Genomic DNA, 136,578 nt, shown 5'->3' with positions numbered 1-136,578 from the left:
ATCTGCGTAATAAACACCCCACCTACTTATCCACACGGAAAATGACACTGAAAGTTATCAATTTCTGTTTTATTAGTAAGAACAATGCAGACTATCAGTCAAGTAAAGTTGAAAACAAAACGTTGCTAAACAAAAATACATAAAATATTAAGAATTGCTCACCTTGCATATTTGTGAATGGAGTACACTAAAAACATATAAAAACAGAAGAATAGTTTGTGTTATTAGATTGATTTGTTAAAAATTAATGTATAATCCATCATGTTAATGAATAGTATATTAGTTATTTCTTAATTTAAAGTATACTTTAATTAGGTGTTCAGAAAGTTGCTGCCCTTTTAGAAAATTGCAATCTCCTGCTTGACGAGGGGATGGGAGTTTCATCACAAGAAATGTTTTGTTTCGGACTTATGATAACATCCAGGTTAATGCTTCGTTTGCATTAACACTACAAGCATACAAACAAACAAAAATCTGGACCAAAATGGAAGAAAAATGAAGTCTTCAGTATGTCTTCAAAATCCAAGTGGTGAACAGCTTTAGGGAATAACAGCCATTTACGTACACTATATAGGAGACGTAGCCTACGACATGGGCAAAACATTATCTTTAGACACACTGGGCTTTAAACATTACCCACCCTAACTCTCGAATCATAATTGTACATAGATGTGAACAGTAATTAATAGGCGCTTGTTTATCTTGTCTCATTCTATTACTGAAAACAAAGGACATATATACAATAAGATGCTGCAGTCCAAATGAGAAGTTACTTCCATTTCACCCATGTCTCCACTGTTCTCACCCCATCTTTCGCATCATTTCCGATTTGTTACCACGGTAAAGCACCTTCTTAACTAGATCATAGACGCAACAGAACAAAGTCACGGAAAAAAATAATTTTGTTGTTGTGAGTTGGACAGCGAGACAGAAGAACATTTCTTCAAAGCAAAACTTGAAAATAAATTTTCATAAACCTAAAGGAACACTGAGAAAGTTTGCTCTCTCAATCCATTACAAACACTGGTATCGGAAGATATTTTACAAACTAAAATCAGTATAGGTTCAAGTCACATATGCTATTCGTTATTGCGTCTCCAAACAATGTCATCTGTCTGATGGGGTGTGACTTGTTGGAGTCATTTTAGAATGCATGTATATCACAAAATATAAAGATGTATGTATGGACCAATGGAACGTACTTAAAATAGGAAACATGAATAGTATATAGCCGGACAAAAGCGTACCATATCTAATTTTAGCAAACACAAACAATATAAATATGATTATTAAAAGATGTTGTTCTCTTATATATGAATCGATAAAGCAAGTAATACTATCTCATTCCAATATCAATCATAAGTTTGGATGGGAACTTACGTGAAATTATGCTTATGGGGAAGGGGTATTGAATAATTGTTGACATTTCTTCCATGTTCAAAATAAAGTTTGTGTTGTACTCAATACGGATGTAATGCTTAAAAGTTAATAAATAATCTGGATCTAGTATGAAAGTATGTGCATGAAATAAATTTGGTAATTTATGTATATTTTGAGATGTTCACGTGAAAATTCAGCTTTTTGTGTGTGTGTGTGTGTGTGTGTGTTTGTGTTGGATCTGAAGTTTTAACGTAGATGTAAAAAAAATTCAATCAGATCACTACAATGTCTGCAGCGTGGCAGTTTATAGTGATGTTTAGCACTGGGGCATCATGCCGCTGATATATAGCACGATGTTCCTACCAGTCACCTTATCCTGAGCAGCAGAGAGGGCGAACAGACCATTTTGTGGAAGCGTCCAAAAACCGAAATAAGCCTTCCTAAAAAAAAGGGATTAATAACCTTAAAAATCAAAATAACTAACTACAGAGGACTCTCAAAGATTTTTCCTCCAAGAGTCCCTCTTGGGGTTAGTTCACGTTATTTCTCCAACTGAAAACTCGTCGATGGCGATTACATTACAAAAAACGAACCAACTTGAGGTCCCGCCCCCTCTGCAGCTATAATTAAATCATTATGTTATAATAAAATGGTACATCCGGAATCTCATACTGCAAGGATAGCTCGAGAACGATTAGAAGCAATCAAAAAATTTCTTCCTGTTAGAGACTCATTTAGAGGAAACATACGAGCGCAGCAACAATCACAAGTTGAGTACGAAGAAGACACTAAAAAACTATTTAAACCCGTCACTGCAGCTACTGAGAAAGTTACAACTATCATCAAAGAAGATCTTCTTCTGGTATCAAAACAAACAGCAGAACAAACTGAAAAAATAGCAAGAAGAACTAAACAAAGAAGATTTTACGAGATCTTCCAACTGATATAGCTGCGGCTCAACTTCCACCCGTCGATGAAGAAATACTTGAAGGTACTGGAAAACTTCGTACTGAAGTCGCCGACGTGAAAAAAAACAACTTGCACCTAAACCCAAACCAGTAAAAGAAAACGTAGAATTGATTGCAAGATTTAAGGAAGGGTTTGTCGAAGATATTAAAAATGCTAAAAGTGAAGAACTACCTGAAAAAATATTAATTAGTATGTTTAATAAATCTAGTATTTTAAAACCCGGTTCTGAAAAAGTAAATGATGATAATCTTATTAAATGGATATATCGCGTATATAGAAACAAAAAACAAGCTAGAGATGATGATTTTGAATACAGAAATCTTAATGAAGAAATAAAAAGACTTTAAGAGAGAAAATAAAACAACTAGAACAACAGCAGCAACAGATAGAACAACAACAATGTTCTTCATCGAAGCGGGAGTCAATTGAAGAGTTTAAAAAAGAAAGGGAAAGGATGCTGGCAGAAATGAAACAAGAAAAAGAAAGAGCGAGACAAAAAAAGAAGAATTGAGTGAGAGAGAAACTGAGCGGAAAAAGAAATTGTCTCTTTTATCAAGTAAAAAAAGATTCTAAAACAGAAGATCCTGACGATGATGTACCAAGTGCTACTGGTAGTGGTTTGGGAAATAATCTTGTTTGTCCTGATAATATCCTCAATGACGTGTCACGGTTAGAAGTTCTCATAGGGGGAAAACGTACCGGAAATAACTCACCAGAAATAACCAGTGAAGCAGCTTATATTTGTCGGCGATTGGTGGTATCATGGATATCAGTGTTTACCGAGAACTTATCGATGAACTCGTTGATGATTACAGTGACTAGTTGTTAGATAAATGATAGATAAAATAAAAATGATTGTACACAATAATCATCGTAAATCTGTACCTGTCAGAGTAGTGAACTCACGATTACCAGTCAACGAGGTATTTTACGGAGATGGACTTGGTGATGTTGTACGGGGATTATTTACAAGGATAGCCCCAAAGCAGCGTCTATTGCAAAACAATTATGGATGAAGGCTATTGATATTGTTCGTGAAAAAACTCTTGGTGCAATTGTCAATGTTGCTGGTAAGGCGTTCTCGGCAATCAAGGATAGACTAGCACGATTAATGCGACGAAGATCCAACCAGTAAAATTACCAAGTACTGAAATTACAGATGTCAGTAAAATAATAAATCAAGCTGTAAATCAAAAACTGGCAGCACTAGCAGATCAAGGGCTTGGTGAACCAAGGAATAATATTTCAAGTTTAATATCAGGGAGTGGAGTTTCCCGAACACGATGATTCTCGTGTTAGACGGAAATAATTATAATAAATGTTCAAGCGCGTATCCGAAGAAGCATTTGATATGGAAGCACCTGTCCGTAAGGATGAATCGGTACGTGATTATCAGTTTTATTCTTATGACGCACGAATACCAGATCAACGTGGAAGAATTGAACTACAAGTTCATGACACAAGTAGATATTTTCTACCCGCTGAAGGTGAAATTATAAAAACGGATGATACTGCATACGCAGATGCAGTAAAAGTTGGTTTTGTCAACAATGGTATTATGGCATTATTTGATAGCGCCACATATATGATCGATGAAAAACTATCGAATCGATTGAGAAAGATGTCGACGTTGCTACAACAATAATAGGGTTGGCAAGATACTCTGATGATTATACAAGATCAGCAGGTCCCACGATGATATTTGTAAAAGATAATTCTGATCACCCCGATGATAGTCCGTATAATATAAGACGACCAAGAAACAATGCCGGAAACGCTTATACTGATGTGTGGCCAGTGGTTCATGGTGTTAACCAAATTTTCAACTTGGGATTTACAACACGCCGATCAATGTTAAATACACGGAGGAGAAATTTTTCGTGTGCTATTCCATTATCACACATCTTCGGATTTTGTAGAAATGTTAGAAAAGTTATCTTTGGAGCTAGACACACGGTTGCTCTCGTGAGAAAGGGTGATGATAACGATGCTCTGTGGAGACCCACTGGTGATGCTGGTAAAGTAATGCTAAAAAAAACTATCGTTGTGGATGCCGGTAATGACTCCAACGATCGCAGAAGAACAAAAATTGATTTCTTTCATGGATACAGGTGGTAAATCTCTGTTGTCGTTGTTAACAACAACTACAGATAGTATACAAAGTAATACTAACGGTCAGTTTGCATGGCATATAGCATCACAACAAGGTGTTTCTGCACCGCGACATATTTTTATTGCGCTGCAAACTTCTAATCGATTAAACTCACAAACTCAATCTCATATCATATTTGACCAACTAGATGTTAGAGAGGTTTCTTTACGGATAAACGGGCAACAAGAACCAACGGAAAATATACTACTAAATTATGAACAAAATCATATAGCACGTGTATATCATCGTTTGATGACATTCATGGGACATGATCAAAATGTGGGTACCGGTTTGCAAATATCACAACATGATTTTAAAAATCTCTATCCGATTTATTACTTTTCGCTGGAGCATCTTGATTTATCGAAGCAATCTGTTGTTGATATACACTTTAAAGCCAGCGTGAATGCAGTTGGTGTTAATTAAAGAGTAATCGCGGTCATACTCAGCGATAAAGAAATGTTACTTGAAGGTGGTAGTAGTCGAATGAGAGTCGTTGATGCACCAGTGGAAAATCTTTAATCATTATTTGGACCGTGGTAAGTATTTATCATAAAATGCCATATCATCACGTTAGTGTCAATTTGACTCCTGGTCAGATTAAAAACCTCCAATCAAATTCAGCAAAAAACTGCGGAATTAAAATATCACTAAAGCGAGATCAGATCACGGGTGGTCAAATATATTATCATTATCAGAACGTCAACTTAAACATTTCAACGGCGCTAAACAATCAAAAACAGGCGTCAAACAATCTCTATGCGGGTGCGATTAAGGACTCAATTAAAACAGGTGGTATTTTTCCACTTCTTGCAGCAATACCAGCGTTAATAGCTGCTGCCGCTCCAGCCGTAGCAAAAGCAGCCGCGTTAGGTGCTGTTGGAACAGCTGCTGGAATGGCTCTAAAGAAAGCAACCGGAAAAGGGTATAAAAAAGGGATCTGGTCTAAGATTGCCGAGATCTCGTTGGGGAAGAGGTCTAAGGCTTCCAGGATCAATTCTTTAGACGCTCCAGCATCAAATTTTGATTTACTCGATGCTGCTAAACGATTAAAAATAAAAAATTTCAGAGTTTTTTTATGCGAAATCAATTACCGAAACAACCGAACGAACTCGAAACAGGTATTGTAAATCTTGACTCGAATTCAGGATCCGGTACTCATTGGGTATCATACGCGGTTGATCCACGTGGAATCGTTTATTTTGATTCATACGGGTTAGCTCCACCGCGTGAGTTTATCAAGTGTGTTGCACCACTTCATGCGCAAGTTTGGTATTCAAAGCTACACACACAAACAATAACAGATCCGCCAATATGCGGCCGTGAAGTAATTAATGTACTTAACGCTATATCAAAATCATCCAAACCACCACATAAAGTCGTGCATGATTATACAAGCAACCAATTCGTTTTAAACAGATCTTAAATTATAATGGTTGATATTTACGGAAGAAGATCTTCTTCCGGTGTTAAGAAAAAGTCCGATGACATTGATCTATCGAAGTACGCGACTAAAGATGAACTCGCTGATATTATGAACCTGGCTGGAGTTGACCCAGATGAGGTTGTTATTTTTCAGGTTCGATATGATAAACTAAAAACCAGCAATATCAAATGGAATGATATAATTCGACGAGTACTCGGTGAGGTTTACTGACAGCGGAAAAATCAGGGATTCAAGTATATCGTTTACAACCATCAGATATCAAATTACAGTAAGTGTTGCTAATCGCGTGAAAAATACCGGTGACATAATGACGGAAGAACTCAGCATGAACGGGAATAAGATAGTGGTTTTAAGAGATCCAACATCCGACGAAGATGCCGCAAAAAAAAAATACGTTGACGCCAACTACAACACCGTAGATGGTAAACTATCCACGTATGACGTTCACGCAAACGCGTTCACAAATCTCCGTAGAAATTTTAGAAAACTTAACGAAACCGCAGATGAATTTTTTGGTAATCCGTTGACCGTGGACTCCAAACTATCTGATATAAAAAACATTAGGTACGATTAAAAAAAAAACAAGAAGACATCGTAGCAGAGATTCCTGAAATCGTTAATAAAACCAGTTTGATTAAAATTCCACCTGGAGTTACTCCCGGACATATTACCAACATCGTGTACACAGTATCATCGGGATTCGCAACATGGTCGCAGCAAAATAAAACTATCAAATATACCTCAACAGTCACTGGCGTGTACAGGTTGTCTATGTTCAGTGCTGCAAAATTTGAGATATTTACGAAGTATCTATGGCAACATTCAACTGATATGTTTTCCGGGGTTGTGTCTGTTGTATTAAATAAGGGAACCGAAGAAGAATTTATTCTGGAAGCAGCTGATAAGACATTAAACGCAGCATCTTACTGGTGGTGTTTGGAATTTGTAGCTGAAACACCTCAATTATTTACTGCATAAAATAATAATGAATCGACGTTCAAAATGATGTTGCATCGCAACATTACAGGTACGATCAAGCACGTGAATGGCAAGCAGCGTTGAAAAATATCGTCGAACAATATGCATTAAAAATAAAAAATATCGACGACGACTAGTTATCGTCGACGTGATCGTTTAATCAGTATCCGATATTATCAACAATGACAATGATGGCACCAGTAGCTGTAACTATTTGTATTTCAGCTACAACAACGATTGCAGGGGTGCTCAATATTATTGCAAAAACAAATATGTACCTGCACAAATGAAAAATTATCCGATTACATGATACAATTACATACAGCGACGGTCGCATACTCGAAGTTATCTTCGTTGTTATCAGCGAGTCTCAGTGATGGAATTATATCTCATTTCGAGTTTTCAGAGATGATTAAAATATACAACTGCGCTGTTATTAAAGGAACGAGTATTAATAATGACGGAATTACTCCAGCAGATCGTGACAAACACAACCCCGCAAAAGAAATTGCACTAGCGCAATTACGAGTATACCATAGTTGGCCAAATATCAGATCGAAATAATTTAATGGTACACCAGCAAATAATTCACTTGTATTTGCTAATAAGAATAAACCGGATGGAACACCTGACTGGGTTGTTGTTGGAATACCAACTAGTAGTTATGAGATCGAACAAATCAATGATGAATTTGCACGTAGAATAAAATCAATAACAGGAAAAGAGTCGAAAATATCAATTAACGTCCATGAACCAACACTGTCTTCTGCAATCGAAATAAACCCTCCTGATTATGCCGTAAATATTTATCAGTCCACGATAAGATCCGTACTAGGATGGCCGGATGTTTCCCCCGTGCATGAAGGACCACCAGAACCGAAGTTAATTTAATTTCTCACGGACGAAACAAAGTTTACAATAACTCCAAAATACCGAAATTTGTATCCATGGACTGGTAAGGATACTCATATTATTCATGATGGAAAAAGATATCCTATAACACCGTTTTCTATCATTGATTATGATCGTAAAACTTTAACTAATATTGTTTATGAAAGATATTTCAGAGAACAAGCTAGTGAAATTAAAACTGAATACACAACTACATTAACGACATTAGCACATTTATTTAAAAACTATATTCTGGAGTATCCCAATATGGATCTAAAACACCAGATCATTGCAACGATACAACATTTAAATCAAATTATATTAGACCTTAAATACGCTAATCAGACTATTATTGAGGTAATAAATGCTAATAATTACATAGATTCAGGAAGAAAAAGTATCAAACAAACATATATCGATCAATATAAAATAACTGAAGCAGATTTATTAAATTTTACACTACCAGGATTTGAAACCGGCGATTTGATAAAATCACTCAATGATCTTATCAATAAAAACTTTCCTAAAATTGTTGAGGCATGGAGAAAAATAGCCCCACCTCCGATTGTTCTTAGATACAGTAACGATCCATATGGAGGCGGTAGACATGTATCTTCGGGAATCGTTAATATAACATCGACAATCGCGGTTAATCTAGTTTGTGATGTGATCGATGGTAGCTATCAAATAGATCTTGGAAAAGCAAATCAGGCTCAGCAAGGATATATTTTATACACGTTCACACCACAGGTTCCCTCTGGGGATTTGATCGTGCAAGAACCAACTAATCCAGTTTATATGCGGTGTCATACTAATATCTTAACACGAATAAATTTAAAACTAACTGACCATCTTGGACACTCAATTGACCTTCGGGGAGAGTTATTAATTGTGAATCTGTACGTAAAGTCGTAAGACTTTTATCGTAAGACTTTTATCGTAGATTTTTCAGAAATATTTTATTTTATCAGAAATATTTTATTTATTCAGAAATATTTTATTTTATCAGAAATATTTTATCAGAAATATTTTATTTTATCAGAAATATTTTATTTATTCTGAAATATTTTATTATTATTCTGAAATATTTTATTTTTATCAGACATATTTTATTATTATTCTGAAATATTTTATTTATTCTGAAATATTTTATTTATTCTGAAATTGATGGGGTGGTTGATACTCAAAATCATGTAAATCGATCAGTTTGTTAATTCTGCTATGTAGTTAGTTAGTCAAAATCATGTAAATCGATCAGTTTGTTAAATCTGATATATAGTTAGGTAGTCAAAATCATGTAAATCTATCAGTTTTGCAAAAAATGCTACAAAAAGAATATCTTATTATTATTCTGAAATATTTTATTTATTCTGAAATTTTTTTTTAATTCTGAAATTGATGGGGTAAATGGTACTCAAAATTAACAAAATCAATCAGGTTGTTTGTTTTGATGGGGTAAATCATACTCAAAATTAACAAAATCGATCAGTTTTGCAACAAATGCTACAAAAAATATCTTATTATTCTGAAATATTTTTTATTTTATCAGAAATATTTTATTTTATCAGAAATATTGTAAATTGATGGGTAAATGGTACTCAAAATCGTGTAAATCAATCAGTTTGTTAATTTTGATGGGGTAAATAGTACTCAAAATCGTGTAAATCAATCAGTTTTGCAAATAGTCTGAAATAATTATTATAATCTGAAATGTTTTATTCTGAAATAATTTTTTATGATCTGAAATATTTTATTTATTCAGAAATTGACGGGGTAAATAATACTCAAAATCGTGTAAATCATTCAGATTATTTGTTTTGATGGGGTAAATAATACTCAAAATTAACAAAATCAATCAATTTTTTAATCCTCATATGTTGTTAGGTACTCAAAATTAACAAAATCGATCAGTTTTGCAAAAAATACTCCAAAAGAATATCTTATTATTATTCTGAAATATTTTTTTATTTTATCAGAAATATTTTAGAAATATTTTATTTTATCAGAAATATTTTATTTTGTCAGAAATATTTTATTTTATCAGAAATATCTTATTATTGTTCTGAAATTGATATGGTGGTTGGTACTCAAAATTATACAAATCGATCAGTTTGTTAATTCTGATGTGGTGGTTGGTACTCAAAATTATACAAATCGATCAGATTTTATGGAAAATAAAATATTTCAGAATAATAAAAATATAAAATATTTCAGAATAATATAAATATAAAATATTTCAGAATAAATAAAATACTTCAGAATAATATAAAATATTTCAGAATAATATAAAATATGACACGTGTTCGGTCGTTTCACCAGTAACAAAGTTACTCTGGATCGTTTCACCAGAGACGAAGTTACTCTGGATCGTTTCACCAGTAACGAAGTTACTCGCTGACATAATTTTTCTTAATTGTCTTATACAAGTACTAATCGTTTTCTTTGCCTCGTATTCGTGGGATAACTCCGATCTAATTTTTTTCTACTGCGGCAGAGAGAGAGGAACGAATTCCTTGACCTGATCATCCTTCACTGCAGCTAGTGACTGGAACATCGCCGCCTGAATTCGTTTTATGAACTTGTATTCAGATGGAAGCCCATAACCGTCATCATTTTTACGTTCTTCTAAAATTTCAAAATCAAAAACAATCTTTTCAGGATTCAGTTCATCAGATATATTAATACTGTCGTTTTCTAATTTTTTAATAGCAACAGTTACATCATTGAGATTTTCATGGTTCATTATTTAGCATATATATATATATATATATATATATATATATATATATATATATATATATATATATATATATATATATATATATATATATCCCCATGTGCAGGAGGATGTTTCAAGGTCAGCACAACATATAATCCCCATAAACTTCTAGCTTACCACCGTATTCTAGCAAGTTTAGAGGATACACGAAACACAACCCCCTATGAGAGCCCCTAACCCGTCAAACAACGGTCTAGAGGCTCAAGAGGGTGTTTCAAGAACAGCACAACATATAATCCCCATAAACTCCTAGCTTACCACCGTATTCTAGCAAGTTTAGAGGATACACGAAACACAACATATAATCCCTATAAACTCCTAGCTTATCACCGTATTCTAGCAAGTTTAGATGACACAGATAAGGACAAAACAACATATAAATCTTAATTAATGACAGCACAATCCCTATAAACTCCTAGCTTACCACAGTATTCTAGGAAGTTTAGAGGACACACATAAGGACAGCACAACATATAAATCTTAATTAAGGACAGCACAGTCCTCATATAAACTCTTTGCTTACCACGGTATTCTAGCAAGTTTAGAGGATACAAAGGACGGCACAACACGTAGTATTTATAATTTTACATATTTACAAGGACAGCACAACACGTAGTATTATTTACATATTTACAAGGACAGCACAACATGTACGGGGCCATTCTCTACGCTCAACAGAACACCCCCCAATAATCAGCCCGTGGGTGATAAAAACATATATCCACCACTGGTGACGTGGTGGGAGGGGGTTCTGTTGAGTTTCGAGGGCTGGCGGGGCCCCAATTAATTATAAAAATCGCAAATAAGCGTAACCACCGACAGTTGTCAGTCATGGGATTCGATCCTGGGACCTCAAGTATCATGGTCCGATACGTTATCAACTGAGCTATCGAATAATCTAACAATTATACGTTCCAAAAATTATTATATCTACAGATCGGTTTCTGAATAGATTGTAAATATTTCTGTATTAAAACAGAGGTTTCTGAATAAATTGTAAATATTTCTGTATTAAAACAGTGGTTTTTGCATAGATTGTAAATATATAAATGTAACAGCGTGTTCTGCCTCGACTTCTCGTAACAGATTGTAAATATCTGCACTCAAACAGCGTGTTCTGCCTTGATAAAATCGAGTCTGAAAAAATATATGTACATCTCCTACCACTGCACCATCAAACGTTTTATAGTTACCTACAGGTCGGTTTAAATATTTCTGCATTATAACAGCGGTTTTAAAATAGATTGTAAATATCTGCACTAACAGCGTGTTCTGCCTCGATTTCTCATAACAGATTTAAAAATAACTCGCTATATTGTACGATGTAAAATATGTTTATTCTTCTTATTTTGTAAGCTAAAAAACCATAAATATCTTTCTACGAGTATAATTATTGATATTAATTACGACGTAGATGGTTAATTACCTAATTACGACCGTAAAAATCAGAAATCTACGGAGAAATATATTTACAGAATTATCTCCATTTCGCTCAAGTCGAAAAAATAAGTAGTATGTGAGTACAATACAGACCAAAAAAATAAAATTAAATAAATAGTTAATAAATATAATTCGAGGTAATTACTTACTGGCTTGATAATTTATCTCTCTAATGATATTGGAAGATGATTTTTTGTTTAAATTTTTTTGGGAAGGCGGATTTGGTTATATTTTCTGCAACTCTTTGTACCGAAGACATACAAATATCAAAATACTTGCCAGCTGAATTCATTGATTGAAAAATTCTCTCTTCGCAAGTCTCTGTATTAAAAGATTTAATCACCCTCTTTCCGGTTGTTTTACATCTCCCTGTATTACCACGTGTATTATTCTCGCTCTGTGTAACAGCTTGAAGGTTGGATAAATTATTATTTTGAGGATTCCCGTCAATATGATCGATCACAAGACCGTCTTTGATCAACCCCTTGTGACATTCATACACGAATCGATGACAGAGATAATGTTTCTTCCCAACAGTAAACAATAGGTAACCAACATTACTAACAGAACCAACTGGTTTTTTCAATCGACAGTGTCTTATCATACCATCACGATTTGCTTCGTAGTTTATTATAGGATGCTTCAAGAATTCTTGGTTCATTTATATAATAATATCATTTGTTTAAATCATAATTTGTCTGAAAACTTAGATAATCCTACACGGATTTTATAGCATTGTTATTGATTCTGTCAGGGTCATTATTTTTTTAATCATAATATCTTTTAAGCTCGCGATATTTTTTCCACCACAACGCGCACACAACTGTGTTTTTCTCGTACTCCAACACCACATCGCAGACATGGTATTGGTCCTAAGCTTCCACGGTGAACGTTTTGCATGTGTTGTCCGCAGAATTCCTTTTTACAGGATTTATTACTAGGAATCAATGAACCCACCATGAGCCATTTGCATCGAGACATTGTATACATAAATTTTAAATTAAATATTTGTTTCAAATATAATATGAAAGAATTCGATAGATTATCCCGAGTCAAGCCTTGGAAAGCAGAAAAATTTAATCTCGACAGACTATCTCCTGACGTGCCGATACGAGATCTGGTTGATCCGAAAAACAAAAGTTTGATTAGTAAAATTCACGACGCCAAGAAAGAATTTCACGCAGATGGTGCATCTCATGTCTGGTCAACGTTCAAGATTATACGCAACAAAGATATCATCGACGCTACGATGAATGACAAACGAGCAGCAATTATCATTAACTATCTCTTTGAACATCAAAGCAATCGAAAATATCTTTTCAGAATAAAATTTGTCATACTTGCAGAAACAAATGATTGGATTATCTGTGACAGATATGATCATGTACGTCATGGTGAAAAAATTGCTATACTGAGTAAAAACTCCAAACCAGGTCTATTGACAGGTATTGACAAACCGTATTATGAACGAGCATATCCTGTAACAGCAGTTATTTATGGAATCTATGTGATAAATGAAAAACCCAGCGTTGATAAACTGGCGCCGATGAAATTTTCTAAAATGAACTGTGTGGCCGAACGAGTAACAGAACATTTTACCGTTTCGACTCGTGGAAACGGCTTAACGGATAAAAGACGTAAAATAATAAACAACGTAAAATAATAAACACATGGGGAGAAATGGTTAAAGATACCGGGGCGTCTATCAAAGATGTGGCTGAGTTAGGGAAAAAAAAATAAAGTTCCCAATAACCGTAGCGACGATAACTGGAGAAATGTTATATGAATCAAAATATAAATTAAAAGGCACTTCGATCGAAATTATTGATCATAACGCACACGCGTGGACCAGCGCATTAACAGTGTTTCCACGAGATCGAACTGTTAAATACTATCGCGGAGATATGTTTGATTTTATTAACGAAATAAGTAAAAACGATCCTGTGTCAGTATGGTTATTTCAGAGTTTTCACGACGAATCATATATGGAAGAAAAAAGTAAATTTGATCAATTTGTAAGACCTAATGGTGTTATTTATCGAACAGATCTTCTCCACGAGAAAATATCTCACAGTGGTATTACCTAATACTGGCTGTGCTGAAAGGTCACGTCGTTGTATTGGTATATGCGCGCTTGTAATTGCATTAATGGGTTTCATGTTGGTTGTTCGAGTGATCTCATTATTTAGCGCAGTTATCACACTTGGTAATCTTGCCGCCCATTCGTGAGATCTCGTATCCTGAATAAATTCCTTCGCGTATTGATATCCAAATAACCGCTCAGCGAATGTTCGATTAAATCGTTCAACAATTGCCTGATCACGATGAATTGCAGAATGTCCTCGTCGTATTTTGGCATTATGTTGTTTCATCAACAATGATACTGTACCATGAAATTCCTTGCCAGGATCAACCTGTAGCAGCTGTGGCCATCGCAGACCACCTGGCTGATAAATTCGTTCAAACGCATCGGCTACTTCAGATGCTGTCTTTGCTGATAATGGTTCTGCATCTTTATATCTACTTGCAACATCAACAACAGTTAGCGCGTATTTGTATGTTATCTGACGTCGACCAATTATAACGGTATCATGTTGTAGAAATAATATATCAGCCTGATGAACTTCATTAGGAACACTAACATCAAAATGTGCAAATCGAATTTGCTTAGGTGGCGGTAAATAAATTTGCCATATTGCTTGTTTGGATAACCACACTTTAGCAGTAGAATACTTGACTTTTGCTGCATCAGCAAGTTTATTAATTGCTGCTTTACCCCTCCAGTATCCTCTTGGAGAATATCAAATCGATTCCATTTTATATATCATCAGCACCTAGCGCTAATTTACCTTTCATCGCGGATCTTACTAACCAATTAGCTAATGATTCTCTTATATTTTTATTTGTTACGGAATTTAATGAATGAATCAATTTCACAACTGCAATATGTCTGTCTTGTAGGTTTTTGCTTGTATAAGCTACATCATGAACATGACACGCTTTATCAACAGCGTTTATTGGTTCCTCGCCTGGTTTTGGTAGATCCTGATTATCAAGCCTGATATCAAGTCGGGTTCTAGGACCGCAATAATTAGATGTTTTTCTCCAGAGTATTTAGCCCATGGAGTTCCTGGGAACTTTGACATTAATTTAGCAATATCACCACCATCTTTTTTAGGTTAAAAAGAAAATCTTTTTTTCTGTTGCATACTGCACATTTTCCACCATATGCTATTCTTGCATTTTTTGTCGTAACCGTGGATAGATCATTAGTTGGGGTTTTAGTTCTACAGCGTAAACAATGTAGATTCATATGTTTATATAATATAGATATAATTGATTTCTTAGCGACTCGAAAACGAGAACCTGTCAAACACCATCCTGCGTTACCGAACTCGATTAGGATTATAATAATAGGACCATCTGGAAGTGGAAAGACACAGTTGTTACTTAATCTTATAATGAGATGGTTAAAGTGGGATAAATTGTATTTGGTAGCCCGGTCAGTTGATGATCAACGATGTTATGATGTGCTTAAAGATTTTAATGAAATCGCGCGATTACTGGATAAAGATAACGATTTTATCAAGTTTATAACCAATATTGATGAAGCACCATCAGTAGATTCCATAGATGGATTTATTAATAATTTAGTTGTATATGATGATGTGATGCTGGACAAACAATCAAATCTAGCTAGGATTTTTTCTCGAAGTAGACATAAAAACACGGATGTCATTTATGTTACTCAACGATATACACAAATACGAAAAGTGATCAGAGACAACTGTAATATTTTAGTTTTGTTTAATGGAGTTGATACACACACGATGAGAAATATTCATCAAACTTGGTGTAGCGGTGACATGGAAGTAATTAAATTTAGAAATTTCTTTTCACGAGCGCAAGCTACTCCGCATGGATTTATAACAATAGCACTACATGATCCTAGAACAAGATATCGAATCGGACTTGATAAAATTTTTGGATAAATTAATAACGGCAGAGGGGGCGGGACCTCAAGTTGGTTCGTTTTTTTTAATGTACTCGCCATCGACGAGTTTTCAGTTGGAGAAATAACGTGAACTAACCCCAAGAGGGACTCTTGGAGGAAAACTCTTTGAGAGTCCTCTGTAGTTAGTTATTTTGATTTTTAAGGTTATTTTTTTAGGAAGGCTTATTTCGGTTTTTGGACGCTTCCACAAAATGGTCTGTTCGCCCTCTCTGCTGCTTCCTGACACCAGGCTGACCAGTCATAGCACTAACCTCTTAATGCTGAGTGCCATTTTTATAAGTCTTTGGTATGACTCGGCCCGGGGTTCGAACCTCACGCATCCGAGGCGGACGCTCTAAGCACTAGGCCACCGGAGCGGTCTGAAAATTAACTGAGCTACAGACGTGGACATCATTCATGATGCTGAGCTGATCGGACTATAGGTGTCGCTGAAATTATGTTAGCCAACAACAACTTTTATCGGAATTTATTTGTTTTCTTTATAAATGTAATGCTATCAATCTGTTTATGAATAAGTGAATAGCACAATACACAAGGAATTTTATTTAATTGTAAATTAATGGTTGTCAAATAATTATGACCGTTCCAATTTTTATACAATGAGACGATCGGGATGATTGGTGTAATGCCAGTAAATCATGGATGGCAAACAATATGGGACGTATGAAGTGGGAAACACATTATATTAATTCCAAAACATTGTGAAGTTTCACATATTTGTCATCAAAATATCCAATTTAAAAGTTTAAGCATCATTACTATCTAACAGAAAACTTATAATAAACTTGAATGGTTTAAAAAAAAACAACAAGAAAATACAAAAACAAATATTTTCTTGTTTAACACTAAGTCTATGTTATTCTGCCATTGCATAGTGCGTAAAATGATGAAGCTGGTAATGCAAACGAAGCAAAGATAGCTGTAATGCATCAGAGAAGTGGGTAAATGCACTGGAAACGGTTTTGTTTAATTTGATGTTTTACTGCACATCAACACAAGTAGGTCAGTAAGTACCAAATTAATTGAAGTGTCTTGCCTTAGGGTACACCACTGTAGTTGATCCAAGCTCAGTCGATGGTAGGATTTTAACCCTCATCCTTTTGGTCACGAGTCTGGCATTCTAACTGATGAACCACTGTGACTCCTCCATCGAAAATGGAAGAGGAAAATAAATGTTATTTAGCATCCGGTTGAAAAATGCACAATAACTTTGAGAACGACAAATAATACCGTAGTGTAAAGTGTCGTTTTTTGATTAAGTATTGAACCTTAAAGTTGGATGCATTGAGCATTACAATTTTATCACATTTAAGCCCGAAAAGTCTTTATGAAGAGTCACTTCGACCTTTTTTCTCTTTCCTCCCCATATCAGTGGTAAACTTGAAAGACCAGCATCTACGACTCATTGAGATTTGACCGGGTCATATCAACGCTGTTCTGAGAAAGTAAACATTTGAGCTACCGACCATAACCGCTTGATAAGAACTCATGTCAAATAGTCATTTTCAAAGGGAAGTTGATATGCAACGTAGTCCAGAGATTCTAGTCTGCCCAAAATCTGACAAAAGAAATGATTATCTTGGGAAACTGTAGGAACCACTGCGTACGATTGGTCAGAGTAAATTAAGGCGTACACTTTGGAGTAATATAAATTTAAAGTGACGACCTTGGTCGAAATTCTTTAGTCCGAAAATTCCTGAGAGAAGATAAGTTTGGATGCGAGGAAGCCTAAAAAGAATAGTGCTTTCCTCGTTTAGCAAGAAAGGGGACCAGGTGGCTGTCTTGTAAGAAAAGGCAGGTTTTAGTGCTAGGACGCACAATTTCTGAAAGAGAACAGCATGAAGGAAACAACTTTCTGGGAGAGACGGGACAGTCCGAAGATGGAAGTCCAGAAAGAGATGACGTCTTCAGAATAAAAGATTAGGAAGTCCAGAAAGAGATGAAGGTTCAGAATAGGAACACTAGATAAAATAGGAAGACGTGTGATACACGGCCAAGAGAGGAAGGTGATGCAATCAGTCGTGGACATTGCGCTTATTTCACCGATCGTTATTATGATGAAATAAATCCAGATCAGACACTGCTATTAAATTCGCTTGACATAACTTAGATTGAATTGGAGTTGCCGCTTTTAATTGTTATTGATTAAATTTTGTTATTTTTCTTCTCTAAGGGGGCTCGTATTGCATTATTTCTTCCCAATAGTCTTGCTCAGTTCTCTGTTGACGTTCTATCCATCCACTCACACTGGACCATACAATCGAGGGAGGTCATCCTCTAGATAACATCAGCGAAGTCCAATTAACCACCCCTCTTACTAAGAAGGCGACGTTGCATATAGTTTAGCTCAGATAGAAAGCACTTATTTCCCCCACCCACCCACGAATACACGTTTTACCACATTTGTTGTATAAACCTACATGGTTTCCTCAAAACATCCGAGAACAGTTCACGTGGTCAGTTGAAACAATACCCGTGTTTGCAGACAGTAGTTTGACATTTTGCGTAAAGAAAAAATATTTTCATGTTGATTGCATAACAAAACAGTGAAACATGAAGTTCAACATTAGTTTATTAAAACTCTGTCATCTGACAAGGAAAAAAAATATTTCATAAAATAAATACAGTTGGAGACAAAATGTGCGTAAAGGAATGGAGAGGATTGGTCAAGTTCGTCATTTGTTTTCAAAAGGGAAGATCGCAGCATGCTTTTTTATGGGCAGAGTCATTTTTTTGTAAGGGATAAAAGTTTAAAAGGTACATCATAGTGTCTCTGAGTCTGGTATATTTGCATCATATGAGTTTTCAATAAAGATAACTAAAATGGACAGGAAAGTTATTATAGTTCTTTTGCCCCAACAAATATTATGTCATCTACATGAATTTTAAAAATAAGCGAAAAGTTGAGATTTGTTGCTATTTTTACATCAACTAAAAGATTTTAAAAATATATGTGATAAAAGATTACATGAAGAAAAAAATAATACACTATCGAACATAAAATTGAACACGAAATTACTTTTTTGTATGAATAGTTTATGCAGTGATTAAGCTCTGATTTTATCATATCATAACTATGGCTTTATGTGGAGTAACTGCGTTTTAATTTCTAAATGACGTGTTTCATAAATTTGGAAATCCTGATATGCAGCTAAATCAATATTACCAACATGGTATTAAAATTTTTAAAAATATTTCAGGTGCCTTTCGAAATTATGTAGCACCATGCTAAGTTACAATCTAAGTAATAAGAAATGCAATAACACCAATAGATGTTTAGGTAAAAATGAAGGCAACATTTTTAAATTTGGTTTAAACTGTAAGAGAGTAATCCATGTTCCTTTGTGTTTGGTGCATGCTTTATTTTTCTTTCTATGTTCTATTTTCTCCTTTGACATTGATGGTAGTTACGATGACAAAAACCTGAAATATTTTCAGCGAATATATATTATCGCATTGCGCGCAAGACAAAATGACGGACGGTCGTAAAGAAGGAACAATTTGATAAGATATGACATGCAAGACGCCTTTAAAAATGGAAATTGCAACTAAACATCTAGGTATGGCATGACAAACATCGGTCTTTAGTTCTTAATATTGCTAAACAGGTTCTTAAACTGATGGAGACTGAAAGAGTTTGGTTCGAGAACTAAAGCTATACTATATTTTGTACAACTTCTTAACCCCTGAAATGTCCAAGCAAATTTCAATAAACAGTATTCTAAAGTTATGACGTCCACGCAAGTTTCGACAAAGAATATTCGAATGTTCCACCATACATGCAAGAACTATGAAGATTTATTTATGACTGATCTTTTCTACTCATCTGAATATGCCAAAAATGTTAAATATTTTGTGCCATTCGGAAATTTCAAGAAGAACCCTAAAAACCCCAAAGAATTCCAACATCAAGCCCCAAGAAGTTTCATTTCGCATTAGTTCGTTTTTAAAGATCCCGCTTGATAACAATTCAGCAAGTATGCCGGACAAAAGGTTGCTGTAATTTGAAACAGATTAATGTAACCATAGGGGATCAATACGTGAACAGAAAGCTAATGTTGTCTGTCAATTTCATCTCTTTGGATATATTAAAGACTTATTGGGAGAAAATGATGGAATCTCAAAAGTTAACAGCATCTGTAACACAACATTTGACTGAAATGTAATACGAAGCATCCTAGTCAGAGTGAAATACATTCTGGGTATACAAGCCAGGCTGAAATGTGATACGAAGCATCCTAGTCAAACTGAAATACATTCTGGGTATACAAGCCAGGCCGAAACGCATTTTCAGTCTGTTTGAATGTGTGATTGAATAAGTGAAGATTGGAAAAGCCAGAAAAGGTAAGTATCTACAATAAAGGTTTTTATGCTCACTTTAAAAAAAAATTGACTTGTTCCCATTTAAGAGGCTGAAATACAAAGTGAAAACTACAAAGAAGCCCCAAATTCATTTAGAGGGCAGTGACCCTAACGTAAGTCCACCCCTACCCCGACTGAAGTTGGTACTACATTTATCCTTATTTAATATGTTCTATATCAGGTAGTCTTATTTTTTAATCAGTCAAGTTGGTTATACTTTTAATGTTTGCTCATTTTTCAACATGGAATTTTAGCATTTCCACCTAATCATTCTATCTTGATTTAGATAATCATAGAGTATTTCAGATTCACCAAACCAAATGCAAATATACCTCAAACTAAACTGATAAAATACTAACCAAAGTACTGGAAGGTTCTCGATAAAGACTGAAAAAAGAAGCACACATAACGTTAAAAAAAAGTGTAGGTTAAAAACTGTGCGTTTACTTTGTCTTTTCCGAGTATTCTGGTGGCTAGTTATACAATGATTTTGTCCTTTGCGCTTCCTGTGTGCTGCTTTTGCCTTTGTTCCATTTAATCTCATATGACTGATCTTACGTGCGATACGATGTTAAAATCCGTGATTCCGTATCGCTCGCCTAAAATTTCCATATAGGATTTTCATATATATATAATCTGGATCGACTTCTCCAGATACGTCGGGGCGAGTTGTTCATGGGGCGATTTCTCCATGTACCCTCAGCCAGACGCCGTGAAATTCCTAAGCCATATCAAACTCGTTCTTTCTGCCCACTCAGAGTAAAATACATATGAAGTTTTGTCTATTTACTGAAAAACTATTGTGTATTACACTATGATTGACTCCTACTTATACATGTTTGATGTTCAGGGAAGTAGCCCTCAGATACAGGGACCCATGGTACACTGTTAAGGACCGACACTCCACTGTCAAGAATCCCTAAGAATGTACAAACATATAGTCACATCACATAACCCCTGTCGTGAATTTCGTTTCTGCTCAATATTTTCGACGAAATGACATTCTACTATGAAGAATCTGTAAGAATGTTTGAAAAGCCCATGTTTATTGTCCCTCAAAACCGCACACTATACACGAAGGTTACATATGGTGTTATCAATAAACTCAAACAATCCAGTCACATCTTGTCCATTGCAATTATCATTTCCACTAAATAAATTTTGAAGGACTAACCAACCAAAATTTGGTTGGAAGTTTTACATCGAAAATAACAAGGTCAAGTTCGATTTTCACCATTTTGCAACAAACCTTAATGGAGTCGTGCCCCCTGTTTAACCTATAACTTCAGCTGCATGGATGCACTTTCATTATTTTTTTAACATTCAACATGCTTAATTTAATAAATTCCGATGCCCTGTCCACTGCCATGACGATTAGACTTAATTTGCACAAACTATAAAGCATCTCAGTCCGGATTTTCACAACAAATATTAATAAATGTTTTAAGGTGGCAAACACTGCAAGAAATAAATATCAGTTAAAGAAATATTGTTTTGTGAAATCCATGTTTTAATATTATCTTTTAATTCTGTTTTAATGTAATCTTAAAATATGTGATACATTGTTCTCTATTCAAGTACGAAAAGAGTTAATTTGTGGTGAAAAATTTGCAATTAGCCTTAAGTTCAAATAAAATGTACATATTTTTTCCCCTATCGAGTTGTTTTTAGCAGGATACAGTGTTCTGTGACTGTGCAAGTGCCAGCTGTGTTTATTAGTACACTTGACATGAAAGTGTACTCAGTCATTACCATGTACTATCAACAAAGAGATGTATAGTGATATTTAAAATCACTATCCTGAGGGATTACCGTACTATAATAAAAGTCATAAAGGTCATTTTTGTATCAACACCAATTGTTTCAGTAAAGTGAGTAATTTTTCAGAATATGATTTTACTTACACAACTTTAAATGTCAATAATTCACTTTATTTGGATTCTCATACAACCATATTCCTTTGGAAGGTCATTATTTACACAACCCAAGAAGTACATAATCAAAATTCACTGTTAAAGTACATGGACATTTTTGGAAGAGATCAACTTAAAAGGTGTGATCCAGTACAAACCGGACTGAATTTTGCATGCTGTGATGTCAAAATGAAAGCTACACATGTCAATAAACAAATTTGTACTACCCTATATTCTGACGCTTGGACCTGACATGCTCTTTTCTTGACACAGTTTCATTCCTGGCCACCATTGTAAAAGTCTATAGCAATTAATAATTTTCATCTGGAAGTTTCTTGATGACAGTTAAGGTACAGAACATTCAATAATCTGGATTGAATATGCTTTGGTTAAACAAAGTTAGTATTATATTTTAAAACTACAATTTAGATTTATGATGAGTAAATTCATATATATACAAATGACCTGTACGACTTTTACTATAGTTGTTGTTGTTTTGAGGTTCAATGTCATTTATCAGTGCAAGATAGGATATATATATAACCACCAGTATTGCTGGTGGAGGAAAACACCCCATAAGAATCACTGATCCACGGGAAGCTGCAGGCAGACTTCTCACATACCCACATTGGCTGAGCCCAAGACTTTGGCAAATGCAGACTGAGGTAAGATGGCAGTGATCGGTAAAGGCGAGTGCTTTAGACCACTCGTCCACCAGGACCCCCTGAGGAATTAACGAATGCAAAAATACTGAAGGGCTTGGTTCAGGGTAGTTTATGGGTGTAATTCTTGCCATGAAGCTACAGTTTACCAGTATGTGGTTTTGTTTACAAAAAATACGTTTTGTGGCTGATAGGGATTTAATTCAAACTTATGCATGAATCTGTGGGTATTGTATCTCAACTTGATTCATATATTCAAAGTATCAACACTGTATTAACTTTACTTGATTTCTTAATATCTGATATACATTAATATTAGAATCCATTATACAAATTTGTATGTAGGACAAAGGAGATTATAATTTTCTTGCATGAAAGAAAGTTGCCAACTAACAATTTGAGTTTTCTGACTATCTCATCCCCTAGTTTTTGCTGAGGTTAATATTTATGGACCCTGTCACTTGAGTTATCATGAGGGTAATTTGAAATTAGTGCCAAAACATAGTTGTTACCAATTTTTATGAAATTCTAAAAAGTAGGTAACAGTGACCAGTTTTGGTATACAACATATGCTCATTACAACTGAAGAGGAAGTTTGATGTCAAAGATGCACAAGGGAAGACTATGAAGCCCAGAGAGAGAGATGAAGACAATTTTTTGAACAGGAATTGTAAATACATGTATTTATCTGGACATTATTTTAAACAAGTTTGTAATAAATCCTGGAAAGTATGTTACAGTTTAATTGCATGACACGTGCTGAGGTAAGGATGCACTCAAAATAAATGTTTGAACAATAGATGCAATAGCATAGTTCAGCCCTGGCAGGAAGGATAGTCAGTTTTAAAGAAATTTTCATTTTGTTTGTTTGAATGGCAATTTTTTTAAACACATTGGCTGTATTATGCCAAGGAAATGGAAGCGAAGTACCTTTTCAATAGATGCGCTGAGACAGCCAATCCGGGTTCCACCAATTGAGTGAGCTCCTTGTACATCTTGGAAGGTCACTGACCAAATTTCTATGTGCAAAACACATGCATCCTTAGATGAACTGTACATTTTGCAGTGATAAATGATCAGGTCAAGTTAAGCCTGAAGACCATTTTAAACCAGTTTTTAATGAGTCATATAAAGTAGGTCACAGTGATGCAGTTATGCCAAGCAATATATTATCTTAACAAGATACACCCACAGTTCAATTTTGATGTGAATATAGTACAAGAAGTAGTACATGGGTAAAGCCCAGAAAATGACCCATGTTCAGTTGGACAAGGCAGACTAACAAACAAGGAAATGGATGGACAAAATGAATCGAATATTCCACCTTGAAGTGGGAATATAAAACTAATATTCTAATATTTATGATCATCAGTGAAAGTTTTTATCGGTAAATATTAATCAGCACAAAGGATGTCCCAAAAGTTGATGACTAAATAACAGAATAGAAACGATCCTCACTGTTCAGCTTAACGTTTCAAATCAACAGCTCCAAAACAGCAGCATTGGAAAGAACCCGATTTATCTGCTTTAGGGTTAATATTTCATCACATTAGTATTTCATCATGACACTGTGACACAAACAAAGCATTTTTTAAAACAAGATATCAACTGAGTAGTAGTTTGTAAAGAGAAACAGCTGATATCCATCAATCCAACTATATGCAACAAAACAAAAACTGAAGACATTAAAATCTGAAAACTTTAATAAATTGATTCAAATATATCTTTGAACTAACCTGCATAGAATACTTACATTTTTAAAAATGAAAGACATGGTTATGGTATTATTTCTGCTACTAGATCAATTGATGAGACATTAGCATATACAGAAACTTTGCTAATAATGATTATAAGGAGTAACCCCCTCATTCCAAAATATTAACGTTCTATCCAGCACAGTGGATTCTGTTAAGTAATGAACTTAAGAAAGATACATGGAAAACCAGTGATAATATATCTACATGTGCTTCTTAACACAAAAAATGCTATCAAAATATTACATGACTGTGTACCATTAAAATGACTTATTAGTCATGATAAAGGCATACAAGTAATTTTATTACACTCAAATGCCCTTTTTTAAGATATACCCCATGTACTTGTGAAATATTTGGTTCTACAACTGACCAGAATGTGCATGTAAAACAAATATGCAGATGCCTTTTCAAATTCTATATACATATATGAACTAAAGTCACTCACGAGGAAGAAAAAACAAACAGAATATCATTTGTGAAGGTAAATCACTTTGGATTGCAGTTACAATTCAAACAATGCAGTATAGACTATGTTTTTAAGATCTAACTGCAGGGCTGATCACATTTCTTTTTCAACCTCTTGTCCAGGACAAGCGGTTTCAGAAAATTAAATATTTCCATATGCAATTTCACTTGTCTCAAAATCTGCAGGGTATTTAAAACAATAAAAAGAAACAATGTACGACATATTTATTTCTTCAAAGGAATTATTGTTTAAATTTTTCTTTGTCTTAATTTCTTATAACACTATTTCTTGTTCCACTATGATAGCATTTATACTTTCGTAAGCAAAAACCCAAATGAATTTATTGGAATTCAGACATTCCCTAACTTCTCTCAAGACCTGATCAACTGACAGAACAGTTGTCAGCGTCAACTTACTGTAGTATCACAGGATGTGAATGAATAAATGGAGGCAGATTCAAGCATCTGGTATGACCAGAGGGTGTGAATAGCCAGATAAAGGAAGAGCAAGTGATTAATGTAGGAAAATTAGAGCTTGCCAACTTAAAATATTTAAAAACATTTGTCCCAAACTTGTGCCTTGGAAATTTTTTACTTGTCAGACTTAATAAATTGTATGGTCTTTGACACTGGGGTATGGGATTTGATTAGCCCTGAAGTCATTACCAACTGAATTAAAAAAACATGGCATTGGGGTATGGGATTTGATTAGCCCTGGACAGTCATCACCAAATGAGTTTAAAAAAACATGGCACTGGGCTATGGGATTTGATTAGCCCTGGACAGTCAATACCAAATGAGTTTAAAAAAACATGGCACTGGGCTATGGGATTTGATTAGCCCTGGACAGTCAATACCAAATGAGTTTAAAAAAACATGGCATTGGGCTATGGGATTTGATCAGCCCTGACTAGTCATGACCAAATGCTCATGTCCATGTATGTGATGTATGCTGAGGTGCCAACCTATAGGCAAAATTATCAGAAATCATACATTTTTTGGGAATTTAGGTAACCCTCTGGAATGTATAATACATTCATAAAAAGTAAAAAACTTTCATACAATCTGACATATTGAATCTTCCAATACGACTGGACACAGTAAAAACCAATAATTGATGTACATAAATGGTATATCCATTCCTTCAAAATGTTCTGTGAAAACAATAATCATAAGCATAATTTTTCCTTAAAAAATTTCTGTATCATTCATTCTCTTCCTTGCTGCCATTTTTGTAAAATTATTTAGTCTAATCAAATGATCATTTGTAACGTACCTTCCATCTATTTACCAGTTTATCATACTGCTAAGAACTTATCTATCTTCCTGCCTGTGGCCAAATAGAAAATTCCTGATAAAAAATTTCATACCCCACTAATTTTCTGTAAATTAATCAATGATTCAGAATTTGGAATTTTTATTAAAAACCTTTTGTTGTTGTTGTTGTTGTTGTGGGTTTAACACACATTCTCAAAGGAAGAGAGGTTATAAATGGCAGCCAGAATAACTGGTGGAGGAAGAACCGGATAAAACCGTGGTAAGAAACACTCAGGAAGCTACTGGCAAATTTTCTCGCATAACCACACTGGATGAACCCTAGACTCGCACCAATGTGGACAGAGGTGAGATGGCACTGATTGATAAAGGCAAGTGCTTTAGACTATTCAACCACCTGGGGCCCCTTAAAAAACTTTATAATTATTATTTTAAATCCAGAAAAAGTTTGTATTATTTTTAATCCGGAATGGTATGGATGGATGGAAGGATGCATCTATACATGTACGTGAAACAGAAATGATTCCACAGAGGATAAAAGGATTTGGCATTTAACATCATCAATAGGACATTTTGACTGTTTACATTTTTTTTACATGTTAGTATGTGATATCATATTAAGTAAATGTAAATCATATGACATCATAGATTTGTATGTGATGGTAGCACTGTCTATACATAGAGACCAATGGGACAACTTCTACTGCAGTATTATAAATATACAGATTGAACAATGGGATATAGCTACATGTCCCAACTTCTGCTACAGTGCTATAAATATACAAATATACCAATGGGATATAGCTACATGTCTTAACTTCTACTGCAGTGTTATAAATATACAGATAGATCAATGGGATAGAGCTATATATCCCAACTTCAACTGCAGTGTTATAAATATACAAACAGACCAATGGGATAGTGCTAGATGTCCCAACATTTACTGCAGAGTTATACAGTAAATATACAGCATGTAGCTACATGCCCCAACTTCTACTGCAGTGTTATACAGTAAATATACAAATAAAACAATGTATGTAGCTACATGTCCCAACTTCTACTGCAGTGTAATACAGTAAATATACAGATAGACCAACTGATGTAACTACATGTCCCAACTTCTACTGCATTATTATACTGTAAATGTATTGATAGACCAATGGATGTAACTATATGTCCCAACTTCAACTGCATTGTTATACAGTAAATGTACTGAGAGACCAATGGATGTAACTACATGTCCCAACTTCTACTGCAGTGTTATACAGTAAATATACAAAAAGACCAAGGGGATAGTGCTAAATGTTTACTGCAGAGTTATACAGTAAATATACAGGATGTAGCTACATGTCCCAACTTCTACTGCATTATTATACAGTAAATGTACCGATAGACCAATCGACGTAGCTACATGTCCCAACTTCTACTGCAGTGTTATACAGATAGACCAATGGATGTAGCTACATGTCCCAACTTCTACTACAGTGTAATACACTAAATATATACAGATAAACCAATGGATGTAGCTACATGTCCCAACTTCTACTGCAGTGTTATACAGTAAATATACAGATAGACCAATGGATGTAGCTACATGTGCCAACTTCTACTGCAGTGTAATACAGTAAATATACAGATAGACCAATGGATGCAGCTACATGTCACAACTTCTACTGCATTGTTATAGAGTAAATGTACTGACAGACCAATGGATGTAACTACATGTCCCACTTCTACTGCAGTGTTATACAGATAGACCAATGGATGTAGCTACATGTCCCAAATTCTGCTGCAGTGTTATACAGTAAATATACAAATAGAACAATGTATGTAGCTACATGTCCCAACTTCTACTGCAGTGTTATACAGTAAATATACAGGTAGACCAATGGATGTAGCTACATGTCACAACTTCTACTGCAGTGTAATACACTAAACATACAGGTAGACCAATGGATATAGCTACATGTCCCAACTTCTACTGCAGTGTAATACAGTAAATATACAGATAGACCAATGGATGCAGCTACATGTCACAACTTCTACTGCAGTGTAATACAGTAAATATACAGATAGACCAATGGATGTAGCTACATGTCACAACTTCTACTGCAATGTAATACAGTAAATACATGTATACAGATAGACCAATGGATGTAGCTACATGTCACAACTTCTACTGCAATGTAATACAGTAAATACATGTATACAGATAGACCAATGGATGTAGCTACATGTCACAACTTCAGTGTTAATTACATGAAGCAACTAACTGGAATGAAACTATTGGTATGAAACTGCACAGGAATTCTCAGCAAGAGACTTTTATAAACAAAATTTGACTTAATTCCTACACTGAAAAAACTGTGTGGCTTCTTACTTTTATAGATCTATGACTGAGACAAAAATTGTCATTGTGACTTAAAGTATCAATTTAAAGTTCCATATACAGCATACTTAACTTCATATACAGCATACTCAACTTCCACATAAAGTATACTCAACTTCCATATACAGCATACACAATTTCCATATACAGCATACTCAACTTCCATATACAGATACTCAACTTCCATATACAGCATACTTAACTTCCATATACAGCATACTCAGCTTCCATATACAGCATACACAACTTCCATATACAGCATACTTAACTTCCATATACAGCATACTCAGCTTCCATATACAGCATACACAACTTCCATATACAGCATACTAAACTTCATATACAGCATACTCAACTTCCACATAAAGCATACTCAACTTCCATATACAGCATACAAAACTTCCATATACAGCATACACAATTTCCATATACAGCATACTCAACTTCCATATACAGATACTCAACTTCCATATACAGCATACTTAACTTCCATATACAGCATACAAAACTTTCATATACAGCATACTAAATTTCATATACAGTATACAAACCTTCCATATACAGCATGCTAAATGTAGATAAGAAATAAACATAAGTGATGCATGCAAAATGTATCAATTTAAACTTCCATATACAACACACTAAATGTAGATAAAATAAACACCACAAGTGATGCATGCAAAATGTATACAAAAATCGACTGAGTAAAATGGTTTGAGGTATCAAGGTACATGAACAGGAAAACAATTCTGAGTACAAAATAGATTGCTATCTCCCCGATACAGTTTTAGAAATCTATTACACAATGTCAAATCTGCAGTGATACCTCCCTAACAATGTGAATAAGGAATGTTGGTTTTATACAATCATACTTTTAAACATGAAAATAGGAATACTTTCAATTTTTATCAAATAATCAATATAAAATAAAAGATGTTTCTGATTATAAGTGCACTTTAGTTAAGATGTTCTTCTGCAATCAGCTTTCTCCCAATATAATATTTTGAAAAGTCCGTTAAAAAAAAGACTCCAAAGGCTTATTAACTGTCCAACTTGTATGCCTTTTGCATTTGATGTTGATTTTCTAAAGGATGCTCCATTCTGTCTAGGTGTATACCTCACTCGTCGAATTTCGATTCAACATCTTCTTAGTTAAATCAAATCCAAAGGCTGACAAAGATTTCTGACTGGTCAATTTTCAGCTGCATTTGTTACACAACCACTTACGCACACTTCCACAACAGAATTACAATTATAACCATTTCAGTGGTCTAGAATTAATGTGTGTTAAGGTTCTTATTAACATGTTGTCTGATCCAAATTTTGGAATTTGACAAAAGTGATAGAAAGGATTAAATTTAAAATTATCAATAGGAATTAACGTGACAAATTTGGAATGGCTGGCATTTCTGTACCTGAAAGCTATACCATATCAGTATTGACAGCAATTTTCAGAATCAAGTGTGATTAAATAACAATTCCTTTGAAAACTATATATTCAGCAGTATGTACAGTAAGAACAAATTCAATAAGAATTTGGTTATTTAAAGTGTTCAATTGTAATATTCTCATTGTGTCTCTTTCTTCTGGATTTCATGGGTTGATGTGTATTTTTTCCCTCTTCTCTCTGTTACTTTTAAGTATCTATGAATAAATACCCGAAACCGATACAAGAAGAAAAACATACAGTGGATCATTGGTGCAACAATAAATGCAACAGCGAAAATGTAAGATAAAGCTACTTTCACAGACACTGAAAAATCTAATACTTTGTAAATAAATGGCTCATTTTTGTGATTAGTGCCACCGAATTCCCAGTATATGGCACTAAATACTCCATACAGCAATCCATATAAGGTGCAATGATAAAGGTGCATCAGACGAACTGGTGTCCTTGTTATAAAAGTGTCCAGTACAACAAAGACAGCATTCACTCCATGTGTTGTGAGGTTGATTAAATTTACACCAGACCCTGAAACAAATAGAAGAAATAACAGAATGCTGAGATTTCGCTTATAGTAATGAATGTTTGTATGATGTTGTCATATTAATTTTTTTTTTAAAACTATGATGGGTGATTTGGAAATAATGAACTGGTAAAGTTGATTACTTAAATTTACATATCTTTTTTTTTTACAAGAATATTTCAGTTTTAAAAAATATAATTTTTTGGTACTGTGTATAAAAACAGAGACCAGACAATTACAAAAACAAGTCAGATGAGAACTACTTAAAATAAACATAAATGAGCAGTGGACAAACAAGTACATTTGGTTACAATTGAATCTCTGATAACAACAAGAGGCTGTTCATTAAATAACGCTTTCCAGAAATATCAAAGTTAAAATTTATCAGATTTTGTCTTTCATTTTTCCATGTACCTCAGCAAACATAAACTGAAATTCACGTTAAAATATTAGTGAAAAATGGGCTATACAACAACATGAAGCCCAAAAGGGCCTGAGATTGCCAACCTCTCTGACATCTACCTCAAAGCAAATGCAAGATCAGCCACAGAATCTGGGTTTGTAGGATCCTTTCTGTCAAATTTTCTTCAAATTATATTAGTTGGTTATGAAAAGTTCTTTGAAGGTTTCTCTACTTTTACCTGCTTCAAATCATAATAAACTGGTGATCCAAATCTTTTGTATAACAAGAGGCCCACATGGACCTAAGACTGTTCACCTTTCTGACATTTGCCCAATAGCAAAATCCAAGGATTTGACACATCTGGATCATTAGGATATTTTCTGATGAAATTTCTTCCAACAATGTTGATTGCCTATGTTAAATGTTTCAAGGTTCATCCTGGTTTGTTCATACATATTTAATGGTACATGAATATCATACTGAAAGACTTTTATGCTATTGTAATGGGCAGGAAATCCAGTCTCGGTTTTTAAAAAAATGTAAATTAAGTTCATTAATCGTAAAGCTTCATTGGCAAAGCAGGGAGGGTCATCGTACTAATACTCATACCCATACTTCATGGATTGGACTGCAAGATCATAGCTAGATGGGTGGGTGTTGCCGACCTGCCAACCCTGAGGAGTCCATCTCAGTAAGGCAGTTGATTTGACCAATTTTCAGTAAGGTGTAACAAAATATCAAAAACTGCTGTTGTAAAGCTGGAAAATGTAATTAAAAGTTCAACACATCAACGATAAACATTATATTCAACTGAAAAGTTTATAAAATATGCGTAGACTTTATTTACCACTAGTACAAATGAACAAACTCTAGTTTCAAACCCTATACAGCTTAATGGCTTGTTGCTATCTCTCAACCTGACATAATTCTTGGAATTTCTTTTCAATTTCACATGATGACTGCAATCATATCTACTGCCATGAGACATACTCTAATTGACACGTGATGTCCAATAAACATAATTGTTTCCTTTCCAGCTTTTATTTACAAGAATCTGAATACTCATTATTATTCTTCTGTGTTGATTATTAACACTTTTCTAGAAGCTTTTTTTTCCTTTTGTCTTAAACATGCATTGCTTTCTGGATGCCATGTTTAAAAATTCTATAATTAACAGTTTGATCATGCAGATGCTTCGCATGAACAAATAGGTGCAGTTTAAAGCATCTTGGGTATTGCTGTAAAGTTAGCCTGGTTCCTTGACTAATTTTACTAATTCTAAGATGAAACATGGGTCCAAACAAAACACGGCTAAACCAATTATCCGGATTATTCGGCAACAATCATTTTTCCATAGTTTTTGCTAGTATGCCGTTAAGTTCTCTATTTTAAGGGTAATTTTCAAAAGACTTACGGTAAAATCTATGAGTTTTATGTCTTGTCTACATACAACTGGTGCCAGACAAATAGAGCAGAGTGTAAATCTTAAGCCTAACAGCTGGATGATGAGAAGCAGGTGATTGTGACCTAATTTTATGGGCTAAGTCAAACTCTATATCTTCTAAGAACACACTTGTCCACACTCAGTAGAAAGGTTTTGGACAGAACTGTTGGTCAATCCTGTGGAACTTACCATCATAAGCCAGAGTCCAGAACAAAATGGCCACAATTGGGGCAGCGTTACAGGACAGGTTGTGTAATAGCCACTGGAATTTTATTCTTCTAGAATTCTGTAACATCACTTTGGGGTCTGCAAGATAACAAGTTCTGGTAATGCCTCCTCAAATTAATAAAAAAACTTTTACAAACATAAAACTATAAATGTGTTTATAAAAAATAAATGCCCAGTCAACCCAATTTTGTAATCAGAGTGTGTTGTAATCATCTTGACATATCAAGACAAAATGTTGCATTACCCTGCAACAAAAACAGTGCATTGACTTATACATAGCACAAAATAAAAGTCAATTACAAGTTAACTTGAAATTTTAGAAAGAGTGACCAAAATTATATATAGAAAAGTGTTGTTCTAACCAAGACATATTTGTACAAGAGACACATTTATACAAGAAGTCGCATTTAACCCTGGAACCTTGACAGGAAAACTGACAAAACTTTACTACGTAATTTAAGTGCAAAATATAGATCATAATGACCTACTTGTCATAGAAGGGTGTTGCACACTCCATAATAGTGATGAGTCCCTTTAAGGGACTTATGATCAAGTGGCCAAAAAAGAATGTACAGGTCTCCATGACTGGATGATTTCTTCTGTTGAATTGCCGTGTGTATTCTTGAAAATCTCCAACATACTGAATTTAGTAGCAAAAATATTTTCCTACATGTCTGTGACCAACAGAGCTAAAAACTGGAAACAGACTTTGCATTACCAACTTTCAAACATTTTCAATTAAATGAATCTGCTTTAACTTTGGAACATGTAGACATGTCTGTTTACTACAACCACCTAATTTATAATTCTCTTGATTTCAAACATAATGTTGCAAATGATTTTAAGTGTTTAAGAGTAGTTACAGTTTTACTTTTCACTTGGTTATTTGTTGCTTCTGCATCTTTCATTACAAATTACCAAAATTTCTTTCATGTAATCCATTCACTATTAAATGTTGTCACATAAAGTTTACATGGGCATTAAAGACTCACCAAGAAAGATGTATATATATTTTTCCAGATGTCTCCACATGTGAATCTATTATGCATACTACTGAAATGTTATCACAAAGTAGAAAGTACTATGCCCGTGGCACACAAAGTACACTGTCAACTAGATCTTTTCAACTTTATTTTCTTAAAAACTGCAGTCCCCTGGTGGGACTGATGCTCTACTGGTTGAAAATAATCCATAAATTCAAGACAAGACAGCTTCTTCTTTTTAATCAAATGGAGAGTGTTCCAACCATCTCTGATATTCCTGAATAATAACAAGATCTTTAAGATGGTCATGAATGGTGTTCATATGGAATGTAAGACTGGCACCATTTTCATTTTGGGCAAACTAGACATCATAAGAAGTCTTTGTGGATATTAAAGGTCAATTCGTTCTTGAGTAGGAATAAGATGATCTTGAAGATGGATAAAAGATCAGCATGATTTTCATTATGAACCAATTAGACATCATAAGAAGACTTCTGTTAAAACCCTGTGTTAAAATGACTTCAATTTTGGAGCAGCAAGATTTTCAAAATGGGTGTCATGATCACATTCTACTACCTACTGCCATGTAAATGCGGCACTGGGGGTTAATGAGTTAACAAGGATTTTGGAAATTTGTTATAAACTGAAAAGGAATGGCTAATTTTTAATTTATGTGCAATGCTGATGCATGAGTGCTTAAAAAAGCAGGGAATATTAAATTTTGGTGACGTCATCAAAATGTACCCATTAACTCATTAACCCCTGGTGGCTTTTGTCGTTTTCGCCTGAAATGCAAGTAGGAAACATGTTTTGGGGGCTATTTCTGAATACATCCTAATAAATCAACTTCCAACAGATTTTCCATTAGCCTAGCTGTGTTAGAAACAATATTTTCCATTGGTTATTTTGCTCGCACATGAGCAGAAGGGTAAAAGTTGGATTTTTTTTTTTTTTGATTAACGGACCCATCATTTTTGTATTAAGATCACCCTTTATTCCAAATGCCCACCTTATCCTACCTTTTGCAAAGGTTCACCTGTCTGTGTGCAGTTCAGACCAGTCTGCCTTAGATCTGAGGCCAAAAAGTCTCAAATCCAGACATAAAATCAGATTCCTCTGACCCTTCTCAGCCCACTTTTGATATCTGGACATTTATGTTGGAGTGTAGGGACAGAGTCAATTGCCTATCAAAATGTTGGAATCTGCCACCACATAGATTCATCAGGCAGAGAGCATGCGTCAACACAGTAGTCACATGATGCAACAAAACAATTGCTGACATGCTCTATTCTTGATTAATCTGTCTTTCTCCAAGTCACTGTGATAGCAACAGGTTTCTGGTTGTTGTTATCAGAATAAATATGCTGAGAATTATGTCCTTTCATTCTTTTACAAACAGTATGTGACTTTCATTTAATAATTTTAAATTTTTTTACAACAGTATTGGAAAGGGGTTTATTGTTGATATCATGTGACTATTGGACCTCTGATGTCATGGACATGTAGGCTGCGAGATCTGTATAGTTAAGTGATTAGCATTGTAAATGGCGAGCACCAGGTCAAATTTCATCAATGCTGTACTTTCATCTCGTCTACCAGCAGATTAAAAAATGATTATAATACTCACAATTTCTCAAAGTCCTGGACTCCTAGTTTCAAAGTACTAGCAAGACATATTGACAACTTTGAGTTTCACTGGATAATGGGGAGTACAACCAAATATTAAACAGTGAAACATGTCATATACCTTTATATATATCATGCATTGCTAATCAAACAAAATAAGTTTAATTTGCATATTTGGAACAGTCACTGCTGATATGCTCCAGTGACCTTAGAAGGCAGGGTGAAACCACTGCTTGGTAAAGAAGCACATGGCCAATGACTATAGAAAACCACTGATTACATGACATTTATAAAAGAAATTTGAACAGGGAAATTAGAGTCCGGCATATGTGTCAACTTTTCAAAACCATGTAGGGAGTTTAAAAAATAAAACAGTGAGATCTGAACCTAAAATAGGGAGGTTTTTATGTGACATTTTTTAAGTCACTGTTTCAATTAATATTTCAGGTCCAATAAGGGTGAAGTTCTCAGGAAGCGCTAGATGTGCCCGCATAAACCTTGGGGTGGGGTGGGGAGGATACATAGTGGTCAGCCATGAAATTTTATGGATGTATGCCAAAACATGTTAAAAGTAGAAATTGGGAGAGGCAATTATGTCCCCCTTCCCCCGCTCCATTGTTTAAGCACCTATGGGCTGTGCCATTTCTCCCTATGACACACCTTATTTTCCCCCAGAACAACCCCCCCTTTTCATGTTCTGGTCAGCTGTGTCTAAATTGCATAATAGCTAAAGGTTAGACTTAAGTACACAAGCATAAGGCCAGAGTGACTAATTAAAAGTTAATCCTTATTATTGCATTTATCTTGTGAAAAGGACTGCCCTTCGGACATACTTCAAAGAAACTATGTTCTACAGCGTGTGCATATAAGCACCAGCAGTTTATTGGTAAATAAATGATGCCCTATTTTGTTGTAACTTACGATGCCTAGGACCAATTTTAACAGTTCAAATCTGCAGTCACAAGTTACCGTACATGTGGCAACTGTTTTTCCCACGTTTGATATCCCACCTTATTTTCTTTGCCTTAACACTTAAGGCATGTAACACTGTTTACTAAATAAAATATTTACCCGAATTAGTTCTTTGGGGGCACATATACTGCATGGTATATTTTGTTTTATTCCTTCTTTTAATTTGATCATGGTAAGTAAAGTTTACATATACAGTACAGGAATGCCAGGTGTTTACTGGCCGAGTTTCTTTGGCAGAAATGGAGATACAATTTTGTCTGCAGAGAAAATTACACAGCATTTACAGTGATAATTCATGGGATTGAAACTAAATGGTGACAATTTTATTTATCTTTTTTTTTACTATAGTTCTGTTCTAGGGGTTTTAAAAATCTGAAATTTACATGAATAATGTTGAATCTTAACATTCTATTTACTGAAGCAAAAAACTTTGTTTTCGTGATATTAATTATTTTGTCACAACAGTACTCACAAGTGATAAAACAGAATATGGCATCTGTGGATTGCATACGATACAGCTATTTATGTACAGTTATTTTTTTTGTTTTGAGAATTGAAAATTGACAGACATAATGTAATAATTGGGAGTTCTATGCAAAAAATCGGGAGATATTATGAGGTCGGGAGTTAGGTGTGGAAATACCCCAAAAATCAGGAGGTTTTTCTTCTGGCTTGAGAGTTGACAGATATGAACTGTCTGGGCTTGTGGAATTTCAGCCATGGCTTGTGAGTTTATTTAAGTCACCAGCGCAGGGCCTGTGTATAAATTTTTTTTCTCTCAGAGTACTGAACTTGCCCAGTCAAAAAAAGTACTTAAAATGTTTTACTCGCCCGGACTAAACTCTTACTCAACCAGCCATCTTATAAATGAAAAAGTTGATGATGACAATAACCTAGATTTGATCATGTAAAAGGTTGTTTTCCAAAAAGAAATTCTTGGATCTTTCAGTGCCAGTTGCAATAAATTCCAAGCTGAGACTGATCTGTTGTCCTTCAGGTAAATGTTTAGTAGTTCTAATGAGAGAGAAAGTACAGATTTTCATTTAACGAAGCCAGCAATATTACTGAAAGAAGATCTTTTTCATTAAGAGAAATAGTGCTCATCCCTGCATTAGTACTCACCCATCTGGGTGAGTGATATGAAAATTCACTAGACTGTTCCAAATTCTCACTTGTCATTTTGAGTTTGGTGAGTGAATTTTCAACCCTGTTGCAGGTATGTTGTCTTTCTCTGAAATTAAAAACTTGTATGGTTGCAATGCAATGCGGCATCTCATTGAGAGCATACACACAAACACACATTTGTATAAATTATTACTTCAACGTAAGACTGCTAACTTTTTAATATAATCACTCATTTATGTATCAGTGAGCTACTGACCTTTGCCCTCTTTCTTTAGCTGGATATAATGCCAGCAGTTGGCAGCCCTAAGAATTTGGCAGGCAGTCAGTATGTAGAATGACCAGTAGGTGAGCATGATAAGCATCTTCCAGCCCAGGATCCCATACACTGCTGCATAGAACACCATAAAGGTAAAGTACACTGCCACCAAGGTCCTGTACATTGCATAGTGATAGGCACTATTACTCCACTGAAAACAATACAGAAATTACACTACTTACAAATCATATTAGGCCTGTGCTTAACCTAAACTATCATCAGACTTGTCAATTATTCTTGCCTCAGCTTACTTATTGATGATCTGGAAAATAAAAACAGGGCCACTAGTCTGAAAACAAAAGAGCAAAGTGTGACATATGGAAAGAAAGAAGATTCAACTTCAAAAATTAGAAATCCAGGTCACTGATATTTCACCCAAGTATTGTATCTTGAAACCATTTTTATGCTGAAAACATAAGGCCTCCCAAAAAAGTTTCAGTGCTTCTCCTAATAGCATGAACAAAATATTGGGCTGGAAAATCAGTATTCATTTTTCAAAACTATTTTCAACCGCTTGTGTTGATCACAGTTCCAATGTCAAGTTACTGCTTAGAGGTGAAAAACTTGGCACAGCTAGTACCTAATTTTTGTTTATCTTGTATACTTGATAAAGTTATAGGGTTGTAACCATTCAAATAGGGTAGGTCAGGTTACTGGAAGCATGCACATTGTGTGTGTGTGTGTGTGGCTAATTTGTTAAAAGACTACATAAATGGTAATGAGTCTTATGATTTGCTGTTTACCTGTGAAAGTAGAAAATCTTCATAGCTGGTGTGGTTTAGACTGTAACGTTCTTCTGCATCATCTGCCCCATGTGATAAATATGGTCCATTTTGTCTGCCCTTTCTGTCACGAAGAGAGTAGTACACATAGCGGGTGTATGTCCTCAAACCCCTCTGTGCTAGAACAACACCATTATGAGTTGCTCGCACCAATTTTAATGACAATTTGAACATCTTTTATTGAATCTGAAAGAAGACAATAATATTCATCTTGGTTTCCACAACTTTACCTTATTTAAAATGCTCAATCCAAGGTAACCTGTAAATCCCTTTAGGGGTGATGAAATGTTTTCAAAATCAATTTGCCTATGGACAAGTAAATTAAAATGTTCATCTGTCCATATAAAAGTCCCAATTCTCCCTATTTGCATAGTTAAAAAGAATAGCTGAAGACAGTACTGTTAAAATTTTAACTTTTATTAAGCTGCACCATTTAAAAATGCATGTAGTATGTATCTGTGACATATAGAAAATATATTGGATATCTCAACTTGTGTCAGTTTGGGACTTTTATGGTCATAGTCTACAAATCTAACAAGACTGCATTCTTGGTCTATAACTGCTGAATCAGCGCTAGCATCTGAAAGGATCAATATGAATTTAGCTCGAGATATTTTATCTGTGACATTTTTCAGTGTAATGACTGATATACTGTTGATGAAATCTATACATGCAGTTCTGCTGAAGCGATCAGTTCCAAGTTCATATCCATTTTTGATTTGTACCTCACAAAGAAATTCATAGTCAAATTTTAACTGACATGTGCTGAGCTTTGCACTTTTTGATGTGTCTTTCATTGTGATCACTGGTTTTGTCTGCAGCTGAGGGGTATCTCATTAATATATTACAAAATGTGATTGTTCTATCTTTACTGGTCTTGGTCCAAGGAAACCTCAATCAATTTTCAGTTTTCTTTGCACAATTTTGTCAGTTTTGTAGAAGTTGATTAGCAATTTTTACGAACCCTTAAAATGAATAACTGATGGTTTGTATTTGTTGGAGATACAAAATATTCACTAAAAACTAATTTCTGATTCTTGTATTGTCTCTGTATAACATAACATATTGTTTTGTTTCGATTAGTTTGTTTCTTGATTATCATGATAAATGATGGTGGCTCTCACATCCAACTTACCAAGAATCTGTCATCTGTGCTGCATTAATTTATGGAGAAAGGAAATAGGATTTATTTATTCAAAGACTCCACTTGTGAACAGATCTGACAATGGTAGTAATATAAAAGTAATTGCTGAAAAATGAATCTGAACAGTAATACCTGATACTGAAAAAAATGGGATGTTCCCACTGTGTCCCGTTATATTATGTAATGCAGTATGCTTTCTGACTCATTAACTTAAAAGCAATGTACGGTGTATTATGGGAAATTCTGGAAATCCCACACGATTTCTATCTAAGTTTCATTTTCCGCCATTATTTGTTTAAAAGAAAACTTTGGACACAAAGTCACATGACCAACTTTATGAGTTCAACTCGGAGAAGACTTCTCGTCATGTGATCGCTAAACTCAGTGTAATAATCATAATGGCCAACTTGGCTGGTTGTCAACGAAGTTCGACTGTGTGGTTTGGTATAGGTTCATGCTTCCTTTTATTAGCTTTTGACTTGTATGCAGCTGAAACATGTGGGGAAACTGTCTATGACACCAATAATCTGCGCACCACAAGGTAACGTAAGAATACAATGTAACAAAACTGAGACGAGTGTGAGTTCAGCTGTTTATTGCATTTCCATTTTGTTTGAGCGGAATTCCGTATAATTTAGCCTGAAAATGAATAGATTTTATCAATAAAATAGTGCTGATATTCACAAAATAATACAAAATTCACATCTAGTATTCAACTTACAACTGAATGATTGAAGCTGTACGAGATTTTCCCCTTTCACTTCCTTCCAAAATGAAAATGGCCTTGACACTATTGTATCAAGGGAGAAAACAATTTGGGTGATGATGTTATCTCCCCTAAATATTTAACTGACACTTCACGTGAATACAAACCATAACGTGAGAATAGTAGAGGGTTTGGGATACTGTAGGTGACACACCCTCACTACGCCCGTAAAATGGCTCCAACGAACAAGCTATAATATTCGGACACCTACCTTTTTGTTTGATTTCACTCCAAGAATTTTATAAAGAAAAACCATCAGAGATATTTAATAAGGCACAAAACTTTGTAATTTCATTCATCATTGTATACGATTTCTAACTAATTGTCATCGGGGTCAAACATTGTCAAGTGTTTGGCGTTTCGAATCAAACCGGAATTTAGTAACACTAGCGCCATATTTATATGTACTAGTCTATGTTTTCAAGCAAATACTGTGATGTCGTTCACCGACTTTGATTTTCTAAAAAATTCCGTAAATTTGAGAGTTACAATTCTTTAAATACTTGCAGACTTCATCCTTTTTAGTTGTTTAATATTTTTTTAGAAATATTAAAACTAGCTGTTGCAAATATTGGACGCAGACGACACAATATTTCCTGATATGGACTATTCTAGAAACTAGAAATAAACTGTTTTAGAAACTAGGAAAGAAAACTGAGCAGCAATAAGTTGCAGTGTTAGGAACCCCATGACTTCAGTCAGGTAAGAACTTATAAATTGAGGAATGAAGTTACTAAGTTGCGCGATTTTTAAAAAAAAATATCCTTGATGCTTTTCGTTTTTAAAATCGGAGTGGGGGTTGGAAACAGCAAATACTTCTAATGGTCCTTAAGATGTAAAAGCTTTTCTGACTCGAAGTAACATTTGATTTATTCCCATCACCACCGTCTCTGATATTTGGAGTATTAACTCTGAAATGTGAGAATCGATCCATTTCGTCGAAACCTTAATACAGAGCATAATTTTAAAAACATGTAAGGAGTCGCAACGTATCCCTGGTATAGTATTAGCACTCTCTCCCGTTTATTTGTACTATCCTACCGATTTTAAAAACGAAAAGCATCAAAGACATACAAATTACACAAAATTTAGTCATTTCATATGTTGATTTATAATTTTTAACCTGGCTGTTGCCAAATGGTCCCTAACACTGTCGAGTTATTGGAGTTTCAAAGCAAACGGAAGCTCCCGATGTAAAAAGCAGACAGACTGCTCACTTTCTTAGTTCTAGAATAGTCCATTCAGGAAAAACTCTTGACTGTAGCTTCTCGTGGGTCGGTGGTTCTTTCCTGGGTTCTTCCTCCACCATTAATACTAGCCGCCATGTATACCCTATCTTACGCTGAAAAGTGGCGTCAAACCCCACAACAACATCAGGAAAACTGTGTCGTCTGCTTCCAATATTTGCAATGTCTACTTTTAATATTTCTAAAACAAAACGAGCAAATAAAAAAGGAGGAACTCTTGCATACATGTGTTCAAAGAGTTGCAACTCCAGAATTTAAAAATTTTTGAGTTATCAAATTCGGTGAAACTAGATTATATTTCTCGCTTGAAAACATAGATTTGCAAATATGGCGACTGTGTTACTAAAGAAACTCCCGTTTGATTCGAAGCACCAGTAAGTTGACTGTTTAGGACCCACCTTGCGCCAATCAGGTTAGAACTTCTGAATCAGTGAATGAAATAACTAAGTTTTATGCATTTTTAAATATCATTGAAACCTTTTGCTTTTAAAATCAGTAGGGAGAGTCAAACAAACGAGATGGTGTGCGAATACTGCAGAGACCCTCCATAGCAGTGATGCAAAGAGTCAAATCGCCCGCAACGAAGTGTTGCAATGACTGTATGTAGGCAACAGTTTCAATGGGTCGGGAGAAATTGTTTCTTTAAAATACCAGATTAAATCGTACAGTTGAAATAGTCACTATATGTAAGTAAAGGCATTTTAAAAATGCGATTATTCTTTCATATTGTTGTTGAAACGTCACCTTGAATCACAGTTATGCTAAGTCACGGATCAGCAACGTTTTGGCAGACCCTTGGAGGGGTGAGTCTAGACAGACCTGTGGCGGTCAAGGTAGTATAGTATCAGGTGGGCAACACATCAGTTTGAGATGCTCTGTATCCAAACATCTATACGTGGATGCCTTGGGTGCAAACAGAAACGTGTGTACAAATGCTCCAACAGCTATTGCGGGGTATATGCCCAACGATAAAGAGACAGGATCCGGCTCCAGACCTGGAAATGCGGGACAAGCACCATTGCCACTCATCGCATATGCGGCCGCTCGAAGCAAAGAACTAAAAGCCAGATGACAAAATTAGGAAGTTCTTTAGCAAGCTGCATAGTGAATTTCATCCTATTTCCAAGTCGCGAATATTGACGACCTCTCTATTAAAGCAGCGCTTGAGCAAGTACATGTTGACACCTAACATGTGACGATCATAAACTTACGTGTAGAGAAAGGTTAGATACCATAGCATACATTTCATCAACACACCAAAGTCGCCTTTGTGGGCTGACATCAGTCAGCAACAACCAGTTGCAATTTTTCCAATAAGATAAGACCGATTATCGTAAACATCATAGCCCGCGAACACGATATCGACCAACATGCATCGCATATAGCGAATGGACGCCCTGCTAAGAGAGGCGCAGATCACCGAGGGTGAAGACAGTGCTATGCTGAGGCAGTACAGTATTAGAAGCCCAAGCTTGGCAACTAGTCCCATCTATCGTGCGGCCAATGCCGAACACTAGGCGGCTAAAAGCTTTTCCAGTTTTAGTATAGTAGGCTGAAAAAGCGCCGGGTGTTAATCACACCATACCGCTCGGTTGATACACGTAGGCTCATGTTAGAACGCGCAGATGGCGCACGCTCCTTGATTCCTTGCCGAGGCGGCATGAAACGTGTTGACCGCCAACGCAAATGGCTAGGTCCGCTAAGAGATCGTGGTAACGTTGGGTGCGGTTGTGAGGTCCACTTGAGTTGTGCAATGCGTCGACTGCCTCCTCAAGCGTGTGCTGCTTTTGGATAGCCGTTACCTAAGCGCGCTGGCGGTCTAAGATCCCTACTGGAGTGACATTCCGCTGGTAATATTTCTTCCGATGAACTAAAGAAACGTTCGAGCAGGGTAACTGTGGTAGATGGAGGGATGGAATATCCCCTTCATTCAAAGTAAGAGGTTTGGATGCAATTGTATCAAGTAATATCCGTGAATCCCAGGCGAGTTTTAAAAAATGTTGACAACTAAAAATATGGTATCGAAGGTTTCTGGTGATTCTTGTAGTCCTCAACCGCCTCTTCAGGATAGAAACCCGGCTTTTCACAATCAGAGGTAATACCTTAATCGCCCTAGGACTCGTTCCTTGTGCTGTCTTCCCGCTTACTCTTCAGGTTGTCCATATCAGTATCCCACATACATACCATGTATTTTGATTGGTGCGTTGTCCAATGATTGTATGCTACAATGACCGCCACAATGACACATTTCTCCAACGACGTCCGGGTCCTATCAAATACTCTGTTACTCCGTGACTTTGCATAATGTGCTGCAAGCTGGGGCCCAACTGTTATTTTACTATTAATTTATTGGATGCTTTAAAAACATTCTGACTGAACCGTCTTTTAAGGCTTTTATGTTTGACATGTTTATTAAAATAAATCATCTTTCTAAATTTCTCATGAGTATGGAAAAAATATTTCGTGAAAACAACATATTAAATCGTGCAGTTAAAACTGTGAATATATATCATTATTTTTCAATTACGGCGATTGTCTAATGTTTTTTATTGACACGTGATAACAAAAACTTGTTATGAAAGTTACAGCCGTATTTTAGAGCTTTCATGTTTGACACATTGATCTATAATTGACGATCCTGCGAAATCTCCCATATGCAGCTTGCAAAATTATTACAAGAAATCACTCGCTCTCTCGGGCAACAATGAAAGTTGCATATTGATTCAACCAACATTAACTATATATGCAGGCCCTTGTGTGAAATGATGTTTCATATCCAGGTGACATTGAATTATCCAACATGTTTTTGTTTTTTTTGTTGTTGTCTTTCTTGTCTTTAAATTGTCCTGTCCAATTTGTAATAAGTTTTACTTGACTTCGCTTTATTTTTTGTTTAAAACAGAAATGTGCTAGCTATTTCAGATGCGTTTAATTTCTCAAAGAAGAAAATTTAGAAACTGAAACACTGCTGCTCAGATTTCCTGTCCCAGTATAGAATAATAAAATACCAAATGCATATGCTTTATTTAAGTTTACTCACATCACATTTCTATACAGTCAATTCTTCATATAAGGGCTAAGTTCGTTCCAACCAGTGCCGGATTTAGGCGTAAGCTAAACAAGCTAAAGCTTAGGGCCTCACAGTCTGAAGGGGCCTCTCAAATTTATTTTATACCAAATAGAGCTTCTAAAGCTTCCCATAGCTTAGGAGTAGTAAATGGGGTCACCCTAGGGACAATGGGACTTAGCATTAAAAACACCCCTGGGTCACTCTAGGGACAATGGAAATTTAACATGGAGAAAAATCGTGGGTCACTCTAGGGACAATGGGAATTTAACATAGAGTTTGGGTCTGTCTAGGGACAAGGGAAATTAACATAAGGAATAGAGTTTGGGTTTGTCTAGGGACAAGGGGAATTGAATATGGGATTTTTTTTAATTTTTTTTTTTTTAAATTTTTTTAAAATTTAAATTTAAATTTAAATTTTAAAAAAAGGGGTAGGCAATTGAAAGGCTATCTCTTTTCGAGAAATATGGCTGGCCCTGAAAAGGGCCTTTGGGTTTATGTTAATGTATTCATTAACATAAAGGGCACCGCATTGGTCTTCTTCTTGTCCTTAGGCTGCGTCTCACTGTTGGCCCGTAAATCAGGACTCTTTTGAGGCATCCTTGCCTCTCCACGTAAATCCTACGTATCCACAGACTGGTGTTTGTCCTGTGGACAACAGTCCACCTGGACCGGACATACATGAGCATGTCCGTCCGGAACATCATGGAAGACACAAGCGTAGAAGATTGCACATCGGTCCACATCTTGAAGCGACGAGAACAGGTGAATCAATGCACTGAACTGCGTTTATTTATAGGTAGAGGTAGGATTGAAACGGATTGAGTTCATTCACCAATCCAAACACGCGTTACAAAATTCAGTCAGCCCGCATCCAATCCGAAGAGAGCAGTCTGTGACGTCAGTTGGTCTATATAGATTCGTTAGCGCTTGTGTGCAGTCAATCTATGCGACAGTGATTCAACATGACGGAAATTCAGAAAACGATCCATTGGGGTGCACCAACAGGGGAGACTGCCCAAGGGAACCCGGACTTACCTTCAGAAGAGGTGAATTGGGATTTTGTGGATTTTCTCTCCTCGCAAGAATTTGTTCCGGAACCTTCGTTACCTTCTTCATTACCGCAAGTGGAGAATTTTAGACAGAGACAGAAAGAAGAATTGGAGAAATTTATACAACGACAAAAGGAAGCGGAACAAGCTTTTCTCCTACAGCAACAGCAGCAAGAAGAAGAGGTAAGAAAAAAACAACAGCAACAACAGCAAGAAGAAGTAGCAGCAAAGAAACAAGAGGGTGAAAATCAAACGGTCACGGTACTGTTGGACATTTTAGCGGAGTTAAGAAGTCTGAAACAAATGTATCAGACTTCTTTATTACGACCGAAGAGAATACGACCTTCCCGAGCTAAACACGTTAACCCTGTGACTAAGCCTACCGTACCACCCTTAGTGATTTCAACCCAATCATCATCAACATTACGCAGTCCAGAAGTAGGCCTTGGCCGTGGCAAAGGCTTAAGGCAGTTAAAGTTGATTGCTTAAACTCACCCCTACACCATAAAGAAAAAAGGCCCTTTTCAGGGCCACCCACATTTCTCGAAAAGAGACAGCCCTTCAATTTTGCCAATAACTCAAAAAAAAAAAAAATAACCCACCCATTTTACCCTTATAGTACGTGTCTTTTTGTATGAGTGCGTGAGTGTAGCTTCTTATTTTAAAATCACAACTCAAAGACACTTACCTTGTATCATTAATTTATTCTTTTATCCATTGTTACAATCCAATTCACAATTCACAACAGAACACTTTAATTAAAAGTTCATTGACTTCTTCTTTCTCCTTATTTAGTCTCTCTGTTTTTTTAATTTCTTCACCGTTTTTTCCTCATTTTCTTCCCTTCTTCTTTTCTTCTCCTGTTTCTTTGCCTCTTTTAAATAGAATTGTCTTCTTTCTTCCTTTTCTTCCTCTGAAGAATCCCTCTCTTCCTCTGAAGAATCCCTCTCTTTTTCTGAAGAATTCCTCTTTTCTTCTGATTCCTCTTGTTTCTTTTTTGGGCAATCTGGAGACCAATGTCCTTTTTCTTTACAATAATAACAGGTATCTTGACTTTTGTCTTTTTTTAGCCCCTGTTTTTTTTTTCTTTTTTGACGGTCTGGACACTCTGAAGACCAATGCCCTTTCTTCTGACAGATATAGCAAGTATCTTGACTTTTATCTCGAAAGGAAGGAGAGTAGTCCGTGGGCTGGTCTGAAGAGAATTTTCTAATGACCCCTCGCAAAGCTCTGACGAAACGTTCGATTTGGTTAGTCTCTTCCATCGTTGTGCTCGGCTTGAGAGTGAAATGAATAGTGAAAAGGACAAGACACACACCCTTTCTATATACGCTGGTCTGCCATGACTATAAATTAGTCTATGGTGTTTAAACTTGAGTCATTTGACGTTTTGCACTCAAGATGAAACGATCCTATTCATTCGAGAAGAAAGAAGAAAGTAAGAGGCAGAAACGTGATCTATCGCCTCGAACCAGGGCTGAAATCTTGGCACAAATTCATGCCAGTGATTTTGAAGAGGACATGAGTGAACCGGAATTTGAAACCTCTAAACCAAGTTCACCACCCTTAGTCAACCCTGAAAAATACTATTCCATTCGAGAGACGGAAAAGCGCTCCTCTAGAAAATTTAGAACCACGGCTTACACCTACACGGTGAAGTTTAAAGATTTCAAGGCCGACGTACCATTGGAGAAAGCAGAAGGGTTTATCACCGAGATGTGGGATTCTTTGCTCACCGCACTCAAGCGACAATGTCAACCCAAAGAAGACGATCGCTTGACACTATTCATAGATCACGACGGTTTGAAATCCCCTGTTTGAATCGAGTTTAGCAGACCCGCAGAACTAACCCCTTCCAAAATCATGGACAAGATTCAACACGTACAACAATCTAATGACCAGTTAGACATCACCGATGGTAAAGCCACACTGAAAATGACTCACGTCTCTCTTCCTCAAGGGACAGGACGCAAAAAGGTCTTATTGGTGGACGACCTTCGCAACACCAAAACAAGTCTCGTCCGAATTAACAACCCTTATGACCAGATGTGCTTAGCCCGTACCATCGTGGTGGGACGAACCTATGCCAACAAGAACGACACGGTAGAATGGAAAAGAACCTGGGAGAACATTCGAAAATCGAACCGAACCAAACAACGAAACGAAGCAGAACTCCTGTTGCAACAAGCTGGCCTGTCCAAAGACACACCCTGTGGCATTCCTGAGATGCAAAAATTGCAAGATGCCCTAGCTCCACGCTACACCTTGAAAGTGCACCCTCAAGAAATGCGCGGGCCTCTGTTGTTTCGAGGCCAAGATTTTAAGGACGGAAAATACATTCATGTCTATCATCACGATGAACATTTCGATACCATTACCAGTATCACTGGATTCCTGGGATATGTTTATTATTGTGAGAAATGTGACTATGGTTATAATAATCGAGAGCAACACAAACATTGTGGATGGAAATGCTCAGGTTGTTTGGCCTCTCCACCCTGTCTGAGCGAAGAACCAGTGCCTTGTTCAACTTGTCTGCGCACGTTTGTCAGCCCTACCTGTTACCAACAACATTTGAAAACACAAGGTTCACAGCAGAAATGTGCTTGTCAACTGCTGAGAATGTGCCCTACCTGTGGACAAGGCATACGTACCAATAGTACCAAGGCACACGTATGTCGAGGAAAGAAAAAATGTCACATTTCTCACCACATCGTGGACTTGGAACACCAATGCTACGTGCAAAAATACCAACCCCCACCAGAGAAAGAGGACGGTCACAAGAAGAAAGGCAATTTCATCTTTTTCGATTTCGAATGCATGCAAGAGACCGGCATTCACATTCCTAATTTCTGCGTGGCTCATCGAGCGTGCGAGAAGTGCATTCAAGAACCTATCTTCAGTCATTGCCCTCACTGCAGCAAGATTCCTGGAGGACGTGAAAAAATCTTTCGGGGACCAAACACGTTAGCCGATTTTGCCCAATGGGTCTTAGACCCCGTCGACAAGACGTGGAGCCAAGAGGACATCGAACGTTACGGAGATTGTCATTGTCATGCCACGGTGATGGCTCACAATTTCTCCGGATACGATGGACAGTTTCTTCTCAGATACTATACGGAACAAGGCACCGAACGTCCTAAAGTCACTTTGAACGGAGCCAAAATCATTTTCATGCAAGTGGGACAAGTGCAGTTTAAAGATTCGATGAGCTATTTGGCCATGCCTTTGAGTCGAATGCCTAAAACGTTTGGAATGACAGAAATGGCTAAAGGGTACTTTCCACACTTTTTCAATACGGAAGCCAATCAACACGCCGTTCTACCCCATTTACCCGAGGCTCACTATTACGACCCCGACAACATGCGTACCGAACAACGAGAAGCTTTCTACGCTTGGTACCAGGCTCACGCCTCGGACCCCTTCGACTTTCAGGAAGAAATGTTAAAGTATTGTCGTTCCGACGTGGACATTTTACGACGTTGCTGTGGAAAATTTCGAGAACTGTTCATGGAACACGGAGGGGTCGATCCTTTGAAAGAAGCTTGCACCATTGCCAAAGCGTGTTCCTTAGTGTACCGCCAACGATTCATGCCTGAAAACACCGTGGCTGTCATCAGCCCTCAAACGACCCACTTTGTCAAACGTCAATACTCAGTCAAAGCCCTACGTTGGTTACATTACTTGTGCGACAAGGAAGACAAGTGGATTCAGCATGCCCGCAACGGAGGGGGTGAAAAGACCATCGGAACGTATTCGGTCGATGGCTGGGACTTAGAAAACCCCAAGATCGTGTACGAGTTTAACGGTTGCTTATTTCACGGATGTCCCGTCTGTTACCCTGACCGTGACACTAAAAATCAGTTTTTACAACGAACCATGGAAGACTTGTACCAGGACACTTGTCAGCGACGCCTAAAGTTAGAACAGCAAGGATACCAAGTGGTGGAAATGTGGGAACACGAGTACGATCACCGTATGAAAACCGATCCCGAGTTTAAACGCCTTGTGGAAAGTTACCAGTTCATGGACCCGCTGAACCCGAGGGATAGTTTGTACGGAGGAAGGACCAATGCCACCTGTTTGCTGTACCAAGCCGACGAAGAGAAAGGAGAAGAAATCAAATACTTGGACGTGTGTTCGCTGTATCCCTACGTGTGCAAATATTGTCGCTTTCCCGTAGGGCACCCGCAATTGCTGACGGAACACATCGACCTGAAAAACATTCGACAATACGAAGGCTTGATCAAGTGCAAAGTTTTGCCTCCCACGAACCTATACCATCCCGTCTTACCTCACCATTGTCAAGGCAAACTGATGTTTCCCTTGTGCCGTACTTGTGCCGAAACGTGCAACCAAGACCAACCTTGTCAGCACAGCCAGGAAGAACGGGCCTTGACGGGAACCTGGGTCAGCGTAGAATTGTTCAAAGCTCTGGACATGGGATACCAACTGTTAGAAGTGTACGAAATTTGCCACTTTCCCAAGACACAACAATACCACAAGGGTGACCCTACTCAGAAAGGCATTTTCGCTGACTACGTGGATGCCTTTTTGAAACTGAAGCAAGAAGCCAGCGGCTATCCTTCCTGGTGTCACACTCCCGAAGACCAAATACAATTCAAAGAGAAATACTACGAACAAGAAGGCATCTCTTTAGACCACATCGAAAAAAACGAAGGCAGGCGATCGTTTGCCAAAGTGATGTTAAATTGCTTGTGGGGTAAAATGGCACAACGACCGTGTTTACCCAAGACGGAATATTTGACACAAACTTCCCGCTACTTCCAGATGATTCACGACAAAACCAAATACATGAAACACGTGGACGTCGTTCGAGAGGATTTAATCTTGGTCAATTACGAAGAAGATCTGGACTTTGTACAAGACGACCCTTTTGGAAATGTCATCATTGCGGCTTACGTGACAGCTCATGCTCGCTTAAAATTGTACGAAGCTTTAGAACTGTTAGGGGAACGCGTCCTGTACTTTGACACGGACAGTTGCATCTACATCCATCACCCGATTCAACATCACCCTGACATCGAAGGAGACCGTTTAGGAGCCTGGACAGACGAACACCCCGACGACAAGATTCTAAGTTTCGTCAGTGGCGGTCCCAAAAATTACGGCTACGAATACCGGGACAAACAAGGAGAAGTGCACACGACGTGCAAAGTGAAAGGACTGACTCTGAATCATCGTACCAGTCGAGTGGTCAACTTTGGGGTATTGAAAGAAGCCTTGCAATCGGGAGAGGATGGAAACTTTAAAGTGACCACCTATCAACCAAACAAGATTGTACGTTTACCCACTCACCACATCGTCAGTCGGCCCCTAGAAAAAGTCTATCAAATCGTGTACCAGAAGCGAGTGAGACTTCCCAATCATTTCACCTTACCGTATGGACATGTTGGTATAAAACATTGGTTGTAAGAGGATAGTTACCCTACTAGAAAGATGACTTCGCCACAGCAAGAATCGAGTGAGAAACCCGATGAGAACTCCAAGTTCAAACCCTACCATTTTCCAGTCTTCTTACCTGACTATTGTGATTGGACACGTTTCAGAAATGGCCTACGGATAGGGAAGGATTACCTTCTTCGCATGTTTTAGCTAGAACAGGATTTGTCTACTTCGGACCTGAGTCAGGATTGGGATACGAGGTACAGTGTTTCGCTTGCGGACTGAAGTTACGAATGGATCTAGGTATCTATAAAGATTCAGCTATTCTGGAACATACTCGATGGTCTCCGCACTGCCCTTACCTTTCTATGGCCTTTCCACCCATCACACTACGGTACAATGTTGACGGTACCTTAGAGACGGTACCTTCCAGAACAGGACATAAAAAACGTAAAAAAGGAAAGATGTACAAGCTGGAGACTGCATTGCGACTAGTATAAAAAGGGGCTATGGTCAAGATCGATAGTTCATTGTGACTACCAAGACCAAGCGAACAAGATGAATACTTTGAAAGAGACATCGTTCCAGTTTGGGGATTGTAAAAAAGTTGTATCTTCCTCTAGTGTGACTAATACTGGATGGATAAGACCCAGGCATTGCGACAGAAATTGTCCGGAAGGAAACTGCGATTGTCCATGTGGTTACCATTGTAATTGCGTAACGGAGTTTGCAGACGAGTGCGATTGTGAGCCTTGCGATGGGTACGATGCTGTACGCTGTGACCTGAGCGATGCCGTAAAGCATCATGGCAACTTTAGTGTCACTACCCCTATCATGGAAAGGGATGCTGTGCGTGTCAAACCTGAGGGATGCGAAAGTGATGCCGCTCGTCCTCTTGGACACTTTACTGGGTTTCGTTTTAAAGGGGAATGTTCACCTTAACGTCTACCCCCCTACGGATGTCATCCAGCCCTGAGCAAACTCCTACCCATGTCACTCAACCCTCATCGAAACGAACCTGTGAAAGACGAATATTCGTTTCCTGTGCGTTTGTCGGAATACTGCGACTTTGAAAATCGTCTTCAATCGTTCAAAGGAAAATGGCCAAAGTATCTGGGAGGACCGATCCCCGAAGAATTAGCCAGAGCCGGATTTTTCTACTTGGGCGAAGGAGATAAAGTCAAGTGCTTCAGTTGCGGTGTGTCACTTCACCACTGGGAACCGCAAGATTCGGCCTACGTAGAACATGCTCGATGGTCACCGAATTGTCATTACTTACCCTTAGTAGGACCGAGACATTGAAGTAACTTACCATGTCGTTGACGAAGAAGAAACCAGATTGGTTAGGAGTCAAATGTTGGACATCACCGAGACCAGTATTTAAACTTCATTTCAAAAACGATATTGAATCATTACCTAAAGAACTGCAAGAGAAGATTTACAAAGAAGTTTGGCAGGGGTTTGCCAGAGTGAAATCTCAATGTGTCACTGTACAACTTACGTGTCGAGAAATTCACAAGAGGAAAGTGAAAAAAGTCAACCAGTGTGTTAGATTTCTTTGGGTCAAGGGTGCATTCATCCTATTATATCGCTTTAGACTGTTTACATCAAAAGAGTTCAGTGACATTCTTGGACGTTACCCTGAATGGCAGTGGTCAGAAATTACTCACTATGTGGATTACTTTTGCTCTCTATGAGAAGATTGTGAATTGTACGGACTGACTTATTCATGAATACTTTACAAGAGAACATTCGTGCTTTGCCTGTGGAATTGAGAGAAAGGATTTACCGAGAGCTGGTCAAAATACAAGTGAAACGTAAAGAACAATTGCATCCGTTACGTCACCAGATCTTTAACCACTGGTACCTGAATGGTATAAGGGAACTGATTCGTCAGAAATTGTTTCAATGGTCAGACATTGTTCAAAACTTTGAGGTCGCTAATGATCGACATGTTCATAATTATGGTTACTTCCAGATTCACCTAGTGCAACGCATTGAGGAACACAAGTTAAAGGATTACCAACATTTGTTACGTGGAATCTACTTAGCGGAAGAGGAAACTTCTAAACGAACTCTGACGTTTCGGTTACAGTATGCAAGATTTAGATTCCCTACTGGAGAACGAAGATCTCTGGCTAGAAAGTACATGTATTGCATCCGAAAAAAAGAGAATATAAAAACAGGCTGCCATGCCACGGCTTATGTCACATGTCATTGAACAGATTCCGTGGAAGGTACTCAATGACCATATTCAAACCGTGGATCATTACCATCAATTATTACAAGAATTTTATCCATTCAATTTGGGACGACAAGTGGTGTGTGTCTTAGTGACTTGTTTTCTGGGATTTCGTTTACCAGCCGATTCTTTGTGGACTCTTTACGATCAGTACTTACCACCTCAATGGCCTTAAATGGTCACGAAAAACTCCTTTTGCTCAAAGCCTTGCGATTTCATCTGGATACTTCTCGACCTCAACAGGAAAAAAAGATTCGTCAACTTTTAGCTACCCAAGACGTGTATGACGATGTGTGTGTAGCTTGTGACTTACACCCCCATTGGACAGATGTTCGTGATTGGAAAAAGGGGGGTTTTGAGGCTTGGACCCAAGAAGTGGCCCAGTATGCACAAGAGTTGTTCAAGGAAAAAAGTTACTTTTCAACCTGTGTTAGTGACGGTGCCAGAAAAACCCGTCACCGAGAACAACCACTCGCTTCAGGACAGGACTGTCATGGACATGCCTGAAAGGTCATTCCGGGAGGACACTTGTGTGACAATACCTCATGTAGAGACTGTAAGAACATTACACACTGTCCCTAGGACATCTTGGTTACCCAAAACATGTTGTACAGACACTTGTTTATATTCCACTTTGATTGTTTTGATGTGTTTTTTATTCCTGTACATCACTATTTGGGTTTTATGTATTTTTGTCTTTCGTGTTCACATTTGAAACATTCAATAAACGTGTTCTGAAAAAAGTATATAAACTCTTGTCTTTTTTGTTTTCGTGTCACAAGTGACATTCCTCACACTATGGCTACCTCTACTGCCTCTGCTCCCTCTTCCTCTACTGTCAAAGTCATCGACGAACACTTAGATCGTGCCAGTTGGGAGGCTTTGTATCTTCGCCATCCCTTTAACATGCTCATTGCTGGACCTAACGGTTCAGGCAAAACCGAATTCGTCAAACGTTTGATCGAACATAAACATCATTTGATCGATCGACCACCTCAACGGATCGTGTGGTGTTACAAAGAGTGGCAATCGGCGTACAGCCTCTTGCGAGAAAGTCAAGGCGATTCCATCGTGTTTGTGGAAGGCATTCCTAAAGAAGACGACGGCATCGTCTCTGACTCCCGTCAAACCCATTTGGTCATTTTCGACGACATGTTAGGAGAAGACGAAGAAGAAATTAAACTGTGGTTCACGCGCAAAGGGCATCACCGTAATGCCAGTGTCGTTTACATCACCCAAAATTTGTTTCAACAAAGTAAAGCCCATCGCACCATCAGTCTCAATGCGCATTACGTGGTCTTGTTTAAAAGCCCTCGAGATAAATCGCAAGTGCAAGTCTTAGCCAAACAGTTAGGAACGCCTTGGCTGACTCAGGCGTACGACGATGCCACTCAAACACCACACGCCTATTTACTCGTCGATTTGAAACCTACGACTCCCGAGGATTTGCGATTTCGTACCCACTTGTTTCACCACTGGTGCCAAGACGGAGGGCCTGTCCTGTACACGTCTCCGTCCTCGACTTCATTTCACTCCCCATAAAAAATCTATAAAAACCTCAGACCCTTTTTCGTCTGTCTCACACAGTGTGAACATGACGTCCCTTCAGTCGCATCTTCCCGTCAAATTGATTCGTGCCTTGTATGGCATCAGTCGAGAAAAAAATCCACAAACACGAGCCCGTGTCTTAGAAGCTAGTCTCAAAGAAGTCTTACGATGGTTCACGGTGACGGCACGTCAATTACTCCAAGGAATCATTCAGATTCCTCATCAAACCAAACGTTTTTTCGATCGAAACAAAGTCGCTTTGGTCCAACTGGCCGATCCCCGCATTGACACTCAAACCAAAAAACAAATCATTTTGAAACCTGGAGGGAGCGGTACTCTAGGAGGGGTCATCATTCGCTCTCTCTTAAGATGGGATCCTAATGCCCCCAAAGTTATCCCCAAGAAAAAAGTCCAACGAAGCCCCAAGAAGAAGAAAAAGACCAGGTCCCAAGGAGAACTTCTCCAGTGGCAGGACCCTCCTCTGACCAGACACCACCACCCCGGAAAAAGAAAAGAAGCCCTCAGAAAAAGAAACAGAAAAAAAGTCCCCAGAAAAAGAAAAGTCCACAGAAGAAAACTAGTCGCAAGAAAGGTACTTCGGCCAGGACGCAACCTTACACTCGCAAACCACGACCTGCCACAGCGGTGACTGCGTCTCCGGCAGCCTCACATTTGTCCACTTCTCCGTTAATGACACCCAGAACTGAAGAGTACTTGGAGACGTTGATCACACCAAGAACTTCTCCGTTGATGACCCCAAAAAGAACTTCCCCAGTGGCAGGACCCTCCAATTTAGCGGCAGTGGCTGCTGCTCACAAGGTACCTTCTCCCAAAATCAAAGTCCATGAAAGATCGGGCATGTTACAAAGTTTACTGGATTTGTCCAAGCAAGAACTGGCTCGATTTAGTCCGTTGCGTACCCCTGCACGACGTGTCATGCCTGTCCTCAAACTGATACGACGTAAAGACAATCAGTGGCGACGCGTTCCAGTATAAAAAAGGCCTGTGACGAAGTAGGGTATCAGTGTTTTTTGGTGCTCCTGAAGACTCAAAGATGTCACCCTCCAGAAAACCCCAAGGAAAGAAAAGGAAAGGACTGCCACCACGTTTAGCTAAACAAGGGGACATGTTATCTGTCCTGTCCAAAGCTTCTCCACCCCTACGAAAAAAACTCATTCAAACGGCCTCCAAAGAGGTCATCGATACCGTGTGCGAATGTTGTTTGAACGTTTTGAAAGGCATGATCCCTTTGTCCAAACACCAGAAACAATGCTTAGGCAAACATCGTCACGTTCTTCGCCAAATGGTTCAAAAGAAAATTCCCATTCGTCAAAAGAAGAAGATGTTGGTCCAACGTGGAGGCATTTTACCCCTCTTGTTAGGTCCCATACTGAAAGGAGTCTTGGGAACCATGTTGGGAGGACTGGTGGGAGCAAGATAAAAAGGCCCTCGGAAGTCCCAAGATCTCAGAATCGACCCCTGACATCCCCATGGAGGACGAAAACTAGCTTTAGTGCCTTACAAACGATGGATGGAATACCATCGGTGGCAAGAACAACGTACCCCGCATTTACCTCCCAATCCCAATTTGAGCGAGATGTCCCAGTTACAACACGAATTGCAGTCCTTGATGGATCGCCAAGATTTGTCCGAAACAGAAAAATCGCAAAAGTACGGTCAACTTTTGCAACGACTGCAACTCTTTCACCAGAAAGCTTTAGACGAAACAGCTCTACCTACTCTGAAAGATTTTAAGACCTTGATGAAAAGTTCAGCACCATCACCAGTACCAGTACCAGTACCACCACTACCAGTGACCAAGACAGAAAAAGAAGAAGAAGAAGAAGGGTTTCAAACTCCACCAGAAAAAGTACGCAAGTTAACAACACCACCTACCTCCAGAATTGGATGGATTAAAAAGATGATGGCCACCCCTTCTTCATCACAAGAGAAAAAGAAAGTGAAGACAGAAGTGAAGACAGAAGTGAAACAAGAACCGATATCCCCCGCTCAGACATCCTCCTCTTCGACACCTATTGCCGGTCGCACACGCAAAGCATTGCAATCCAAGAAAATACCCCAAGACAAAAAGAGTAGCATCCTCCAAGAGTGGGTGCCTTATTAACACACAAACACAACACAAAAAAATGGAAAAAGTCTTAGCCAGCATTTACTACGATCCCTCGCATCCTGCAGGTTACGCAGGAGTTCAAAAATTGTATCGTGCTGCCAAAACTCGACTGAAAAGTCTCCGTTTACCTCAAGTGCAACGATGGTTACAAGAACAAGCTACCTACACTTTACACAAACCCATTCGACGCAAGTTTGCCAGAAGTCGCACCCGAGTGGAAGGCATCGATCATCAATGGCAAGCCGATTTAGCCGATGTCTCTCATTTGGCCAGCTACAATCGTGGCTACAAATATTTGTTTTGTGTCATCGACGTCTTTTCCAAATTTGCCTGGGTCGTGCCCTTGACTTCCAAATCGAGCAGCGAGTTAGTGCGAGCCCTGCAACGGGTGTTGAAACAAAGTGGTCGTCACCCTCTTCGATGGCAAACTGACAAAGGCACCGAATTTCTGAACCAAGCTTTCCAAAAAGAATTAAAGAAACGTGACATTCATTTTTTTACCACCGAGAATCCCGAAACCAAAGCCAGCATCGTGGAACGTTTTCAACGCACTTTGAAAGAACGCATGTGGAAATATTTTACGCATCACCACACTCTGAAGTACATCGACATCTTACCGCACCTGGTGCAAGCGTACAACCAATCTTACCATCGAAGCATCGGACGTGCCCCGCAAGAAGTGACTCCCGACTACGAAGTGCTGGTGTTTGAGCGCCTGTTTGGTACGTCCCCGACGAGGGCTGTCCCCAAGAAAAGTGGAGAGTTGACCGTAGGAGATTGGGTGCGCATTGGTAAAACCAAACGCACTTTCGACAAAGGTTACTTACCCAACTGGACGACCGAATTGTTTCGCGTCACTGGACGAGTGCATGGCCGTCATCCTGCCGTCTATAAATTGGAAGACATGAACGGAGAAGTGCTCAAAGGAACGTTTTATTTGCCCGAGTTACAACGTGTCACTAAAAAAGAAGACGACGTGTACGACATCGAAAGCATTCTCGAACGCAGAACCCGTAAAGTGGGCAAACGACGTGTCAAAGAAGTCAAAGTACGTTGGAAAGGATATCCACCCAGTTTTGATTCTTGGATCGACGCTTCACAAGTCATCGACTATAAAAAGAAGTGACCATCATGCCCTTTCACACAGCAGACGCAGCTACGTCGACCACTCCTTCTTCACCTAGTTCTTCTGTGCAAGATTTACAAAAACAACCCTTGTGGGTGTGGTGTGGAGAACGTGTGCCTAAAACGCAAATCGTCTTTTTCTGCCAAATCTTCGTGGTGTATTGTGTCATCGGGGCAGCCATCGCCAATTTGAGTTTGCAACAAGGAGACAAACAATTGTGGACCATTTTATTGAGCAGTTGCATCGGTTACCTGCTTCCCAATCCCTCCCTGAAATTCTCTTCCAACGGGAACCTTGTGTCCAGTGCCAGTGTCAGTCACCACTCCAACCACAACCAGAACCCCATTTTTGGCGCAGACACGCCTCTGACGTCCACTAACCCCTCGGAGAGCCACATAACTCTGGAATTATGAGTCACCAAAACCAATTTTACTTAACCTTACCCAGTGACAGTTCCATGGAGGTGTTTCCCCACAACACGTTGTGCTGTTACACGGCCAAATTACCTCAGGTCATCCCCTTAGATCACGAAGCCCATTGGGAAGTGGCTTTAGTAGAAATCATTCACCCGACCCAAGTCCTCAATGTCCTTCCCAATCAAAATTTTTTTGAGGTGGAAGTTCATGACGAGCAAATGCAACAGTGGATGGATAGCAATGTCAAATATGACAAGAAAACCCGTACACAAAAGTACACCACCTATCACTTGTTCATTCCCCCAGGCTATTATTTTAGTGGTCAACATTTGGTCAGCACCTTAGCCACCAGGTTTAATATCGTGTTTCTGAAAGCTTTGGAGCATGTCAACAAAAGTGTCACCATGGAGTACCACAAAGCAGCTCGTCGCTTCTCGATGAAATTTGAACGAAGTAAAATCATGTCCATTTTATTTTGTCCTGAATTGTTTGACATGTTGGGCGGAGACATGAACATGAGAATGGTCATGCTCAAGAAAAACGAATTACCCATCGTTTACGACAACGAGTCTTTTAGCAAGTTATTTCGTGCCCCGGTAGAACTGAACCAAGGACTGAATTTGATGTTTGTGTATTCCGATGTGGTGGAGTACAACGTGGTGGGACACACCTCCGTACCGTTACTGCGTGTCATTCCTTTCAAAGTAGATTCTGCCACGAACGCTGACGAGGAAGGTGGAAACACTTACCACGTCCACCGCGAATTTGTCCATCCTCACTATTTGCCGGTCAGCAAGTCGTATTTGGACACGGTCAACATTGCTATAAAAGGAGATTTGGGACAAAATATTCCATTCACCAAAGGAAAAGTCACGGTGAAACTCCATTTTCGAAAACGGTTCTCTCACGATTCGTAAGTCATGTATCCAGTGTACCGAGGGGTTGCTCGACAGCGAGGACACGGTTTAGGAGAGATGCTGAAATCGGCCTTTCGTACGGTGGCCCCGGTGTTGAAACCGATGGTGACACGCGGATTGCACGCCTTGAAAGATGCGGCACTGACGCAAGGCAAAGAATTTCTCCAAAATGTCATCATCGACAAACAAAACCCTAAAGAAGCCTTCATGAGGGCAGGCAAAAATGTCTTGCCGCAAACGGGCAAAGACATTTTGGGTCGCCGAGAAACACCTATAAATGCTCTGCACGCTACCGAGTCAGGCATTCAGCAAGGACAAGGCAGAAAGAGACGACGAAGAAAACACCCTTTCACCAGACTTCAAGCTAGAAAGGCCAAGAAAAGAAGAACCGTTCGAGACTTAGACGTTTTCGATTATTGAGACACAGAGAAAAAATGATGCACCGAGAATCTTGCGCTTGTTCCAAGACGGAACTGGACCTGTTTGCCATGCCTCCCACCATGATGACGATGCAAGAATCCCAATGGGTGGAATTTCACCCCGTCTCCTCACTGACCGATTCCGCTCCCATCGAGTTTGAAATCAAAGGACAGCCCGAAGATTACATCGATCTGAATAGCAGTTACTTGTACCTGAAAGTCAAAATTCTAGATAAGACCGGAGGTCCTATAGACGATGAAGCAGTAGCTCCCGTCAACAATTTCATGCATTCCTTGTTCAGTGGAGTGGACTTGTACTTGAATAACAAACTGGTCAGTAGCAGCATGGATACTTACCCTTATCGTGCCTACCTGGAAAATCTCTTGACGTACGGAATAGATGCCAAGAACACTTCATCTCAATGCCTGTGTGGTATGGGAAGCTGACGAACCTACCAAGTTTGAAATATTGGAAACTGATGAAAAGAAAGACAACAATGATGGATTTGTAGAACGAAGAAAGAGAATCACGGGAGTCGACACAAATTTAGAACTGATGGATCGTTTGCATTTGGACATGTGGTTGCAAGAAAAGTATTTGCTGAACGGGGTGGATGTCCGCCTGAGACTGAATCGTAGCAGTACCGCTTTCCATTTATTGGCTGATAGTGACGGTTACAAGACCAAAATCCAAGAAGCCAGACTCTACGTACGCCGTGTGGAAGTGTTACCTAAAGTGGGAAACGACATCAGTCAGACGTTGAGCAGAACGACCGCCAAGTATCCCATACGACGCGTGGAAGTGAAAACCTTCACCATTCCCAAGGGACAGCGATCCATGATCGAAGATCATCTGTTCCAAGGACAGTTACCCAAACGTTTGATCGTTGGTATCGTCGAGAATACAGCCTTCAACGGAGCTGCCGAAAAAAATCCTTTCTACTTTCAACACTTTGGCGTGTCCAAAATCGAAGTCAGTCGCGATGGCAAAACCTTGTGTACCCGACCTTTTGAACCTGACTTTACTAAGAAGAATTACTTGAGATCGTACTTGTCCCTGTACGAAGCCACCGGACAGTTAGGAACCAATACCAGTCACGGTATTACGTACGAGGATTATGCAGGAGGCTACGCTTTGTGGGCTTTTGATTTCACTCCAGACCAAGGCAGCGACGAGGGACATTTCCACCCTATAAAATCCGGCCAGATTCGTGTGGAAATTCAGTTTAAAGACCGAGACCCTGATGAAACGGTGAACGTCATCCTGTATGCAGAATTCGATAATACGATAGAAATCAACAGTTTGAGAGAAGTCATCCTAGATTACTAGAAACCATGGAAGACTGTTGTCCCTCTTTACCTAGTGGAGAAACTTTGGACATGAAATGTGAGGAGACTGTGGAAGAAGAAGTGATTATGATGAAGTCGAGATGGCCAGAACAAGAAGCCCATTTAGTCTCCTGTTTTGCCAAACACTTGGTCGAAAAAATGACGGAATTGATCAAGAAAAATTGCTATGGATGTCAAAACGATCATCCCAGTCAAATTCAACACGATAAATGCATGATGTTGAGTCAAGAAGAAAAATTGGACGAGTATCTGGACGAAGCTTGGAGTCTCATCTCGGACGAAGACGTGTTGCACCAGTGGTATAAAGACTTGCGTGAACATTCTTGTCCACCATTAACCACTCAAGAGATCCATCGTATCGAAGCTCTCCTGAATCAGAGTGAGGAAACAGAACGAATAACCGTTTATTCGTCAGACATTTTCAAGCAAAAAGTCAGGATCGAATTGACGACTTATTATTACCTGTGAAGAAGAAAACACACAAATCAATGGATACCTGGGAACTTTATTACCTTTTGAACCACAGTTCGTATACCGCTTCTTGGAATCCTGTCGTCTGTGCTAAAGATGAACTTCCTCATCGCAAACCTAAAGACCATCAAGCTTACGTGATCAACACGGACGACAGTCATCTCCCAGGAACCCACTGGGTAGCCGTCTACTTTCCTCAAGAAGGATGTGTGGAATATTTCGATTCGTACGGATTGCCCCCTTTGGAAGACGATATCATCGACTTTATGAGAAGAAATGCTCAGACTACCCGATTCAATAACGTGAAATTACAAGGCACAGATTCCTTGGTGTGTGGACAATATTGTGTGTATTTTCTGCATCATCGCAGCCTGGGCTATTCCTTAGAACATTTAGTGACTCATTTTGATCCTCGTTCTTCTTCTAGAAACGATGTGAAAGTAGATCGATGGTTTTGTGACCATTATGCTTATCTTTTGTCTCAAGCTAGGAAACGTAGTGTCCATCAATGGCCTAATGATTTCCAAAAGTGGAAATCACAATTTCATTCACAACGTTGTCAGCCCTGTTTAAAGTAGATTGTCAATTGAGAAAAAAATGTTTGTGATTTGAAAAGATTGTTTGATGTTATTTTGTTGGATTATTGTTAAAAATGTTAGAGTTGTTGTTTAGTGTTAAGTGATTTTTGAATAAAAAATGTTGTGTTTTGAAAAAAAATGCCTTTGTCTTTTGTTTAGCTATAAGAATGTTGGATTGATGCTCTTTCATTTCTTACTATCTCTCTCATGACACTCACTGAACGTTGCGGCTCGAAAACCGTGTGGGGGATGTTTTCCTTCACGTCCGCGCTTTGACTTTAAGAACCGGGGTTGTTTCCAGTCTAACCATCCATTGTCGACGCATCCTCCTACGAAGATGTGCTCCAAACTAGCTAAACTCAACGAAGCCTACGTGAATTTGCATAGGGTCAGACACAGTCTGATACCGAAGCCAGAAGAAATAGAGAATGTGAGAATGTTAAAAGTCACTGAAGACCTGATAGAAGAGCTCTTCAGAGAAGAAATGAACAGGGAAAAAGAAGAATGGACAGAGAAGTACAGACTTCAGAGACAGCAGCAACAGCAGCAGCAACAGCAGCAGCAGCAACCTGAAGCTGACAGAGGCTTTGTCGATTGTCGTATCGACACCAAAGAGTTCTTCTTCTCTTTCCGAAGAAGCAGACCTATCGCCAGAAAGTCTATCCTTAGAGGACATCGCATTCTTAGAAACTAAAAAAGAATACCATAGCAAACAAAAAACAGCCCTTTTCAGGGCTACCCAATACTCTAGAAAAGAAATAACAATCGATTTGCCAATGTGTAGGTAGAGTAGTGTGAATATAAACACTAACTCTTTTATAAAAAATGTGAGGGTATGTGTTTGTGTGTTTGTAAGTGCTCATGTAAGTTGGTGTGGATAGTAGATTAAAATAATGTTTTTTGGTGTTTGAGGTGTATATTTGGGGTTAGATTGGATTGCTTTGCGTATGTGGATAGTCTATTGAAGTGGTTAATAAAAAATTTTAAAATAGTGATGGGCAGCATAAAAAAGTGAGTGAGTGTTTCTTTTAGGTCCGCGCGTTGTTGTTTTGGGTCATGATCTAGGTAAGATCAATTTTATGTTTTTAGGGGGGATGTTTTCCATCACGTCCGCGTTTTCAATATAAATTGAAACTCGCTTGGCAGTCTAGCTACGCTTGTTGATTGATCAACACCAAAAATGAACACGAGACTGGAGAAACTGTTGGAACTTCATGTGCATCTGGAATATGCCAGGCGCATATTAAATGAACTGGCCGTGGAAGCCATTGTGGAGGAGGGAAGGATAAGAGAGGAGGAGGAAAGAAGAAACAAAGAAGAGGAGGAGAGAAGATATAAAGAAGAAGAGGAAAGAAGATACAAAGAGGAGGAGAGAAGATACAAAGAAGAGGAGGAGGAAAAGGAAAGAAGAAGAAAAAATTTCAGAATCCCAGAAACCGAAAATTGGGATTCTGAAGCCACATATCCTGCCTCTGCTCTCTCCCCCAAAAAGGTAAAAAGTAACTGGGGGACAAGATGTGTATGTGGCGCCAGGCCTGGAAGGTGTCACCATTAACCAGGGGTCCATGAAGTTCAAAAAAAAAAACAGCCCTTTTCAGGGCTAACCCAATATTCTAGAAAAGAAATAACTATTAATTTGCCAATGTGTATAGGTAGAGTAGTGTGAATATAAACACTAACTCTTTTTTAAAAAATGTGAGTGTATGTGTTTGTGTTTGTAACCGTTCACGTAAGTTTGTGTGAATAGTAGATTATGGGTTTCTTAGCGTATGTGGAGAGTATAGTTTGGGTTTTATTATATGAAATGAGAAAAGTAGGGGGATGTTTTCCTTCACGTACGCGTGTTTTCCTTCACGTACGCGCGTTGTTGTTTCTTTGGTCATGATCTAGGTAAGATCAATTTTATGTTTTAGGGGGATGTTTTCCTTCACGTCCGCGCTTTCACTATAAGAACCCACAGTATTCGTCGTTCAGACCATTCTACAAAGAAGATGGCTTCTAACCAAATGGACAAAATACAAACATTGCAAGACGTTTTAGACAACTTAGGAATGATGGAGCAGATGTTAATAAGACTCGTTGAAGACCATTATTCCTATAGTCCCCATCGTGTAAAGATGGAAATTAATAACTTAAAAAAGGTAAAGGACAAGATTAGTGGTGTAATGAAAGAGATAAAGGAGGAGAAGGAGGATGAAGAGGAAAGAATAAGAATAAGCAAATGGAACGAAAAAATTGAAAAAGAAGAAGAAAATGAGAAGAGGAAGAAAGAAGAGGAGGAAGAGAAGAAGAAAGAAGAGCAGGAGAAAAAAAAAGAAAGAGAAGAAGAGAAAGAGTGTAGGAGATAAAATAAGAACTTGGTGGAGAAAAAGAAGAAATTAGAAGCAGAAGAAGAAGAAGAAAACCCAAAGGCCCTTTTCAGGGCCAGCCATATTTCTCGAAAAGAGATAGCCTTTCAATTGCCTACCCCTTTTTTTAAATTTAAATTTAAATTTAAATTTAAAAAAAATTTAAAAAAAAAATAAAAAAATCCCATATTCAATTCCCCTTGTCCCTAGACAAACCCAAACTCTATTCCTCATGTTAATTTCCCTTGTCCCTAGACAGACCCAAACTCTATGTTAAATTCCCATTGTCCCTAGAGTGACCCACGATTTTTCTCCATGTTAAATTTCCATTGTCCCTAGAGTGACCCAGGGGTGTTTTTAATGCTAAGTCCCGTTGTCCCTAGGGTGACCCCATTTACTACTCTTAGGTTCTCGCTATGTCTAAAGCCGGCCATTATGTTAAGGTAACCAGTCTGTCGCTGTAACGCTCATGAGTAGTGGACACACTGTTGTTGTTTTTGTTGTAGGGCTTATCGCTATTTGTCGGCACAAGATAGGCTATACATGGCGGACAGCATAACTTATGGAGGAAGAACCCTGGATAACCCCGGGAAGAACCACCGATCCACGATATGCTACTGGCAGGCTTTCTCATGTACGCACGTTACTCGTTAGCCGAGCCTGAGACTCAAACCCACGCAGATAGAGGTGAGATGGCATTGATCCATAACGGTGAGCGCTTTAGACCACTCGGCCATTCGGGGCCCCTAGTGGACACATTGAGAGTGCTAGCAAACTTATATACTTTCCATTAGTACGACCATTGCTTTATATATAGACAACGCCCATGCACAGTGAATGAAAAGAATGATCCACTGAAAGATTCTACTTCTTTCTCTTTCAGTTTGTCAACAACCTCTGTGCATCGTCTGAGCTAACACACTTGTGAAATTTAAATTACTATATATTCTTGCACAATCACAACGGACACAAACTGGAGAATACATGTGTGTGTGTCTGTGTGATTTGGATTTTTAACGTAGCTTTAACAATTTTTCAGTCATGTCGCTACCATGTCTGCAGTGTGACAGTTTATAGTGATGTCTAGCACTGGGTCATCATGCCGCAGACATGTAGCACTATGTGCCACCCAGTCACATTATCCTGATACCAGGCCAACCAGTACTAACACTAACCTCTTAATGCTGAGCGCCAAGCGAGGCAGCTGTTAGTACCATTTTTGTAAGTTTTTGGTATGACTCGGCCAGGGATCGAACCCACGATTTCCCGCATCCAAGGCGGACGCTGTAACCACTGTGCCACCGGAGTAGTCGAGAATACATACATATTGTACACGACATACAGGATATGAGAAAAGTTATTATGTGATAAACTCAAACGCCATTAGATAGATATTATGAACATTTCATGAGATCAACATAATAATCTCGGTATCAAGCGTATATTTCTTTAGGAGTTAGTAAAGGATTGATGTATGGTCTGACTATATATATATATATATATATATATATATATATATATATATATATATATATATATATATATATATATATATATATATATATATATATTCGAACAAGTTTAATTATGCAGATGAAGCTGAAAATATGTCACAAGATTCTGTTTAAAACGCTTAGTAAATATTAGCTTTAGTTTCAGACTGCTTACACACGGAAGTACGCAACTAACTCTCCCGGCCGTGACTGATCGCCCCCTCTCCGCCCCCCCCCCCCCCGCAAAAAATCATGTGGGCGCCCATGGTCTGAATAAATAGGTATCCTGAAGATATTTGAGAAGAGATTCAGATTTACATAATGCATTAAATGAAGATAGCATTTAAATAATCAGCAACGGCTTTGAACGCAAGATAGTTAAATAACATAGTACGATGAAGGAATAAACTACCTGTTTCATGGCAATTTCATATACACATTTATATGCGGCTAAATTTACTGTAGAACTTTACGATCTCGTAAATATTACAAGATCAGTACACAAATATTCGATAAGACCATGCAGCAATTTTGGAGAACAGAGATTTGGAAAAACAATTTGTGTTTAGTTTGGTTTCGTGTTAGTCGTGCTACTTATAGAACATTACTCTACATAGAACTGAGGAATACAAGATACCAATGATGTAGAGACAAGTAGCTGAGTTAGGACACAGCTTGATTGTGGTAAATCAGAATCGTATTACCATAAAATTGAAGACTTTGACGATTACAGATTTCAGCGTATTTGTGGAAGGACCATGAAGAATCATATTTTAACCAACATACTACAACAGAGATACATACAAAGTTTAACAGGCAAATGAAGCATACATTAAAAACAGAAGCAAAATAATAATAGCCAAAAACAGAGATATTCAATGCTTTTGTGAATCAACCAAAACTAACTGATAAGCCATGTACTAAAAGCAACTGTATACAAATTAATTAAGCGAAAAAAGTGACCGGCTAATTCAGATTCCAACTTTCCGTATATAAGTATGTACTATGTACAACTCTTTATCTATCTACATGACGTAGTGGTACTAGGTCACTCAGTGATGTTTTTGTTCAAGGTTACTGCAAAACAGAATCAGTCCTTGAAATGGCTTTGTCTAGGAATTAGATCCATTTTAATACTGGCTGCTATATACTATACCAGCAATAGTATTTCTTGTTAAAAATATTGCATGAATCTGTGAGAAAATGAAAAATACAGCAACCGTGTTATATTATTCAGCCAGATAGACACAACATTGATTGCTGAGAAATTAAAATTCAGCACTGTTTATACTGAAACACACGCAGGCAGATAAAAAAAACATTGATGAATACGAAACTAAAGACCGCACAGTTTATACGGAAATACAAAAGGGCAGACATAAGAAACATCAGTAGTGAAGGGGGACACTTTACGTATAATGGGAATTAGCATTAAAAACACCCTTGGGACACTTTACGTATAATGGAAATTTAACATGGAGAAAAATCGTGGGACACTTTACGTACAAGGGGAATTAACATGGAGAAAAATCGTGGGACACTTTACGTACAAGGGGAATTAACATGGGAATAAATCGTGGGATACTATACGTACAAGGGAAATTTAACATGGGATTTTTTTTTAAAAAGTTTTTTTAAAATTTAAATTTAAATTTAAATTTAAAAAAGGGGTAGGCAATTCAAAGACTATCTCTTTTCGAGAAATATGGCTGGCCCTGAAAAGGGCCTTTGGGTTTTTTCTTCTTCTTCTTTTAACTTTTTAACTTCTTCCACCATCCTCTTATTTTGTCCATCATTCCTTTCTTCTTTTTCTTTTCTGTTTCCGGCAACCAGTCCGGGTGGCCCATGGCCCGGAACTTCTCTTGGATTTTCATCCAGTTTGTGTTCAGTTTTTCAAATTCATCCCTTTTTTTTCTATTTTCTTCTTCTTTTCTTTCCTTTAACCACTTTTCTTTGATCTTCTTGACCTCTTCGGTCAGCACATTCCTCATTAGTTCTTCAGCTTTCTTAAGTTTTTCTAACCCCCACTTCGCGAAACACCAATCTGTCCATTCTGCAATGTCTTCTAGAAAGCACCTTGCACTCGTCACATGATCTATCGCTTCTTTTAACTTACCCACTTTGACATACGGTGGGTTAATTAAACCTCTGATTCTCTTCTCCTCATCATCTATCATTTCTTTTACAATATTTACGGATAAGTGGAGGCTGGTTACTTGTCTTGAGACGAAGTCTTTTGTCACTGCATACCTCCATTCCTGTTCAACCCTTTCTACTACACTCAATCCATCTACCATCCAATACCAACTTCCCATAAGATCGTTGTATAAAGCTGAAGCTGCTGGCATCTTCTTGTTTGCTTATTCCGTAGAATGGGTTCCAATGGCCAACACTGTTAGTTTTATACTCAAAGCGCGAACGTGAAGGAAAACATCCCCTAAAAACATAAAATGGATCTTACCTAGATCATGACCCAACAACGCGCGAACGTGAAGGAAAACATCCCCCTACTTTCTCATTTCATATAATAAAACCCTAACTATACTCTTCACATACGCTAAGAAACCCATAATCTACTATTCACACAAACATACCTTAGCTCTTACAAACACACAATCACACAAACACATACCCTCACACTATCTTAAAAAAGAGTTAGTGTTTATATACACACTACTCTACCTACACACATTGGCAAATCGATCGTTATTTCTTTTCTAGAGTATTGGGTAGCCCTGAAAAGGGCTGTTTTTTTTAAACTCCAGATGCACCTATCTAATGGTTGCACCTTCCTGGCCTGGCGCCGCACACGCATCTTCTTCCCCAGTCTTCTTTCACCTTTCTTCTGGGGAGCGCAGAGGGAGGATGATTCGCTTCAGCACCCCAATCCTCTGTTTCAGGAATATTAAACGACATCCTCTCTTCTCTTTTCTTTTCCTCCTCTTCCCTCTGTCTTCTGTCCTCTTCTTCCTTCTTTATTCTTGCTTCTTCTACTATAGCCTCCGCTGATAGTTCATTTACTATCCGCCTGGCATATTCCAGGTGCATCTGGAGTTCTAACAGTTTCACTATTCTGCTAGTCATTCTTCTGGCTGTGTTGATCAATCAACAAGGGTAGCTGGACTGCCGAACGAGTTTCAATTTATACTGAAAGCGCGAACGTGAAGGAAAACATCCCCCCTAAAAACATAAAATTTATCTTACCTAGATCATGACCAAAAAACAACAACGCGCGGACCTAAAAGAAACACTCGCTCACTTTTTTATGCTACCCATCACTTCAATAGACTATCCACATACACAAAGCAATCCAATCTAACCCCAAATATACACCTCAAACAGCCCAAAAAACAAACATCATTTTAATCTACTATCCACACCAACCTACTTTATCACTTACAAACACAATCACACTAACACATATCCTCAAAATTTTTAGAAAGAGTTAGTGTTTATTTTCACACTACTCTACCTACACACATTGGCAAATTAATAGTTATTTCTTTTCTAGAGTATTGGGTAGCCCTGAAAAGGGCTGTTTTTTGTTTTGCTATGGCATTCTTTTTTCAGTTTCTAAGAATGCGATGTCCTCTGAGGATAGACTTTCTGGCAATAGGTCTGCTTCTTCGGAAAGAGAAGAAGAATTCTTTGGTGTCGATACGACAATCGACAAAGCCTCTGTCAGCTTCAGGTTGCTGCTGTTGCTGCTGTTGCTGCTGTCTCTGAAGTCTGTACTTCTCTGTCCATTCTTCTTTCTCCTTGTTCATTTCTTCTCTGAAGAGCTCTTCTATCAGGTCTTCAGTGATTTTTAACATTCTCACATTCTCTATTTCTTCTGGCTTCGGTATCAGACTGTGTCTGACCCTATGCAGATTCACGTAGGCTTCGTTGAGCTTAGCTAGTTTGGAGCACATCTTCTTAGGAGGATGAGTCGACAATGGATGGCTAGACTGGGAACAACCCGGTTCTTAAAGTGAAAGCGCGGACGTGAAGGAAAACATCCCCCACACGGTTTTCGAGCCGCAACGTTCATGAGAGGGATAGTAAGAAATGAAAGAGCATCAATCCAACATTCTTATAGCTAAACAAAAGACAAAGGCATTTTTTCTAAACACAACATTTTTATTCAAAAATCACTTAACACTAAACAACAACATTTTTATCAATAATCCAACACTATAACATCAAACAATTTTTTTCAAATCACAAACATTTTTTCTTCAAATACAATCTACTTTAAACAAGGCTGACAACGTTGTGAATGAAATTGTGATTTCCACTGTTGGAAATCATTAGGCCATTGATGGACACTACGTTTCCTAGCTTGAGACAAAAGATAAGCATAATGGTCACAAAACCATCGATCTACTTTCACATCGTTTCTAGCAGAAGAACGAGGATCGAAATGAGTCACTAAATGTTCTAAGGAATAGCCCAGGCTGCGATGATGCAGAAAATACACACAATATTGTCCACACACCAAGGAATCTGTGCCTTGTAATTTCACGTTATTGAATCGGGTTGTTTGAGCATTTCTTCTCATAAAGTCTATGATATCGTCTTCCAAGGGGGGCAATCCGTACGAATCGAAATATTCCACACAGCCTTCTTGAGGAAAGTAGACGACTACCCAGTGGGTTCCTGGGAGATGACTGTCGTCCGTGTTGATCACGTAAGCTTGATGGTCTTTAGGTTTGCGATGAGGGAGTTCATCTTTAGCACAGACGACGGGATTCCAAGAAGACGTATACGAACTGTGGTTCAAAAGGTAATAAAGTTCCCAGGTATCCATTGTTTTGTGTTTTTTCTTCTTCTTCTTCTTCACAGGTAATAATAAGTCGTCAATTCGATCCTGACTTTTTGCTTGAAAATGTCTGACGAATAAACGGTTATTCGTTCTGTTTCCTCACTCTGATTCAGGAGAGCTTCGATGCGATGGATCTCTTGTGTGGTTAATGGTGGACAAGAATGTTCACGCAAGTCTTTATACCACTGGTGCAACACGTCTTTGTTCGAGATGAGGCTCCAAGCTTCGTCCAGATACTCGTCCAATTTTTCTTCTTGACTTAACATCAGGCATTTATCGTGTTGAATTTGACTGGGATGATCGTTTTGACATCCATAACAATTTTTCTTGATCAATTCCGTCATTTTGTCGACCAAGTGTTTGGCAAAACAGCAGACTAAATGGGCTTCTTGTTCTGGCCATCTCGACTTCATCAAAACTTCTTCGTCTTTGTCTTGAGATTCTTCTCCTTCCACGGTCTCCTTACATTCCATCTCCAAAGTTTCTCCACTAGGTAAAGAGGGATAACAGTCTTCCATGGCTTTCTAATAATCTAGAATGACTTCTCTCAAACTGTTGATTTCTATGGTATTATCGAATTCTGCATACAGGATGACGTTCACTGTCTGTTTCAGTGCTTCTGCAAACTGAAGTTCCACACGAATCTGGCCTGATTTTATAGGGTGGAAATGTCCCTCGTCGCTGCCTTGGTCTGGAGTGAAATCGAAAGCCCACAAAGCATAGCCTCCTGCATAATCCTCGTACTCAATGCCGTGACTGGTGTTGGTTCCTAACTGACCGGTGGCTTCGTACAGGGACAAGTACGATCTCAAGTAATTCAGTTTTTTGGGATCAAAGTCAGGTTCGAAAGGTCGGGTACACAAGGTCTTGCCATCACGACTGACTTCGATTTTCTTTACGTTGAAGTGTTGAAAGTTGAAAGGATTTTGATCGAAGGCTCCGTTGAAGGCTGAATTCCAGACCATACCAAGGATTAAACGTTTGGGTAACTGTCCTTGGAACAGATGATCTTCGGTCATGGAATGCTGTCCAGCAGGAATGGTGAAGGTTTTCACTTCTACGCGTCGTATGGGATACTTGGCGGTCGTTCTGCTCAACGTCTGACTGATGTCGTTACCCACTTTAGGTAACACTTCTACGCGTCGTACGTACAGTTTGGCCTCCTGGATTATGCTTTTAGGAGCCTTAGCAGGATCAGCCTGCAAATGGAAAGCGGCACTGCTGCGATTCAGTCTCAAGCGGACATTCACCCCGTTCAGCAAATATTTCTCTTGCAACCACATGTCCAAATGCAAACGATCCATCAGTTCTAAACTCCTCTTGTCTAAGATTTTGCTTTCTCTTGTCTCAAAGCCGGAATTGCTTCCATCCAATTTTTCGAACTTGCCCGCTTCGTCAGCTACCCACAGCACGCAGGCATTGAGATGACTATCCTTGGCATCTATTCCGTACGTCAAGAGATTTTCCAGGTAGGCACGGTAAGGGTAAGTATCCATGCTGCTGCTGACTAGTTTGTTATTCAAGTACAAATCCACTGAGCTGAACAAGGAATGCATGAAATTGTTGACGGGAGCTATTTCGTCAGCGTCATCTACTCCATTACCATCTTTTTCTAGAACTTGGACTTTTAAGTACAAGTAACTGCTATTCAAATCGATGTAATCTTCGGGCTGTCCTTTGATTTCAAACTCGATGGGAGCGGAATCGGTCAGTGAGGAGACGGGATGAAATTCCACCCATTGGGATTCTTGCATCGTCATCATGGTGGGGGGCATGGCAAACAGATCCAGTTCCGTCTTGGAACAAGCACAAGACTCTCGGTGCATCATTTTTTGTTGTTGCTGTGTTTCAATAATCGAAAACGTCTAAGTCTCGAACGGTTCTTCTTTTCTTGGCCTTTCTCGCTTGAAGTCTGGTGAAAGGGTGTTTTCTTCTTCGTCGTCTCTTTCTGCCTTGTCCTTGCTGAATGCTTGACTCGGTAGCGTGCAGGGCATTTATAGGTGTCTCTCGTCGGCCCAAAATGTCTTTGCCCGTTTGCAGCAAGACATTTTTGCCAGCCCTCATGAAGGCTTCTTTAGGGTTTTGTTTGTCGATGATGACATTTTGGAGAAATTCTTTGCCTTGTGTCAGTGCCGCATCTTTCAAGGCGTGCAATCCGCGTGTCACCATCGGTTTCAACACTGGGGCCACCGAACGAAAGGCCGATTTTAACATGTCTCCTAAACCGTGTCCTCGCTGTCGAGCCACCCCTTGGTACACTGGATACATGACTTACTTACTTACGAGTCGTGAGAGAACCGTTTTCGAAAATGGAGTTTCACCGTGACTTTTCCTTTGGTGAATGGAATATTTTGTCCCAAATCTCCTTTTATAGTAATGTTGACCGTGTCCAAATACGACTTGCTGACAGGCAAATAGTGAGGATGGACAAATTCGCGGTGGACGTGGTAAGTGTTTCCACCTTCCTCGTCAGCGTTCGTGGCAGAATCCACTTTGAAAGGAATGACACGCAGTAACGGCACGGAGGTGTGTCCCACCACGTTGTATTCCACCACATCGGAATACACAAAGATCAAATTCAGTCCTTGGTTCAGTTCTACCGGGCTATTAAAATACTGGCCAAAAGTCACGTTGTCGTAAATGATGGGTAATTCGGGTGGTGTTTTTTGTTCTAATTTCTTCCTCAGCTCCATGTTACCGCCCAACATGTCAAACAATTCAGGACAAAATTCAATGGACACGATTTTACTTCGCTCAAATTTCATCAAGAAGCGACGAGCTACTTTGTGGTACTCCAGGGTGACACTTTTGTTCTTGACAATGTCAAAAGCTTTCCCAAACACGCCATTAAACCTGGAGGCTATGGCGCTGACCAAATGATGACCACTGAAATAATAGCCTGGGAGAATCACAAAGTGGTAGGTCCACGTTTTAGTTTTCTCATTATAGGTTTTATTGTCATATTTGACATTCTTATCCAAGTACTCTTGCAATGGCTCGTCATGAACTTCCACATCGAATTTATTTTGATTGGGAATGACATTGTGAACTTGGGTCGGGTGAATCATTTCTACTAAAGCCACTTCCCAATGGGCTTCGTGATCTAAGGGGATGGCTTGAGGTAATTTGGCCGTGTAACAGCACAACGTGTTGTTGGGAAACACCTCCATGGAACTGTCACTGGGTAAGGTTAAGTAAAATTGGTTTTGGTGACTCATAATTCTAGAGTTCTGTGACTGTCCGAGGGGTTAGTGGATGTCAGAGGCGTGTCTCCGCCCAAAATGGGGTTCTGGTTGTGGTTGTTATTGGAGTGGTGACTGACACTGGCACTGGACACAACGTTCCCGTTCGAGGAGAATTTCAGGGAGGGATTGGGAAGCAGGTAACCGATGCAACTGCTCAATAAAATGGTCCACAATTGTTTGTCTCCTTGTTGCAAACTCAAATTGGCGATGGCTGCCCCGATGACACAATACACCACGAAGATTTGGCAGAAAAAGACGATTTGCGTTTTAGGCACACGTTCTCCACACCACACCCACAAGGGTTGTTTTTGTAAATCTTGCACAGAAGAACTAGGGGAAGAAGGACTGGTCGACGTAGCTGCGTCTGATGTGTGAAAGGGCATGATGATCACTTCTTCTTTTTATAGTCGATGACTTGCGAAGCGTCGATCCAAGAATCGAAACTGGGTGGATATCCTTTCCAACGTACTTTGACTTCTTTGACACGTCGTTTGCCCACTTTACGGGTTCTGCGTTCGAGAATGCTTTCGATGTCGTACACGTCGTCTTCTTTTTTAGTGACACGTTGTAACTCGGGCAAATAAAACGTTCCTTTGAGTACTTCTCCGTTCATGTCTTCCAATTTATAGACGGCAGGATGACGGCCATGCACTCGTCCAGTGACGCGAAACAATTCGGTCGTCCAGTTAGGTAAGTAACCTTTGTCGAAAGTGCGTTTGGTTTTGCCAATGCGCACCCAATCTCCTACGGTCAACTCTCCACTTTTCTTGGGGACAGCCCTCGTCGGGGACGTACCGAACAGGCGCTCGAACACCAGCACTTCGTTGTCGGGAGTCACGTCTTGCGGGGCACGTCCGATGCTTCGATGGTAAGATTGGTTGTACGCTTGCACCAGGTGCGGTAAGATGTCGATGTACTTCAGAGTGTGGTGATGCGTAAAATATTTCCACATGCGTTCTTTCAAAGTGCGTTGAAAACGCTCCACGATGCTGGCTTTGGTTTCGGGATTCTCGGTGGTAAAAAAATGAATGTCACGTTTCTTTAATTCTTTTTGGAAAGCTTGGTTCAGAAATTCGGTGCCTTTGTCCGTTTGCCATCGAAGAGGGTGACGACCGCTTTGTTTCAACACCCGTTGCAGGGCTCGCACTAACTCGCTGCTCGATTTGGAAGTCAAAGGCACGACCCAGGCAAATTTGGAAAAGACGTCGATGACACAAAACAAATATTTGTAGCCACGATTGTAGCTGGCCAAATGAGAGACATCGGCTAAATCGGCTTGCCATTGATGATCGATGCCTTCCACTCGGGTGCGACTTCTGGCAAACTTGCGTCGAATGGGTTTGTGTAAAGTGTAGGTAGCTTGTTCTTGTAACCATCGTTGCACTTGAGGTAAACGGAGACTTTTCAGTCGCGTTTTGGCAGCACGATACAATTTTTGAACTCCTGCGTAACCTGCAGGATGGGAGGGATCGTAGTAAATGCTAGCTAAGACTTTTTCCATTTTTTGTGTGGATTGGTGTCTTAATAAGGCACCCACTCTTGGAAGAGGCTACTCTTTTTCTCTTGGGGTATTTTCTTGGATTGCAAGGCTTTGCGTGTGCGGCCAGCAATAGGTGTCGAAGAGGAGGAGGATGTCTGAGCAGGGGATATCGGCTCTTGTTTCACTTCTGTCTTCACTTCTGTCTTCACTTTCTTTTTCTCTTGTGAGGAAGAAGGGGTGGCCATCATCTTTTTAATCCATCCAATTCTGGAGGTAGGTGGTGTTGTTAACTTGCGTACTTTTTCTGGTGGAGTTTGAAACCCTTCTTCTTCTTCTTTTCCTTTTTCTGTCTTGGTCACGGGTACTGGTGGTACTGGTGATGGTGCTGGACTTTTCATCAAGGTCTTAAAATCTTTCAGAGTGGGTAGAGCTGTTTCGTCTAAAGCTTTCAGGTGAAAGAGTTGCAGTCTTTGTAAGAGTTGACCGTACTTTTGCGATTTTTCTGTTTCGGACAAATCTTGGCGATCCAGCAAGGATTGCAATTCGTGTTGTAACTGGGACATCTCGCTCAAATTGGGATTGGGAGGTAAATGCGGGGTGCGTTGTTCTTGCCACCGATGGTATTCCATCCATCGTTTGTAAGGCACTAAAGCTAGTTTTCGTCCTTCCATGGGGTTGTCAGGGGTGAATTCTGAGATCTTGGGACTTCCGAAGGCCTTTTTATCTTGCTCCCATCAGTCCTCCCAACATGGTTCCCAAGACTCCTTTCAGTATGGGGCCTAACAAGAGAGGTAAAATGCCTCCACGTTGGACCAACATCTTCTTTTTCTGACGAATGGGAATTTTCTTTTGAACCATTTTGCGAAGAACGTGACGATGTTTGCCTAAGCATTGTTTCTGGTGTTTGGACAAAGGGATCGTGCCTTTCAAAACGTTCAAACAACATTCGCACACGGTATCGATGACCTCTTTGGAGGCCGTTTGAATGAGTTTTTTTCGTAGGGGTGGAGAAGCTTTGGACAGGACAGATAACAGGTCCCCATGTTTGGCTAAACGTGGTGGTAGTCCTTTCCTTTTCTTTCCTTGGGGTTTTCTGGAGGGTGACATCTTTGAGTCTTTAGGAGCACCTAAAAACACTGATACCCTACTCGGTCACAGGCCTTTTTTATACTGGAACGCGTCGCCACTGATTGTCTTTACGTTTTATCAGTTTGAGGACAGGCATGACACGTCGTGCAGGGGTACGTAACGGACTAAATCGAGCCAGTTCTTGCTTGGACAAATCCAGTAAACTTTGTAACATGCCCGATCTTTCATGGACTTTGATTTTGGGAGAAGGTACTTTGTGAGCAGCAGCCACTGCCGCTAAATTGGAGGGTCCTGCCACTGGGGAAGTTCTTTTGGGGGTCATCAACGGAGAAGTTCTTGGTGTGATCAACGTCTCCAAGTACTCTTCAGTTCCTGGTGACATCAACGGAGAAGTGGACAAACGTGAGGCTGCCGGAGACGCTGTGGCAGGTCGTGGCTTGCGAGTGTAAGGTTGCGTCCTGGCCGAAGTGCCTCTCTTGCGACTAGTTTTCTGTGGACTTTTCTTTTTCTGGGGACTTTTTCTCTGTTTCTTTTTCTGGGGGCTTCTTTTCTTTTTCTTTTTCCGGGGTGATGGTGGTGGTGTCTGGTAAGAGGAGGGTCCTGCCACTGGAGAAGTTATTCTTCTTGGGGACCTGGTCTTTTTCTTTTTCTTCTTGGGGATTCGTTGGACTTTTGTCTTGGGGATAACTTTGGGGGCATTAGGATCCCATCTTAAGAGTGAGCGAATGATGACCCCTCCTAGAGTACCGCTCCCTCCAGGTTTCAAAATGATTTGTTTTTTGGTTTGAGTGTCGATGCGGGGATCGGCCAGTTGGACCAAAGCGACTTTGTTTCGATCGAAAAAGCGCTGGGTTTGATGAGGAATCTGAATGATTCCTTGGAGTAATTGACGTGCCGTCACCGTGAACCATCGTAAGACTTCTTTGAGACTAGCTTCTAAGACACGGGCTCGTGTTTGTGGATCTTTTTCTCGACTGATGCCATACAAGGCACGAATCAATTTGACGGGAAGATGCGACTGAAGGGACGTCATGTTCACACTGTGTGAGACAGACGAAAAAGGGTCTGAGGTTTTTATAGATTTTTTCATGGGGAGTGAAATGAAGTCGAGGACGGAGACGTGTACAGGACAGGCCCTCCGTCTTGGCACCAGTGGTGAAACAAGTGGGTACGAAATCGCAAATCCTCGGGGGTCGTAGGTTTCAAATCGACGAGTAAATAGGCGTGTGGCGTTTGAGTGGCATCGTCGTACGCCTGAGTCAGCCAAGGCGTTCCTAACTGTTTGGCTAAAACTTGCACTTGCGATTTATCTCGAGGGCTTTTAAACAAGACCACGTAATGCGCATTGAGACTGATGGTGCGATGGGCTTTACTTTGTTGAAACAAATTTTGGGTGATGTAAACGACACTGGCATTACGGTGATGCCCTTTGCGCGTAAACCACAGTTTAATTTCTTCTTCGTCTTCTCCTAACATGTCGTCGAAAATGACCAAATGGGTTAGACGGGAGTCAGAGACGATGCCATCGTCTTCTTTAGGAATGCCTTCCACAAACACGATGGAATCGCCTTGACTTTCTCGCAAGAGGCTGTACACCGATTGCCACTCTTTGTAACACCACACGATCCGTTGAGGGGGCCGATCGATCAAATGATGTTTATGTTCGATCAAACGTTTGACGAATTCGGTTTTGCCCGAACCGCTAGGTCCAGCAATGAGCATGTTAAAGGGATGGCGAAGATACAAAGCCTCCCAACTGGCACGATCTAAGTGTTCGTCGATGACTTTGACAGTAGAGGAAGAGGGAGCAGAGACAGCAGAGGTAGCCATGGTATGAGAAATGTCACTTGTGACACGAAAAAACAAACAAGACAAGAGTTTATATACTTTTTCAGAACAGGTTTATTGAATGTTTTTTTTCAAATATGAACACGAAAGACAAAAATACATACAGCCCAAATAGTGATGTACAGGAATATAAAACACAGCAAAGCGATCAAAGTGAAATATAAACAAGTGTCTGTACAACATGTTTTGGGTAACCAAGATGTCCTAGGGACAGTGTGTAATGTTCTTACAGTCTCTACATGAGGTATTGTCACACAAGTGTCCTCCCGGAATGACCTTTCAGGAATGTCCATGACAGTCCTGTCCTGAAGCGAGTGGTTGTTCTCGGTGACGGGTTCTTCTGGCACCGTCACTAACACAGGTTGAAAAGTAACTTTTTTCCTTGAACAACTCTTGTGCATACTGGGCCACTTCTTGGGTCCAAGCCTCAAAACCCCCCTTTTTCCAATCACGAACATCTGTCCAATGAGGGTGTAAGTCACAAGCTACACACACATCGTCATACACGTCTTGGGTCGCTAAAAGTTGACGAATCTTTTTTTCCTGTTGAGGTCGAGAAGTATCCGGATGAAAACGCAAGGCTTTGAACAAAAGGAGTTTTTCGTGACCATTTAAGGCCATGGAGGTGGTAAGTACTGATCGTAAAGAGTCCACAAAGAATCGGCTGGTAAACGAAATCCCAGAAAACAAGTCACTAAGACACACACCACTTGTCGTCCAAAATTGAATGGATACAGTTCTTGTAATAATTGATGGTAATGATCCACGGTTTGAATATGGTCATTGAGTTCCTTCCACGGAATCTGTTGGATGACATGTGACATAAACCGTGGCATGGCAGCCTGTTTTTATATTCTCTTTTTTTCGGATGCAATAGACGTACTTTCTAGCCAGAGATTTTCGTTCTCCAGTAGGGAATCTAAATCTTGCATACTGTAACCGAAACGTCAGAGTTCGTTTAGGTGTTTCCTCTTCCTCTAAGTAGATTCCACGTAAAATATGTTGGTAATCCTTTAACTTGTCTTCCTCAATGTATTGCTGTAGGTGAATCTCGAAGTAACCATAATCATGAACATGTCGATCATTAGCGACCTCAAAGTTTTGAACAATGTCTGACCATTGAAAGAATTTCTGACGAATCAGTTCTCTTATACCATTCAAGTACCAGTGGTTAAAGATCTGGTGACGTATCGGATGCAATTGTTCTTTACGTTTGACTTGTATTTTCACCAGCTCTCGGTAAATGCGTTCTCTCAACTCCACAGGCAAAGCACGAATGTTCTCTTGTAAAGTATCCATGAATAGGTCAACTAAATCCTCTTTGGTCTGACACAAGAAATGTACTCTTTGCACAAACATGGTTTCACTTCAGTGTCGAATTTAAATCGTTGAGTCACTAATCTACACATTACAATTCGTTCAGAAGTTTCCTCTTTCACCAAGTTGACATTGTGTGAAAGATGTTGGTAATTCGTTAACTCTTCCTCTGGAATTCGATGCAATACGTTTACAATGTAGTAGATAGAATCGTCAATACCAAACCATTCCTTTTTATAACCAGGAGGTCGTTGATCAATGTCTGTCCAATGGAACACTTTCAATTGAATCAGTCCTTGTATAGCCTTCAGGTACCAGTGGTTCAAACACCGGTGACGTATCGGATGCAATTGTTCTTTACGTTTCACTTGTATTTTGACCAGCTCTCGGTAAATGCGTTCTCTCAACTCCACAGGCAAAGCACAAATGTTCTCTTGTAAAGTATCCATGAACAGATGATTATGGTAAGAAGTTACTTCAATGTCTCGGTCCCACTAAAGGTAAGTAATGACAATTCGGTGACCATCGAGCATGTTCTACGTAGGCCGAATCTTGCGGTTCCCAGTGGTGAAGTGACACACCGCAACTGAAGCACTTGACTTTATCTCCTTCGCCCAAGTAGAAAAATCCGGCTCTGGCTAATTCTTCGGGGGTCGGTCCTCCCAGATACTTTGGCCATTTTCCTTTGAACGATTGAAGACGATTTTCAAAGTCGCAGTATTCCGACGAACGCACAGGAAACGAATATTCGTTTTTCACAGGTTCGTTTCGATGAGGGTTGAGTGAAATGGGTAGGAGTTTGCTCAGGGCTGGATGACATCCGTAGGGAGGTAAACGTGAAGGTCGACATTCCCCTTTAAAACGAAACCCAGTAAAATGTCCAAGAGGACGAGCAGCATCGCTTTCGCATCCCACAGGTTTGACACGCACAGCATCACTTTCCATGACAGGGGTAGGGGCACTAAAGTTCCCATGATGCTTTACGGCATCGCTCAGGTCACAAGGTACAGCATCGGTCCCATCGCAAGGCTCACAATCGCACTCGTCTGCAAACTCCGTTACGCAATTACAATGGTAACCACATGGACAATCGCAGTTTCCTTCCGGACATTTTCCGTCGCAATGCATGGGTCTTATCCATCCAATATTAGTCACACTAGAGGAAGATACAACTTTTTTACAATCCCCAAACTGGAACGATGTCTCTTTCAAAGTATTCATCTTGTTTGCTCGGTCTTGGTAGTCACAATGAACTATCGATCTTGCCTAGGGTTCCTTTTTTATATACAGACCAATACCGACGTGACCGTACGGTAAGGTGAAATGATTGGGAAGTCGAACTCGCTTCTGGTATACAATTTGATAGACTTTTTCCAAGGGCCGACTGACGATGTGGTGAGTGGGTAAACGTACAATTTTGTTCGGTTGGTAGGTGGTCACTTTAAAGTTTCCATCCTCTCCCGATTGCAAGGCTTCTTTCAATACCCCAAAGTTGACCACTCGACTGGTACGATAATTCAGAGTCAGTCCTTTCACTTTGCACGTCGTGTGCACTTCTCCTTGTTTGTCACGGTATTCGTAGCCGTAATTTTTGGGACCGCCACTGACGAAACTTAGAATCTTGTCGTCGGGATGTTCGTCTGTCCAGGCTCCTAAACGGTCTCCTTCGATGTTAGGGTGATGTTGAATCGGGTGATGGATGTAAATGCAACTGTCCGTGTCAAAGTACAGGACGCGTTCCCCTAACAGTTCTAAAGCTTCGTACAATTTTAAGCGAGCATGGGCTGTCACGTAAGCCGCAATGATGACATTTCCAAAAGGGTCGTCTTGTACAAAGTCCAGATCTTCTTCGTAATTGACCAAGATTAAATTCTCTCGAACGACGTCCACGTGTTTCATGTATTTGGTTTTGTCGTGAATCATCTGGAAGTAGCGGGAAGGTTCTGTCAAATATTCCGTCTTGGGTAAACACGGTCGTTGTGCCATTTTACCCCACAAGCAATTTAACATCACTTTGGCAAACGATCGCCTGCCTTCGTTTTTCTCGATGTGGTCTAAAGTGATGCCTTCTTGTTCCCGGTATTTCTCTTTGAATTGTATTTGGTCTTCGGGAGTGTGACACCAGGAAGGATAGCCGCTGGCTTCTTGCTTCAGTTTCAAAAAGGCATCCACGTAGTCTGCGAAAATGCCTTTCTGAGTAGGGTCACCCTTGTGGTATTGTTGTGTCTTGGGAAAGTGGCAAATTTCGTACACTTCTAACAGTTGGTATCCCATGTCCAGAGCTTTGAACAATTCTACGCTGACCCAGGTTCCCGTCAAGGCCCGTTCTTCCTGGGTGTGCTGACAAAGCTGATCTTGGTTGCACGTTTCGGCACAAGTACGGCACAAGGGAAACATCAGTTTGCCTTGACAATGGTGAGGTAAGACGGGATGGTAGAGGTTCGTGGGAGGCAAAACTTTGCACTTGATCAAGCCTTCGTATTGTCGAATGTTTTTCAGGTCGATGTGTTCCGTCAGCAATTGTGGGTGCCCTACGGGAAAACGACAATATTTGCACACGTAGGGATACAGCGAACACACGTCCAAGTATTTGATTTCTTCTCCTTTCTCTTCGTCGGCTTGGTACAGCAAACAGGTGGCATTGGTCCTTCCTCCGTACAAACTATCCCTCGGGTTCAGCGGGTCCACGAACTGGTAACTTTCCACGAGGCGTTTAAACTCGGGATCGGTTTTCATACGGTGATCGTACTCGTGTTCCCACATTTCCACCACTTGGTATCCTTGCTGTTCCAACTTTAGGCGCCGCTGACAAGTGTCCTGGTACAAGTCTTCCATGGTTCGTTGCAAAAACTGATTTTTAGTGCCACGGTCAGGGTAACAGACGGGACATCCGTGAAATAAGCAACCGTTAAACTCGTACACGATCTTGGGGTTTTCTAAGTCCCAGCCATCGACCGAATACGTTCCGATGGTCTTTTCGCCCCCTCCGTTGCGGGCATGCTGAATCCACTTGTCTTCCTTGTCGCACAAGTAATGTAACCAACGTAGGGCTTTGACTGAGTATTGACGTTTGACAAAGTGGGTCGTTTGAGGACTGATGACAGCCACGGTCTTTTCAGGCATGAATCGTTGTCGATACACTAAGGAACACGCTTTGGCAATGGTGCAAGCTTCTTTCAAAGGATCGACCCCTCCGTGTTCCATGAACAGTTCTCGAAATTTTCCACAGCAACGCCGTAAAATGTCCACGTCGGAACGACAATACTTTAGCATTTCTTCCTGAAAGTCGAAAGGGTCCGAGGCGTGAGCCTGGTACCAAGCGTAGAAAGCTTTTCGTTGTTCGGTACGCATGTTGTCGGGGTCGTAATAGTGAGCCTCAGGTAAATGGGGTAGAACGGCGTGTTGATTGGCTTCCGTATTGAAAAAGTGTGGAAAGTACCCTTTAGCCATTTCTGTCATTCCAAACGTTTTAGGCATTCGACTCAAAGGCATGGCCAAATAGCTCATCGAATCTTTAAACTGCACTTGTCCCACTTGCATGAAAATGATTTTGGCTCCGTTCAAAGTCACTTTAGGACGTTCGGTGCCTTGTTCCGTATAATATCTGAGAAGAAACTGTCCATCGTATCCGGAGAAATTGTGAGCCATCACCGTGGCATGACGATGACAATCTCCGTAACGTTCGATGTCCTCTTGGCTCCACGTCTTGTCGACGGGGTCTAAGGCCCATTGGGCAAAATCGGCTAACGTGTTCGGTCCCCGAAAGATTTTTTCACGCCCTCCGGGTATCTTGCTGCAGTGAGGGCAATGACTGAAGATAGGTTCTTGAATGCACTTCTCGCACGCTCGATGAGCCACGCAGAAATTAGGAATGTGAATGCCAGTTTCTTGCATGCATTCGAAATCGAAAAAGATGAAATTGCCTTTCTTCTTGTGACCGTCCTCTTTCTCTGGTGGGGGTTGGTATTTTTGCACGTAACATTGGTGTTCCAAGTCCACGATGTGGTGACAAATGTGACATTTTTTCTTTCCTCGACATACGTGTGCCTTGGTATTATTGGTACGTATGACTTGTTCACACGTAGAGCACAATCTCAGCAGTTGACAAGCGCATTTCTTCTGTGAACCTTGCGTTTTCAGATGTTGTTGGTAACAGGTAGGGCTGACAAACGTGCGCAGACAAGTGGAACAAGGCACTGGTTCTTCGCTCAGACAGGGTGAAGAGGCCAAACATCCTGTGCATTTCGATCCACAATGCTTGTGTTGCTCTCGATTGTTATAACCATGGTCACATTTCTCACAGTAATAACCGTATTTCAGGAATCCGGTGATACTGGTAATGGTATCGAAATGTTCATCGTGATGATAAAGATGAATGTATTTTCCGTCCTTAAAGTCTTGGCCTCGAAACAACAGAGGTCCGCGTACTTCTTGAGGGTGCACTTTCAAGGTGTAGCGTGGAGCTAGGGTATCTTGCAATTTTTGCATCTCAGGAATGCCACAGGGTGTGTCTTTGGACAGTCCGGCTTGTTGTAACAGGAGTTCTGCTTCGTTTCGTTGTTTGGCTAGATGGGAACGTTGAATAGTGTTCCAGGTTCTTTTCCATTCTACCGTGTCGTTCTTGTCGGCATAGGTTCGTCCCACCACGATGGCACGGGCTAAACACATCTGGTCATGAGAGTTGTTAATTCGGACGAGACTCTTTTTGGTGTTGCGAAGGTCGTCCACCAATAACATCTTTTTGCGTCCAGTCCCTTGAGGAGGAGAGACGTGGGTCATGTCCAGTGTGGCTTTACCATCGGTGATGTCAAACTGATCATTAGATTGTTGTACGTGTTGAATCTTGTCCATGACTTTGGAAGCAGTTAATTCTGCAGGGGTGCTAAACTCGATCCAAACAGGGGATTTCAAACCGTCGTGTTGTATGGAAAGTCTCAAACGATCGTCTTCTTTGGGTTGACATTGTCGCTTGAGTGCAGTGAGCAAAGAATCCCACACCTCAGTGATGAACACTTCTGCTTTCTCTAACGGTACTTCGGACTTGAAATCTTTAAACTTCACCGTGTATTTGTAAGCCGTGGTTCTAAATTTTCTAGAGGAGCGCTTTTCCGTCTCTCGAATGGAATAGTACTTTTCAGGGTTGACAAAGGGTGGTGAACTTGGTTTAGAGGGTTTGGATTCTGGTTCACTCATGTCCTCTTCAAAATCACTGGCATGAATTTGTGCCAAGATTTCAGCCCTGGTACGAGGCGATAGATCACGTTTCTGCCTCTTACTTTCTTCTTCTTTCTTCTCGAATGAATGGGATCGTTTCATCTTGAAAGCAAAAAGTCAAATGACTCAAGTTCAAACACCATAAACTACTTTATAGTCCTGGCAGACCAGCGTATATAAAAGGGTGTGTGTCTTGTCCTTTCACTATTCATTTCACTCTCAAGCCGAGCACAACGATGGAAGAGACTGACCAGATGGAACGTTTCGTCAGAGCTTTGCGAGGGGTCATTAGAAAATTCTCTTCAGACCAGCCTACGGACTACTCTCCTTCCTTTAGAGATAAAAGTCAAGATACTTGCTATATCTGTCAGAAGAAAGGGCATTGGTCTTCAGAGTGTCCAGACCGTCAAAAAAGAACAAAAACAGGGACTAAAAGAGACAAAAGTGAAGATACCTGTTATTATTGTCAAGAAAAAGGACATTGGTCTCCAGATTGCCCAAAAAAGAAACAAGAGGAGTCAGAAGAAAAGAGGAATTCTTCAGAAGAAGAGAGGGATTCTTCAGAGGAAGAGAGGGATTCTTCTGAGGAAGAAAGAAGACAGGTGAAGAAAAAGAAACAGGAGAAAAAAAGAAGAAGGGAAGAAAGCGAGGAGGAAGAAGAGGAAAAGAGTGTGACGGTGAAGAAATTCAAAAAACAGAGAGACTAAACAAGGAGAAAAGAAGAAATTAATGAACTTTTCTTTATTAAAGTGTTGTGTTATAAATTGTGAATTGGATTGTAAAAAAATGGAGAAAAGAATAAATGAATGATATAAGGTAAGTGTCTTTGAGTTGTGATTTTAAAATAAGAAGCTACACTCACGCACTCATACACAGACACGTACTAAAAGGGTAACATGGGTGAGTTTTTTTTTTTTTTTGAGTTATTGGCAAATTGAAATTGTATTTCTTTTCGAGAAATGTGGGTGGCGCTGAAAAGGGCCTTTTTTCTTCATGGTGTAGGGGTGAGTTTAAGCAATCAATTTTAACTGCCTTAAGCCTTTGCCACGGCCAAGGCCTACTTCTGGACTGCGTAATGTTGATGATGATGATGATTGGGTTGAAATCACTAAGGGTGGTACGGTAGGCTTAGTCACAGGGTTGACATGTTTGGCTCGGGAAGGTCGTATTCTCTTCGGTCGTGATAAAGAAGTCTGATACATTTGTTTCAAACTTCTTAACTCCGCTAAAATGTCCAACAGTACCGTGACCGTTTGATTTTCACCCTCTTGTTTCTTTGCTGCTACTTCTTCTTGCTGTTGTTGCTGTTGTTTTTTTCTTACCTCTTCTTCTTGTTGCTGTTGCTGTAGGAGAAAAGCCTGTTCCGCTTCCTTTTGTCGTTGTATAAATTTCTCCAATTCTTCTTTCTGTCTCTGTCTAAAATTCTCCACTTGCGGTAATGAAGAAAGTAACGAAGGTTCCGGAACAAATTCTTGCGAGGAGAGAAAATCCACAAAATCCCAATTCACCTCTTCTGAAAGTAAGTCCGGGTTCCCTTGGGCAGTCTCCCCTGCTGGTGCACCCCACTGGATCGTTTTCTGAGTTTCCGTCATGTTGAATCACTGTCGCATAGATTGACTGCACACAAGCGCTAGCGAATCTATATTGACTACGTGACGTCACAGACTGCTCTCTTCGGATTGGATGCGAGCTGACTGAATTCTGTAACGCGTGTTCGGATTGGTAAATGAACTCAATCCGTTTCAATCCTTCCTCCGCCTATAAATAAGCGCGGTTCAATGCATTGATTCACCTGTTCTCGTCGCTTCAAGATGTGGACTACAGTTGAGTCATCCACCCTTGTGTCTTCCATGATGTTTCGGACAGACTTGCTCATGTATGTCCGATCGAAGTGGACCGTTGTCCACAGGACAAACACCAGCCTGTGGATACGTAGGATCTACGTCGAAAGACAAGGATGCCTGAAAAGAGTGCTGATGTACGGACCAACAGTAAGACGCAGCCTAAGGACAAGAAGAAGACCAATGCGGTGCCATTTATGTTAATGAATACATTAACATAAAACCCAAAGGCCCTTTTCAGGGCCAGCCATATTTCTCGAAAAGAGATAGTCTTTGAATTGCCTACCCCTTTTTTAAATTTAAATTTAAATTTAAATTTTAAAAAAACTTTTTAAAAAAAAATCCCATGTTAAATTTCCCTTGTACGTATAGTATCCCACGATTTATTCCCATGTTAATTCCCCTTGTACGTAAAGTGTCCCACGATTTTTCTCCATGTTAATTCCCCTTGTACGTAAAGTGTCCCACGATTTTTCTCCATGTTAAATTTCCATTATACGTAAAGTGTCCCAAGGGTGTTTTTAATGCTAATTCCCATTATACGTAAAGTGTCCCCCTTCACTACTAACATCTCTAACTGTAAAATTAAAATACAACATTATTTTCTGCTGAAGTATACACAGGCAGACAGAACAACATTGTTAGACGAGAAACTAAAATACATCACCGTTTTATACCAAGAGAAAAACATACAAATAGAACAAACATTGACAGCGGAGAAATTAAAATACAGTACTGTTCCAGCTCACTGTACTTAAATCTTCACGACATAAAACGCAGACGAAAAGAAAGAAAAAATATTGGCGTTTGGAAAGCTCCAATACTTTAAAGACATTCCAAAGCCAAAGTTTTACACCTAACATACGATAAAGCACGACACAATCTTGTGCATAAAAAAAAAAATAAAACACCCTCAAATGGTATATAAAATTAAAATGAAAGTGCAAATTTCGATAGTTGAGTGTAGGATGAAAGATTTTCAAAGGAAATGTCAAGTGGTGATTGGCTTTTGCTTTGTATTACCCACCCAACAGTTGCAGATGCTTAAGTACATGGGTGGGATTGATGGTAAAATTGATGGTAAATACTTCGGTTTCACTCTAGCGACATATCATGCAGAAGGCCCCCCCCCCCCCACTCGTTTTTGCTGATACATGCCAACCAACTAACATTATGCTCAGCAGTTGAATACTATAATAAAATATTGACTTTTGCATGTGTTTATTTAGTTTTAACACATTTTGAGCAAAGGGAGGAAGACTTATCAAGTAGTTTGAAGTGTTCACATGCATGCATATATATGCATTCATATATATATATATATATATATATATATATATATATATATATATATATATATATATATATATATATATATATATATATGGAGTATCCGGCAGCTATCTTTTCTACTTAATACCGTAAACTGATATGTTGTGAAATTAGCACACATACAATGAAAAGAGAAAGAGCGTAAAGTATTTATATTCTAGTATTATGAAAAATAGTATTGGCATAATGGGCGTTTTGGATTTCGGATTCTGAAATGGCGATGTTCACTCGAAGACAACGCAAGTTGCTGAACAAGTCCCATGCGGGATTTCTGCACTGTAATCAGATGTGACGGAGCACCCGAGTCACCAATTTTGCACCGTGTTCATGACTAAGTTGATGTGTTTCTTAACTTTCGTGACGTTACTATGACAAGGATTCGACAACAGCCCTTCTCACTCGCGGACATGATTATGACCAAGGATGGCACGCGTGAGGTTTTCAAGGCAAGACATTGTTGAATCTATGATGGTCCCTTTGTCACTGATACCAGTGCTGGCGATCACTGGCATTATCACTAGTGCGTACAGAAGAGCCGCACACAGCGCATGCAACCTACTGTTGTGAATTTACTATACAAAGTAAGAATCTCTGGTGTGCTTCATCACCTGCTTGGGAATGAGGGTGACCTTATTATGCAGCGGGTCGCAGCTGCATCAAATGCAGCAATAATCACTATTTCCAACATTAAGGATAAGTAAATGATGTTTACGCTCGGTCAACTTCAGTTCATCGATCTATTATGATTATATAATTCCAGCCTGGACAAACTCTTGATCAACCTTGCAACGAATGGTAATGATCGTTTTACTCGTCGATAGGATAATGCTGTTGATACCTTGATGATTCGTAAAGGAATCTATACTATCCCTACGAATGCATGAACGACTGGACCAAGTTGCCACTGATCGAGGCATTTCATTCGTCGTTATCTCGAGAAGAAATTTCCACCAACGGATTCACGAACGCAAACAAAGTCAGGTCCGCGTTTAGTTGTAAAATCATGGCGATTATCACGCTCTGCATTTGCGCGCCTGTGTGTTGTTAATGGGAGATGTCTTCGATACATTTCGTGTTACAGTCATATGTGAGCACAAGCTTGACTCAACGTTCTATTTTTCGTCACCATGAATGGCTAGGGACGCATTATTGTATAAAACCAATGTTGGAATTATTCACTGACATCGACCAACATCTGTTAGGTGAAAGAGGAATCCGTGGTGGGATTTCTATGGCAAGCCACCAGTACGCCAGAGCGATCAGTTCGCTTGTGTACGGATACAATCCAGCCCCCCCCCCCCCACCCCCGTTCAGTTACATTATGTACTGTGACTCAAACTCTATGGATAGGCAGTGATGCATCCCATGCTTTTGGGGGCGATGGACTGAGGGATCAGAATATTGATCCCTTAACTATGAATATACAACAAGAGATGTGTCTACCATTATCAGAGCGACATCGAGCACTTTTATGAAGTTGACCTGGAGTACTCGGATGAGTTTCATCACCTTCACAACGAATATTTACTAGCATCAGAAGCAACAACTGTATCCATGTCGCTGATGTCTCCATATCAGTGCCAAATCATTGATGAGTTTGGTCGCCCCTACACAGAATTAATAAAACTGGTTTTAAATCAATGCCCCAAGCTTAATTATGTTTTACATGTGAGAAGCCAGCAGTATTATCCTTGAGCAGGTATGTATGTATCCTAAATACTCCATGTGCTTCAGTTAAATCAGCTTGCTTTGATCGTGCAGTATATAAAAGTGAACACGTATCTACGTACAGTCGCCACAGACGAGTTTGAGAAAGATTTCTTTAAACTCATGAATAATACCATGTTCGGTAAGAAAATGGAAAATTTGCAAAAACGAATTTGTGTCGACCTTGTCAGTGATAGTGAACAAGACATAAGATTCACAACGAAGATTGACAAAACAAGAGTTTTTTTAAAACCTTTTCAGGACACGTTTATTTCAGAACATTGATGGAGGACTAATAGAAGCAAACAATAATAATTGCGCCCTTGGTACTAGATTGGATTTGTCGACAACGGTATCATGACGTTTTTCAGATGCGCTCTTTATTTAATCGCTGGAAGAAAAATTTAACCATTTTAGAGCAACGTTTGTATTGCCACGATTATTCTCGGACTGGCATGATACAAGGATAAATATGGCAGATCTGCTGGCCCGTCTATGATGTTTCACAAGGATGGCTTGGACATTACTGAGCCTATACAATTTGCAACATGATGGACTGTCAACCGCGCAGACCTGTACCTCCCTCCTACTCCATCCGTTGTAGATGGTGTAGAAGAGCGAATGTTTTAAAATCATAATTACAACATTGGACACGCGACGCGTCCAAGAGAAGAACTTCATGAACCTTCAGTTATCATCATTGTGCGCGATTCCTCCCAGTAATATATTCGAGTAGCTTTGCAGATATATTCACAGTACTATTTTGGAGTCAATCACACAGTAACGTTGTAAAGAAAGCCCATTAGTAATGATGCAATTTGTAGTGCTGCTGTTGTTTTTACTGGAAAGGTCGTGTTGTTGAAATTAGCATTGTATAAATGCCTGGTATAATCCCTTCGGTGACTGCAAAAAATCGTTTGTTGTCGTTTCTTACTTCTGGAGCCACGTCACCGCTGTCATTTCATACGCTTGCAACATACTTGCATGATACAGTGTTCAGCAGTTATTATGGCAACGTATTAACCCAGCAAGGTTCCGGATTTTTAAGAGATGTATTCGTTGCGGACAGCATTTTAATTAAATGATATTTACCGGCTATGAGTGTCTGAAGTATCTTTGCTACTGATCGTTTATCAGAAACCCTCGGAATACATTTTACTTGACTTAACAACCGATCATATCGCACGTACATAACATAAACTGCAGTCGTTCATTGACTGGCTCACTTTCATGCACGTACAACTGCGATAGATGCTGCGATCTCGCCGGTACCCCACCAGTACCTGGTGACTACAGATGAATTGTTGTAATGGACCCAAACCGAGCTTGATTAACTCAATGCGGTCAAGCTAAACCAGACCTTGGTGACATTTTCATTCCTCGTAGCCATTTCAGCTTTTTTAGCTGTTGGTTCTCCCACGGTTGCAAAATCAGCTGTGTTAGGGGCCGTCGGAACTGCCTCAGAATTGCTATGAAAAAAAAGGTGTTCAGGGGTAAAATCCGCATTGTGTCGCGTAAACCAACATTACCCCAACTCTGCCATATTAAAAATGTATGAAACATTGGGCTTTGATTGAAAAGTACAAATTAATTGCTACATTGGAATAGCAATTTCTGAAAGTAAAGATTGATAGTCAGGCTATTTACGTATTTGATATTGTAGTTCCTTAATGTAAGTAAGCTATTGAAAACACCTGACGAAAAAACAACAGCGATATGACTGAATATTTTTTTAAACCTACGTTAAAAATCCAAGTCACACACACACACACACACACACGCACGCACATACACACACATTTGCATAACGCTTTGTAGTGAAAACAATATTATTCACATGGTTGAAACTTTTCAAAGACAGGGAAGCTGTCTAATCTGTAACTATGACAACAAAAACAAAATCTGCATAATATAGGTATGTGTGTCAGGCCAGTATACATTTCTGAATAATCAACTTGGTTCAAACCATATATTTAAATTAAGAGATGGAATTAATGGGTTGTACTTTCGAATAAAGGAATCAAGGATTTAAAATTAGCCTTGTTTCTAATTGTTTGCAGGGGGTGGGGGTGGCCGAGTAGGCTCAAGCGCTCGCGTTTACCGATCGATGCTGTCTCACTTATGTCCGCGTGGTTTTGAGTCTCCGGCTTGGCCAATGTGGAAATACGATAAAGCTTGCCATCAGCTTCGCATGGGTTGGTACTTCTTATCAAGGTGTTCCGGGTTCTTACTCCACATATACTGGTTGCCATGTATAGCCAATCTTGCGCTGAGCAATTGCGTTAAACCCCAAAACTGGATCAAAACAATTTTTTTTGTTCATTTATTTCTATTCAATGTTTAAATTATCGAAGTTTCACAAATACAGCTAAGTTTATTCTCAAACTGCTGAGTAACATAAAGTAACATTGTTTGCTACTGTAGACGAGATTTTTAGATCTAAAAGTTGATGATCGCTATAACACGTTGCAATCATCTTAGCTAGCCACGGTTCCGATGTGATAACGCTGTAGATAGGATTATCATATCGGAACCTTGGCTAGGGCGAAGATACTTTGCAATATACTAAGGTTAGAAAATGAGGTGCATAACATCACAATTACTTCACCGAAAATGGTATAGCGAAGTCTTGTGCTATTTGTAGTACTATTCAGATCATGTCTATTAAGCTTTGACTTGCTTATGATTTCAGTAATTGGACATTTGAGTGGGCGCCCACAGAAGGCACTGGCTGTCTAGGAAACTTAACTCAAGTAAAGGATTGTGCATTTTTCATTTCCTTTTGCCATCCTATGAAGTGCATGGGAAATGACGCAAATGCTTGCCTCCTAAATAGCAATGGTAGCATGACAACCGCCGAATATATGCTTGCAGGATATAATAAGAGTCAAAATCCATTTAAAGGTAAGGAAATTCTCTTTCTGCGCGTCCCCCTCTAAACTAGCGGATTTAAAAAAGTCCTGTTATGTCCTCCATCATGTTGTAATGGACGAGTCTTGGAGTAGTCTCGACTAACATAATGTTGTTATTTCCTCCATCGTTATTATTCTTTTGGGGGAATAATAATACATGTGTACCTCCACCCACCCACCCCCAAAAAATAAACTGAGCCCAAGTCGAGAATACATATGAAGGCAATCATATTGTTGTAATGATGCTCCAGCAAAGATTTAAGTACTGAGCTCGAAAGAGTTAATGTGTGTGTGTGTGTGTGTGTGTGTGTGTGTGTGAGAGAGAGAGAGAGAGAGAGATTTTGAAAGTAGCTTCTTTTTTTTAAAATTCAGTAATATCGCTACGATGTCTGCAGTGTGACAACTTATTGTGATGTCTACATAGCACTGGGGCATCATGAAACATGATGTCCCACCCAGTCACATTATCCTGACACCAGGCCGACCAGTCCTAACACCAAACTATTGATCCTGAGCACCAAGTGAGTCAGCTGTTAGTACCATTTTTGAAAGTCTTTGATATGACAGGTCGGGGTTTGAACCAATGACATCCCGCATCCGAAGCTGACTCTAACCACTAGGCCACCAGAACGGCATCTTCGCTAGCCAATGTTCCCTTATAACCCTATCTACATATAGAAGGAACCTTGGCTAACGAAGATGCCGGAGCGGTCGAAAGAGTTCGATATAGGTAGGAGAATGTTGACTTGGTATTTAAAGGAATTTCCGTATTTGACATTCTCTTTGTTCCTATGCTTTTATACCGCTCCGGTGACCTAAGTGGTCAGTCTGATTTTAATCAGATTGCATAAGTGGTTAGAGCGACTGCCTCAGATGCGGGAGGTCGCGGGTTCGAACCCCGGTCGAGTCATACCAAAGACTTATAAAAATGGTACTAGTTGCTGCCTCGCCTGGCGCTCAGCATTAAGAGGTTAATGTTAGGACTGATCGGCCTGGTGTCAGGATGATGTGACTGGGTGGAGCATAATGCTACATGTAAAATAGTTTGCCATGAGCAGAACCCACTTCCAGTAATAATGTAATCTCTATGGGCAGCCGTCGCCGCCAAGATTGTACACGTTTAAAAATATATTTAGCATGCCATTTTGTAAATAATAGCGTCGAGGCAATATCAATCCTCTAACAAACGTAAAATTCACTAAGTCATACTCTAGTTCCATTATGTTATTGGGCTAGGTCAATGCTATGCCTTCTGTCAGGCTTTAAGGCATACATCTATCAACGCCTTTACTCGGCTGCCTAAGCGTTGAAAATTTGTGTGCATGTATTTGGCTGTCAGTGATGCAGGAACTACCAGTTCCAATTAATGATATACTTTCACATCTCTGCTTAAAAGGCTGTTTATTAAGGTATTTGTGTTCTTTATTTGCTTAAGGTATGAATGAATGTTGAAACCCTAGGAAAACTTAGAAGTTGGTGACAACTGGTTCCAACGTACATTACACAAAAATAAGCTAGGTTGATTTACTGATAATTCTAATTGTAAATTTTTTTACTACTATCTTTTACTTTTGAAACACGTGTTTGTTAACAAAACCTTTCAGTTGTTAAAGTTTATTTTGAAGAAATATCGTTTCAAGTTTGCAATCCATAGCATTGTTTTCTTAATCATAGTAGTGCGTACTAAGCATCATATGCGCATGTCCAAGCAGTATGCCCTGTTGCATTATCATTTTTCCCCTATCATGTATAGATAAGTAGCAGTTGAAAGGTATCATGGCGATCAGGGGGATATTTTACTTAATTCGGCAGATATATTCAGCAAAGTGCTATCTTATAATAATAATAATAATAAACTTTCTTTAACGAGGATAACATATTCGATCATGACTGACTCGTCTGCCATGTGGTCTTCAGTTTTTGTTCTTTGGCTATGTTAAAAAAAACCCACACACAAATACAAGACCATGCACATACTCAGGTATCTCGCACACTTATTCATACATATTTAACATTAATGACTATGTGTAACCATAATGGGAAACATATACACATATGAAGAATATTCAATACATAGGTACACACATTTCAGTATACATATAATTCGTACGTATTATATATATATATATATATATATATATATATATATATATATATATATATATATATATATATATATATATATATATATATATATATATATATATTATCGAATAAGATCTGGACATATCATTTATGGATATAATGATAAAGTTTTCTATTCAGAGGTTCTCATATGTCATTCCAGCTGCTCAAGAAAGAGTTTCTTTAATGATTTTTTTTTTAAAAAGAAGCAAGAGAAGTTGAATGACGTGTCCTCATTGGTAAGGAATTCCATACAGTAGGTGCTGATACAGTAAATGAGCTTTTGTAATGATTGGTTTTCGACCACGGAATCTGGAGATCGTTGTTTGTCGTCGATTACGCCCAGTATTCGATGATCTTAGTTCAATCAGGTGAGAGATATAATCTGGAGAAAGACCGTTTAAAGACTTATATGTCATGATTCCTTTAAAATAAAGAATACGGTTTTGTATAGGTAGCCATTGCAGACGTGAAAACAAAAAGTTCAAGTCGTGGGGGTAGGTGTAGAAATTTCGAAAGCAATTTTAACCGAGTTCTTCTTTTGACCACCATTGCACATGTGTGCTCGATATGTGCATTCCAGCTGAGGTGTTGATCTATTTAGATACCAAGAAGTTTTTGATTTTTGACAATAGATACGTTTAAGCCATTTTGGGTTAGAAGTAAATCCATGTTAGTAAATGAACGCTGCCTTGTTCCGATTGTCATACATTTCGTTTTAGAGACATCGATGTGCATTTTGTTTTGATGACACCAAACTGATATATTGTTGAGGTCGATTTGAAGTTTATTTTTAATATAGTCTAGAGATTTACCACATAAATGCAGTGTAGAATCGTCATCGAAAAGATCTGTGTTAGAGTGCGCTGGATACAAGGCTAAGTCATTGGTAAATAGTAGAAAAAGAAGAGCCCCTAATATAGATCCTTGAGGAACACAACTTAAGATATGACTTGGTTCGGATGTATATTTACACGTGCAAACATCATGGTGTCTGTTAGTGAGATTCAACATGAACCAGGCAACTTAGTTGAGAAAACTTGTAAGCTGAAAGTTTTTTAATGAGCACCGAATGGTCAACCAAACAAATGTTGTTTTTTTTTTAAATCAATGAAGATTGCGCCAGTAAGTTCGCCTGATTCTACTGCTATTAGCCATTGGCCTATACGTGTTGTCAGTGCAGCTTGACATGAATGATTTTGTCGAAACCCTGATTGTGATCTATGGAGGAGTTGGTACTTGTCAAGATATCTGAAAATGTGATTGCTGGCACGTTTTTCAATCATTTTTGAAAGTACAGATAGAACAGATATGGGTCGAAAGTTGAATGGGTCATTCTTTTAATTTCCCTTATAAATTGTAGATACTTTTGCTAACTTCAATGACTTAGGGAATTTACAGGAAGTGGTACTACAGTTAATTATTTCTTTCAACTACTCTAGGACTGATAAAGCCGGCATTTTCAGAGTTTTTATGTGAATTCCATCTAGACCAGCTGTTTTGTTTGTGTCAAATTTATTGAAAATATCAAAAGTGTCATTTATTGTTATTAAGGGAATGTTGAATCTAACATGATCGGGTATCCTTTTATTCACGAATTTAGTAAGTTTGTCTAAATTAGGCCCTATAAGATTAGACCTGTCCAGGGTTTGGGAGATATTAGTAAAAACGAGGTTCAGTTGGTTTGCAATATCGAGCTCATCAGCATAACTAGTGCCATCAACTATATCTTACAAACTGAATCCTGTCATATTAGAAGATTAAAGATGTATTGCAAATGAAGCAGTAGTATGATGAGTGAGGTATACCATGCACATTATAACAGCTGTCAGCTTTCCCCTGAGTCTAACGGGAAAATGGGGTGGTGGTTGAGTTTATAAAAATAAGCATCGTTTCGGTTATTTGGAGAATATGCTGGTCGCTGTTTGGTTCCACATTACGTTTTGGTAATGAATTCAGTGGATAACTTATAATGGTAAGTTTTGGCAGAGACCCCATCCCTCCCCAGCAAACACAGAAAGTAATAAACCTATGAATGGAACCATTTACGGTGTGTGTGTGTGTCTGTGCATACACGTGACTGAACAGAGAAGTCAGTATATGACAATTCGGGCTATTTGGTCCGGAGTTTTGACTTCAAAAAAGGGTGAATTTTGAAGAGAACGGCAAATTTTCATTGCGTAACGTCTTTGACTTTCTTATCTCAGTGAGGATCCAAAGCTTGGGTCACATTGTGAGCAGTTTTCATCCATTTATCGTCCGTTTGTATGAAAAATTTTGTGCGATTTCCGAGTCAGGGAACATTATTTTACCAGATCTGAAGAGAAAAAAAAATGATTTACTACCTTAAACAGAAAATTGTGTTTAGCTATAAAGCTAGCATTTCTCAATATGTATATCTTAATTCACATTTGATGCAGCTTCCGCGAACATGTATTTCATAATGGCGTATTTGTTGTGTCGTGTAATAGGCTGCAAGACAAATAATGTCAATATATATATCTTGCTCATTATCGAACTGATAATATAAACCCAACTTGCAAGTTTGATTACATTCGGATCAGAAATTTGGACTAAAGAAAGATAACAAGAAATTATTGAAGAACGTACACAGGATTCACAATGCATAGTGAACGCAGGGCTATATCATAGCCTCCACTGGCCTAACAGCTAGGTGAGCTAACTATGTGACGTGCAAATGAATAATATAGCAATTAGACGAGTGTCCTATCAGATAGGACACCCAACCGGAAGCTACACCATCGTCTCTCGAAAACGGACGGATGCCGACGAGACGAGTTTGTGATTGCCATCTCACCTCTGTCTGCGTAGGTTCGAGTCTTGGATTCGGCCAATGTGGGTATGTGCGAAAGCTTGCCGGTAGCTTCTCGAGGGTCGGTGGTTCTTTCCGGGGATTTCCCTGGTTCTTGCTCCACCATTAATACTGGCCGTGTGCTGAAAAATGGCGTTAAACCCTACAACAACAAAGAGTATTTATTGCATAAATCTTTGCTTTTCTTTATGAAAGGAGGTGTGATTTTTATCAAAAGTGCTCATCTGTAATATTCTTGGACTGGAACATTAACTTGGAATTATAGTGAATTCAGATACGGACATCTTGTATTATACGACTGTGATTTATCGAAAGACTTTTGGTACATATCCATGTCACAGGCTTATACAGGCACATCAACACGTTCAGAATTGAAGTTATTTTTTTGAATTCCACTAGAATTTAATTATAATTTTGGTGATATAACTTTTGGACTATTTGAGATTTAATTCACGATACTGTGAATTCCTTTTTGGATTATTATATGGAATTACAGAGTACCTATTGGACTAAAATAGTGTTTCTGAATTACTGTGAATTGATTCAAAGAAGTTATGGATAATGTCATTTTGTTACTTCAGGACTGTTGGCAGACCAGTACATTCGAGGATATGAAATTCATTTGAAACATTCGATTCTTTTGGAATTGAATATCATTTTTTAGGATTATTTTCGATTTAATTCATGTTACTGAAGGTTCCTTTCAAATTTTTAATTTGTAACTTTGATAATGAAACTGTTTCTTAAGTTTTACAAACCTTGTTGCGTTTGCTTTTCTTTTACTTAGTTTATGACCATAGAGTCATTCAAAATGGCGTGTTATCACAATACTAGTTATATAGACTCGATCAAAGACTATAATATTAAATTTGTTAAACGATGCAACAAACAAATCTTTATGCAGGAAAGAAGCCAACAAAATCATTTTTGGCAGAATGTATTTCCTGCATGATAATTAATTCACACTGGATACTAGAGAGTACTAGAAGTTTGGAAAGGTTTTTTGCGTAATCGTCGATTACACTCTGGTTTTAATGGGTTTCTTTCCCATACATTTCAGATAGAGATGGAGGTGACGGATTTTACGTCGAATTCCCACATGGTGGACAATACAACACATCAGAAGGAAAGGAGTGCAATCTGTCGCTTAACTTGACGTTCACGTGCAATGTATTTTATCAATGGATACCGCCCCATGATAGTGGACAGGCAGTCGTAGATAAAGGTGCTATTAAAAGTCTTCTTTACGACAACAGGACATGCCAGGTACCGGAAATCAGGCTTTAAAAATGTGAACAGTCTGATTAAAATCAGGTCTTCACTGTACAGTGAGGATAAGGAGCATGAATGTGTACCGAACGGTTTGATTCACTTTCAGATTTTTGAAAGCTGTATTTCCATTGGCTAATTCAAAGGTCAAAAGAACATGACCCTTAAGCGATCGCGTCGTCAGATCATCACGAAGGATAACGGAGATCTGATTTTAATCAGACTGAAAATGTGAACTCAGGAAATTAAAGTTAAATGAGTATGGTAGGTTTTATAACCGGTAATTTGTTATGCGATGAAGGACGGGAACTTAACATGTAATCTGTGGAACCTTGCATCTCACCTGCGTTCGTGTACTGATTAATAATCTTTGTATCTGACCTGCATCAAATTTGAGCACAAAACTGTAACATTGATGTGGCGATGTCACCGCCATCGGCATATATATATATATATATATATATATATATATATATATACACACACACACACACACACACACACAACCGTGTTTACACAGGCAAGACAAGAAATTATCTGAAAGTGCGAAATTTGAATCTACCCTGTTTCAAACAGTAGTGATAAACGCCACATACCTGTTAAAAAGACACGTTTTTTTTTACCCTGGCGATTTATACACATTGATTACTTTTATATTTGATTCACTTTTTACGAAAGAAAGTTATACCGCAAGATTAAAATCTATCGAAATCCAGACCAGGGTCTAAGACTTCATCCGAGCTGTAAGACGATAGTGGAACCCCCTCTCCCAAAACCCACGAGTTTGCTGAAAAGTAATCATCCTGAAATTATGCAACTATAGAAATAAACGCCTGCATTGTATATCTGTTTAGCATCATAGCATGTTGCTCTTTCATCATTCATCTGTCACTAATCGTAATCATTGTTTTTAAATCGAGCATGCTCTTATTATTAGAAATTGTGCAATTTGCAGATTTGTGGCAATCTAATTACCATCACTAGGAAAGTAAGACCCTAAATTAGCACTTATAAGGTGGTCTAAACACCAGAGACCATCAGGCCCGGCAACACAAGGCTGCAATCAAAAAAGAAAACACCCAGCTCATATGACCCCAAATTTAATCCAACATACAAGGTGGTCTAAAAGTCCAAAGACCATCATGACCAGCCGCACAAGGTGGCAATCTATCTCAATAAAGCTGTCACCCTAGGTACCTCTCTTCGTCTTAACTCTAAAAAGAAACCAACAACAAAACAGCACAGTTTTTATTCCAATTCTGTAAGGCGACAAATTTAGACCAAATACCATGGAGTCTAGGAGTACCGACCTGTGAACTTGGACCTAACCTTTCCACCCTCTCTTTCCTTGCCTCGGCAGGACATCAAATTCAATCAGCGTGCAGTGCATGCACTGTGCGCTACCTACATAAGTAGGAGTGTGTGATGGGTCTATTCCCACTCATACACACATTAGGCTGCTCGGTAGATACTGACTAAAAAATTGAGTGTGTGGTGAGTATATTCCTACTCTTCTATAAAGCCCTCCATTCAGACAGTTAGGGACTACTCTTAGTCCCACTGCCTGATGGTTTCAATTAAACAGTGCTCCTTGAGCACATAAGCCTGGGGGAGTAATTAAACAACCTGCTGTGCAGGCATAAAACAGTGGTACATGTACGGCTGTGCGAAAACCACTTTAATTCAAAGTAAGTAATTTGTGGATTGACCTATGAACAATTGCTCATCTCGTTAGGATACAGTTTGTCAAAAATTTTGTTAAAGTCTTTCTCAAATGTGGAATTCCTAAACATAATTAACTAAACTTAATTTACACTCAGCGTTTGAGAAGAATAAGCGAAATTGTGTACGATTCAATGATCTATAAGTCTAGGTTATGATTAGGAAAATTATCCATAAGACTAACTTGGAATCCATGTCCTCATGGCAGACAATGAAAGTGCATTCTACTTATTAATGGTAGACCTTGGTATGTCCAATACAAATATTAATTCTGAAAAGACAACACAAATGCAAATAGTGTATTAATCTGACCACAGATGGAGGAAACCCAGTAGTTCTATTCCCCAAATCTCGGGAGAAAAACTGACATGCATACATTAAGGTAACAGGACATGCCAGTGTCTCTTTTCGTGACAAAGGTGACTAATCCACCTAGGCCCCACAGTTTGGATGGGATCTGATATATGCTCTGCAACTGGTCAATCCTTTACACCCTAAACACCTCCCTCCAGGGTTACTCTTTCTTGAGACTTGCTAAGGTAGTCAAACTTCCCTCATGTATTAGAAGTAGAGTGGAGACCCTCAGGTGACAGAAGTAGCCTATTTCCCCCACCACCACCACCACTCTTTATCTCCTGTACGCTTGGTATGGTTGTATTCAGGCATAAGCCAGTTGAGTTCAAAGTCATCTCCCTCGATCAAACTAATTCAATGGGTTTACCCCATTCACCATTTTTAACACATTTACAATAAATTAGAATTAACCTGATAAGTGTTCATGGTGCTTACTTCTCTTTTCTTAGTCATTGGCCACCATTGTAAAAGTTCATAGTGATCAATAATTTTGATCTAAAAAATTTCGTGTTGATGATTGAAGTGCTGAGTATTCAATAATCATAATTGAATAGACTGGTTAAACTATACAAGTATTAAATTTCACAATAACAATTAGTATTTAGCAGAAGATGAGTAAATGTGCTTACATAACCACACTGACACATGAACATTTAATGTAATTCTGGATGCTTCCACCTATATCCCATTACCATCAGCAAAAAATAGGTCTTATGAAAAATATATTTGTGCTTCTTTTTGTGAAAATACACAAAGCAAAGTTGTGACTGTTTCTCAGTGTGCAAAAGGGATCAACCAATGTAAAATTGCTTCTGTTGACAAACTACACCGTAACATGCTGCAGCTCCAAGCTTAAGTCTCCTCTCCACCTTTTATGAAAGTTGGCTGAAATTGTAAATAGAAACAAAGAGTAGACAATGGTTTAAATTAGTACAGAAATTGTAACTTATACTGATATGGGTACAACAACAACAACATCAACAACTGATATGGGTGGGTGGATTTGTAAGAAATATGTACCTAACTTTCACAGCATCCATCTTGGAATGTATCTAAACCAGTCTGATGCCCAAATGAGACAGTGTGAACATTGTACACTGTGTTACCTTGCTAATAAAAATTGCCAATATACAAATGTTTTCTTTGTAAAGCAAAGTGTACTTCCCAGAATGCTCAGCACTATTGTCAATGATGCTTTAAACCCAATTATTATCTAACTGATAATTGTTATTTTTGGCTGACCTGGTCAAGCCCACTAGTATTATTTATGAAATAGAAATTGACTGGGATATCCTAATGTAATCATGATTTTCATGACATGACAACTATGCACTGACACATTGGTTGTATAATTTTCAGTATGTCATTGAGCTTTACTATGCTGGAGCCTGTTCCAAAGTAGTGCCATTTCCTTCGGAGACTATCAACCAGCTCAGCACGGGGTCTATACTGTTAATAATGTATGTATATGTAGTTACAGTAATTCTCATTCTTAATTTACTAAGCTGCTTTTTTTTACTTCTCTCTTTACCATTGAATGCCATACAGCAAGAGATAATTTGTTACATTTGTGAATTACTTTCATTGCTAAATTTTGAAATTACTTTCATTCTGTGAAGATATATTTTAAAAAAATACTGTATGAACATCTGAGAATGGTACATGGGTGGGTCTGACTTAAAAGCACATGTAGCACTTTATTTGACTGTATTATGTTAAGGATATGGGGGGTAAGTGCATTTCCCAAGGCCATGCTCTATTGAACTTGCAACCCTTGGATTACATCTCCAGGGTTCAACCGAGTTACATGGCAAGAGAGAGAGAAAGAAAAAAAGAGAGAGAGAGGGGGTCCTCTAGTAATTGCATTATTTTCAGTCCATCCATTCTTATGTAAACTTCGCAAGATAACTGTACTGGAAGTGAATGGATTTCAGCTAAATTTAGTATACAATTTTACACTATTGACTCCTTGAATAAGTTCGATTTCAGCATTCTCTGTCATCAGTTAGCTTGCTAGTCTTAATAATTTTGGTTTTTGCAATATAACTTTACCAAAAATACTTTGGTTCTGATAAAATCTGAGATGCAGCTATCTTGTGAATACATGTATGTTGATTGCATTTGATTTTCAGCTGTGTCTTGTGAATATATTTATTGCATCTAATTTTCAGTGTTCCACATTATGATTCAAAGGGTTATGGCTCTAGTGATTTGCATGTCTCCCTAACTTTGGTTTTCATGATACATCTTTACTAAGAATAATTAACTACTAAAAATGTGTAGTACAAATTTATTTAATAAGATGTTGAATTGGTTCTGTTAACAACATTTCACATCCAGATTTAGAGGAGTTATAGCCCTTGGTTACCTGTCTTTCTTACCTCGGATTTCTAAGCACAACTCTATCAAGTATGGTTGGATATCAAACCAAACTTTAAATTCACAAGTCAAATGAATTTAATATCCAGCATTCCATGACATAATTTAAAGCAATTATGAATCTTCATTTCTCATAACGTTAGTTTCTGCAACATCACTTTAGCTGCATATCAGCTAAACTGACTGAATTCAGTTTTATATCAATGATAACCTGAAGAAGTGTTTGGACTTTGCATTACATGCCATTATTTACAGGCATGATTGCTCGTTCTTTAAACTGTATTTCTGCTGCACTAAGGATTATTTGATGTAAATCCAATTGAGAAAGGAACTTTACGTTGATAGGACCTTTCTTCACTTTGACTTTTAGCATCCCATGGCATCATTTAGAAGAGTTATAGCCCCTGACTGTTCTTTCTCCTAGATTTTACTTTCCAGTAAATATGGTATGCAGCTTCACATTAACAAGTGCTTAGATTAGTTTGATTTCCAGCTTCTGTGTGCAGATTTTCAGGATTTATGTCCTGTAATTTTTGTTCTTCCTATCTCTAGCTTCAGCTGCAAAAAACCTTACCTTGAATGTATCTATTTGGTTGTAAGGACACAATCTAATATCATTAATAAGTGTGGTGATGGTCTATTTATTACTTCTTTTATTCACAACAGCAAGAATATATATATTGGATTTTAAGCAAATTTTGTAGTCAGCATAATACTGTTGAACTCTTGCACGAGTTTGATTTATTGTATTTAACATTATCATTTTAATACTATTTTTAAAAATACCACTTTTGTTTGTGCTGAGTTCTTGTTAAAAAATCTGTTGATCAATTTATATTTGTTGGGCTGTTGGAATGCTTCTTTCATTCAAAGTTAGAGCGTCCGCCTCAGATGCAAGAGGTCGTGGGTTTGATCCCTGGCTGAGTCATACCAAAGATAAAAATGGTGCTAACAGTGGCCTCGCTTGGTGCTCAGCATTAAAAGGTTAGTGTTAGGACTGGTCAGCCTGGTGTCAGGATAATGTGACTGGGTGGGTAATCATGCTCAATGACTGCGGCATGATGCCCCAGTGCTAGACATCACTATAAACTGTCACAATGCAGACATCGTAGTGATATGACTGAAAAATTTTTACAGCTAAGTTTAAAATCCAAATCACACACACACACTCTTTCATTCATTCTTTTCCTGCTCAGCATCTCTGTTTTTGTTTTGTCATTATGTGTGATTGAATAGGAATTGAAATCATGAAGAATGTGTTAATTATATGGAGAATACATTTTAATCATTTTATTTCAATTGTTTATTTTCACAGCTTCTTTGTTGTGTTGGCATTGTACTTTGTAGTAGGTATGACCATTAACTGTACACAAGGACGCAAGGGGAAGGAGTTATTGCCACATAATGAGTTCTGGGTGAATCTACCAGGATATATAACAGTAAGAATATTTTTTAATTCTTTTTACATCTGAAACATCATTTTCATCTCCTAAATGAATTCTCTTATAATATATTGAGAATGATTTCTATCATTTTACATATAGGATAACATTTTATCCCCTGGTCACCGCTCTGGGTACATTACTCTTGGCCTCAGGCTTGTACTCTGATATAATGACTGCTCTAGGAGGTTGTGGGTTGTGGGAGGTTGTGGGTTCGATTCCCGGCTGAGTCATACCAAAGTCTTACAAAAATGGTACTTACAGCTGCCTCGCTTGGCGCTCAGCATTAAGAGGTTAGTGTTAGGACTGGTCAGCCTGGTATCAGGATAATGTGACTGGGTGGGACATCATGCTACATGTCTGCGGCATGATACGCCAGTGCTGGACATCAGTATAAACTGCCACACTGCAGACATCGTAGCAATACGACTGAAAAATTGTTAAAGCTACATTAAAAATCCTAATCACACACACATATCCCCTGTTAAAAAGAAGTTGGTATTTTTTTATGACAGTGGTACCTTGTTGACTGTTCAAGGACATGTAAGTAAATTGTTAGTTTTCTTCAGGAATTTCTCATCATAAAGAAAAATTATGTTGTCTTTAGGTAAGAGACCTAATTATTTTCCTGGTTTCCAGGTGACATTTTTCATTTCAATGATAATTTCATCACAGACATAAACAGTTTTGCACTCAGCGTGACATTTATTCATGTTAATGGGTCAAAGTGTGAAAGGTAATACTAGTGTCTATGACAGCTGCAGACAGGGTAATCATCGAACCTATGGGAAGTAAGGTCTTTTCCAATAAAGGCAAGACTACAGTTGTTTTGGCATTGATGGTACAGATCATAATATACATCTGATATGAATCTATTAAACAATCATATAGTGTTGGCTAGGCCTTTTCATCATGTGTATCCAGACTTGCTGAACACCTGCACCTCATTTGAAAGGAAAAGAGTTTACATCTATATGTCCGTCTGTCTTTCTATCTATCTATGTCTATCTATTATCTATCTGTCTGTCAGTTTTTCTATGTTCTACTTACTTCCATGATGACAGTCCTGCAGAATAATCTGTTTCAAGTGCAGAATAGTACATTGTTGGTAAAAAAAATAAAACCTGTATTCTATGACTATCAAATAGCTTTCAAATTTTCTCATTCTGTGTGCTTTTTTTCTATTTTGAACAGGATGGTTTTGTTTTCACCTTTTCATGTGGCAGAGCGCAGATTGCTGGGAAGTCCTATGAATCAATCTAAGACTAAGATAGGACTTGGGGATGAGTGAGGAAACAGTTCAGACTTGAAACCGATAGATCAATTTGCCATTACATTGATATCTTCCATCATTGTTTGTACTTTTTTCATAACCAAGTTAGAATTAGATTATTGATATTAATTCCTCCATAGGCAGCATCTACAACAGTCTTGTGGTTGTCATATCTATTATTATCTATTATAAGAAGATTTGAGAATTTGCAGTGGGAAAGATGGTACCGGGTATGTATAATTGAGGGAAAATAACTATATCGAAGTTACTATTGTTTATCTTTTCCTTAGAGCCAATATATAAATGCTATTATTTTAAAGAACAGCTGTATCTTATTCGAAGTAAATGTACCTACCAAATATAAAATTTCATGGAGATGTGTTTGGGTAGTGATTGCTTATTTTAAATTAAGCCTTTTTTCTCACTGAAGTTGTTTGTGAGGACCACTGTTTCTGAAGAGACCACTATGCAGAAGCTTATAGAAAGAATGTTGATATGCATTTTTCTATCTTGGAAATCTGTTATTTAATTTATATTACTTATGATTTATTTGCATTTTTATCATCTGATAATAAACTTACACAATATTACCCCCACCCTGCCCCAAAATGTGTCTTCCTCCTATAAATGAATATACAGGTATGAAGTTTGGCCTAACAGTACTAAATAGTACCACTGTAATAAAAATTTAGGCATATTAAACTTGTGACCCCTTCCAAATTACTAAATAGTACCACTGTGATAGAAATTTAGGCATATTTAACCTCTGACCCCTTCCTGAGTGCTAAACAGTACCAGTGTCATAGAAATTTTGACATATTTGGCCTTTGACAACCTTCCAGAGACCCAGGGGATTGAATTTTAAGAACTTGTTACCCTTGTTTAAGTTTAAAACCAAGTTTAGCAAATCCCCATGAAGCAGTCGACAAGAATCTAGAGTAAGTGAGGAATGGACAGAAAGATAAAAGAGGGTATTTAAATGTTCCTAATGCTACAGTGTGGGGATAATCAGCAGCATTAGGTATAGTATTACCACACTGACTATGGAATAGAAAACTTAATATTAATTTGGTGGGATACACCCATGACTAAAAAACAAAAAAATAATGAAGTTAATGTGAAATTTTCTGTTACATACTTGTTTTTCTGTATTTTTGTACTAAGAAATGTATAATATGAAGTGCAAGTTTTACCTATTACAAAGTTTATTCAAATGCTCGCTAAAGGTAATTTTTGATTGATTATAATAATGAAATAATAAGCTATAATGTGTATGGGTGAAGACTGGTATTGTAGGCTATACATAACCATCAGGATAGTTTATCTAATAATTAAGATTTCATTTGAGAGGAAAGTATTATATAGTTGATTATTAAAAAAGGAGCTTTATTGCCACACTTTTATAAGAAATAAATTTTTATAAGTTCAAAACTGTTTGTGTTATTGTGTCATTTATCATACATATTAAACATTTTACACTTGGTTTATAGATTGTTATTTCATATGAAAACACTTGAAGAATACGGGATGGCATGTTAACTACACAATGTATGCTCAGGTCAGCAATTTTAAATTTGAAATTAAATGTCAGCACAGGCTTGCCACATGAAGAAATTCTGAAATGATTGTGTATTGATTATAGGTATGCCCGTGTTCAAAATGTCATCGTAAACTAAGTTACACTGGTGTCTGAAAAAGTGTAGTACATATTTAAAGTAAAAAAGTAAAAAGTAAAATATTCAAACACATAGCATAGGGATTTTGTTGCTCTTGCATCCTATACATGTCCTGGTCAAAGAACCATTATGGAGGCATTATTAGCAAAAAAATGCCAGTTTTTGTACTACAGTTAGGACAACTTGAGAAAAGTCTTGTTTACAGCCAACTTGTGTCTTTACATGTACCACACAGTCATGCAGATGATTCCATTCCAATCTCATTTTCATCAAGAATTTTTCAGCTGTTCAGTTTTATATTGTTAGTAGTTGTGGGTGCTGGAAAGGGACAAATGGGAAAATTAACTCTTTAACCATCTTGATGATTCAGCCATTATAAGGACAAATGAGAATTTAATGTTAAAAACATGTAATAGTTTCACTATGGGACATGTTATTGGGACATGTATGAATTTTACACTGGTGCAGGTGGGCACAAATTGGTATTTAACATTGTTGATCGCATGTCCATGGAATTTATCATCATGGGATGATATGGGGGAAATTTAGTATTGCAGGACACTGTTGGGCTTTACTGGAATTTGAGACTGGGAGTCACTCAGGATATCTGTTGAAATTCTGGGTCAAAACACATTTAATTTCAATCCAATGACTACCGAGACCAAGATCACGACAGAGGTGAGACCGTACCCTATATTTGTTGGTAAACCCAGAGACTTTGCTTAAACTTTATTGGCATAAGACCCTTCAAAGATCCCAAGCTGCTCTATCTGTGTATCTTGAATATTATATAGATATGCTTTCTGTACTTCCAATTATCTAGGCGGTGTAGGTAAATTTGCATATAATGTACTAATACTGTAAATGGACTTAATCTAATACTATAAAAAGGAATATCACATTAAATATATGGCCTGGACTTAATCTAATACTAATATGACCCAGGTTCATGTTTGGCACAAGCGAGTGAGTGATCGATCAGTGCATGAAGGGGACAATAACGTTGAGTGCCTGGCACCTAATAAAAGCCTATTCGGCTCTGGACGAAAGGCATCTTACTCATTTTGTATAGGCCTATGGTGGTGATCACAATTTGCGAGAATTGTAGCATTTAAATATTTTTGTGTCTGGTAGGTTGTCATTTATGTGTTATCATGTTGCTATATTGAAATACTTGTGTGAGGGTTGCGTATCACTGCATATCGTATTCGTCTTGTTTGTAATATTGTATATTGAAGTATTTGTTCTGTTCTGTTTTAGTATTCATTCTGTTTTGTTTCAGGTTTTTCTTTTATCTCGTATGTTCTCCTGATGGATAATAAACATCACAACTGCGTGTGTTGTGTTTGCTTCTTTTTACACAATGCCTGGCTCTCAATGGCGCCTACCATGGGATTTGCCCGGCTCACACAAAAATAACAAAATTGACAAGAAATTCTGTGCAGACTTAAAAAAACATGTTGGAGAATTATATTTTATTATTTTATTCAGTTTTCTGGATTGTCCTAAATTCTGGACAAGCTGCAGAACAAATGCCCAGGGCCTAGTCTAAACCATTGTAAACAGGGAGTTATACTTTCATATTTCTTTTCTAAAGTGACTAACTAAGGCTGTTGTGTAAAACACTTTATGCAGATATGTGTAGATCTAACAATGGTGACATAACACAAAAGTAGTTCAGCAAGCACTAGTACATTAGAGGCATTATCATGTGTATTGTCTCTGAAGTAAGATGTGTATTTCTACAACTCGTGTACTAATGTTTTTTGTATTTGACCAGAATTTTGCCACATCTACATTTCTGTGTCTTTTTGTTGACCTCAATAACACATGATTTGGGTTTTGTTTTATATTTAATGCCATTTTTCTGCACATGGTGTCCAGTACATTTGGTGAAGGAAGGTTCTAGAATGAACCATTAAACTACTGAACTTACTGGTAAGCTTTCTCACATACCCATGATGGTCAAGCTGATACTCAAACCCATGACGACAGAGATGAGATGTAATAGATGAGTTCAGTAAGCACCTAATGCCACTTGATCACCCAGAATCCCTAGACATCTTCAATGATAAATAACTGATAAAGCAACATTCTGCTGAGCTATTTTTTAAAAAAAACTCCAACAATGCCATACAATACACAATCCTTCAGAAGTCTTGCCCTACACATGTGTACTTTACTTATAGTAATTTCCATGATACAGGCCCAATCTAAATCAACATACATGCATTCACTTTCAAACTTCCTAATCTAATTAATATATATGCAGCCAGTTTTATGACACAAGCAGAATCATAGAAATGTACACACAATAAAGTCTATCAAAATTTCTTCAAACTCTGTAATCTTTTCTGTCTGCGCATATTCAATGTTTTCAAGCGATTCCAATATTGGGGAGTTTCTGGATCTAACTCTGACAAAGGTATGGCCTGTCTGTCTAGACGCATTCTCCACAACCAATCTGGGTATTCATTATCTGGCTTTAGTTCAGGATCAGATCCCTCCTTGAATATATTTCCACCACAAAGAAACTTGCACAATTTCTGTGGATCCTGTTCCACTTCCAACTCCTTTTTTGCCACTGGTGCCACAGCCTTACCTCCTGCACCTGCACATAAAGGTAAACACTAACAGTAATTTACAACTTAGAGCAAAATGGTTCAGTTCAACAATTTTTAAAGAAATGAACAACAAGAGTAATAATAATAGTAACAATAATAATAATAATGCCTTTACATAAAGAGGGTACCTAAATTAATTAAATACAACTTATCTCCCTACAGCCTTCTACTAAAGAAAATACACCCCCTTCCCCTCAAAACCCCAACTAAAATAATTAAAAAGTTATTGTCAGTCATATTACAGAAAAGTATCCCCTTGCAAGTTCTCTCTCTCTCTCTCTCTTATGAAATTAGATATTTACAAGTGCACATATCTACAAATACATATTAAAATACATTAAGAAATGTAGGGTATAAATGCATATATAAAATTTTGGTCTTGTGTCTCCAGCAACCCAGTTCTGAAATGACTTTAAGCCACATTTTCAGGTATGCATAGCAGTTAGTGGTCACTTCTCCTTCTATATACATTTAGGCTATTCTGAGCAAGTGTGGACTGAAGTACAGTTTACATCAGTATCATACTTAGTCATTAAACATTATTTGGTACAAAAGGAAACAGAGGTTCATACAATGAGTTTAAGCATATAAAACATTTTATACCTAATTTTATAAATATGCTAATATAATTTTAAAAGATGCAAAGAAGCAAGTAAATCTAAATAGTCAGATTGTGATAAATTCCAGAACTGTGTCTTGAACTAAAAAATTTCTAGACAGTTTGTTAATATGATGGTTTGAAATAATGCATGCACATTTTTGTTTAAAGGATTTATATAATAACTGAAACAGCATATAGAATGTGGGCAGGAAATGAGTTCCATATTTTAGTCAATGAATACTGTACATTTCCTTTGAAATGTTCTATTTATAGTCTTGGTAATTACCAATTTGAGGTTAGTTAAAATGTATGGATACAGAGCATATAATATGCATATCCACTTGTTTGGTACAAAATATGCAAGTTTTGCAGAAATTGTATGTACTGAGCATGCAAACCTTTCCTGGGATATGTGTAAAAATCAACTGTGTTCTCTTCTAGTTGCTTAAACCTTTATTGCAGAAGATGAAAATTTTAAGTGAATCAGTTATCCATTTCAATGTATCATTGCAATGCTGCTTCAGAATGTCTGTCTGACATTAAAATCATCTCTACTTCCGTATTTTCAAAATGATTTATCCAACTGGATTCTTACAAACGAGCAAACGTTCAGAATATCATTAAGAAATAGCTCTATCCCAACGCTGACAATATTTGCTGTTCACAGACAGAGAATGCAGTAGCTAAAAATTACAGTGTGATTTCTTTCTGAATTAATCTTTAACTGCAAAATTAAAGATGTGTCTTGTTAAGTTAATTAAACTGGTGCTTGGGATAAACTGATCCCCTACTCACAAATATGATTAGTAGATGATCTTCGTACTTGACTTTAATGAAAATACAAGTGTCTGTTTTCATTCAAATTGACATTGCATTGAATAGCAAATGATTGATTACATAGTGTTGGACAATAAAGGTGCTATTAAATATGACATAATTGGACATAATTTCAGCAGCTCACAAAAACAGGATACATGTACAGTATGTGGGTGATATGGTGTTACATGAGACTGCCGCAATGCATTTGACATAAATATCTCAAAGTACATGATATTGGTGATATGGTGTTACACGAGACTGCAGCAATACATTTGACATAAATATCTCAAAGTACATGATATGGGCCATTGTTTTGACAATATTTATCAAACATAAATTTCTTTCAAAATTTACATGAACCAGCATTTTGTTTGCTGCTCATAGTGCCATATGTTTAAAACAAATTTTACCATTTCTCTACTCTCCAATTAATTGTCTAAATTATTACAACAAATATAATAAAACATATAAATCTATATGATTTATGATGTCTGTTTTATCTGGAATAAAATATCCATAAAATAATGTACTGTAAAAACCTTTTCACGATACATAATTACTGTGAAAAAAGGAATAATTTGTCAGTTCTAACTGCATCTTAATAATATACATCTCTTTTCATTGCTATTTTCTGTACAAACATGGATTTCTGACCATCATCATAAATAAAAACAAAGTATGTATTTTTCAAATACAACTTTTTGAGCCCTTTTGAAGGATAAATATGTAATTAATCTTTTTTTGCACAGCCTGAAACAATTCTCAGTTGCTCTTGCGTCAACAGTAATGGTGCTCCATCTGGGATTTCTAAAAGAATTAATCCCCCATTCATGGATTTACAAATATTCAATGCTGCCTGGCTTTTGACCTTGAACTTTCCTGACAATAAAATATGTAGTCTTGAAACATCATCATATCTATCTAGCCTCAAGCATAAGACATGTCTGGAGACACCATCATATCAGTCAAGTCTCGTGCATTGTGCACAAGACACATACATTTGACACTTAACACATGCACATCCTAAATTTTGTCACAAATTCTTATAAAATATTTGACATGTATTTTGAACCTAAGGGTTCATGGCTTCCTAATTCTCCAGTAAACTTCCACATTTGTTGTTTGACCTCTCCCTCTGACCTCTCACTGTGGCTTCACCCCAGGTTCCTAAGCTGGGGGCTACCAGCCCATGGACCCCATTTCACTCCTGACAATTCACAGCCCTTGACACTATCGATGCTACCAAAGCCAAATAGACGGCATTAAATACTATACCAGAGATGCCTGCTCACTAAAATATGAAGGGTTTATACATGGTGTCAAGTGTGAAGAACAAATCAGCTTTATTCAAAATGCTCTACTGTGGAAAATATGAATTTCTCATTCACAGCATCTATTGTAGAAGTAGGGACAATAACCAAGGTAAGGTTCTATGATGTAAATGCTGTTGGCCTATTTATGATAATGGTACAACATGATTCTCCTACACAGTAATGTATGGTGCTAAACTAGCAGTTATAAACGTTTTCTTACAACTGATATATTCTAACAAATACTTGCTGTACTTTCTAAACAGGAAACAAAATTTTGTGTGCACTTAAAAAAGTTAATAGTGCTATGGTGACAACTGGTATGTGGCAAAAATTGGGGGGCCTCGAGTGGCCTAGTGGTCTAAAGCACTCACCGTTCTGGATCACTGCCATCTCACCTCTGTCTACGTGGGTTTGAGTCCAAGGCTCAGCTAGCGTGGGTATTTGGGAAAGCCTGCCAGTAGCTTCTCGTGGGTTGGTGGTTCTTCCCTGGGTTTTCCAGGGTTCTTCCTCCACCAGTTATACTGGCCACCATGTATAGCCTATCTTGTGCTGAAAAATGGCCATTAAACCCTAGAACAACAACAACGGCACAAATTGGTCTCCAATATAAACACCATATATTCATTAGAATGATATTCCAAGTGGCAAGGATCTTGAATAAGGACTCAGAAAGTGCATTTCTGTTGAATGTAGTCCTGCTGGACTATTTCTGCATAAGAACTGGTTCGTTATCATTCCAATTGGTAATTCCAATTAGTCAGGAGTTAATTGGTAATTCCAATTAGTCAGGAGTTAATTGGTACTTTTTTGCTCTGATGATCATTATCATGTGACAAAAGTCCACTACAAACTTTACCACTTTCATGCATTAAGGTAATGTAATTATCAATAAATTTAACAGCTGTGTGTTGACAGATTCTTTGCAGGGTTTGGTTGACAGTGACAGGTTCCATATCTGCATCATATCATGGACATCCAGCATCCAGATATTATAATGTGTCCATGGATGAAGTCCTCTTGTCACATGAATCATGTCAAAGCAGTCTCCTGTAGTCACTTGAGAAGCATCATTCCAACCAAAATGTAGAATGACTATTTGAAAGGATGCCAGATCTGCTCTATTTTTCCTTTAACTGAGTTAACAATTGCTCCTCAATATCCACACTAATGATAACAATATTGCCAGATATCACTTCTGTTGGCAGAATGCCACCATCTTACTATTTTTGTAGAGATAGGGTATCCTTGTGCATTGGGCTAACATTCTTTTCACTCTGACTGGATTATTTCATGGATGGCTGGAAAACTGAATGTCATCATCTGCGCAAAAGAAACCATGTAGCTTTCTTCTGAAACCATGCAGTGTTAGTATTTGACATTACTCTGACTGGATTTACCTCGTGGATGGAGGGAAAATTTTACATCATCATCTTCACTAATTCTGAAACCAAACAGTATTATTAATTGATATGGCTCTGAGAAAAATCTTTAAAAATCAAGAAACTCTGTAGGTCTGGGATGGCTTCACTTAGGAGATGTCTTATTTATATATCAAAAATGGAATGTCAAGAATTTTCGAAGATTTCACTTCCTTTAGTGGGAAGAGAGCTGTATTTTAACAGACACACACACACACATGGCTCAGTTTCAACTGGAAATGTGTATCAGTTCTCTCCCTTTAACAGATGGTAGAGATATCAGCAATATTTGTACCCAGCTTGCTTTTACCACTGCTCCTACCATTGAGTATCAAACGTGCTTGATACGTATGATTATTAAATCACGTAAATACAAATTCATACAAACTGTTTTTGTCTGTTCAGGTTGTTGTAACATCCATCTCCATATATAAACATCTTCATCTGTCTGTGATTTTATCATTATTGAACCCTTTTTTTAAATAAATAATCTGATACTGTTATGCAATAAAACAAAGAAGTAAAACTGAAAGAAATATAAACAGTACTGTATTGAACTTTTCACAAACAAAATTAGGGAAAAATAAACCTTTTATGCAAACCTGAAATCATAAAATCAATATTTTTAGATCAATTGGTCTAAAAATGTTTCTAACACAGGTATACATTTTTAAAGAACAAATGCTTTGCAAATGAATAAAAGATTAATTAAAGTGACAATTTTTACTTAGTTTTTAATCATTTTGTTTATTGTAATGCTGTTTTATCATAATTATCACATGCAGTCTACATTTTTAGAAAAGACAAGTGTGGCTGTAATCCTATATTTCATCATGACCTCTGCTTCCGTACAAAACACTATATACCACCTATATTCATAAATTATGAAAATATTAATTTAAAACACATTAAATCCATTAAATATTTATATCTGAAATTATTTTTGTATATTAATACATATATAATCTAACAACTCTTCCATCTAAACAATGACTGTAAAGCAATTTCAAGTCAGTATTGTAACCTTGTGTTATAAAATGGCGTTAAATAAAATAAATTGGCAAATGACATGAAAAACAGCAGCATTTATCAAATGGATTTTGCCAATTCATGGTCCCAGTATTAGTATTTGCAGTCAAATTAATTTAGGATGCAATGACGAAAAAAAGTAATAAACCGTGATACTTTAAGTTAAGATGGTATCTGAGAGTGAACTCAGGATTTACCAATGTAAACGGACAAGGAACTACCAGGGACAATACATGGCACTGTGGAAGTCCTATGCTGAGAAATGGATGTCCATCAGTCAGCTACTGAGGTTATGTGTCTGCATTTATGACCATGTTAGTTTCTTGACTGCTATATTATATAAATAAAATTATTTTAAATAATATATTTTTATATCTCTGCTCTTGTACAGTATACACTCTCAATAATGTGCATACATTTAAATAATACATTATACATTCAGCTACTTAAAATTACTTACCATATGGTAAACATTGTTTTTTCTTTGCATATACAGCTTATTTAGCATAAATAAATATTCAACATAAATTTATTTTTTAAAAAGAGGCATTAACATATTCACATTAGTTTATACAGACAAAACATGAACTAAAATATTAGCATACAGAGACAAGGCTATAATGATGAAATGAAAACAAATTGAGTTCATTGAATTGTTTGTTAGCAATTTGCAGAACATTAAATGATACATTATAAATTCATAGAACAAAATTTTAAAATTAATATATGGTGCATTAAACAAAGATTATTAACATATAATTCACCTTATGAGGTCCACAAAATTAAGAGAATATAGATGTATGATATTCACATATGATACTGCATGGAACTAAATCAAAGATCTTACAGAACCCCATGTTCATTTTTTAGTGTACAAGTCTTATCTAGTACTATTAGTATATAGTATAATACACAGTATAATGATAAATTCTAGTTATCTATGTATATCTAATAAAGGAACTGACATACCCACCCCATTATATTTAGAAAAAAAGCAATGAAAAAAGCATTAACATACACCAATATATATATATATATATATATATATATATATATATATATATATATATATATATATATATATTCTCTGCAAAATATATTTCATCTTTCAACAGAGGCAACACCATATTTGTTACATTATTATTTTCATTATTTTAATTATTTTGATGTCCACAGGATTATCATAATATAAACATTATTTTATTTAATTAAATCATAAATTTGGCAGGACCTCCATTTTATTTTTTTGTTAATATCTGTTATTTAGCAGTAACTGTATATAGCAAAATGCATATAATAAAGATTAAATCTAAATAAATATAACAGAAGCATTAACATACTCATACCAATTTGTATGGACACAATTTTTTTTTTACTGCATGAACCCTGATTTCACCATTTTTTTCAGTGTTAGTGATTTTATTATTTCTCAATAAAATAAACTATTTATATTTTGTACAAAAATGGATGAATTGCTTTAAAATATTTCACCACTCAATTGCCGATGCAATATAAACAACCCCATTATATCGCGTGCAATCGGGATTTTCCCCTTTAAATGCATATTTAAACTAAACAAAGTCCTTGGGAAGTAATGAGAAATACCATATTTTAAACAAACGTAAATGTCACACTGAAATCAAAGACGAAAATAAATAATAGTTTCATGTCCGAATCAGCCCGTAATCTGGGCCGAATAAGCTGGTTACCCTTACACTCAACTTATTCTTAAAGTCCGACAATATCTTTAATCAACAAGATTATAGTGAGTTGTGTTCTTATTACATCAAAACAATACGTTATCTTTTATAATTTCTGCATAAGTCCCACAAAAATTAAGGTTCTATTTCGTAGCCCACTAGTCGTGCATCAGTTTCCGAATGAAGGTGATCCTCGGCAAAGAGCTACTTAATGGCATGGTTTGCTTTATTTTCAACTATTAAGACTGGCTTGTTTAAATACGCTCTCCTATTTATTTACCTCCTAATTTTTTGGCATTGCACGATGCAGTCTGGTGTACGAATCTACGTAACAACTTGGAAAAATTAACCACGAATGAACTCTGTTTACACAGAATACGTATCCTTATGCTCGCCATGCTGTTGCATTTGTTCTTGTTTTAGAATTTCTTACTTAAATAACGGGCACCTTCAAAACAAATGCGATCATCAAAACAGCAATTTCATCGCAAATTTTCGAATTAAACTGCCATTGGCTAAATTTAGGCGACAATTTATCACGTGAATGTTATAAGCCCGACTTTTCTCCTCAATCGGCCCGGCTCTGTTTCTTTTTGGCATATTCAATTTTCATTCAGAAAATATTCACACTGGGAATGTAAGTGATTTGTATCTCACTGAAAATGGTTGGGGACTTTCACCATGTTCAGCGATCGAACATCGCTCGGCCGTTTCACCACCTGACGAAAATGGCTGAGCGATGTTCCGATCATATTCATTTTCATATTTTTTATATTTGTGTTTAAAATTAAAACTGTAAGTGCCCTTTGAATTCACGGATTTTGTAGTAAGCCTTGACATTACAGCAGAAAAAGCGTGCATTTACTGTGTAATTACTGTGTGTAATTACTAAGAAGAAGAAGAAAATCACTGTTTTCGGTACACTCTGTGTTATCATGCAAAAAATTAGCATGATGTCCGAAACGAAAATTGTGGAATAACATGGGTAGCGTTAAGAAGTATATCTCCATAACAACAATACAATTTGGATGGGCCAGTCTATTTGTGTATTGTGACAACATGGACAAACTCAATCAGCCACCTGAAATGAACTTTAATTCACACCATCTAGCTAAAACTAGGAGAAGGTGGAAACAGACTGTGTGGCTTTACTTAGATGCAGCGCTTGCAGATAAAGAAGACAAAAAATCAGCGCTTTGGCATACATTATTGGGCAGGATGGTATAAACATTTACAACACATTTACAATTGAGCCAAATAAAGCTGGGGGAAAAAAAATGGTCCACTTATCAAGAAGTCTGAGGACTACTGCAATGGCAAGCGGAACATTACGGTTGAAAGGTACATATTCAAGACAAGAATCCAACAAAGCATAAAATCATTGATCAATAATGTAACTGAACGTAAACTGATTGCCAAGAACTGCAAATCTGAAAATTTACAGGATGAAATGATTCGAGATAGAAGTGCTTGTGGGACTAATTCTGAAAAAAGTAAAAGAAAGATTGGTATGAGAAGATCGGCAGACGCTACAAAAAAAAAAACACTGGCTATCTTCAGAGTAGACGAAGAATTCAAAAAGCTGATTCCAAATAAACAAAATGAAGCAGCTGCATCTGAACTTCATGGAGTGAAAACGACGAAGGAAGAAAAGTAGAACTGACAGACATGAAACCCGATTACATATTATTCGACTGTGGTAAATGTAGGAAGTAACATGCAGAAGGTAGCTGTCCAACCTATTGAAATTCTGCTACATGTGTAGAAAACATCGTCATTGTATGAAATACTGCAAGACGAAACAGGTCCATGGTATGAAAGAATACTGAAGTGAAGATGAACAAACACCTTTTGTAGGAACCGTAACAAAGGCAAACACTGAAGTCATTGACAAAGAATGCTACGTCCGTGTGATTCTTCGTGGTATTGACGTCAAATAAGGCTGATTCTGGCTTGCAAGTAAACATAATTCCAAACCACATTGTTGAGACATATATTGACCTTTCTCACAAGCCACTCTGGCGACAAACTACCTGTTATAGGCAAACGAAAATTAAACTGCATGAATCTTTATCTTATATTTATATCACAAAACCATATCAGCACATATTCTTGGGTTCAAATCATCTCAAGATTTAGACTAATACAAGTGGCTGCAGCGTTAGCATGAATAAGGACAATTCTGTCTTGAAAGAATTTTCCAACGTATTCAAAAGTCTATGATGTCTGAAACAAAAATATAATATCGCAACTGACAAAAGTGTTAACCTTGTCATTAATCTACCAAGGAATTTCCTGTAGCTTTACAAAACCACTTCAATCAACTTTGGAAAAGATGGAACTGAAAAATTTAATACGGAAAGTAGAGTAACCAAACGAACCGGTCAGTTCATCAGTAATTGTTGAAAACCCCAACTCGGGAACTACGAATCTGCCTAGATCCAAGAAATCTGAATCAAACTATCAAGCGAGAACATTATCAACTTCCAACAATTGAATATATAGCCACAAGGAAGGCTGGAGGTTTTCTCAAAACTAGATGACAATCATGGTTAGTGGCAAATATTTCTGGATGAGGACATCCAGTTATTGATATTTAAGACTCCGTTTGACGGATATTACTACCTTAGAGTGCCATTTGGTATTAAAATTACTCAAGAAGTGTTACAAAAACGTATATCACAGTGTTTTTATGATCTGCCTGGGGCAGAGACTGGTATAGAGGACATTATTTTGCTGGAGGAACTTCATAGGAAAATCAAGATGAAAAAATTAAACAAAAATGTTTTAAAGAGATGTCAGGAAATAACATAAAAATGAATTTGAACAAATTCATATTTGGACAGACAGAAGTGTGCTACATGGGACGATGGAAATATACTGACATAATCAGGTATAAAACCTGACCCGATCTTGCGAAATGTATTCCATATATGTCTACAGTGACAGAACCAATCAGAGCACTTTTGAAAGACGACATTTATTTTATCTGGGACACAGCATAATAAGATGCGTTTAAAGACATAAAACAGATTCCATACAAAGAACTTCTGTTGAAATAGTTCGATGCTATTAAGCCGATCTTTGTTAGATGTGATGCATCCAAAATCAGGACTTGAGGCAATGCTAATACAGCCAGGCACGACCGTAGCATTTGAATCACGGTCCATGACAGGTGCAGAAACTAGTATGCACTGACAGAAAAAAAATACTGCCATTATGTAGATGTGTTATTTATTCTTAAAGGATTTAATCAATATACGTATGGTCGTGCAAGTTGAATCGGGTCATAAACCTCTAGAATCAATCCTCAAGAAACCTCTACCTGCCGCACCGCCTAGACTTCAGAGAACGCTTTGCAACAAAACAGTTTTGATTTGACTTATTGTCCAGAGAAGAGTTAGTTGCAGCAGATATTCTGTCCAGAGCATACATCTGATAGAAACATGGACAGTGAAATTGAGCGCTATGTGCACATGATCATAAAAAATATGCAGATTGCAGATACATAATTAGAAGCAATACACAATGGAAATAAATTTGCCAACAAAATGGACAAATTATGAGAACTGATTAAGCAGCAGGGAAGGTGGACAGACCAGATTCTTCTTCACTTTTGAAGGCTCCTACGAGAATTATTTCGTATGGAACCTTTATTTCCATTTTTAAGGGCTGCTACGAGGGTCATTTTTCGATACAATAAACTGGCATGCATATTGAGCATACCATATAGAACATCATTGGGTACCCACCTTCCCTGCTGCTCCTCATATTAAAATATTTGATCAAGGCCAATTCGATATCTGCATCGTGGATCGTGTAAATTTATCGTGATGAATCCATGTGGAGTTGACTGAGCACGGCTAAACAAATTCTTGAACATGTTCATGTCCATGTCACCGTTGCACCAAGTCTGATGAATATTTCGTAATGTATGTTTATCTACGCCGTTAAATACCGCTAAAATATTGTAATTATCTCTGATAACTTTTGGAATCTGCGTGTATCGCTGAGTCACGTAAATAACGTCGGTATTTTTATGTCGGCCGCGAGAAAATACCCTGGCTGGATTCGCTTGTTTATCTAGCATTACGTCATCGTATACGACTAAATTATTTATTTCTCCGTCAATATCTTCTACGGATGGCGCTTCATCGATATCTGTAATAAATTCGATTATATTTTCAGATATTTCTGATGCATTGTCGCTAAAGTCTTTTAAAACTTGATAACAACGCTGATCGTCAACCGATGGTGCAACCAAATATAATGTGTCCCATTTCAGCCATCTCATTATCAAATTTAACAAGAATTGTGTTTTACTGGATCCAGATGGGCCAATTATAATCATTCTGATTGAATTCGGTAATGCCGCGTGATGTTTGACTTGTTCGCGTTTTTTCGTGGCTGAAAAATCAATTACATTCATGTTATAATATATCATGGATTTATATTGTGTGAAATGTCGCACGCGTACAGGCACGGAGAACCTAACTGAGGTCACGACGCGTAATAATAAAAATGCGATCGCGGGAACATGCGTGAAATGTGGCGCCCGCAAGTTTAGATTTATTTAAAAAAAAAAAGCGATACGGAGGTGACATCGCCGCAAGCTTGGGCAAATTGCCCGGATTGCCCTGGGCTAAATATCCCGGAGAAAAACATGTCCCAGGATATAATTACTGCGGACCCGGAACACGATTAGATATCAGACTTGATGAAAATGATCAACCAAAATCGGGCGAAGATCTAATAAACGCCATTGATAACGCATGTTATATTAATGATCTCGCTTATCGTAGTGGAGATCTACAACAAAGACATCTCGCTGATGTAAAATTAATTCATGCAATAGACGCTGTTCCTAATAAATCTTTCAGAGAAAAATTAGCAACGTGGCTAATCAAAGGTTCGATGAAAGGCAAATTAGTGTTCGGCGCAGGTAATAAATAATGGAAGAAATATATTATTCTCCGCGGGGCTTCTGGCGAGAAAAATCTGCACTTGCCAAACTTGCGAAGGCCGCCAAAGTAAAAATACCCGTAGCAGCTTCTTGGTTATCGAAACAAGCTGTCTGGCAAATTTATCTTCGGCCACCTAAGAAAATTCCTCACGCACATTTTGAAGTTAGTGTTCCTAATGAAGTTCATCAAGCTGATATAATGTTTCTTCCTCATGACACAGTTGACGACGTCACATACAAATATGTACTGACCATCGTTGATATCGCTAGTAGATACAAGGAAGCGGCCCCATTAGCAACTAAATCGGCCAACGAAGTCGCTAACGCATTTAGCAATATTTATTCGCGATCATTATTAACATGGCCAAATTTACTTCAGGTTGATCCAGGTAGGGAATTTCTCGGTGCTGTATCATCGCTGATGAAAAAAAATAACGTTAATATTCGATGCGGTCACGCTGGAATTCATCGAGATCAGGCCATCGTTGAACGATTTAACAAAACACTCGCTGAGCGATTATTCGGATATCAATATGCACGGGAATTTATCAGCGATGAGCGATCTCGTGAATGGGTATCGAGATTACCTCAAGTAATTAGCGCAATAAATAACGAGATAACACGAACAATAAAAATGAAACCAGCCGTCACTATTACAAAAGCAACTATGCCAACAAGGCGAGATTTCTCAATACAGCCTGTATTAGGTAGTATCATAGTTAGATATTTATATAAGCAAGGTGAAGCTGAAGGTGGCCGAAAAAGAGCAACTGATCCAATCTGGAGCGTAACTTCGCATAAAATACCGCCGTAACAAGATCATCTGGAAGGCCCGCCATGTACAAGTTAGATTCGCTTGCTCCTCAACGTGGATTCACCAAGGAAGAATTACAGGTAATTCCCGCCGATACTCAATTTCCACCAAAATCACTCAAATAACACGTCTATTACACTCTAAACAAGCTAATGTAACATTTTCTCTCGTATGACCAAGATTATTATCTTTTCTATCGACGGTAAATTGTTGGGGATCATTTCTCTGATATTTCCATGACATTATACAATTACAAATTGCACACTGATTTTCTTGTTGTTGTTTTAACATTATTATATCATCTACGTCAAGGTCAAATTTATAGTTATTTTTTTTATCATATTGCTTATAACTAGACAATTTTCTCCTAATTATATCCTCGCATGTTTCATCGTTAACTATTGTCGTATCTAGAACAATCCGTCCTAGCTGAGATAATTTTCTAACCCTAGATATAGCTAAATAAACTAAATTTGACCACATAATTCTATCATCGACAATCCAAACTTGACTGTCTATAGTTAATCCTTGTGATGAATGTATCGTTGTTGCATAACCTAACTTCCACGGAGATTTTTCTGCGTTTAGCATATCATTGACAAAATCAATATTAACATTAACAATATCATTCAATACCAGATTCTTTTTTTCTCCGCAGATAATTACATCAATATTTTGTTTTCGAGTATCCGCCGGCCTATAACATAGCGGCACTGGCAACGTTGGAAATTTCTCACGATGCAACTTAAATAATCTCACCTGAAGATCATCACGAACTATTTTTCTACTAGCGACGATTAAATGATCAGGACGCCATAAATTAAGAAATCACTCATTGATGTTTCGCTAATTACTTTTCTCATAACTTCGCATTGAATTTTATCTGATTGCAATCGAATTAATTTCTTAAATTCCGTCAATAATTTATCTGTTGATCTGTAATCGGCATCGATTTCTTCATAATAATCAACAAAATTCTTAAGCCAGTCATGTGATGATTCACCTTCAATCGGATTTGGTTGACCATGATCTCCGCACATTATCACGGCGGTATTTTTCTGTGATAACCACACTAAAAATAACTTTAATATATATAAATTTATCGTACAAACTTCGTCAATAACTATGATCTTATTATGTATTTATCGCCCATCCGCACAGGATCCCATGCACCACCGCTGTATTTGAAATAACTGTGAAAAGTACAAGATTTAGCGCCGCGTTGCTTCATTTCTCGCGTTAATCTATGTGTTGGCGTCAGCACAATCATATCTGAATTTGAAAATAAATTTATCACTCTTGAAGTTTTACCACTACCGCCGGATCCATTCAGATATACGAATTTATGTCGTGAAATTGGATCGTCCACAGATACCTCCGTAGATACTTCTTCGATATTATTATAGTGAAATTCATCACGATCTTCAACGTCGGCGTCTTCACAATAATCAAGAATATCTCCATCTTTCTTTCTCCAAGTGCCCCATAGACCATCCTCGATAAGATATTTTTCTACCAAAGATAGATATTTACCATCGATATAGAACGAATCAGTTGCTACTCGTACTGCAATATCGGAGAATTTATTTATCATCGAATGTAAATTAATACTTACATATGCGAACATTGACGATCTTAAATGAGTATATTGAGGAAATTCTCCGTCGAGATAGCTAACTACGGTACCTAACTTTGTTCCGTCGACGAAAATATTTTCTCTATTACAAAATATGCCTCTCGACGCGGTATCGTTGAGAATAAAATCTAATTCCGCATCGTTCATGAATAACCTAGCATTACATTGTTTATGATCAACAGAGCCACCTTGAGTAAATTTACCGATTATTTTTCTTCCTATATCTTTGGCGTTATCACAATCTGTTGGCAACCACACATCAGTCTGTTTTTATACGAAATAATTGCCTCGCTGACCGTCAATCGCGTTAACATTGCTGAATCTAGCATATATTGCAGCAGCGCTATGTGAACCCAACGTCGTTGTGAGAAATGTCTGCCGAACCAAATGTAGCAAATTTTATGTAAATTATCTGCAAATTTGAATAATGTAACGCGTGCGAATCCCGTCAAGGGAAAATCAGGTAATGGTCCGTTAATCGCAACCCGCGTCATTTCGCTACAAGGATGCCCGTATTTGGAAAAATATTTAGCACAATCACCATACCCTAGAAAACTTCCTGGATAACACGCGGACATATCGATGGATATCATATTTGTGAAATCATATTTAGTGTTCCATAATCCTCCATGGCCATATTCAATGCAACTCATCTGTATATCTTTGAGAAATTCGCATCGTGTTGGCTTCCATGAATTTCTCTCTCTGGCAGCGTGAGCAGCAACCGACGGAATAGTAAAGCAATTCGTTAATAATTGTTCGGGATTTGTTGAATATTTATGCGCTAATTCGCTCATTGAGTCATGTAGAGATTTATTTCTGTAAATGTCACCACGCGGCAATACAAATTGATCATATTTATCATCGCTGGAAAATAACCAAACTGATATTGGATCTGATTTACTTAATTCACTAATAAATTTAAACATATTTTCCGCAGAATTATTATTTTCCACTGTGGAATTTTCGGGATAGAATTTAACTACGCGTTCTCGTGGAAATATCGTTACCGCATGCGACCATGCATGAGAATTATGATCAACAATTACTATTGGTGATACCCGAGATTTGTACATAGAGTCGTATAAAATTTCGCCCGATAATGTTTTGACCGCGATGGGAAATTTTAACTGTCGTGATAACGCTGCTACGTCATTTATTGACGCACCATCAACAACCGTTCCCGCCCAAGTATTTATCTTTGCAAGTCTTAATTCAGTCAATCCCGATCCGCGTTTTGAATTTTTCATATGTTCTATTACGCGCTCAGCTACGCAATTTATCACTGAAGATTTCTTCATTAAGGGTAATTTTTTAATATCTGGACTATTATTTATCTGATAAATTCCATAAACAACTGCGCTGACCGGATAAGCCTTAACGTAATACGGTTTATCTATGCCTAATAATAAGCCAGACCGGCTATTTGCGTCAAGAATAACATTTTTCTTACCACCAATTATAGGATCTCGCTTATCACGAATAATCTATACTCCGTTAGGCATCTGCACGATAAATTTTATTCCAAAGATAAATTTCTCATTAGGATGATTTTTCTTAATATAATCAATTATTTTCTTAGCTCGTTCATCGGTCATCGTATTGTCAATCAAGTTAGTTTTCCAAGTTGACCAAGTATGAACCGCTCCATCGTTGAAAAATTCCTTCTTAGCTTGATTAGCTTCAGAAATATCGTATTCAGTTTCATCAAGATCAAATAATTTCATTATTATATTTTAAACAAATATTTAAATAATAATGAATCATTGCAAATGGCTATTGGTCGGTTCAACAAATTACTGTGATAAATCATGCAAAAAAGACTATTGTGGCGCTCATATGCAAGCTGTTCGCGAAGGAAGTTCAGGACCGCAGAAGTGTATGAAATGTCAGGTTGGCACGCGAGGAAAGACTCGATTATGTCTAAGGTGTGGTTGAAAGCGCTATCGAGAACTAAAGAGACATTATGATAAGAAATCCGTCAATGACGTAATAACTTGCGAAGAAGATTACATTAATAAGTTTCAAACAAATTATGATTTAAACAAATAGAATATTGTATATGAATCAAATATTCAAGACTCACCCAACAATTAGCGGCTACGAAGCATCATGCGACGGCGTTGTTAGAAATATCAAAACAAAAAATTCCGTCGGTAACATCAATAATTCTGGTTATCTTAAATTTACCACCGGAGAGAGAAGTTATTATAATCATCGATTTATATATGAATGTTTTAACGGACTTATCAAAGACAAGCTTGTTATTGATCATATTGACGGGGATACCTTAAATAATAAGTTATCTAATCTTCAGGCGATCACTTCTAGTGAAAATTCCTTGCGGGGGAATACTGGTAAATATCCAAAATATCCTAAGGCCGTTAAATCAACAAATTTATAAACCAGTGAGGAAATAATATTTCAGTCGATGAACGCTGCTGCGGAACATTTTGGTATTAATCGTGCATCGGTTCGACGAGCTGCAAAAAAAAATATATAAATCGGCGTTTTCATATAAATTTGGCGAATGGATCGAGTTTTGTTATGTTCCGTTGATACTTGATTAAGAATCTTCGAAATATTTACTTGCAATTTTTTTTTTTACTTAAAGATATAATATTTATAATATGAACGAGGAAAATATCAATAATATAATTGATGCAGTCGAAGACTTAAAAAATAGACATATAAATTGACATATAGATTTAGATTTGGATAAAATTATCTCTGAATTTGAGATACTCGCTCAAAATAAACTCGAGCACAGATATGTTCTGCCATCCTAATATAAGTTCATAAAGAAAATTCAATCAGCGATGTATCAGTCGCTGGCATCTGTTAACGAGACACAAATCAAGAATTTTGTCCCGCTATCTACGGCCGTGGAAAGAATCAGATCAGAGTTATCTGACGAATACGAATCAAGAAAAGTTATTAATGTTCGCGCTAGGCAACTAAAAAAACTAGTGAGTGAAAATTAATTTGTGCAAATGAGTACCAACTACCCCCTCAAAACAAAAAATTTCACTTCTAAAAACTATTTATTTACTGAAATTATTTGTTTTTTTAACAAAATTCTTCGATTCTAAGTACCAACTACCCCCTCAAAACAATAAATATAACAAATTTCTTCGATTCTAAGTACCAACTACCCTCTCAAAATTAACAAATATAACAAATTTCTTCGATTCTAAGTACCAACTACCCCTTCAAAACAATAAATTTCACTTCTAAAATCTATTTATTTACTGAAATTATTTATTTTACTGAAATTATTTTTTTTAAACAAATTTCTTCGATTCTAAATACCAACTACCCCCTCAAAACAATAATTTTCATTTCTAAAAACTATTCATTAATATTTATTTTACTGAAATTATTTATTTTACTGAAATTATTTGTTTTTTTAACAAATTTCTTGATTCTAAGTACCAACTACCCCCTCAAAACAATAAATATAACAAATTTCTTGATTCTAAGTACCAACTACCCCCTCAAAACAATAAATATAACAAATTTCTTGATTCTAAGTACCAACTACCCCCTCAAAATTAACAAATATAACAAAATTGTTGATTTTGACTATCAACTACCCTCTCAAAATTAACAAATATAACGAATTTCTTCGATTCTAAGTACCAACTACCCCCTCAAAACAATAATTTTCATTTCTAAAAACTATTTATTAATATTTATTTACTGAAATTATTTATTTTACTGAAATTATTTGTTTTTTATAGCAAAATTCTTCGATTCCAAGTACCAACTACCCCCTCAAAATTAATAAATATAACAAAATTCTTCGATTCTAAGTACCAACTACCCTCTCAAAATTAACAAATATAACAAATTTCTTCGATTCTAAGTACCAACTACCCCCTCAAAACAATAATTTTCATTTCTAAAAACTATTTATTAATATTTATTTACTGAAATTATTTGGTTTTTTTTAACAAAATTGCGATTTTGACTATCAACTACCCACTCAAAATTAACAAATAAAACAAAATTGTGTAAATTTCTTGATTAAGAATCTTCGATTCTAAGTACCAACTACCCCCTCAAAATCAACAAATTTCAAAAAAATAAATAAATTTGACTTTTTTGCCGTATTTTATCTTGTTTTTTATGTCATTTTTTCAAGGTGTACAGGTTAGGATCTTACTAGCAGATTAATACTTAACGTTTCACCGCGTATATCAAGTAAATGTCCAGATTGATTTGTTAATCTAAAATTAATTCTCGATAATAATCGATTATGACATCGCAAATAAAACAAATTGACCGGTTCTTTTACAATCAGGTATCCTGGAGAAACATCTGGCGAAAACGAATATAAAACGAATCCTTGTTGTGCTCGCTCTGACACATCTGCGTCTACGCTATAACTACCATCGATAACATCGGTTATATTTACGATACCCGGCGAGATATGCCTTTCTTGTCCATCTGGGTCATTATCGTGTCTAAGTATCGACGCTGGCGGTAATTTTTTTCTCCACGCGGCAATTAATTTTGAAAATAATTCATCAATGGTGTCAGTGACGGCTTTTCTTAATTCAGGTGCGTTATAGCCGGGGAATTTGAAATTTGGCAATGTTGCTTCGGTCAATTTGTAATGGTCTGTAAATTTTTGTTTTAGTTCTTCATTTGTTGAATTAATTATTGCCTGAATTATTCGCTGATGAAGATATTCCATGTCGGCTGTAAGTTGATTTAAAATTTCCACGTGTTTAATAATCTCACCACATGAGCCTGATATGTTAAAAATACACTCTTGAAAATATTGCCGTAGTAATTGTAGTTGCTCTTTATGTTTCTCATTAATTTCAGTAATAAATTCAATATTTATATAGACAGATTTTTTAGCTTCGATATCATGAAAAATAAAATCCTTATATGAAAAAATAAATCTGGTAATTTCCTTCAAATCTTTTAACCAAGATAGTACTCGTATATATTCTGAAACAATTCCATGATAATCTTTCTTGTCTGTGATATAATCAGTTTTTTTAGGTTCTGGTGGCACTGGCGGCGCCGGTGGCGCATCTTCAGGCCAACCTAATATAGATCTGATCGAAGATTTATAAATATCGACGACGTATGGTGATTTTAACTCAATCGTCGAAGTTAGCTTTGGTTCATGTAAAGATATTTTTATACCCGCTTCTTTGTCCGCGGTTATATTTTTTATCTTATAGATAAGTTCATCATTAATTTGAGTAATCTCGTAACTACCTGTTGGTAATCCAACGGTGATCCAGTCAGGAGTACCGTCAGGATTATTTTTATTAGCGAACACGAGTATATTATTTGATGATAATCTACCAAATGATTCTGATCTAATATTAGGCCAACTATAATAAACACGTAACTGTGATAGTGCAATTTCATTGACGGGAATTGCTGTTGGAAAATTAATATTAAATTCTGGCTTAGTCGAGCTTGCCGATATCATTGTTGTCACTGACGGCGTTGTGTTTGTCACAATCTGAGCTAACTCCGACATTATTAATATTGACAATCTTTAACATTAGCGAGAATTCGTAATCGGATATAATTCCGTCATTGAGACTCTCAGAAAGCAACGATGATAATTCTGAATACGCGCTCGTCGCTATATTTAACTTGCTTATATACGAGGCTAATTTTTCGCTCGTGCACGAAGATATTTTTTTCGCAACAATACTGGCAACGCCGGCTATCGTCGTTGATACAGAAACAGCTATCGTTACGACGACCGGCGCCATCATTGTTACCGCGGACAATATTATTCCAACGCTAGCGATGATGGCACTTGTCGTATACACAGCCACGTCGATGGCAACTAATCTGCGTTGATATTTTTTTACTTTTATCGTGTATGTATCTACGGATAATTTCAGCGAATCTTGCCATGAACGCGCCTGATTATATCTGTAGTCGCTCATTATTAATTTTGTGTCCAACTAAATGATGAAGGTATTTCGGCGATAAATTCCGCGCACCACCAGTAATCGGATGACAATGTTGCGGCTCTGTCTGGCGATTCTAACTCGAATGATTCTTCGACGTCTTTGTTTAGCGGAATATTCAAGAATCCGAGATATCTGTCGCTAGTGTGTCGCCATTTATATTTTTTAGCTATTATTCTGAATCTCACCTTGGATAAAACGTATAACTGATACAGGCCTGTGATCGGCGCCGTATATGTAAACGTGCTATTTTCTGGCGTCCATGTTGCTAATCCGGACATTGTCGTGAATGTTAAATTATTGACTTGATTCGGTGTCGCTGCTGGTGGAAATTTAATAAAACTCGTCTTAGTGATAATTCCAGGAATCAGCGCGCTTGTTCCACCAAATAAATCAACAGTGGCGCTAATTTCAGTGATTTTCGTGTTAATGTTGGCAATTTTTAAATTAATGTCGCAAATTTCTCCGTCGTACAACGACATATCAACCTTACTACGTATTAAGTTGTTAATGTTCGTTATTAAATTATTCAGCGCCGCAACGTCCTCGCTGACTTTTTTAATAACGTTGAATTCGCCCACGTGAGCGTTATATTCATCTCGCTTGATTATATCGCCTATTTTAACATTACTGGTTCGTAATTTCCCGTGTTGATCTTGAAAAATAGCGACATCGTCAGGATCTATTCCTGCTATCGATAGGAGATTATTAAGATCGTCTTTGGTTGCGTATATGGATAAATCAATATCAATATCAGTTTTTTTTACCCTAAATACGGATCGTCCATAAATGTCAACCATATTTATTAGACATATATTTAAGTACTGTTTTGCGATACGGATCAATTGCACGTGAAATCGCATCAAGAACATTAATTGACTCAGGACCGCATATTGGTGGATCTGTTAGTGTCTGCGTCGGTAACGTCGAATATAAAATTGGAATATTTAACTTTGATGTGTATTTGAGAAATTCCTTCGGTGGCGCCAACCCGTATGAGTCAAAATAAATGGCTTCACGCGGATTTATCGCGTAAGCGACCCAATGTGTTCCCGGACCAATACTTGAATCGAGATTTATTATTCCGGTCTCGTTAATGTCTGGTTTGTCAGGAAGTTGATCTTGCATAAATACGCCTCTGAAGAATTTTATCTTTCTACGCGCTGCCTCGTTAGATAAATCTAAATTTGACATTGGCGTTATGCTAGTTTTAGGCCGCGTCCGTATCTCGGCCGTCCTAGATAAGCGCCGCGTCCGAATTTGGGATAAGTTCCTGGTTGCCTCAGGCCGTATCCGTATCTCGGCCATTCGTGCTTTGACATCGCTCGTCTGATTATTTCTCCGTAATTTAGTTTCCCCGGGGCCACTACGCTGCCTTGTTTTAGCGCTGCTTGTCTGACCAAATTTCCATGAGTTATTAACGCTGGAGCCAATAATTCTAGATTCCTTAGATCCAGATTGCCGCCTTTTTTTTACCATATCGCCCTCCGGTTGCTTTCTCTAGTAGTTTACTGGCTCCGAATCCAGCAGCACCTGCTAGTGCGCCTTTTATTAATGTCGGAACAGAGGCGGCCAATAATCCTAGAAGCGGGAAAAATCCACCGACTTTAACCATATCTTTGATCGCGCCAGGACTAAGATTAACGTGAACGCCTGAATTCGCTGATTTAGCTTTGATGATGCGTCCATGTTGAGTCTTAGTTAATGATAATTTATTTGGCCCACCATGAATTTGAGCGTTCTTCAACGTTAATTTTACCCCGCAATTTTTCGTCATCGAGGATTGGAGTTTTTTTACCTGACCAGGAGTCAGAGTCACACTAACATGATCATATGCCATTTTATATTAATTCGTTTGATCTAAATTTACATCACATTTTCTCTACTGGTGCGTCAATGACTCTCATTCTGCCACTAATACCTTCTAAAATCATAGTTCTGTCGCTAAGTATCACCGCGATTACTCTGTGATCAATTCCGTGCGTGTTAATTCTGGCCTTGAAATGTATGTCAACGACAGATTGTTTTAACAAATCAAGATGTTCCAGCAAAAAATAATAGATAGGGTAATTAGTGTTGAAATCTAACTGGGATATTTGCAATCCTGTATCAATATTTTGATCTCGCCCCATATAACTTAATATGCGATGATATGCACGAGCTGTCGAGAAATTACCGAAATCAATCGATATTTCCTCAGATGGCTCCTGTTGTCCGTTTATTCTCAATGATATATTTGTTGCAGCAATTCGATCAAATATCATATGACTACGCTTCTGATGATATCTGTTATTATTTTGAAAAGCGATAAATATATGTCTGGGTGCAGAGACACCTTGTTGTAACGCAATACGCCAGGTAAATTCGCCATTAATATTAGTAATGATAGAATCAGTAGCTGTCGTTAACCACGACATAATTGATTTACCACCTTGTTCCATGAATGATAGTAATTTTTGATCTTCAAGCATTGATGGAGTTATTGCTGGCATCCACAACGTAAATTTATTTAATATTACTTTACCGTTATTACCTGCAGCTAAATCAGCGGCGTCATCAGCCTCACCATCTCGCCATATAGCGTCATTGCTGTTACCTTTTCTAGTAAAAACAATTGTGTGTTTCGCCCCAAAAAATACTTTTCTAAAATTTCTACAAAATCCAAATATATGCGATAACGGAATCGCACAAGAGAATCTTCTATGACCTGCTGTTAGCATAGCTCTTCGCGTGGCGAATCCTGGATTATAATTGTCGTTGATATTTGTGATCACCGGTTCGAGGAGGGCGTCAGCGTTACCACCAGCGACAGTTTTGGGTTGTCTTTTAACAAGATGAACGTTTTCAGGAGAATTAGAATTATCCTTGGCAAACATCATACTAGGACCAGCTGATCTGGTAAAATCATCTGAATATCTAGCTAAACCTATAATTGTCGTTGCAATATCAACATCGTTATTAATTGTCCCAATCTCTTTTCCATCGATCATATATTTGACGCCACTAAATAACGCCATAATACCATTATTGACAAATCCGACCTTAAAATCATCCGCGTAGAGAGTATTGCCATTTTTTATAATTTCTCCGGTAAATTCAATAAACGCCTCAGATGGCAGAAAATATATTGTCGTGTCATGAACTTGAATTTCAACACGACCAACTGCATTTGGTATTACTGTGTCGTATGAATAAAATTGATAATCACGCACCGACGTGTCCCTACCTACGGGTTCGTCCATGTCGAATGCCTCGTTAGATGTCCGTGCAAACATTATTATAAAGATTATCTTCTGAAACGAAGACCACTACCTGATATAAAACTTGTATTTACTGGAATTTGATTCGTTAATTGTTCCTGACGCGCTATTTCTTGATTAATTTCTTTACTAACCTCCTGATTCACTAATTCTGTTAATTTCTGATTTGCCGCGCCATTTATTATTTTACTAATATCCCTAGGCATAACGTCGGTGCTAGGTAATTTGACTGGCTCAGGTGGTGGTTTTTTCTTTCCTCGACCCATTAAATTTAATATTCTACTTTTGACGGCCTCGTAACCTTTACTGGTCAAATAACCGACTTTGGAGAGAACTTTTTCACCAATTTTTCCCATGGCTTTCATTGCTAATTGCTTAGCGATGGGTCCAGTTTTAGGGACCACTCTTGTAACAAGACTTGTAACGATATCGCCTAATCCGTTGCCATGAACGTATTTGTATACGGGCAATCTGGAATTCACCACGCGAACTTGCGCTGGTCTGCGTTGATGTTTGTGAACAATCATTATTTATTTACCATAATCTAATCGCTGTGATCGTCGATGAGTTCATCGATGAGATTTCTGTTCATGTGTACATCTATAATACCACCACGAAATAATCTCTGACAAATGTCCGAAGCTTCGTTGATTATTTCACGTGAATTATTTCCGGCTCGTTTCCCCCCGATAAGTACCTCTAGTCGAGATACATCGTTGACAACACTATCAGGACAAATTGTATTATAACCACTGCCGGTGGCGCCAGGTTGTTCTTCTTGAGAAGGTAATAATTCGGGGCGTAATGGTGAAGATTCTCTAATAAGTCTTTCTGATCGTAATACGGGTCGTGGAGATAAAGGTGAAGATTTTTTAATACGTCTTCTGGGGCGTACAGGATGTCGTGATGGAGTAGATAAAGATGGAGTAGATGGAGATGAAGATAAAGATGGAGAAAATAGTGGAGTAGGTGGATATGAAGATAAAGATGGAGAAAATAGTGGAGTAGGTGGATATGAAGATAAAGATGGAGATAGAGATGAAGGTGGAGATGAAGGTGGAGGTGGAAATGAAGGTGGAGATGGAAATAGAGATGAAGGTGGAGGTGGAAATGGAGGTGGAGATGGAGATAGAGATGAAGGTGGAGATGGAGGTGGCTCTTGCATTTTTTCAACATATTCAGCAAATTTGTGTCTAAATGATTCAAATTCATGTCCTTTAGCTTGAGCTTTGCCATGGTTGATACGAAATATCCATTTGGCCCAAGTATCCTCATTAATATCAGCAAATTTTTGTTTCAGGTATTCGTGTCTGTTAACAAAATTATGATAAATAAATCCAGCCAAATCAACATCATTTTCAATCGCTTTTATTTGATTAACAACACCAGGGTTAAATTTGCCAGACAGAGCCAAATTAACTGCAGGTTGTTGTTCATCAAATACTTCTTGAACTACAGGTGCGGGTGCGGCAACAGGTCGAGTTTGTTCCTCAATTCGTTTTAACACAGGAAGAATTCCGCGTTTTCTCACCTCAGGATCTTTAATATCTCCAAATATAACTTTCTCGGTGGTTTCAGTAACAGGCTTGAATAATTCCGTGGACAATTCACTGAATCCGAGTTTTGCATCCTCAATTGCTCTTATTTTTCTCTTAACAGATTCTCTCACAGGAAGATACGCTTTTATCGCCGCTAATTTTTCTCGCGCTAATCTAGCAGAATGTGGCTCTCCGACACTCATTATTATTTATGTGCAAGTAATTTTAATTTATTTATTTTTGATCAAATATTTTAATATGAGGAGCAGCAGGGAAGGTGGGTACCCAATGATGTTCTATATGGTATGCTCAATATGCATGCCAGTTTATTGTATCGAAAAATGACCCTCGTAGCAGCCCTTAAAAATGGAAATAAAGGTTCCCTACGAAATAATTCTCGTAGGAGCCTTCAAAAGTGAAGAAGAATCTGGTCTGTCCACCTTCCCTGCTGCTCTGATTACAAAATGTAATGGCCAAGTGATAAGCATCTCGTACCCTTTGAAATCAGAAACTTTTGTAACTAAAGACATGAGTTTTCAGAAATATATTAGGACAGAATTTTTTTGTAAAAGTAATAAGATTGAGATTTCTCTACATTGTA

General features: G+C 38.0%; 3 protein-coding genes across 7 annotated transcripts; 1 reads left to right on the top strand and 2 right to left on the bottom strand.

The window, feature by feature from the left end:
- Positions 1-24,673: 24,673 nt before the first annotated feature.
- Positions 24,674-40,679, bottom strand: LOC149801573 (protein rolling stone-like). 4 transcript variants are annotated; one of them, XR_016420684.1, is made up of 6 exons: positions 40,586-40,679; positions 38,682-38,906; positions 37,879-38,089; positions 32,878-32,994; positions 29,426-30,846; positions 24,674-29,208 (listed from the first exon to the last, which is right to left on the bottom strand). XR_016420684.1 is itself a non-coding variant. In XM_089955796.1 (5 exons), the coding sequence occupies exons 2-5, from the start codon at positions 38,892-38,894 to the stop codon at positions 30,443-30,445; spliced, it is 945 nt and encodes a 314-aa protein (XP_089811922.1). In that variant the 5' UTR covers positions 38,895-38,906; positions 40,586-40,679; the 3' UTR covers positions 24,674-30,442. The 4 variants fall into 4 exon arrangements, 3 of the variants coding, with proteins under 3 accessions (XP_089811922.1, XP_089811923.1, XP_089811924.1); XM_089955796.1 differs by having other exon boundaries at positions 24,674-30,846; XM_089955797.1 differs by lacking the exon at positions 40,586-40,679 and adding an exon at positions 39,997-40,140 and having other exon boundaries at positions 24,674-30,846.
- Positions 40,183-109,641, top strand: LOC149801572 (uncharacterized). The gene is made up of 6 exons (XM_089955799.1): positions 40,183-40,405; positions 93,014-93,225; positions 99,251-99,456; positions 102,895-102,995; positions 105,230-105,353; positions 106,551-109,641. The coding sequence occupies exons 1-6, from the start codon at positions 40,263-40,265 to the stop codon at positions 106,617-106,619; spliced, it is 855 nt and encodes a 284-aa protein (XP_089811925.1). The 5' UTR covers positions 40,183-40,262; the 3' UTR covers positions 106,620-109,641.
- A 124-nt stretch (positions 109,642-109,765) lies between these two features.
- On the bottom strand, positions 109,766-118,241 carry LOC149801571 (large ribosomal subunit protein mL54-like). Of its 2 annotated transcripts, none has more exons than XM_089955800.1 (2): positions 118,090-118,241; positions 109,766-110,916 (listed from the first exon to the last, which is right to left on the bottom strand). In XM_089955800.1, exons 1-2 carry the CDS (start codon positions 118,205-118,207, stop codon positions 110,630-110,632), a joined length of 405 nt encoding a protein of 134 aa, XP_089811926.1. In that variant the 5' UTR covers positions 118,208-118,241; the 3' UTR covers positions 109,766-110,629. The 2 variants fall into 2 exon arrangements, with proteins under 2 accessions (XP_089811926.1, XP_089811927.1); XM_089955801.1 differs by lacking the exon at positions 118,090-118,241 and adding an exon at positions 114,034-115,035.
- Positions 118,242-136,578: the final 18,337 nt, after the last annotated feature.

Source organism: Sinohyriopsis cumingii, chromosome 4, assembly GCF_028554795.1.
Source record: "Sinohyriopsis cumingii isolate HCF-2022 chromosome 4, ASM2855479v2, whole genome shotgun sequence".
In the NCBI taxonomy this organism is placed as follows: domain Eukaryota; kingdom Metazoa; phylum Mollusca; class Bivalvia; order Unionida; family Unionidae; genus Sinohyriopsis; species Sinohyriopsis cumingii.
Note: the sequence above shows the minus strand (reverse complement) of the source record. Positions and strands in the feature narration are given on the sequence as shown.

Coding starts and splice junctions, on each gene's coding strand:
- LOC149801573 (XM_089955796.1), bottom strand. CDS start 38,894: ATGTTCAAATTGTCATTAAAATTGGTGCGAGCAACTCATAATGGTGTT. Junction 38,090..38,681: donor AAGATTTTCTACTTTCACAG/GTAAACAGCAAA, acceptor TATTGTTTTCAG/TGGAGTAATAGTGCCTATCA. Junction 32,995..37,878: donor GCTAAAGAAAGAGGGCAAAG/GTCAGTAGCTCA, acceptor GTTATCTTGCAG/ACCCCAAAGTGATGTTACAG.
- LOC149801572 (XM_089955799.1), top strand. CDS start 40,263: ATGGCCAACTTGGCTGGTTGTCAACGAAGTTCGACTGTGTGGTTTGGT. Junction 99,457..102,894: donor ACGACAACAGGACATGCCAG/GTACCGGAAATC, acceptor TATAATTTTCAG/TATGTCATTGAGCTTTACTA. Junction 105,354..106,550: donor ATCTACCAGGATATATAACA/GTAAGAATATTT, acceptor TATTTTGAACAG/GATGGTTTTGTTTTCACCTT.
- LOC149801571 (XM_089955800.1), bottom strand. CDS start 118,207: ATGGCGAGCATAAGGATACGTATTCTGTGTAAACAGAGTTCATTCGTG. Junction 110,917..118,089: donor CAATGCCAAAAAATTAGGAG/GTAAATAAATAG, acceptor CTTTATGTGCAG/GTGCAGGAGGTAAGGCTGTG.